The 144,179-nt window shown below is 44.8% G+C and overlaps 1 protein-coding gene, 2 long non-coding RNA genes and 1 other non-coding gene across 5 annotated transcripts in view; 3 read left to right on the top strand and 1 right to left on the bottom strand.

Annotated features, from left to right (window-relative positions):
- The first annotated feature begins 82,526 nt into the window (after positions 1–82,526).
- On the top strand, positions 82,527–86,632 carry LOC146344159 (uncharacterized). Its single transcript, XR_014792165.1, has 2 exons — positions 82,527–83,355; positions 83,803–86,632. It is a non-coding gene; the product is annotated as an uncharacterized LOC146344159 (long non-coding RNA).
- Positions 85,159–129,451, bottom strand: USP46 (ubiquitin specific peptidase 46). Of its 2 annotated transcripts, XM_084856773.1 has the most exons (10): positions 128,793–129,127; positions 122,986–123,107; positions 110,384–110,464; positions 108,537–108,750; positions 106,850–107,079; positions 103,231–103,307; positions 94,639–94,722; positions 92,489–92,686; positions 90,767–90,845; positions 86,808–88,105 (listed from the first exon to the last, which is right to left on the bottom strand). In XM_084856773.1, exons 2-10 carry the CDS (start codon positions 123,049–123,051, stop codon positions 88,004–88,006), a joined length of 1,131 nt encoding a protein of 376 aa, XP_084712899.1. In that variant the 5' UTR covers positions 123,052–123,107; positions 128,793–129,127; the 3' UTR covers positions 86,808–88,003. The 2 variants fall into 2 exon arrangements, with proteins under 2 accessions (XP_084712900.1, XP_084712899.1); XM_084856774.1 differs by lacking the exon at positions 122,986–123,107 and having other exon boundaries at positions 85,159–88,105; positions 128,793–129,451.
- Positions 129,452–141,617: 12,166 nt separating this feature from the next.
- The window catches only part of LOC146344155 (uncharacterized), an 8,158-nt gene continuing 5,596 nt past the window's right edge, over positions 141,618–144,179 (top strand). The window contains exons 1-2 of the long non-coding RNA XR_014792164.1: positions 141,618–141,830; positions 143,387–143,511. This is a non-coding gene — a long non-coding RNA (uncharacterized LOC146344155). The remainder of the gene's footprint in view (positions 141,831–143,386; positions 143,512–144,179) is intronic.
- On the top strand, positions 141,900–142,022 carry LOC146344157 (small nucleolar RNA SNORA26). The gene has a single exon (XR_014792745.1). It is a non-coding gene; the product is annotated as a small nucleolar RNA SNORA26 (small nucleolar RNA).

Genomic DNA, 144,179 nt, shown 5'->3' with positions numbered 1-144,179 from the left:
AGTTTTTAGAAGGGCAAGCTTGCAGCCAATCAAGTCCTCGGACACCTGGCTGCAATTTTAACAGAGAAGGGCTAAGAAGACATTATGCTTCCTAGACTTACTGTGCTTATCAACTGGCAAGTCTCTTCTGTTAGACCCAAAGTGCACTTGACACTTGCGAGGCTTATGGATAAAAGCCAAAGATGGGACACTGTGCATGGTACTGAATTCCAGAGTTATGGATATCTGGACTTGCAAATGGTGCACATTCTTAAGATAATCATGATGACTTTGATCTACTGTTCAGTCAGACAACAAGAGGCAGGTTATTATCAGAAAGAAATGCAGAACTTTATTGCTTTCATATCAACGTTGGGCTTTTTTGTTTCTGTTGTGTTACTTACAGGAATGTGATTTAAAATTAAAATATGGTTGTGCATGAGTCAGAAATATAAGCAATGCAATCTGGGGCTTAATGATGAACAAGGCCTTCACAGTTCTTAAACTACCAGCCACATGGAAAGGAACTGTTTGCTATGAGACATTTGTCAAATACTGCAGAGGTTGGATGCTTTCACTATCACAAAGGTCTACATTAATAAGAGGTGTCATTCTAGTAGTTGGTAAACCATCAGCTTTTGCCAGGGGGGAACGATGTTCCAAACTCCAAAACTGTTCCTCTCTTTCTTGAAAGTGCAACTAAAATCTCAAAATCACGCTTATAAGGAGATAAAATCAAATGCAGAATCAAACTCACATTTTTTCTTAGTACTTTGAAAGAGCTATTATATGCTGTGATAAATGATATGTCTGCACCTCCAACCCTTTGCGGTAGGACAGGCTGCCAGGCACCCCTTGTCTATATTCCAGAGCAGGGCTACAGGGGGGCCATTTGGCTTGGGCCTTACATTCACGGAGAGCCTCAAATTTAGACTGGATGTTATCTCCAAATGAGGTGATGGATGAGATGGATGAGAATTTCATTTCATTTCTGATAAGAATTTACAAAGCTCATACTTGAAGGAGAAAGAACTTCAGATTTTAGAAAAACTGAATACGGGGAAAAATTAAACTTCACCAATCTGTACTTCGCGCCTCAAGGGGCTCTTTGGATCACAGCTAAGGTGTACCGTGATTGGGGAACTATTTAGTAAAACTAACTGAGTTTTACTAAATAGCACATCTCTTTTTTGGTACTGCACAGTGAAGGTTTTTGATCTATGAAAAATTCACATGCATAAACCAAATGTGCAAATCTAATCTGCACATCCCTGAAACGCTTTAGCCTTTACCAGGCTGGGACTATCAGCTAGGCTCCTAAGCAAATGTGGTAAGCTAGAAGGTATCAAGCTCTTTCCCACATTCTTTTGGCCTCATTATTTTAACCCTAATTATACATAACCTTCAGATCCCAAACTAGATCACTTCAGTCTTCATGATTTGCAAGTCACCCATCTCACCATTGAGATGGCTTGTGTGTGTGTGGGGGAAAATGCCCGCTTATGTTTCAGCTGGGATGAATATTCCCATGGAGCTTGTTGCATTGATCAACCAAGAGATTAAAAAGAAGGAACCGCCCCCACCCCCCCATACGGCTGCATTTTTCTACATGTTTACTTTCCAATGTGCCCAGTGGACTTTTAAATCTATGTGGGCCAAGTGTGGGGAACGGCACCAGAGCCCTTACCAGAGGGAACTGTAATCCAGATGTAGATGTCCAATTCCTGCCAAATTTTGCTTCCTGGAGGAATCTTTTCAAGTTGTTCCCCAGACCTTAGATCCTCTTCCTGCTATTCTGAAGGGAAACCTTGGTAATGTGTCCCATCCCAGGTTTGTAAAGGAGAGCCTTTATATAAGTTTTTTAAAAGGAGGCAGAAAGGCATTTATTACAGCTTGTCCACTGCAGCCCTTACAGTGAGGATCAGCTGATAAACAGATTGTTTGTAGATGGTTTCAGAAGAAGAAACCATAAAGGGAAAGTGGAAATCTGAGTCCTGTCATTCTCCAGGTGCTTTTTATTAAATGGCAATGTGTCCTTTTATTTTGCTCTTGTGTGTGTTGATATGACAATTGACTAGAGCTGAAATAAAAGTACTCACAACGTTTTGCAAATATTTTTTGCCAAAAGAAGCTTCCCTTTGGCCCCTTATTAAAATGTTTTCCTATTCATCTACGTTACTCTCACCTGCTCTCACTCTCTTAGGGTGACCATGTGTCCTCTTTTACAGAGGACACTCCTCTATTTGAAGGGCTGCGAGAGGATGGTTCACTGTTTGAAGGTGTCCTGCATTTGAAGAGCTGTCCTTTCCAACTGCAGTTTAAAGATAAAGAACCATCAGAAGGAAGAGCTGCAGCCTTGAAGTCGCCCATCAACACATAGGGCCTTGATAGCAGACTGAGCAGGCACACAGGTCACCTGGTCAGTCTTCCACACGATGGGGAGATGCATTCTATTTCTATTTAAATTAAAGTAATAGTTAAATTTGTATTGATATATATAAATTAGCACGTGCAAATGTTATGCAGATGTGTGCTCTCTTTTTTTGGTGATGTGTTTCTTCTTTTTTAACTATGGCTTTCTTCACACAGAGCTTTTATCCTGGGATTGAGATTGCTCCTTCGCAGGAGTTTGCGGGCTCTTTACGTGATGCCGTGATAATTCAAGGTATCTCCTGCACGAAATGCCCTTTGTTCCATTTTTAAATCGATCGCAGATGATGAGCTATCAAATTACCCGTTGTGTTCCGCTTGAGATCCCTCCATGAAAAGAGGGAAAGCGGCAAGAAGAGGAGTGAGATCTCTGAAAGATAATGGAAGATACGGGGAGAAGGAGGGGGAAGGGGGGGAGGAAGCATGTGAAAAAGGGAGTTGTGATCCTGCATTTAAAATGGAAGCAAAAAGCCCATTTTAAATGTAGGATTTTAGGCTGGTGTAGAGATGCCCTTAGCAGGGGTGAGGATGGAAAAGCCATTTTTTTGTTGCGTTGTTAAGCAATTGGAAGCCCAGACTCCTTGATGATCTACTGAAAATCATCTAGAGATCTATCGGTAGATCTAATCTGTCTTCTGCCTCCCCCCTGTCCTATGTGATCCAGAAAAGAGGCAGAAGATGCAACCAGGGGAAAAGATGGCACAGAAGCAGCAACAGGCAGAGAAAACAAAAGTGTCAAACAAAATGGCAAAAAGCCAATATTTAGACAATCTAAGCGCTTTTCAGGGAAAAAGAAGTCTAGTGATGAGCATCCTGCCTACATCTCAGTTCATAGTCTATGATCCCATTCTGAATTATCTTCCCCCAAATATTTGATAATAACTTGTATTGTTTGTATCCCAAAGACTGGGCTCCACTACACTCCCAGTGACATCATGGGGTGTATGATGGGATGTGGGCTCTGAGCCATTCCCCAAAGACCGGCCCAACTGTGAAGCTGGGTGAGGTGCCCACATCGTGCAGAAGAGCTGGAGGAGTGGTGAACTGCAACACTCCTCCTGCCCCAGCCAGGAAGGCTTGTGGCTGCCTCTTCCAGCCAGTGCTCTGAAGTCCCAGCCAGCCGTTATCCCCCTGTGTCATTTGCTGCAGCAAGAGAGTGACTGGTGGGGCTCTCTGGAGCAGCTGCCCACCCTCTGTTTCCCATTTGAGAGCCCCGCAGCCAGAAGAAGTGGCTGCGGGGCTCTTGCGAGAACTTGGCCAGGTCTCATGAGAGCTCGGCTTCTTCTAGCCATGTGGTTCTTCATAGAGCTGGTGTGGCAGCAGCAACAAAGGTAAGGGGACATGAGAAACGGTAAGTGGGGGGGACACATGTTCTCCCTCATCAGGTGGCGAGAGAGCTTGCTCTAGGGCTGCATCCCCCCAACATTTACCTCATAGCAGCTGTGCTAACAGGGAGGCCTTGTAGTAGCCGGTCCCTTTCTAAAGAGCCTTCATTACTCCAAGGGGCCATGCAATTTCTCAGACTTCCTATGTACTTAGCACGAATATCAGTCAGCCTGGATATAGCTTGTACGAGGGGTCCTTGAGCCAAGGATGCTGTCATAAGCATCCACAGCATGGAAGGCAGGATGTGGAGGTGGGTGAGGAAGGACTATGAGGGGTGGGTACGGTAGGTGGAGCTCCACCCAACTGGCAGGCAGTCACCCTTTGCCTCTCCAAAATTTATCTGTTGCACATCGCAGGGTTGCAGTCCTGATTTGCACATGGGGGTCAGTGGGCTGGGCCTTAAAGACACACGGAATGTGTAGCTTCACCCTCACAGGGTTGTTGTGAGGCTAAAATGCAACTCCGAGCTCCTTGGAGAGAGGGCAAGATAGGACTGTAGGAAATAAGCTATCGCTATGCATCCCTTCTATTTTTGTATGGTCACAAGACATGCAACTATTTCCAGAAAATGACACAACGGATGCCTTATTGAAATGGAGATCATCTCAACTTCCAAGGAGTGAAAAATATCCGGTTGATTGAAATGCCTGGCAAAGCATCCCCCTGGCCTTTCCATCAGCCTGCTTTCAGTCCAACTGAGATCAAACCGTACTGCGACATATCTCAGCTGGAATGGGCCTTGAACAGTGATGGGAAATATCAAAAGCAAGGTACAGATCTGCTTTTTCATTTCTTTTCCAGGACAGATGGGGGATTAAAAAGTTATTATCACGGAACTGTATGGAAGTGAGTTCAAAGACCCCTGAGATACGTTTGTGGCACTGCACTGGAGGGGTATGTTTCACTGCCCCTAAACAACGCCAGTCTCCATCTTCTTAGTGATTTATAAAGAAAGTATCACAGGAGCCTTATCTGTGAAATATGATTGCATCCTCTGTGGCTATCAGATGAAATTTAATTTCGAACTAGAACTTTGATCCTAAGTGAAGCAAAACAGTTTCTTAAGGATAACTCTCTTTGGCTCCAAATCCAAGTATGCTACTCAAAAGAAAATTCCATTACTCCCAAAGAAATGTGTATAGGACTGGGCTATTTGTGTGACCTTCTGGTTCATTATGATTCAACATTTCTTCTTACTGGTTTTGCTTCTGAGACCAAAACCTTTCCCAGATTAGGCCTACCGCCTTTGGCATAAATAGTGATAACAGAGTTCTGCCTCCTCTAGAATCCATACCGGAATTATGGCCTCAGTAGGGGTGGACAGGTTTCTGGAGCAGGCACAGGAAATGCAACTTTCTCATGGGTTTTGGACCCACTCCAGCAATAAATAGAGGTGTCTGGTGCAGCAAGCAGAAGGTGTGTTTGCCTCCCTCCTGCCTTGGGGACAAGATTGGCAAAATAGGGCCTGCGCTAGACCCTTGCCTTGCCTTGCCTTGCCTCTTCATCCCAGGATGGAAGCCCTCAGATTCCAGCAATCCGATGTGTTCTTATAATCCTGTTGCCATTTCCAACCTTTTCTCAGGCCTCATTTAAGTTAAGGGCCTAACCTCAGACTTCATTTCCTTTGACCGATCTGCCGCTTTTGCTACCCTCGTCCACCCTCCCCAATTCCCTCTCCTCCTTGGGCTTCTTGGATGATTTTCACCACAAACTTGTTTGTGAGGGCAAGGATGAAAATCATCCAGTCGATATGGTAAGTCACCGAGCAGAAAGCATGACAGCTTTGAAGTGGTATCAAAGGGGGAGTTATAGGCTGGAGACAGATGGTTGTTTTTTCAGAGATTTGGAAGCGGTATGACAGACCCATCGGTACCTATGTCACACATACCCATTTCTCTTATCCCACTGTCATCTCTGGTCAAAACGGCTTGTGTATAGGGTGGCCATGTGTTCTACTGCACAGAAGAGGGTGTTCTATTTTAAAGCATCCTCTATTTCAGGGGTGGGGAATTTGTGGGGGTCAGGGATCACTTTCCACCCCCACCGCATGCACTCTTGCTCCCACAATTTGGCGGTGTGGTGCTGGCAAAAATTTAAAATTAAAAGTGGTGGTTTGCAGCCAGATTTTGACAGCAAACCACGATGGAGGCTTAAAAGGGACAAATTGAGCTTTTTTCACCCTAAATTTGCCCCTTTTAAGCCTCTGTCACAATTTGCCACTGAAATTTGGCAGGAAACTGCCGAATGTTTTTTTGCCATGTCATGGCTGTAATGGATATTCAGCTTTGGTCAAAGAGACTCCATTTTAAGCTAGCAGTTATAATAATATATAGAGCAAGTCAGCAAGGCAGAATACTTATGAAAGGCTTTGCTTGGTGTGGAGGTGAAGAAAAACAGGATGTAGTTTTGTAGCTTCCTATAGAGCTTTTGGTTAAGCTAGTATCTTCCTGTCAGTTGGAGTAACCCTTATGAAGCTATGTTGGATTTAAGCAAAAGGTGTAATATATTAAATGCGTTATATGAATTATGAATAGCAAATACAGGAGGGGGAAGCACGGAGGAATGTGGTTTGGCGTAAGTGGTTTACCACCACCTATACCAGAAGGCTGGAAATTCTATTCTGGGTCACTCAGGTGTCTGAGATGACCCATCGTGATGATTCATGATTGCTCCATCCTGATTAAAGCTTTTTGTGAGTGCCGACTGTGTAAGTGTGGTCCTTGAAAGTCTAGCTAAGCCGCTGTCCACGACAGCTGCTACCACACCATGGGTGCATGTGAGTTGAATGCGGGCTGAGTGTTACCAACCCCTGCTCTATTTGAAGGGCTGTCCAGTCTTAGGGCATTTCTACACCAGCCTGAAATCCTTCATTTAAAACAGGGCTTTCTGCTTCCATTTTAAATGCAGGATCACAACTGACTGCCTTTACACATGCTCCCTTTCCCCCCTCCCCTTCCCCCTCCCTCTCCCTGTATCTGAGTCTTCCATTATCTTTCATTGATCTTGCTGCTCTTCTTGCTGCTTTAACTCTTTTCACAGAGGAAACTGAAGCGGAGCACAAGGGGGTAATTTGATAGCTCATTATCTGCGATCTATTTAAGAATGGAACAAAGGGCATTTAGTGCAGGAGGGTCATGGCAGGGTCACTGCGTCATGTAAAGAGCCCGCAGACTTCCGTGAAGGAGCCATCTCAATTGCAGGATAAAAACCTGGTGTGAAGGAGCCCCTAGTCTGGTTTAAAGATAAAGAACCCTAAGAAGGGAGAATCAGGGGCCTTGAAGTTGCCCATCCACAGTTAGCACCTGGGCAGCAGACTGAGCAAGGCACACAGGTCACCTAATCGTAGTCTTGCCCACTATGGTGAGGTGTACATTGTTTCTATTTAAATTATTATAATTATTTCTTAATGTGCATCTATACATCTCAATTAGTGTATACAAAATGTTATGCAAATCTCTGTCTTCTTTTGTCCTCTTCTTTTGCTGATGCTTTCCCTCTCTTTTTGTAGTGATGTGTAAGCAGCCACCTATTCATGCACTGCTTAGAAAATGTGTGAACCCTGTTTGATTAGAGACAACCATGGGACAAAACAAATGAGTGCGTACATCGTATGCAACAGACCACCTTCAGTTGTCTTAAAATGTATTCTCTGTCTCCAGGCATATTGCATAAACTGACTCTTAAATGAAGGATAGGCTATGAATATAAAAAAAAGTAAGCCCCAAACATTGAAGCCTGGTAAAGATGTGCTGTTGCTGCTGAATATAAATGCTATCATTGTGACACACCCAGCGTGCAACCAATTTCCTAGCCTTATTACTTTGGTAGTTGTGTCTCTGTGTTTTGCACTGTGTCTTCTTCAGTCCAAACAAAATTTCAAACGAGTTTAGGAAACCTCTGGAATGTATTTGGCTTGTCTGCCCAAACAACAATCCATCATTACAGGACAAAACCCTCCAGAACGTCCCTAATGTATTCTACATTGCACCCCAACCCCCTTTTAGCCACTCACTGAACCTTTTCCAGAGAGGTGCCCCAGACTCATTGGAGCAGGTAACTCCAATGCTTCAATAGGGCTCAGTGATCTGCAGTGCTTCAAAGGAGGCATGGCTTGAATCATGTGCTTCTCATAAAACAGGATAAACAAATACCATGTGAGCAGCTTTTGCAAATGCCCTCTCATATTTGGGAGACATACAGCCTTATCCAGCATCCATGTGAGCGGAAGAGCTTGTATTTAAGTCTATTGGCATCTTACTCTAACCATGGGGGTGTTTCCACCAGTGATTTACTCCAAGCAGGCTATGTCTTGAGGTTGTTAGGGATACATGATGTCATGGCCATCCCGCAGCCACCCTGGAGCTTATCAGGGAAAAACTGGATTTCCTGAGACCGCTTAAAGTCTGATTCTTTTCCTTAAGTCGGGTTCTCCCTGGTATAGTTGCTGTATGCCCCTACCCCTGCATTTAACTCAGGTATGCTAGCTCTGCCCAGGGGTGTGCCTTTCACGGTGAGCCCAGTCAAGGGGTATTTCCTCCCATTGTGCTGAATGAGGCTTGCCCTCTCAATGCCCACAGAAATAACAGAGAAGCCCCTCAATTGACAGGGCACATTTTAAAGCCCAATTCCTTAAGTGTGATTAAGTATGATCTAGAGGCTCAGATTCATTGCCTTAGGAAGTAAGAACTTCACAGTGTCATTATAGATTGTTGTCGATCACAAGCTGAATATGAGCCAACAATGTGATATGGCTGCAAAAAAGGCAAATGCTATTTTGGGCTGCATTAATAGAAGCATAGCTTCCAAATCCTGGGAAGTACTAGTTCCCCTCTACTCAGCACTGGTTAGGCCTCATCTGGAGTACTGTGTCCAGTTCTGGGCACCACACTTTAAGAAGGATGCAGACAAACTGGATAGGGTTCAGAGGAGGGCAACAAAGATGATCAGGGGACTGGAAACAAAGCCCTATGAAGAGAGACTGAAAGAACTGGGCATGTTTAGCCTTGAGAAGAGAAGACTGAGGGGAGATATGATAGCGCTCTTCAAGTCCTTGAAAGGTTGTCACAGAGAGGAAGGCCAGGATCTCTTCTCGATCATCCCAGAGTGCAGGACACGGAATAATGGGCTCAAGTTAGAGGAAGCCAGATTCCGTCTGAACATCAGGAAAAACTTCCTGACTGTTAGAGCAATACGACAATGGAACCAATTCCCTAGGGAGGTGGTGGGCTCTCCCACACTGGAGGCATTCAAGACGAGGCTGGACTAGGGATGTACGAAAGTCACTTACCTTTCCGCAGATTATGTTGATGGTGGGGGGGGAGGCGATCCGTTCCTCCCCCCGGAATCCTCCACGGCCGGCTGTGCTCCGCAGCATCTCTGCGGAGCAGCCGGCCAGGCCCAGCCAGGCCAGAGCCGTCTGCAGCTGGATTTCCGGCCGTGGAGGGCTCTGGGGGAAAACAAAAACAAAAACCACGTATGCAAATTTGTGTCCCTTTTTGATTCACCGTTTTAGCCTACGTCTAAAACGGAGAATCAAAAAGGGATGCAAATAGCGCCCACTACGCTATTTGCGTTCCCCTTTATTTTCACCATCATAGTCTACGTAAATATTTACATAGACTAAGACAGCCAAAAATAAGGAACACAAATGGCGGCGGCTGTAGCCGCCGCCATTTGCGTATATGGTGTTTTTTTTAAACCCAGCCATGATAGGCTACATAAATCTTTACGTAGCCTATCACGTCGTGTGTTTTTTTAAAACCCAGCCATGATAGGCTATGTAAATCTTTATGTAGTCTATAACGTTGTGTGTGGGTTTTTTTTACAAGACTGCAAATGGTGGTGGCGGCAGCCGGAAGATCCGCCCCAGGTAAGTCTCGTCCCGGGGGGATCCGCGGGGGGGCGGGGGTGGCAGGCCGTTCCACCATGGAGTTCGGGGGGCCGAATGCACTGGCATTCGGCCTCACTGAGATCCGTGGCGGAATTCTCTGACATCCCTAGGCTGGACAGCCATCTGTCAGGGATGCTCTGACTTGGATCCCTGCATTGAGCAGGGGGTTGGACTCGATGGCCTTGTAGGCCCCTTCCAACCCTACTATTCTATGATTCTATGATTCTATTCTATGAGATATCCTGGGGGTTACAATGGGGGCTGGTTTGAGTCTTTGTGTTTACTGCTCTCTTTCCCACAACAAACCCATTACTGTCTCCTCAGAAGTAACTCCCATTGTGGTCAATGAGGTCCTGCTGATTAAAATGGGGGCTGGTTTCCCTCTTTGTGTTCTCCCCCCCTCTTTCCCAGCACAGGCATATGTATGTCTACTCAGAAGTAACTCCCATTGTGCTCAAGGAGGCTTGCTCCTGAAATGCACTTTCAGGGGAAAGGGGGAGGGGGGGAAGCCTCTCTCACTGGCTGAGCAGCCCCTGCCAGTCGGATGACATTCACTCCAACCCCCACCCCCACCTGGGAGTATGTTCTGTGTAGGGATGGCGGAGAATTTCTCCCTGAAACTGCGGGGGGCCGAGCGCCAACGTGTTCGGCCCCCCAAACAAGTTTCAGGGAGAAATTCTCCGCACCTCCCCCGCCCCTGCATCCCCCCCAGGACGGGACTTACCTTTGCCGAATGTCCCTCCCGGCGGCGGGTCTGGCTGGCGGTTCGGCGGGTGTTCGTACGGGGCGGGAGCGGCAGCCGGTCTTTCGACCGGCCGCCGCCGCCGCCGCCATTGCAATAAAAGAAAAAAAAAACAAAAACACCCCCGTGATAGGCTAAGTAAATCGTCACGTAGCCTATCACGGGTGACTTAAAAAAAAAAAAGCGCGTACAGATAATGGCGGCCCCCATAGGGAGCCGCCATTCCCATTCCTTATTTGGTCGCTGTAGTCTACGTAAAGATTTACGTAGACTATGGCGAAAATAAGGGCAACGCTATTTGCGTTGCCCTTATTTTTGCCGTAGTCTACGTAAATCTTTTGCGAAGAGAAAACTCCCTGGAAAAGACCCTGATGCTGGGAAAGACTGAAGGCAAAAGGAGAAGGGGACGGCAGAGGATGAGATGGCTAGATAGCATCACGGATGCAATGAATATGAACTTGAGCACGCTCCGGGAGAGAGCGCAGGACAGGAAGGCCTGGCGTGCTATGGTCCATGGGGTCACGAAGAGTCGGACACGACTGAACGACTGAACAACAACAACAACAACAACGTAAATCTTTACGTAGACTACAGCGACCAAATAAGGAACGCGAATGGCAGCTCCCTATGGGGGCCGCCATTTGAGTACGCGCTTTTTTTTTTTTTTAAGTCACCCGTGATAGGCTACGTGACGATTAACGTAGCCTATCACGGCTGACTTTGCAGATCTAGCCGTGATAGGCTACGTTAATCGTCACGTAGCCTATCAAGGGGGCGTGTTTTTTTTTTTTTTAAACTTTGGAGTTCGTGGCCGGGCGAGGCAAGGCACCTCCTCCCCGGCCTGAATTTCGGCTGGGCAAGGCGGAAAGCCTCCCCCCCCCGGCCTGAACTTCGCGGGAGGAGCAGCGAAGCGCCTCCCCCCCACCGCGAACAAGCTTCGAGGACAGGTAAGTGACTTTCGTCCACCCCTAATTCTGTGAAGCGATTTTTACTGTTGCGGAGAATCTGCTCATGGAATCCTGCTCACAGAAAAGCCGATTTCTTTTTTAAAAAATCCGGTCCTCCTCCATTAGCTTCTCCTTCCACTGTCATAGAAACACAGCTCATATCTACTCAGTCCTGGTTACTTCAACTGGACTTACTTTCAACTAAATCTGCTTAGAACTGCAGACTATGAGCCAAACTACATGTTGTGCTAATCGTGTTGCTGAGGCTTGTCTTTTGTTTACTCAAATGTAAGTGCACGTAGCCCTGATTCGGATCAGGACTACCACACTGCGGGGTGGGGGGAGGATTACAACTTCCCCACCCACCATTTTCTCCTGAAATTCCACCCCTACAAGGGGAAGGTAAAGGTGTCCCCAACCAGTCATGTCCGACTCTAGGGTGTGGTGCTCATCTCCATTTCTAAGCCGAAGAGCCAGCGCTGTCCGAAGATGCTTCCGTGGTCATGCGGCCGGCATGACTGAACACCGAGGTGCACGGAACGCTGTCACCTTTCCCGTCGAGGCGGTACCTATTTATCTACTTGCAATTTCTTGCTTTCAAACTGCTAGGTTGGCAGAAGCTGGGACTGAAGACGGGAGCTCACTCCGTCACGTGGCACTCGGGTCTCGAACTGCTGTCCTGCCGACCTTCCGGTCTGCAGTTCAGCGTCTTAACCACTAAGCCACCACGACCCCTAGGGTTAAAAAAAGAGAAGAAAAAATGATCCATTGAAGCCAAGGGAGATGTCATCTTTCCCCCTCCTAACATCATCTCCTCGGGGGCAGGGGAGAAATTTCAGGGGTAAAAATGAGGATAAAGATTTAACCCTCCCCTCCTGGAGTGCATTGGTTCTGATCCAAATTGGCCAACACAATGGACTAAAAAAAAAAGTAAAAAGGCACGTCTCAGCTACATGCTGTGCTTAACTTGTAGTTTGGCTTGATCACACCCTGATCCTGGGTGTTTCTACATTAAAGAAAAAACCTGCAGTCCTCCCATTGTTGAGCCTTTCCGCATTTACCATGGGCTCCCAGATGGCAACCACATGATTGCTGAGAGGGGAAGTTTTTAATTTTCAGTATTCCATAGTTCTCAATGAAACTTCGCCATCTAGTGACTTCTTAATAGCACAACATGCCTTGCTTATGGGTTCCTAGGCGACAGCTGGTTGGCCACGGTGTGAACAGAATGCTGGACTGGATGGACCCTTGGTCTGATCCAGCAGGGCTCTTCTTATGTTCTTACATTCTTAACAACAAATGTACACAGTGGGGGGAGATCTGGGATATTTAAATACCTCGTTGTCTCCTGATCTTTTTAACATGGAATAACAGAGAAATCATCTGGCCCCATCACTTCCTGGCATATAGAAGGGGAAGAAATGGAAGCAGTGACAGATTTTACTTTCTTGGGCTCCAAGATCACCGCAGACGGTGACTGTAGCCATGAAATTAAAAGACGCTTGCTCCTTGGGAGGAAAGCTATGGCAAACCTAGACAGCATAGTAAGAAGCAGAGACATCACCTTGCCGACAAAGGTCCGTCTAATCAAAGCTATGGTTTTCCCAGTAGTAATGTATGGCTGTGAGAGCTGGACTATAAGGAAGGCTGAGCGCCGAAGAATTGATGCTTTCGAACTGTGGTGCTGGAGAAGACTCTTACGAGTCCCCTGGACTGCAAGGAGGTCAAATCAGTCCATCCAAAAGGAAATCAACCCTGAGTGCTCATTGGACGGACAGATCCTGAAGCTGAAGCTCAAATATTTTGGCCACCTAATGCAAAGAGAAAACTCCCTGGAAAAGACCTTGATGCTGGGAAAGATTGAAGGCAAAAGGAGAAGTGGACGGCAGAGGATGAGATGGCTAGATAGCATCACTGATGCAATGAATATGAACTTGAGCACACTCCGGGAGAGAGCAGAGGACAGGAAGGCCTGGCGTGCTATGGTCCATGGGGTCACGAAGAGTCGGACGTGACTGAACGACTGAACAACAACAACCGAGAAATAGTGTTGAACGTGCGCTGGAAGTTGACGACGTTGTGAGAAGGACCCGCAAACGTCTTGAGTGACCCATCCCGAGTGCATGATAAAAGCTTTGTGTGATGATGCCCCCTAAGCTACTTCTATGGAAGTTTCAATAAAATGGAACAGTTTGGCTCATGACCAGAGGGGATGAATTCAATATGTGACAGCGTGTGGTTCCATTTTTGGTATATAATAGTGTCCATAGCATTGTGTTTTTATTGTAGTTATATAGGTGTCATAGCTTTTTGGTTGAGCCAGTAAAGCCCTCAATGCAGTGTGTGTCTAATAAAGGGATTTCCATTGGCACTGTGCAGTGTGGACAGGGATGTGCCTTCCCATCCATCTTGTGATATGGACAGGCACACAGGAATGGGTCATCATGTCTTCTCTTGGGCCACTTTCATTCTGCATGGATATTTCTAGGGTGGGACCACTGAGCACGAATTTGACAGAAAACGGATAGAGCATGGCTAAGTACAATGAGATTGTATTGCTGAGACAATACCTGAGGGAAAAACCAGTTTGGGGAAAGCCATTTCAGCTGAAAGCTTATTGCAGATTAAACTGTTATATCTATCTAGCACTTAAAGTTTATAGCTTTGTAGCACTTCGCAGTAAAGCCGCATAATATCAAGCGATCAGTTGAACTCCATTTGGATTTCCCTCCCTCAAAACTCAAGTAGGGAAAAGCCCTAGATTATGAAGGCTTAAAGCAGACAAGGAGAATATACTTTTTTTAAAAATGAGCTATTAAAATCAATAGATGATTTACCATTTCTCATTGTTAAAAAACCTGACAGAGATTGTGTTTTTATGAGCACTATTCTTTAAGCAAGTTGATTAAAATGTCCTCACAAATAGGCATTTTTGGAGAGTTTTTATCGCTATGTTTTGGTTATGCAAGAGAATTCAATCCTTTGTTTAAAATTAATTGTCCATATTCAAACCACCCGTATACAATCATGGGGCCAGGCTGGAAGTTGAAAGCCTCTCCAGGATCAAGCTCTGGGGAAAAAACACACCATTCTGCAAGTTTTCAGCAATAGCCAGATGTGCATGGTGTTGATTGGATAGTGCCTGTGATATCCACAAGGCACAGGGCTGGCCCTACCAATAGGCACAGTGAGGTAGCCGCCAATAGATTTTGGGTGCTATGAAAGGGCAGCAAATGGTTAGTTTAGTTATTATTGTATTTTTACAGCCAGGGATGGGAAGAGATGCTTGTAGGCTTTTCTGCCTCAGGTGTCGAAATAACTTGACCAGCCTTGGGTACTATGCCCCTTGACCTGAGCAGGTGGGTAGCACCATTTACTGCTCTCCTTCAGGCAGCAAAATGTCTTGGGCTCATCCTGCCAAGGTAATCCCAAATCCCTGGTGCAGTTTTACACTGTGAAAAGTGTACTTTTTAATGAATAAAGTGACAAATGAGTGGGTAAACAGAGAGCTGTACAAGCAGCCAGGTCTGGCTCCAGGTTTTAGGGGGCCTTTGGCAAAGTTCCCTCTAGTGGGCTCTGTCTGACACCAGCTGGCCCCTCGCCATGGGTGGGTCACATCCATAGGCTTTACTGGTGGCAAGAGTGAGCCACCATTTTAATATTCTCACTAGAGGCTGCCATTTAAATTTCGAACAATGCCCTGGTGCAAGAGTACAAATGGTGGAGCACAGACCTGCCCATTCATCATGGGGGATCAGGCTAGGCTTCAGTGCTGGTAGGCTCTCTTTTTATATTACATCTGTCTTTACACACTGAAATTGGGTGCAGACAGATGTAATCTAAAATTGCCTGAGTGTTTGTAAAAGAAGGTCAAGATGGGACTGGGCATGGGAGGATGGAAGGTCATAGAGAAGAAGGACTGAAGTTGAAAAAATTTGAGGTGTCTTAATATACTTTCTTCCATGAACGCAGCTGCAGAAAACAACTAGACTGCAGCAAACATCTCCAAAGCCAAATAACTGTATCCATTTTTGAGCGCTAGGCTCTCCCTCAGTAGCTTTTGTTCTGATTGCTGGAGATGATGCCCTAATATTAACTGTTGCCCAAAATGAATGTTACCAAGGTAGACTACAACATCAGTGTAGCCTGTGGGAGGAAATGAAACGACCACAAGCTTTAATCTATATACTGAGTTACCGATTAGCCGATCACAGGCAAACACCTCGGTGCTACAAAAGGAGGTAACAAAACACTTATTGAAAGCAGGCTTCTATTTTAATGAAAAAATAATTAATGCCTGCTGCTTCACGCATGCTGCCTCCAAAGCCAGTATGGTGTGTTTGCTTTCTTTGTCAAATGTGTCAGTAGGCGAGAAAATACATGTTTTTCTGTACAAGGAAGTAACTCCGCTTAGTTCAAGGGCAATGACAATACTTACTTTGTATCTTTGTAACTTTTTTGTCACCAACAGGTGTGGCACAGTTTTGATAAATTGCTGGGCTTACCGAACATGTTGTCTTGAGAGAGGGCAAACCAAATGTTCTCTGCCATAGAAGGAGTGGAGACAGGGGTGAGAAATTGTGCTCTACTAATGGGTTATAATAGTAATGGGCTCTAATAGTAATGGGCTCTTCTTTGGAATTGTGCTCTAGTACTGGGTCTTCTCTGGAAGAAGTAAGGGAGAGGGAATTCTCCAGAAAATTCTCTAAGAGTTTGTAACTCCCTTGATAAAGACCTGTGTCGAAATGCATTGAGAATTCAATTGGTGCAGCTGTTCCTTTTTTGGTATTGGTTTCCAGCCTTACAGCAGTTTTTTCTGATCCCTATTGGTACTGTTATATGGCCCTGTGTGTAGGGAGGGCTACATCTCTCTCCCGTTGCAGCCTCCCAGCTCTCCGCTGATCATTAAGGACCAGCAAACCGTCTCTGTGGCATACCTGAACAAATCTCTGCTGGTCACTTTCAGGAAAAGCTGGCCTGACTCTGTTGAATTGCCAAACAAGAGAAAACGGATGACCCAAAAAGAGGACAAAAAGAGGACAATGATTTGCATAACATTTGCTTATGCTGATTTATATGCAAATTTAGGCATAATTATTATAATGGAAATATAGTACATCTCACTATGGTGTGGAAGACTGTGACCAGGTGCCCTGTTTGCCTGCCTCTTCAGCCTGCTGTCCAGGTGCCAGCTGTTGATGGGCCACTTCAAGGCCCACCTCTTCCTTCTGATGGTTCTTTATCTTTAAACCCAGCTTGGACAGGACAGCCCTTCAAACAGAGGACACCTTCAGAATAGAGGACAGGCCTTTATCAGCCCTTCAAACAGAGGACTGTCCTCTGTAAAAGAGGAACCATGGCTACCCTACTTTGTTGACTTATACCACAACCACACATTTGCTTGGACGAATGGCCCATTTATCTCAACAGGTTGCAATTGCAACTTGCCTGCAACTAGACTTTCCCTCAGGTCATTCAGGGATAATTTAATGATAATGTAACTCGGGTGGATTTATGATATACAGGGGGATATATCATAATCTGAAGCCTTTGTCCCTCCTCAAAGCAACTGATAGAAACAGTTTGTATTTTAAGCTTGAGAAGATAAATTATAGAATTGAAAGTTGGAAGAAGTCCAGTAACTGTTGCAAGATGTTGACTGCATGGTACTTTGGAAGAACATTTTTCAAAGCCCAGTTTTAAAAAAAAGAAACTCAAGTCACTGAAAGTCAAATTATGTTACCTTAATTACGTAATGTGTAGCTGATCCCAATCATGCTTTCTTACTCATGAGTAAGTGTGCCCAGCCCAATTTGGACTGGAACCAGTGTGCACCGGGAGGGGAGGATTAAACCTCCCCCCATTTTCCTCCCCAAATCCCCCCTTCCTCACCTCCCAGGGATTTAAAAAAGAAAACAGTCTCAATTGGCATCAATGGAGACTTTTTTCTTTCTCTAACCCCCATGGGTTGGGGAGGAGGATTCTAGGAAGCAAACAGCTGGGGGAGAAGCTTAATCCCCACCTCATGGTACACATTGGTCCCAATCCAAATTGGAGATGCACACACTCGTGAGTAAGAAAGCATTCAAGGGTCAGCTACACATTACTTAATTAAGGTAACATGTAGTTTGACCCCGATATTTCCAAAATGAAGCAGATTGCAGGAGACGTACAGAGTCCTAGTGCCCTGGTCCAATTGCACTGTTGCTTGTCTGTCATTGCATGTAATGTGTATCTGACTGGTGCCATCTGGGCTATAAAACCGTAAGACACCATAGGAACATAGGCAGCTCCCTTATAGTGAGTCAGACCATGGGTCCATTTAACGCAATATTGCCAGCACTGACTGGCAGCAGCTCTCCTGGGTTTCAGGCTTGGTGCTTAGTTGTGTGCACTAGTTTGGGAGCAGAGCCTGTGGTGCCGCAGGCCAAAAAGACTGCCCTTTTGCTGACCACACAAGGGCAGAAGGCTTCTCTATCCAAGCATTATTTTCTTACGCTGCCTGCTAATTGCATTCACTGACATTTCATGTCCCTATTCCCCTCGTCCTGTGTCTGAAAAGGTCTTGGAGGGAGCAATCCGATGGCTGCTAGACAGCAGCTAGATGGCCACAGGATATCGTGTTATCTGGGAACTGACCTCTCCCCACTTTCGCACTGCCTCGGAGGCAGCGCGGAACAGCCCCATCCTCCGCAATCTGCTGTCTAGCCAAAAATGCAGGGCAGGAGAAGTGCGGAGGGAACTCTGTGCTTCTCCTGCCTTGCTTTGGATAGGCGGTTGCCTCCAAGTTCGGAGGCAGCCGCCTATCTGGATAGGATTGCGCCGTAAGGCCTGACACACATAGCCCCAGGTCACTTACTAGGCATTTGATACTTGTCCAAGCCTCAGCTCAAGAAGTTGCTGGTTCAAGTCTCTGACAGTTGGGATGGAAACTAGACAAGTAGGGACATTATGACAACAGCTTTGTGGATGGAGCCTTTTGTGTCTGGTTTACGTCCCTTTCCACGCTCCTCTCAGAACACGGGAAAACAGACAAATGCACAGTTTGGGCACCAATGGTCTTGGATTGGAATGCTTAAGCTGGCAGACAGGTATCTGCCAGTCCTATGTCCTATGTCCACTGGCAACCAATAGTACTCTGCATTATTTGAACCTGGAAAAGGATTTCATTAATGCTGATTTTAAACAGTGCCACTCAAGGGATCACAATGGCATTAAAACTGAGAAGCTCAGCGACAGAGATGCTTTTCAATTTTTTAGGTGGAGGATTATGCTAAAAAGAAAGGCGAACTTGTGTGAGTAGCTGAAATTCATCTTGCAAAGAAGAGGCTTCCCATGTGTCATGATTAAGTACCACTTTCTTATGCTTTGTCCCATCTGTTCCAGTGTAGTAGCAGAAAGGAGAACTTTTACTCGTACATTTCTTTCCCTATGGAAAATGTAGTCTACTTGCCACGACACTGACATTAATGGCTGGCAGCCAGAAATGAAACCAAATGTGTTCTTCAAAGAGATAAAATAAGAGTGTGGAATGGCATACATTGAAGTGAAACACAGGCGGAACGTTGTTTGGCATTATAATACATACAGGGCAGTATTCAGGGTTTCCAGATTCTACTTCCACTGTGTATGTTGCACCAGAGGGACCCACTGCTAGTGCAACAGGAAGCTGGAACTTCCTAGAGCAACCCCAGAAATGGTTCGGTTCCACTTCAGCACTAGGAAGTACTTAGCTTCTTTTTGTGCTAGCTGTGAGTCCCGCTGGTGCGGAGGCAGCATTGGAAACTGCCCACAGGCTTTTGTAACAAGAGAACTGTGAAAACACCCAAATATCAAGCATCCAGCATCACTAATAGATGAGCAAAAGCTTTGTAGCATACATGGTGAGATTTCTGAAAAACCCGAAACAAAATCTTGAAACAATTCAAATCTTTGCCGATTATTTCTGATTTCACTATCAGATTTTGCATGTGAAGTTCTGATACTAATATGCCAACTCTCAAATAATGAACAAATACTGTTAGTACCATGGTATGTCTGCTGTCAAATACAATTAAATACTAAATATTTTAGCATTTATCAAATATTGAAATCCAATGTCCATAAATATCGAATACCAGTATCAAATATTCAGTAAATATTGGAGAATTTTGGGGAGCAAATTAGTCTGATCTTGAATTCATTTCTTTTGGCATCATGATCCCTATAAGTATTCACACACAAGAATGACACTTCTGCACACACCAAGTTTAGGAGAATCTGACACAGTCAATATTCCAACCAGATCAATTCCAGGATGGCTAGATGACAAACAATCATGGATATCTTGGCTTTGAGTTGGACCAGTGTCAGCAATTGGCAAGGAAAATAATATGCTGGCATGATTGGAATAATCAAAGGATGGGCTCATATTGCTTAGCATATTAGGTTACAACCTCTATCAACAAGACCTGAACTATACTGGGTATATATGAAAGCAGTCTCCCTCAAAGAGCTTAATGGCCATGCTGGGGTAGAATACCAGAGAGATATTTTGATTGGTGAATTTCAGGACTGAATACCTTCGCTGGGTATTTCTGATCCTGATTACTTTGCTGCCTCAGCCCCATAACTCCTAGACCAGATGCAGTCAGGTAAACTCTAGAAGGGATTATTTAGTAAGCCTCCTCTCTGAGCTTTACATCAGGAATTTTAGAATTCCTTTCCAGGTTGGTTCTCTTCCCAGCTACCCTGGCACTGAAACTCAGGCCCACCCAAATCCAGAAACCTGCTGCCTACCTTGGAATCTTGGAATATCCGAATTCTAGAGCCAACTTTTCCTATTCATTCTTGGACTCTTTTGATCTGTTTGGAGATTTGTCTGTGTTCTCATTAGCTTGGGGTTAGATGTTCATGCTTACTGTGACAAACAGGACCCTGCACTCCAACCCTAAGAGGCAGGCTGCCAGGCAAATCTTTACTGCTTATTCCAGGGTATTTGCCGACATTCAGGGCCAGGTTCGCCATTAGGCAGAGTGAGAGAGTCGCCTCAGGCGGCAGATACTGGGAGGCAGCAGGAAGGGGTTGGAGGAGCTTGCAACCTGCTCTGCACCCCTTAAGTGAGCCTGATGCCTTAGGTGCAGTGAAGGACACTGTCCATCATCACTGTTGAAGACAGTCCAGTTGGCTGTTTGTACATGGAATGGGAGAGGGCGCCATCTTGTTTTTCAGCTCATGCAGCAAAGGTGTTGGGCTGGGCCTGCTTCCACCACCCATGATATTATTAAATCTAAGCCTGAACACAAGAGAGATGCAGACTTTTACACTTAAGGAGGACAGGCCCCCTTTACAGAGCTTCCCTTCACCTCACTGAAACCGTAGTTCGCATATATGCCAAGTAGTACAGCACATGAGTAAGACCCAACTCAGGCTAGTCAAAAGAACTTAATCAACTCCATTTTCCAGTTGGGTATATTTATTTAAGAACCAAGCAGAGAGAGTTTCAGAAATGGCTAGTTGCTTTTTAAAAGAAAATGAGATGTAGAATTAGCCAGCTAAAGCTTACTTCTCAGGGACCTAAATTCTAAGAATTGCTCACCAAAGCAGATTGGAAGTGGGAGGGGCACCTGGGACTCCATGTCATGGAAGAGCAGCTCAGAGGCAAAGGAAGATTTCATAATCCCAGATATTTCTGTGGAGGTGGGCAACTGCCAGAGTGGGGATGGAAATTCAACACTGATCAATCAGTAGTCTGAGGATCATGCATCATCCAGGTGATTCCTGGAGGTACCTTAGTTAACATATGGCTGAGTCATGTGTGTGAAAAAGAAGAGTCAGACCTTGGGTGTGTAGTAATGCAGATTTCGGTGCCTATGGTGGCTGGAACAAGTTTGGGCATCTGTTTTTTGGCAGGGACCTGTTGTAGATGGGAGGGGGAAGGCTGGATTATGCATATAGCTGTCAAGAGAAGCAGGTAAAAGGAGATGGTGGAGGGTATTTGTAAGTGTCCATAAATGCGGTAAGACCTTGGGGCAGAACCTCTTTCAACCTGAGGCCCAAATTCTATTTGGGGAAAGCTTTAGGGGGCAACTTTCCAATGGTGGGTGGGGTCAAAGGCAAAAGGAGTGGGGCTGAAGGCAAAAAGGGAGGGGCCAAACATACCAAACTTACTGGCATATGCTGGTTTAAAGCTCTTGCCGCCAGGAACTGAGCCTTAGGAGAGGCATTTCAACCTTTTCAGAATGGGGAAAAACCCATACAAAAGCTGGGAAATCACCAAATGATCAGTAGCGGGGGAAAGGGGGTGGGACCAGGAGAAGGAGGTGTCACCATCTGAAGATACCCAGGAGGGCTGCATTGGGGCCCTGGCCTGGCATTCTGCACCCCTGCTGAACGATGTGTGAATGTACCAGGGGATTTAGAAGACAATCTGGAATAATTTGAAGACTACACAGAGGACATGTTTAAACACCTTTTGGAGTGAATGTGAATCTGAATACATCTTTGTTTTTTATTGTAATAAACACCAGGGCTGACCCAGACAGTTTGCGGCCTGAGCCAAAGGACAAGAACATGGCGTCCCTCATTCTATGTACATAAGACGACTGGATTAGCAGTTAGAATCTTACTTCAACACTGGTGACATGACAGCGTCATCCACTGCATTGGAGGGGAGTAGGGAGCACATACAGGCTGTGTGGTACACACAGCCTCTGTCCTTCAGCACCTTGCCCTCACCTGCCAGCATTCGCCACCTTAGGCAGCTGACTCACTCTGCCTAATGGTAGGGCCAGCCCAGTCAGTTAATAAACCAAGACATTAAATATTATTATTATTATTATTATTATTATTATTATTATTATTATTAATTTCATTAATTGCATTTCTATACCACCCCATAGCCAAAGCTCTCTCAGTAGTGCAGAGAGATTAAAAACATTAAAATACAGTATACAAAGTGTAAAAACTGTTTACATAAAACACACAACACAAACAGTATACACAGAGACAACATATATCAAAAACAACTTTGAGCAATCAACCATAACCATAAGAGAGATCCAGGACCTATTTAAAAACTCATTGTATGCTGCCAAATGCCTGAGAAAAGAGATAAGTCATAACCTGGCACTGCAAAGATAACAATTTTGGTGCCAGGCAAGCCTCATTGGGCAGATCATTCCACAGTTGGGGGGCCACCACCGAGAAGGCCCTCTCCCTTGTTGCCGCCTTCCCAGCCTCCTCAGAGGGGGCACCTGGAGGATGACCTTAGATGTTGAGTGTAGACTACAGGTAGGTTCATGCAGCTGCTTCTGATTTTAAACAAGATTGGATGGTTGTGATTACTAATGTATAATAATTGAGCCATACTCCCCCATGATCTTCCATTCCTAAGGTGTTTGTATCTCTGAGGTTTTGTTGCACTGGTATGAAGAAGAAAAGAAACTAGGGGATGATCTAGACTTACAGTTACACTTCCGATGAGGCTTCATTCCCCTCCTTTCACATTACGCTCTCTCTGTTTCATATTGGAACTGCAATTTCCCGCTGCCCTGTTATTGCTTTCATTACCCTGAAATTCTGTGATTTCCGAGTAGATTTCATTCATGTGCTCTGCTTTTCTGCTTTTGTTACCGTATATGGGCGTGTAATTCCCCGCCCATGCCTGTCCATATACAGCTATGTTTGTATTTCCCTCCTGTCCCATCACAGCTCTCAACGCCCCCATGCAGTCTTCCGGCTACTGATAGCATAGCTTCCTCAGCACTCAAAGTTTTATCACCAACGAACAAAAGGCTGGATGTGCCTGCTCTTCTGTGATCTCGGAAGCTCAGCAGGGTCAGCCCTGGTCAGGACTTGGATGGGAGACCGCCTGGGAATCAGGCTTCCTGCACTGAGCAGCGGGTTGTTCTATCCCTTCAAATGACACTAACTTTTACCTCCTCCTATCCCCTGCTTTGGCTTATTTATTTTTTTAAATTAAGGAATCATCTTCAAATCTTTCAAAGAATTGTAGCTTTTCCAGCCTGATTTCTCTGCGCACTTGCCTGGGCAAGCGTAAATTTTTTCACAGTCCCCTCCATGCTCACAGCATGCTGTCCCGAATGGAAAGAAACACACACACATATCCAGGCAGATAGTCATCACTATTCACAGACTAACATCAATAAAAATGTCCGTGGACAATTTTAACGTCATCTCATGAGCGGTGGACAAAAACAGGGCAGTCTTCGAAGCTTCGAAGACACAAGCAGCCCCCACCCACACAAACCCAAGCGTCTCCTGCTTCTGCATTTCTCAGTCAGAGGGAGAAGAGGGTAAAACACCTCCCTGCATTGATGGGAGACACATCTGATCCCCCACCCCACCAAGCTCAGAAGCAACATCCTCTGTTGTTTCAGAGCACCCTATTAAGTTCAATGGGGCTTACTCAAGGGTTGCATACTTACAGGATGATCTTTTGTCTACTCACAAGTAAGTCCCATTGAGTTCAATGGGGCTTACTCCCAAGTAAGTAAGTGCCCAGGATTGGAGCCGCAGGAAAACAGTACAGTAGAAGTTAACCCACTGGGAGAAGGAGGGGGAAATTATAATGAAATTATGAGGATCCCTTTTTTGATTTTATGTACCCTTGTGTTACCCAGTACCTCCTGACACCTTGACTCCCTGCATGGATGGGGGAATCTTCTTTTCCAGCCAAGCTGGAGAAAGCCTTCAAAGTTGGGATTTCACTGGCTACTTAGGGCACAATCCTATGCATGTTTACACAGAAAAAAAGTCCTACAACTCCCAGCATTCCCCAGCCAGCATGGCTGGGTGGGGAATGCTGGGCATTGTAGGGCTCTTTTTCTGTGTAAACATGCACTGGATTGTGCCATTCATGCAATTCATCTGGCAGAGCTTGGCATCTTTTAAGATTTTTTTTTTAAGCAGTTGCTTTGGGCACTACTGCTTGGATGGGAAAGCAGTGTCTGTCACCTCCAAATCTGAAGGCAATTTGCTTTCAATGGGATTTCCCTCTGCGGTGGACAAAAACAGGGCAGTCTTCAAAGCTTCGAAGCTTCGAAGACAGAAGCAGCCCCCCCCACAACCCGACCACTGGGGTGCTGCTGCAGCCGCCCCCTTCTTCGCGCTGGCAGCGTGAGGAAAAGAGCCTTGGCAGACACCCCCCAGCCTCTCGCCCTGGCCTCCAGCAGGTGGGGGGGGGGAGAAGAGGACAGGTGCCTCCTTCCCTCCACCCCCACCTGCTACAGTGGTGGCATCAAGGCACAAGCTGGTCCTTTTACCTAAGGCCAGGAAAACATACGAAAAACGACCAGCCTCTCCCGTGCCACTGCCGCTGTAGCAATAATGGGGGGAGGATGAGAGGTGCTGCCTTCTTCCCCTCCTCTTGCTGAAGGAACTGGTGTTGGGGGGCGCGGAGTGGCAAGTTCTCTCTGGGCTTCGAGCCCCAATGGGATGCTTGCACCATCCCTACCACACACAGGGATAGAGGAAGAGAGGGACGGTGGGTGGGGAATCGGCAGAAACAGGAGAAGTTACTGCTCCTCCAATGAGAGCCGCCTTCTTTAAGAGCAGGAAAAGAGCACAGCGCTCGAGTGTGAATCGTGCTTGTGCATTCAATGAAGTTCTGGAACAGGGAAACAGGGTGAGTGTGAATAATCATGTTTTAATGCAATGACATTTAACTTGGCAGTCTACCGAATTAAGTGCGCTAGCAGACACAATGTAGATTCTCCCTAGGAGATAGAGAACAAAATTGAAGGGAATGTTCTAGTTTCATAAATTTGGGTTCACAATGAGGTAGGTGTAATAAAACCAAAGGCAAAGCAGAAAATGGGTAGAAAACACACAAAACCTGATACGCAGTATAAAAAGTTCTTTAACTCTGATCCTCGGTTCAGAAAGAGTCTTTTTAAATGCCTGTCCCAGGAGGCTGGTGTAGGAGAGGAAAACAGGAAACTGTGTTTGTGTTTCAGGCTCAGTTTTCCAGGCTATGGTCTCCAGCTGTTTATATCCTCAGGATAAAAAGGCCCTCTGCGATGCACAGTCTTTGCTTGAAACTGTGCTTTTTGGAATAGTGTGCATTGTCTCCGTTTGTATCCTTGAATACCAGCCTTTCTTCTTTTCCCAAAACAAACATTGCTGGTGCAACAGCTTCCTTTTACTCTGAAAAAGTAGATAAAAAGGTTCCCTCCAGACATGTTGGACTGCAACTCTGACCACTCCCAGGCCAGGGATGATGGAGGTTGTAGTCTAACACATGTGGAAACTTGGGGAAGGTGGGTGTTAGACAAAAGTAAGTTTGTATGCTTTTTAAATGGAATTATGCATGGTCTTGGGACTCTGCCCCATAAGCCAAATGAAATATGACTGGAGAAGGATCTCACAGCCTTTAAAAGGTATTTCCCCAAAGGGTGAGGGGCTGAACACACAGTAAGGTTTCCTAAGCAGTTTTTAATAGCTGTTAAGCACCCAGGTGTATTTGCATGGAGGTAAAGTCTCAATCTAAGCCTATTTAGCAGTTATAGAAAGGATTGTTTCTATAATTCCCACCCTGAGTTATAGTTAAGGGCTACCCACAGAGACAGAAAATGATTAGAGTGTCACACACAGCCTGAATGACTGATTAAAGTTCAATATACCTTATTTCTTACCTCCACCTCCTCACACCTCTGGGCCAGACAGAAGTGAGAGGTTCCCAGAGAAATCCAGGATTTTACCCTTGCTGTGATTGCTAGTTCACCCTCTGCCCAAAGGCAGCAGTTAAAACAGGAGTGCATGCTCTTTCTAACTCAGGGCTTCTTCACACGGAGTTTTTATCCTGCTATTGAGATTGCTAACTCACGGATGTTTGCAGGCCCTTTAGATGACGTCATGAACTTCCAAGGCGTCAACTGCACTAAATGATCTTTATTCCATTTTAAAATAAATTGTATCAAAGTATGCTGCTTGTGTCCCACTTGAGTTCCCTCCTTGAATCAGGAAAAGCTGCAAGAAGAGGAGCTGGATCAATGAAACATATGGAAGACTCAGATAACGGGGAGAAGGTGGGGGAAGGGGAGAGGGAAAAGGAAGCACATGTAAAGGAAGTCTGTTGTGATCCTGCATTTAAAACGGAAGCAGAAAGCCCTCTTCTAAATGCAGGATTTTAGGCTGGTGTAGATATGCTCTCAGCTCTTATTTTTGTGTATGGGAAATGCATTCATTTTTAAACATTTAGACTATTTCTGTGGACTCTGCATGGGAGCCAACACCAGCCTTCTGCATGGGATGGACTGCTGGATTTGGGCTTGGAGGGGGTGATCTGAGAGGCACTTTAAAGAGACTGAACTTTGCTGCAAACAGAGGGGGTTTTCTGTTTGGGGGATTTGGGGATGGAACTGGAAACCAGCATGGGGCTGGTGGGTGTTGTAGTCTAACTCATCTGGGGGACACCAGGTTGGGAAAGGCTGTAATAGATGAATGGCTATGAGTGTACCTTGCTGTTTTCTGTGTCAAATTAATTTGTATGAAATTTAGCAGCAGCTGTTTCTTAATCCTTTATGGATAAGGTTAAAAGATCTCACTTTGGATGAAGACTATGACTGATTGAGAAACCGAGAAAGTGGGAGAAAGCCTCTCTATGCCAAAACTCTGTCAGATTTGAGTTTCACCTCCAGAAATGCATTACAGTTTATTACCACCACGTGGTGTAGGAATGTAATAATATTGTGTGTGCTTTGTTTAAATTTTCTTGCTGGCATCTAAGCTTTACTGCATTGATAAAACTTAGATTTCAGATTTCACTCAAAATAAAAGCAATTTAATAGCTGGTTTGTGAAGGAGATGAAGGCCCATGGGGCAAGTTCAGTCACTTCAGTGATGTTACTCCAAATGTGACACCTTTTAAAATAAGTTCAAATAATAGATTGTATGACTCCATTATTGATTATTATTTATTGATTATTATTTTTATTGATTATTATTGCTGCTGCTGCTGCTACTGCTGCTGCAGTAATGCATTTCTTGGTCAGGACCACCTCAAGACATGCTGGTTTCTGAAGGCTTCTCTCTTGCCTTCCAGACTCTCTCTCCATCTTGTCTTCCAAACTGCAATTCCTCCCGTAGGATTCTTCTTCTTCTTCATCATCATCACCACATTTATAGCCTGCCGTTTTTCTTCTTACAAGTAACCCAAGGTGGCTTACATGGTCCTTCTCTCCATTCCATTTTCAAAACAACCCTGTGATGTAGGTTAGGCTCAGAGTCAGTGACTGGCCTAAAAGTACCCAGTGAGTTTCATGGCTGACTGGGGACTAGAACCTGGATCTCCTGAGTCCCAGTCCAACAGTCTAACCAGTACACCACACTGGCTCTCCTATGCCTGTTTGCCCTTGCAAATTTCAGCTTGGAACTCCATGGGAGAAAAGCAGCTTGGGGGTAGTTGTTGAGGAAAAGTTGGGGAAAGGAGAAAGTCCCCTTCTTATCCATTCCAAATCACTCTCCCCCAAAGCTTTCTCTTTTCTTGGAAGCAAAAATCAATAACTGATGATTGATTACATGTATTTGAACAAATAGGTCCCAGGGCAGAAAAAGGGAATGCTTCCCCTCCACCGTCGTGATAAAAACACCAGCAGACAACAATGTGGTGCCCTATGAGTACCCCAAATTCTGCTGCTCAGATCTACTGATCAAGACCTACTCCGGGTTTGAGGGGGGCCTGGGCAAAGTGACCTCTGGTTGGCTGACTCCTCTTTTGGTGGGCTCCCCTGGGCTTACCTGGTGGCAGCTCTAGGCAGCACTATATGCAGCATCTGAGGGTGGAGTCTAGCTACATTTTAACTTCCCATGATGCTCTGAAGTGATGCTATGCCAGGAGCATTGTTGGAAATTAATGTTACAGCTAGTCCCATATTAAAGCGCCAGGCCATACATTTTTAAATTGGAGGGTGTGTGTGTGTGTGTGTGCGCGCGCGCGCGCGTGTGTGCACAGAGCAGGCATCAGCAGAGGATCCTGTGGGTGTTGGGGCCCCAACAGTTGCCCAAGGATGCCAGGTACTGACACCAACTGGGCTACTCATCAGAATCACTTCATGCTTGGAATGTGGTCACTGATTCCTAAAATTAGGTCTTTCTCGAGATGCCTCCAGACTTCAAAATCAAGTTGGCTCCAAGTCTTAGCTTTGCCCAATTTCTGCAGTGTTTGAACTTCATCCCTGAGTCAGCACAGTGGATTAATTGTGTGAAAGATTAATACAAAACAGCAAAAGCATTCCGTATTTCACCTGCAGTCTACAAACTAGAGTGTTGCCATTCATTGCTCACCAAAACATATCAACCTCCATGTTGAGAGCTCGTACATCTTCGAATATCAGTTGCCAGAGAACAAGCTAGAGGGGAAGCGTGTAGCCTTCGTGGTCTTCCCAGAAGACCTAGGCTGGGCACTGTTGGAAATGTACAGTCAGGGCCAGAAATATTGGAACAAGGATAACTGTTTTGGCAGTTGGCCTCTGTACACCACCACATCGAAGCTGAAAGGAAACACACCCAGATGGGAGCGAAGTCAGGACTTTCAGCTGTAATTCAAGGGCTGTGACAAAAGTGGGGCATTAACCATTCAGGAAGGACAGCCAGTGGCATACACACACACCCATCGTTGGTGGCTCATAAGTAATGGAACAAACCAACACCATTTCAAACTTAAGGATACCTTTAATACCTGGATGAAAATCCTTTGCAGTCAATGACTGCCTGAAGTCTGAAACCCATGGACATGACCAAATGCTGAGTGCTCTCCCTCGAGATGCTTTGCCAGGCCTTTACTGCAGCTGCCTTCAGCTGCTGCTTGTTTGTGGTTCTTTCTGCCTTCAGTCTTGTCTTCAGTAAGTGAGAAGCATGCTCTATTGGGTTGAGATCAGGTGACTGACTTGGCCATTGAAGAACATCCCACTTCGTTGCCTTGAGAAACTCTTGGGTAGCTTTTGCTGTATGTTTTGGGTCATTATCCATCTGCAAGATGAAGCGGTGTCCTATCAGTTTGGCAGCATTCAGCTGAATCTGAGCAGAAAGTATCGCCCTCTACACTTCAGAATTCATCCTGCTGCTTTTATCAGCACTCAGGTCATCAATAAACACCAGTGACCCGGTTCCATTGGCAGCCATACCTGCCCATGCCATAACACTGCCTCCACCATGTTTGACAGATGATGTGGTATGCTTTGGATCAAGAGCTGTTCCTTTCCTTCTCCATACTTTTCTCTTCCCATCATTCTGGTACAAGTTAATCTTGGTTTCATCAGTCCAAAGAATCTTATTCCAGAACTAGGCAAGCTTTTTTAGGTGTTTGCTGGCAAAGGCTAATCTGGCCTTTCAGTTCTGGAGCATTACCAGTGGTTTGCACCTTGTTGTGAAGCCTCTGTATTTACATTCATAAAGCCGTCTCTTGACTGCAGATGTTGACAATGACATGCCTACCTCCTCAAGAGCGTTCTTGACCTGGCTAGATGTTGTGAAAGTGTTCCTCTTCACCATGAGCAGAATTCTGCGGTCATCCACTTTAGTTGTCTTCCATGGTCTGCCAGGCCTTTTCCTGTTGCTGAGCTTGCCAGTTAATTCCTTCTTTTTCAGGATGTTCCAAACTGTTGTATTGGCCACTCCCACTGTTTTTGCTATCTCTCTGATGGGTTTATTTTGTTTCCTCAGCCTAATGATGGCCTCCTTCACTTTCATGGACACCTCTTTGGACCGCATGTTGAGAGTTCCAGTGAAAAGCTACCAAATGCAAATGTAACACTCAGAACCACCTCCAGGCCTTTTATCTGCTTGATTGGTCATGGGGTACCCAGGAAACAGGCCACACGTGGCCATGCAGCTGCTTGTCAGCCATTCGTTCCATTACTTATGAGCCACCAAGGATGGGTGTCTGTGTATGCCACTGGCTGTCCTTCCTGAATGGTTAGTGCTCCACTTTTGTCAAACCCCTTGAATTACAGCTGGAAGTCCTGACTTCGCTCCCACCGTGTGTGTGGGTGTGTTTCCTTTCAACTTCAATGAGGTGGTGTACAGAGGCCAACTGCCAAAACAGTTATCCTTGTTCCAATATTTCTGGCCCTGACTGTATTTTAGTGCTATTTATTTATTAAATTTATAACCCATCTTTCCACTACAAATAGTGCTCAAGGTAGCTAAGAATAATAAAATACCAGCTTAAATACAAAATTATAATTGTAATATCAACTGAAAACACATCCATAAAAAAAAGAAATAAACAGCACCCACCAGTATTTTAACAGGAAACTGGTCTAGCTGGACTCACGTTTTGATCCAGAAGGCTTCTTCTTATGTTCACAGGTATTACCCATTAGTGCATAAAGTCCTCAGTCATAGGAATTACTCACAGGAGTCATGAGCTAATGTATGAATCAGCTCTGAAACTGTATCTGGCTCTTGAAAGATCCATTAAGTCAACAGAGGAGATAAAAAATTTCCAAGTCACCTTAGAGACTGACTACAGGCTGGATTGGAAGCAGCAGAGGGCAGCAAGAGACAAAGAAGAGGCGATTCCGATTCTTGATCAGCAATATTTAAATTTGGTGGCCACAATCCAGCACAGAACTAAGCATACTTAAGGCCATCAAAATCAATGGACTTTTGCAAGCTTATCAGCTCAGTGCTGGACTGTTGCCAGCAGTTTTCCACATAGGTGAAATCTGTATTTCACATAGCACATTTAAGGTATGTTCAATCCTGCCTAGTTTTCTATACGAAACAGAGTCAGACAGGACTGAGGAGGGGTAGAGACTAATAGAACACCATACCATGTTCAGCATAATCCCAAGAGGGAGCCTTTTTCATTGTATCTTCTTTTTTTTAGAGGAAGCAGAGCTGAATTAGAAAACAGATGGTTTTGAATGCAGAAGACCTTTACTCAATTTGATTGCTAAGACCCCCTCATTACAGTTTGTCATTCAATCTGTTGTAAATTATAGGCAATAACTCATAAGTACCTCAGCCTGTCTTGACAAATGGCAGCCTGGGAGATTTACTCATGAGTAGATCCAGTGTTATTTGATAGTGCTGGCTCCGGGTTTTTGAGGGTCCTTGGGCAAGGTTTTTGAGGGTCCTCGAGAGCCAGTGTGGTGTAGTGACTAGAGTGTTGGACTGGGAGTCAGGAGACCCAGGTTCTAGTCCCCACTTGGCCATAGAAGCTCACTGGGTGACTTTGGGCCAGTAGCAGACTCTCAGCCCAACCTACCTCACAGGGTTGTTGTTGTGAGGATAAAATGGAGAAGAGGGGGAGGATTCTGTATGCCATCTTGAGTTCCTTAAGGAGGAAAAAAGGCGGGATATAAATGTAATAAAAAAATACCAGCATATTTCAGCTTAGAGCTCTTACTGCCAGTAAGAGCTCCTCTACTTAGGAGAGGCATTTCAACCTTTGGGAATAGGGAAAAAATTGCACCAAAGCTGGAAATCCACCAAACGTTCAGTGGTTGGGGGAAAGGGAGTGGGGCCAAGAAGAAGGGCAGGGCCAAGAGGAGGGGCTTCAATGGCCTCAATGGCCCCCTCCCTCAGTGAGGCCACCTTCTTACCATCATTGTCACCAGCTATTGCTCCTCATCCTCTTTCTCCTAATTTTTGCCACTTGCTTGCTTGATAAGCAGAGAACTTGTGAGCAAGTAGGCCGTGGCATCTACTGCTCTTCCTTCTTTCCATCACCATAGTCTGGGCCAGAGTGGGAGGCAAGTGAACAAGCAGGTTGCAATGGTGAGGAGGAGATGCAGGTCCAGAGGGTTCTTGTCAGTGGGTCCCTGCTGGGATGTGGGCCCTTGCCAGGTGTCCCACTGTGCCTACCCTTGAGGCTGGCCCTGCTATTGTATGTGATGTATGTTGAAAAACAGTATGTAGAACATTACAGGCAAGTGAGTAAAGGGTTTTTAATGGGTACCTTGCTTTCCTGCAAACCAATGTGGAATTGGAATAGTGATTAGTAACTCCACCTGGAAGTTGATATGAACTGCAGCAGCATCCCTCCCCCCTACCTCCGCCAGGACATATTCCAGGGCAAAAGCTGGTGATTTTGCCCTGGAATCAAAAGTTCTGAAGCAGCTGAGAAGGCAGAGGGGATATGGGAATCTTCATGCTCAATAGGTTGTTTCCAAGTAGGACTACACTACCGTGTGATGTTATTAGAGCCCTTTTGCTTGGTGGCATTGAACTGCATCCTTTCCTCCTCCATTTCCAGGTGCTGGACCGAGTTGCAAGTTTGAAGGAGATCAGCATGCTCTATTAATTTCTTGACCCATCTGCTGCTGAGATGCAAATAGAGGCAGTGGATGTGATTTGTAGCAGTGGTTGCTTTTGTGACAGAGGCACTTCTCTGCCGTTTTAATGAGGTCACCAGATCTACATCTCTTGTCGTACCGATACGATCCCATCATGGTGACGCTATATCCCTCTCGTGCATTTATACCTCATAGCACACACAACGACATCTGTTGCGGTGTTTTGTATAAGATGGAATAAAAAGTGGGACATAATGCTAGAAAAGCAGCATACGGAATGCCTCATGTGCCCCAACAGTTATCAGTGTACTTCAATACCAATATAAAGCACTAGTGGAGGTCTAGCCCAGCTCTCACCTGCGCCCACCCAACTTAAGTAATGAATAATACATTCCACTTGAACCGTGCAGACCAACTGTAATGTGCCGGTGGTGTGCTGGCATCATGTTCTGGAAATGCAAATGGCAGATTTTAAGGGAGGCGAAAGCATCCACACCGTAATAATTTAGAATTAGTCTGGGGATGAAAGAAAACAAACAAGCAAACAAACTTCTGTTTAACATTTTGTTTGTATATATTTTGTAGATGCAGTGCAAAAGATAAATCTGTTGATCATTTCCATTGACTTTGGAGATATTGATATATAGATACAGATACCTTACAAATTCCTTCAGTGAATTCTGGCCTATCTTTTCTCTCCCAGTTTACCCTATTACAGGGCTGCAGAAACTCAGGCCTGGGGGGCAAATCAAGCCCACTGGGAGTCCCCAGAAGGCCTTGCCCCTCCCCTTGGCCCTGCCCTTCTTCTTGGCCCCACTCCCTTTCCCCCAACCACTGAACGTTTGGTGGTTTTCCAGCTTTGGTGCAATTTTTTCCCCATTCCCAAAGGTTGAAATGCCTCTCCTAAGTAGAGGAGCTCTTACTGGCAGTAAGAGCTCTAAGCTGAAATATGCTGGTATTTGGCCCCCACCCCACCCCTTTTGCCCTTGGCCCCACCCACCACTGGAATGCGGCCCCTGAGAACTTTTCCGAAATGGAATTTGGCCATTGGGCTGAAAGCGGTTCTACTTCGCCGACCTGGTACAACTTCAAATTTGCATTAATTTTTCTATACATAGCTTAATGAGGAAAAACAACAGAAAAGCAAATTAGATCATATTTGAGGGTTATGTCAGAGTCTGAAATGGCAGCGGGTCCTTAAGGACCGGACTAGACATTACTGGGGATCCATGAATATTGCAGGCCTCTGTCCCCTTACCCTATCCTGCTGCTCCCATGCCTCTCCTCAGTAAAGTCTACTAAAAGACATGTGTGAGATGACATCACCATGTCCGGTGTTTCCTGAAGCCCTGTAAGTGGCAGCCAACAAAATGGAGCAGGGGCTGAGAAACACCGAATGTGATGTTGTCAGTGGTTACTTTTATTAGATGTCTCCAGAGAGATGTGTAGAGAGAGATGAAGGCTGCAGCAAACATGCATGACCTCTATGTCTAATTCAGCTCTTAAATTCCTAAAGGTGCAATCCTATGCATGCTGAGACAGAAAGAAATCCTACAACTCCCAGCATTCCCCAGACAGCATGGCTGGCTGGGGAATGCTGGGAGTTGTAGGACTTTTTTCTGTCTCAACATGCATAGGATTGTGCCCTTAATGTAGTTTTGCTTTGAGATTGGAAACTGATGTCCGGATTGGATGAATGCCCATTTTCTCAAAGTACACTCTGCCAAAACCGAGTTTCTGGGTTTCCCCCCCTCCGCCTTCAACAACACTTTCTCTTGTCTTTGATAATGTTGCTATTTGTTCTTATCTTCAAGTTTGGAATCTTGAAGTAATTTTTTATGCTTCTCTTTCCTTTTCTCTCCATGCCCAGGCTTTTTCCAAGCCTTATCATTTCCAGCTGATTCAGATCTCTGGTATTTCTTCTTTTATTTCTAGAGACATGACCAATATTCTGGTTTATTCTCTCATTATTCCCACATGGATCATTGTAACCATCTTCTTGTTGATTTTCCTGTTTCTGCTCTTAAGCAGAAGATTCTGTTCATCTTTCAGATCATAATACTCCTTTATAGCGTTCTCTTCACTGGCTTCTCTCTTCTCATTTTCACATTAAGCATCTTGTCTTTCATGTATCTCCATGATCTTACTCCTCTGTATTTCTCTTCTCTTCTTTATTGGGTGGCTGGTTTCAGAAAGTGGCAAGCATCTCCTATGGTTTTTTTAAAAAAAACCCTGTGGTTTTAATGTTTTATATATTTTATATTGTTTTATTGTGTGCTCTTTGATTTTAATTTTTGTGAAATGCCCAGAGAGCTTCAGCTTTGGGTGGTATAGAAATTAGATAGATAGATAGATAGATAGATAGACAGATAGAATTGAGAGAAAGGACAGCCCCAAGGGCCTTGAAAGAGGTGGCTGTGTGACAGATCTGTAGAAAACTTCCCTGCACTTGGAAGACTTTGGGCTTCTCCACACGGAGCTTTTATCATGCTATTGAGATTGACCACTCACAGAAGTTTGTGGGTCCTTTACATGACGTTGTCAACCTCCAGGGGGTCTCCTGCACTAAATGACCCATTTTTTAAAAGGTCGGAGATAATGAGCTATCAAATTACAGTGTTTGAGTTCTGCTTGAGTTCCCTTGTGAAAAGAGGAAAACGAGCAATAAGAGGAGCTAGACCACAGCGCCATCTAGTGGCTGTATAATGAAACTTATGGAAGACTCAGATAAGGGGGAAAAGCGGCGGGGAGGAAACGTGTGTAAAGGGAGTCTGTCGTGATCCTGCATTTATAACAGAAGCAGAAAGCTCCTGTTTTAAATGCAGGACTTTAGGCTGGTGCAGAAATGCTCTTTAATAGCTCTTGGCTGGTTGCTAATATTACCTTCCTGGGGGGAAGGTGTTGAGTGGGTGGTTGTTGTACTTCTGCAGGCAGTCCTGGATGAGACTGAGTTCCTAGATCTAATTCAATTGTGATTCAGGCCTGGTTTTGGCATCTGCAGGGTTCTGTTATGAACCCCATGCTACTCATTGTCTACAGCATGGATGGGGAATCTTCAGCCCACACGAGTATTCATGTTAGCCTGGTAGCATGGCAGCAGCAGAGGAACTGCTTCTTTCCATGTCAGGTAATGTGAAAAGCCCCAGACCACCATAGAGAGGCCCAGGCAATGGCTTTTCTCTCAAGCCCTAGCATCAGCCCTAAAACAAACATACACCCTGGGTTAACTCTGTGGTGGGGAAGAACTGCAGCATATGCCTTTCCCATGTGGTTTGGCATTCCTGGGGAGGTGTGTGGGAGAAATTTATTGAATTCACATTTTAATGGAAATTTCGCTAATATTGCACTTTTGAGCAAATATGCAAACCAAAACTCAGTTATCCTTCGAAATCCATGCTTCTCTGAATTTTGCAATGGAGTTCTTCACTCAAAACATGCATACAAAAGTGTGTATAGTAGGGGAAAGGGCACACAAAAATACATAGGTTAATGAAAATAATGTTTAAAAATGCGTTAAGTTAGGAAAATTGCTTTGAAAAATGTGTATATTACACAAAATGATGTAACTAATGCAGAAAAATGTGAATGAATTTTCATGCAAACTTAAAAAAAAAAAAAGATTCTCAAAGTTTGGGATGAACCAAACATACCTTGGGAAAAATTCTCAACGTTTGGGACAGACCGAATGTAAGATTGGAAAAATGAGAAACTGAGAGAAACCGCCATTGACAGATTCACCCATTTCTATTCTTGGGTTACCCGAGTGATGTGAGGTGGAGCAATACAACTGTGGACCCCATGATGCAGGATAAAGTGTGTACCCAGCCTTAGGTGAAGGCCCAAGTTCACTTACCGATGACCCACTGTTTCTGTTTAAGATTCTTCTTTTCCTCGAGGCATGATAAGACTGGTTGCTAGGAGATGTGCCAGAGAGCTATTTCATGCTGCGCTCTCTTTGCGCCACCTGTGCAGCTGATTGTTTCATTTTTCTGTTTTTAACTCTAACCACTCCATAGAAAACTCCCAGCATTGAGACAACTTTCTGTAGGCCCAAATAAATACATTCCAATACATTTGAATGCTTAGAATTCCTTAGAGATTATCAAGCTCAGTTAAAACGGCGTAACCCTTCTCCTGGATATTCAGTAGCTTGGAACTTTACCAGGTTGTCAATTAAAATTCCAGCAAAGGGGGATGTCAGATGTTGTGAGAGCTATACATGCCTGTTTCACTTCTCCGAAGAGGGACGCTCTGTTTGGAACGGGAATGAGACTTTTGAACAGATCTGAAAATATTATCCTGGAAGATATAAAACAGATGATATTCTTGTCTGTTGCATTACCATCTATGCATAAGCTAACCTAATATGTCAAGGAGAGGTAACAGGGCCAAATCAAACAGGATCAAAGAGAAGTCAAATGAAAGTCGGTATTAGCATATACCAGTTAGAAGCGTTCCAAATCCACAGTTGTTTGGGTTCTCTTGTAACAGAGGTGGGCAACTGTGGGAGGTCTGGCGGCTATTTTTGCCCCCAGATCCTCCCACGAGACACACTAGGAAAAAAAGTATTTAAAGAAGAATAATAAATATTTTTTGCAAGTCAAATTTGACTTTTTTAGTGTTCCTTAGTGGCTATGGAGTGCTAAAACAGACGAATTTAGCTTGCAGCCAAGCTAAATTTGACTCTCTTAGCACTCCATAGTACCATTTTGTTTGTAAAGCAAATAATACTTTTTTTAGAAAGGGGGGGGCAGGGGCTGCATATGGCCTGTGTGTTGTGCACCCATGTCCTATAAACATAACAAATGATTGATTGATTTTAGCATTACTCAAAACTACTCATATTCAGGGCCTATCACAGGAGTGGGGGCAGGGGGGTCATTTGGCCCGGGCCGCACATTCACAGAGGGCCTCAGATTTAGACTTGATGTTATCTCCAAATAAGGTTATACATACAGACACAGAGATAAACTGACAGGACTGAAAGAAGATGTTCATCATACAGCTTTAAACTGGATTGTCAGCCAAATTAATTGCTTCAAGAAATACTCCAGCTTGGACTTGCTGGTGTGTTTCCTAGGCCATGTTTCCATGAAAAATGGAAGGGCGAAGCAAACGAAGAAATACCAGAGTTTTCATGAAATCAGCATGGCTCCATGCATGGCTCCATGAAGGTCTGTACCACGTCATTATAAGTCACTGAGGGAAACATACTTCCGGGTGGGGTGGGGTGGGGTGGGGTGGGGGGATTGGAAGTGAATGTCATCAGACTGGCAGGGACTGCTGAACCAATCAGAGAGGCTCCCCCTTCCAGGCTCTACTCCCCTTAATGGCAATCTAGGGAACAAGCCTCATTGACCACTGTGGGAGTTACTTCTGAGTAGACTTCCCAGACCAATGCCCCATTTTGCCCATGTATTTTTCCTTTCCCTCTAAATACCAGGCATTAGCAGGCACCCTTGAATAAATGCGCTATCGTGCTAGTGTGCTATTTCATGACAGAATGATAGCAAGATACTGACATAGAGGGTATGCAGAAGATCGGTGCGATGGTGTTATAGTGAGATAGCCCCTTAGTGTGTATTACAAAAGCTGAACTATGAAGCTTGCGAAATGGGACTGAAGGACACAAAGGAATATTAGCCATGGATCCTCCCCACATGTAGTTCTGGGGAAGTGACCTGAGATTGATTTTCAGGCTGTAGTGGGAGTACTTGCTTGCCCACGATAGCACACTTATATGCACTAGTGATCTAGCGCTTATTTTCAATGTTGTTGTTGTTTTAAAAAGCTGGTCCCTTGGTATTCTGCTCCAAAATGGCATTGAAACCCCCAGAAAACAGGGACAGAAAGGGTTGGGTTAGTGAAGTCACAGGCAGGTGAGCGACAACCCCCATGGGCAGGGCTACATGCCCCCATGGGCAGGTCTATGATCCGAAGCAACTGCGGGTGATGGGACACACCCCAACAGGACTGTAACCAAGCTGAAATAAAGAGGAAAAGCCAGACGATAACCAGTTTCAGAAGAACTGGGGTGTATTTCCACCAGCGATTTACTCCAACCTGGCTGTGTGTGGAGGTCGCGCAGTTTACATGACATCATGGCCATCCAGCAGGTGTCCTGGAGTTTATTGCAGAAAAACTAGTTCTAACCCATACAGTAACCCATGACGTCCTGATGATGTTCACTTCCAATCCCCCCACCCCACCCGGAAGTATGTTTCCATCAGCGACTTATAATGGTGCGGTGCAGTCCTGCATGGAGCCATGCATGGAGCCGTACCGATTTCATGAAAACTCCGTTATTCCTTCGTTTGCTTCACCCTTCCATTTTCATGGAAATATGGCCCTGGTTTTTCCACAATAAACTCTGGGATGCCTGCTGAATGGCCATGACATCACGTAAACTGCACAACCTCCACATGCAGCCAGGTTGGAGTAAATCGCTGGTGGAAACACACCCCTAATGTCACCATTGCACTGAGGATTTTTCTCAGTCTGCCTGCATCAGTAGCTTCCCCTGAACAGTTTTTCAACGTGCTGAAGCAGGTCAAGAATTACTACCGTTCATCTCTGGGACAAGATCATCCGAATGCCTTGCTATGCTTAACATAAACTGTGACATTTCAAGAAAACCAATTTTTTCCAGAAGAATTGGTGAATTTGCACCCAAAAAAAGCTAGAAAAGCACTTTATAAATAAAAGGTTCATTTATTAAAATTATTGCAATGTATTTTTACATTCAAAGTATTAATATGTTAAATGTCAGCATTTAAAATGTCCACAATTTTTGTAATGCCCGGTTTTGGCATTTCTTCAGTTTTTAATATACTGGGAGCATCAAGTAGCTAGGGCCTCTCTCGAGGCTGAGAGGGCCTGCTCATACATGGCTATGTGTTTGTTCTAGCCTACTTATAATTATATAATATTTTCACCCAACCCAGCAAGGGAGATCCCCACCTGAAAGCATGTTTCCATTCACAGATTGTATTGGGAATCACAGGATCAGATTGGAGGGAGGTGTGCATCTGTTTCATAATTTGCTGTAGATGTGCGGCATCTAATGTGGCCCTCATCTACACTGAACAGTTTGGATAAGGGCAGGCAACCTGGACTCCTGCAGAGGTTTTGGACTACAACTCCCATTAGCCCCAGGCAGTATGGCCAGTGGTTGGAGTTTAAGGGACTTGTAGTCCAATACGTCTGGAGGGCATCAGGTGTGCTACTATCCATCTTGCAAGGCAGACAGGAAAGGGCACCTTCATCTGAGGAAGCCAGTAGTAATTCCTTGGGCATTCAAGAGTTTACAGCATCCACCTATGAAGTTAAAGCATTTGTTTAGTAATACACTATAGTCCAGGTAAATATACGATTCCACTGCAGATTCCTCACGTGCAATTAAACTTGTATTGTATTCTTGCCAATCAAACTTGATTATGAAGTAGTTCACTTCGAGAAATGGAAGCTGCTCATGTCAAACCTAATAAAATTGGGGGCATTTTTCCCCATTGCAATTTACTCACTGGTCTCCTACCGAGAAAATAAACAACACAACTTGTTCCAAAAGATGTAAACACGTGTTTTAAAAACATCAGTGCTGGAAAAGAATTTTCCCTCGCTTTTCCAATCTTCCACTTACAGCAGGTTACTATGGTCAGAGAAACCAGCTACTGCCTAATTAGGTTTTTGTCAATGGTATGCAGCATGTTGGCCACCCTCAGTCTTAATCCAACATCTTATCATGAAAATGCAAAAACAGTTCATAGATTCAAATCTTGTAATAGGTCAGCTTGGACAACCTAAGATGAAAACCTTGAAGGATTTCCTTGAGCTGTGAAGTTTTTTTTTGGGGGGGGGGTTGGGGGGGAGCCCTCCAGTGAATGTCTCTGATTTTTTAAATATGTTTTAGATTTATACTTCAGACAAGGAGAGACTATCAGATGAATGATAGAAACCCTTTACTAGAGCGGTGTTGTGAAAAAAATAATAATTATTCATTTTTCTTCTCTTACCGCAAGCCTGGCATCAGTAATATACTCTTTTTTTAAAAATCAGAAGATTGGAAGGGATGATAGAACTTTTACAAGGCAAAACAAAAGGTGCCTGTTGCTAATGGTTAACTTTAAAAAGTAATCTACAAGTTACAAGAGGATCAACAACCAGAGAAGTTACCAATTCTTCTTTAAATGCAGAGTTGGGAGAGGTTTTAGGGTAGCAGAATTTGAGGTCAAAATGATATTTTGAGGGGTTTTTTTTCTTCTTTCAAAGTGTTGATGCCAGAAAAGAAATTCTGATGGTGTGTGCATGACACAACTCTTCAGCATCTTGAGTCCAGGCAAGCCATGCTGCTCACGAAACAGGCCCAAGTGTGCTTCCACTAGCTCTCCTCTAGGTATAACAAGGATGTGGAACCTCTAGCTTGAGGGTCTAATTTGGCCCACAGGGGTTCTGCATTTAGCCCATGGAGCCTTGCAGCACTCCTTCAGAGGGTGGGGCTTGGCCTCTAAGCCCCACCCCCTGCAGGAATTCCCACTGTTATTTCTGGTCTGAGATCAGAAAAATCTCCCCTAATTCCACTTTCCCCGCTGTGAACACAAGTACCATGTTCCTCGTTCACAAGGTATAGTAAGACAAGGGATACGTTCCTTTCTTTTAAGAGGATGACTGTTTCTGCAATGTGGAGTAGGCAGATATGAGGGAGATGTTAACTCTGTGGGCTGGAGGGAGATTGCTGTCCTGGACTACTGATATTTCTGGGGAGACGGGGTATACGGGGAGTCAGAGACCCCACCAGATATCACAGTACGATTTTGAGGGTATTTCTTCTATATTGGTGAGACTTGAAGAAGGCACAAATTCAGAACCCTCTATGTGCCACTTTTCCAAGTGCCCATTCCAAAAGATGCCATTTCATCTCTAAAAACACCTTTTGCCAATGCTCATACATCCATGAGGATGAATAAGAGGAGCATTGAATGGAAGATAGATCAAGCAGATATTGTTGTTTTTATTGAAAAATAGGCACAGACTTTCCTGGAGAGCAAAACCTGCTTTCATTGAGCAAATAAGATGCCAGCATTTTTTTTCCTTTTAAGAAGTGTAATAAGATATTCACAATGACTGAGCTCAGGAAAATCATTAAGAGAGTAGCTAGCCAGGAGATGGCGCTGCTGTCATAAGTGGACTCACCAAAACACAAAGTGAAAACTAGAGCAAAGTTGAATACCCTTTTGAATTAACCCTTCCTAAGAAGATAAATTTTACACACATCCTGAAGCTGTGTTGTTTTATAAGAGCGCTGATCTAATTGTATTGAAGTCCATTGGAAATACCTTCAAACTCCATTTCAATCAGTTAAATGAACCTTCTTCTGCAATGTCACCCATAAATGTGTATTGGAAATGTAATTTTAATGGCTGCACACAGGCAGAAAGTGTATCAAGGTAAAAGTTATGCCAATAACATTTATGGTGTCTGTTACACAGTACTATGGAATGCATGTATGTATGTGTGTGTCTTATGCTAAAACCCTTGGTTGCTCACCATTAATTTTCAATTATTTCAGTAAAGCAACCTTCCCTAACACCTGCCCTCCAGGTGTTTTAGGCTACAACTCTTATCAGCCCCAGGCAGCCTATCCAATGGTCAGGGATGATGGAATTGTAGCCTCAAACATCTGGAGGGCACCAGGTTGGGGAGGCTGCAGTAAAGGTTTGCCCAGTGAAAGGTTCTGAAGTTCAAAGGAAGTTATGCAGATGATCAGTGAGGTGACTGATTTATACAACTTGTTTACAAATCCTGGTTTGTAGTCTGACATCTGATCCAGCAAACTGTGCTTTAATATAATGTGAAACTGTGTTCTAATAATTCCCCAAAATATTTAACCCCCAAGCAAGAAAGAAAGGAGGAAGGGGAGGAGGGAGCGTGTGGTCACAAGGCTAGTTTGGTCTAATAAACCATGATTTATTGGACTGAGATCATTACATCTGGACTGAGCCTACATGTGGTTTATTCAGTTCCAGACCTGTACAATTTCTGATCCACCAAGCTCAATGTAGCTCATCAGTCATATACAATGGCCCACCAGGAGCGTAATGTTTTTGCTTTCTGCTTGGATCTGTTTTGCTGTCTGCCAGGGACTGTAAAAACAAGGGGATTGTTAAGGACCTAGCAAACCACAGTACATAGCTGTCTTGATCTGTGTTTGGCTTGGAGCATAAGTTGGAGCGTAGATTTTACAGCTTCAGCTATCAACAATAAATGGGCATAGCTTCGGTAGAGAACTGAATTCACATCTAACGTACATAACAGATAGAATATTGTTAAAGCAATGAATGTAGGATTTCATCTAGCCAGGGTTAAACACATTCCCATTTATTTGAATGGGTGAGCTATGCATGTCTTAATTCTCTTCCACTGATAGCCATGGGAGTTAGAAGCGCTTAAGTATGGCTGGACCATGGAGAAGCTGTTGGAAATTACAATATAACAGCAAATATTGTCCAGCATACTACAAAGATGCTCTACTAGATTTTGAAAATGTTGGGATGTAACGAATGCTTTAGAAGTAACATTTCCTTGCTCAGAAAATCACTGTTGGTCTTTATGTTAAATGGAGGATGTGCTGCAGTTAACTTCAGCATGCTCTAAAAGACATGTTGTACCATAGTTAGCCATTAAAATACCAAAATTAAGCTCACATCTGCTTATTATTTTAGCAGTATAAAGCATTTCAGAAAAGGATTGCTATTAAAAGCTGGTCAAACAGTTTCCATGGTGATGCTGTGAATAACTATATCAAAAAGCTTAAATTTGTTTTCACGTACACAGTCTTTAAGAGCACTTGTCTAATCAATAGCAGATTATTTTTTTAAGATGTTTGTCCTGAAAGTCAAGCTCTCTATAAAATAACTGCACCTTAAGTATGCAAGCATTATTTGGAACTGGCAGTAATAAGATTGAGGCACCTGTTAACAGATGCAAGAGACAGAAATGCCGTTCTGGTGATCAACACATCCTATCTAAATATGGCTGCTGTTAAGTCTGGGTTCTTCGGAAGCCTTTGCAGATACATTGATGTGGCATCAAACTGACCATCAAGGTGGATTTGTGGAGGCAAAGTTATACCAAATTCTTACATAGCAATGAAAAATCGACTGGTGCATACAGGCCCGCACAACTTCTGACCCATCATCAAGCCAGGCACAACCTGCTGAGAGCATCTTCAAGATGGAATTTGGTCCTCATGCTGAATGAGGTTCAAAACCCCTGATTTCTTTACTTACTTATTCAGAGAATTTCTATGCTTCCCTTCAATATAAAACTCCCAGGGCAGTATACCCTAAATAATGACATAATAAATGCATTAAAAGTTACAATATACATTAAAAAATAAAAATAGGAGTCACAACAGTGATACAACTTCAGCATTACAAATAAAGCCACCATTTAAAACAGCTTACATGGCATCCTGGAATGCAGGGTTAAATAAAATATCTCCATCTGACATCAAATTTGACCCCAGGTAAGCTTCTCTGTACAGGGCATTCCAAAAAACAGGGTGCCACAACCTTGAAAGCCCTCTCCCTGTCACCTCTTACCTAACTTGGCTCAGACACCTCAGTGTGGATCTTGATAATGTGATTATTAAAGCTCCAATTATACATTAGTAGAAAATCAAGCTAGGTCTCCATTACCTAGCTGGGCATTAATACGTGCTCCATCAGCATGTGCCCTGAATGAATGAATGAATGAATGAATGAATGACAAAAGTAGAATGTGGAGCTTTCCCCAGCACAGAACCTCAGAAAGGAAAGAAACTTAAGGTGAAGTTTAGATGTTTTTGGCTAAGTTAGGGCACAATCCTATCTAGATAGGCAGCTGCCTCCAAACTCAGAGGTGACCGCCTATCCAAAGCAAGGCAGGAGAAGCACACGGGGTGGGATCGTTCCCTCCGTGCCTCTCCTGCCCTGCTTTTTCTGCTAGACAGCCATTTTCAGCTGTCTAGCAGTGGGGGGCTGAGAGGGAGAGGAGGCTGCTGTACAACACATAGGATGTATCATACATGCAGATCCGCTCTCCCCACCCTGGAATGCCCCCCAACCCACCCCTTTTCAGCCGCTCCGCACTCCTTTTCCGAGTGCAGAGGACGGGGCTTCTCCTCGCTGTCTCTGAGGCAGTGCAGACTTGGGGAGAGGTTGGTTTTCCAGGAACCGACCTCGGAGCACGGGCTTCAAGGTCGGTTCCCAGAAAACAGCATATCCTATGGCCATCTAGCCTCTGTCTAGCGGCCATAGGATTGCTCCCTCCGTGATATATACACTGCAGACATAATTCTGTTTGAAAATGCTGATACCTTTTCTTTTCTTAAGTACAGAAGTGAATTATTTTCTTAAGTACAGGTGTGAGGTTCCTCTGCACAAAACTCCTATAATTCCTTCAATGGATAGGGAGACTGGTTGGAAGAAAGAATTCAGTTTTCTTTTTACTGCCCTTTTAAGGTAGATACATATCTAGCCAAATACACTTAGTTTGGAATATGATGGTGATCTCAGAATAGGTTTTTATGTCTATAGAGTCAAAATTAGAAACCAACATTTTTATTTAGATGGAGGGCCCCAGATACTTTTCATCTTTTCCCCCAGCCTATCCCCTGCACCCAAGAGCTCCCCCTGCATTATACACGTCTCCTGAACTGATAAAACAAGCAAAGGGCTCTTTAACCTCTTCCTTCTGTCAGGACTACAGATCCCAGCAGTGACACAGGAACACAGAGAATGAGGAGCCAGTGGTGCTGATGGAGGATGCATGGGGCCTGAGCACCATGGTTGAACCAGAGTCCCCTGAGTTGCCTGGGACTCCCCAAGCCTCAGATCCCAAGCCTGGACCAAAAACTCCTGGAATCAAGATACCTGAGACCCCCTGGTCCATAGACTGAAGAATCTGGATCAGTTCCAGCAAGAGGCCAGCAGGCTCACCTTCAAAGGACTCACACTCCATAGAACAGGCAGCATGCCCAGCATGAATTCATGGAGAAGGGATGGCGTGCTAGGCCCCTCAGGCCAAAGGGCTGTCCCTTTAAGGTTCTGCACCCCTCCGCAAGAGGGTGGGGCTGAGAAGGGCAGTCAGGGCACACAAGAGGACTAAATTGAGAAGAAGCTCTGGTGAGAACCAGTCTCCTGCTCTCTGGGCTCTGGCCAAGGTCCTGAAAGACCTGCTACTGACCACCCTGCCTTTAGGTACATCTGTCCTCGCCTTCTTCTGTGGACTTTGTACTGGATTTGTACCCTTCTGACTTACCTGTGGGCTCTTTCTTGACAGGACACCACCCCAGTATAAACAGCAATGGAGGCTCTCCAGTTATGTCCCCTAATTTCATTTCTCCAAGTGAACCTGATGTAAGCACATGTAAGCTGCTGAGATCCATAAGGGGAAAACTAGATGAAAATAACTGTTGCCATTAAGTCTGCAGAAGGGTTGAAAGGAGCCCTTTGTCTATGCCAGGGGTTGGGAATGTGCAGCCCTGCAGGTGCTGTTGGACTGCAACTCCCATCAGTGCTGGCCAGCATAGCCAATAGTAAAGGATGATGGGAGTTGCAGTCCACCAACATCTGGAATGCCATATGCTCCCCAACCCTGGTCTATGTCTTGGTTCATATAGGAGTGAGTTAGTCCCCAAAAGCTTCTCCAAAGTTGAATTGGGGCCCTCAAACTGAAAGAGTTCCCTACCCCTGTTGTAAGTTGCCAATTAGATATTTAGGGACTGGACCCTGATGTTTGTGATGGTCAGAGGTAGTGAGTTTTTCTAGGTGCTTTTCTACATGAGACATTTATTGTGTGCTTGTGATTCTTTAGTCACAGTTGTTTATGGGTTCTTCAGATGACATTGTGGTCCTCAGGTTTGCTTCTGTTTTTTCAGAGCACTTTCCCATGTTTTCTTAGAATGGGGAAAAGGGGGTATTATTTCTGAAAATGCTGTTTCTCCTTGTGTATTTGCACTCTTCCCCTATAGCACAGCTCCACCTAGAGGTAGTGCAGCAGAAAAGCAGGAAAGGACAAGCTGTTTTAAGGATGGGCAAACTCAGCAGAGCCTGCCTTGCATGCCACTTACCAGAACCCTGCTGCCCACCCCTGTTCAGCATGCCGCGCAACCTGCTGGACAGTACCATTTACACAGAATTACAGGCCATTACAGGCTAATTAGACCAGTTATGCCTGTAATTTTGTGTAAATTGGGCTATTTGCGGCCACCATTTTATGCAAATGGTGACTTACATAAATAGCAGAGCTGCCAACTAAATAAAAAAATATGGCGGCTTGCGGTGACTCAGTGTGTGCTGAGTCAGGCAAGCACAGGGATCCATGGACTGGTGTCCAGGGGGCCAAGCCGGTGAGAAATCACTGAGTCTCAAGCCCCAATTAGACTCTCATGGCATCCCTAAGCTCTTTGTGTAGAGCTCGGATCTCAATTCTGTGACAAAACCGAAAGTAGATACAGCAATTAACAGCCTTGTGTAGACAATCTCCTGATTTCCTGTCTGTTTATTTTAAACAAAAATAGGACATCCTTGATAACAGGGGACCCTTTCCTGGTTATTTCTAATGCATCGATGAATTCATTGAAGACTCCATGGTGATTCTTTTTTCAGATGCATATGTGTTACTGAAGTATATTGACCTGGACAGACAGCCTTGATGCTTTGGGTTGTTCTGGCTTCATCTGGATTAGGTCCTGAGACTGTCCCAGCATTCTTTGCTTTGTGCAGATTGTCAGGGCCAAGCAAGATATGACATTAATTGGGACAGTGGGGAGGTCAGGGAGAATTTAACTCTTTCTCTCCCTGCCACAGACCCAAGAAAAATGGCCTCCCTGAAATAGTTATTTGCATTTCAAGGGAAGCTGCCATTGCTGCCAATGGAGGCTTCCCTTGAAATGCAAATAACAGCTTCTGTGGCAGAAAGAGAAATGGTTAACTTCATCTCTCCACATACCCTGAATGGTTCCAAGGCTGCTTAGGCTTCCCCATAGCTGCTGTTGACATGACAAAAACAAAAAGTAAACATGCACAGTGATTGCAGTCACATAACAAACATGCCTCCTTTGGCCTTCAGTTACTGAGAACATTGCTGGCTATGAGAGGTAGAAACTTGTGGAACATACAGGGTCACTTTCCCTTCTCATCGATAATGGCATGTAGTGTATAGTGTAGTGTATATAGTTGTGGCAATGATGTCACAGCAATGCAAGAAGATTAAAAAAATTAAACGGCAGGATGAAAATCTTAATGCCAATATTTTTGCTAAGGCTGTCATGCCAGGATAGGCCTGTCAAAAATGCTTGCTTTGAAGCTCATACTGAAATACCTTTGTGAAGGTTTGAAGCCTACAGAGGCAAAGGGAAAAACGGTCAGGCTTAGAGGCCTGGAGTTTTCTATTGGGAGGAGGTAACCCTGGGAGGAGTCGTCTAATTTCTCCAGTTAAGTGTCAGTTTCATTTCTCCACTCAAGTTTCATTTCTTCAGGTTTGAAGCAGTATTTTCGGTTTTGAGGAAGGAGGGTATATAAAGAGAGTGACAGAGTCAGTAAGAGAAGAGACAGCCAGAGCATCAAGTGAGAGCAGAGTCTGAAGAGTGAGCAGGAAGAAGCAGCCTAGAAAAGTCTAAGGACAGCTAGGGTAAAGGAACTTGCGTTTTGCAACGTTTATTTTCTTTTAATGCCTTTTGTATCACTCAGCTCTATTGTGTAAATACCTTTAATTGTTTTTGGGTTTTTTTGCTTTAAATCTACTAGTAAACTGTTGTGGTTAAACCCTGTGTCTCGAGTGTCAGTCACCCCATGTTACTGGGAAGGGGAAGTTTAAAAGAAGGGAGGTGGGACTCTTAATGAGGCAAGAGATCCTTAGGGAGTTGCTCAAGGAGCCCATGTCATAAGGAGAACCTTGACAACCTTAAATTTACTCTCCCAACTGCCACAGAAAACTCTGTGGTGGCTCCTCTTCCAGGGTCGGTATCATTTCCTCAGAAGACGATGGAGAGGGAGGAAAGGGACTGGAGTGTGCTGGTTGGTGGGTAGGGGAGAGGAGAGGAGAGGATGTGAATCCCCATACTTCTCTGTTCCCATCCCCACCCACAGCAAAGTAAGCAAGCTAGATAGGTTCAGAGGCTAAATACAAAAATGAAGGACAAAGAGGGTCTAAATGCTTCTAACGTTCCTCCCATCCTGCCTGGCTCTTGCTGGCAGGGCTTAGGACAGATGGAGGGCTCTGAGATGGGAGCCCTCCTTCTACTGAGCATCTAGCTTATAAGATTGTGCTTTTATTTAGTTTAGTTTTGTTTTGACATAATATGGACATGATTCCTGACTATCCGTTCTAGAAAAGTGGAGTTACTAACAGGAAAGATGACATAATTAAATATGGCTGTGAGAGCATAGAGTGATTCTAATAACCATTGATGATTTGAAATTTGTTCTGAAACACACAAATACTTTACTGATGAATCACAAAAACAAGGACATGCTGGGTTGTTTATATAACAGAACACTGTAGGGAATTCCTTGAATTTTCCTGTATACCCAGCTGTGATTATAAACAGCAACCTACAGTGACATGCCCTCTTTCTGTTATTGTCCCTGTATAGCACGCATGTGTGTGCGCACACACACAGAGGCCTGATGTTTCCATTTGGTAAAATAAACTCTCAATGGTGCAAGATAATTAAGTATGCTTCATTTTCCTACCATTCTTGCTTTCCACACAAACTTTTTTATTTACTGTTGTACCAGAAATGGAGTATGGAAAGTGACCTTGGAGAAAAATAAAGAGCAAGCCTGTTTCCGTCCTGTTTCTTATAGCTGTTTAGGCAAGTGTTATTTTTAATTTGCCAAACTACATTGGAGTTCTGATCTTCTGCAAACCCCATAGGCCCAAGCCACACATTGGAACATGTCCTTGACACATTCATGATCATACTTGGAGCGTGAAGTGTCATTTTCAGTGTGGTTTTTTCTTGCGTCTGTGTACTGGTTAGAGTGAAGCTTTTGGATGTGGGAGGCCGGTGTCAAATCTCTGCTTAGAAAAATATGAAACATCTTAGGCAGCCTTTAGCCCATTTTACAAGACTTCTGTGAGGATAAAACAATTCAGATTAAATCCAAATAATACATGCATTATTTGTGTGTGGGGTTGGTGGGTGGGGGAAACATGGGTTCCTAGGTAGGCAGGAACCTGTGTGTTTCACCAAAGGCTGGACACAGCTGGGCTTTAAGTTCTCAAAAATGGGGATCAGCCATTGCCTCTTTGGTCCAGAATCCAGGATATAATCTGATATTTGCCACACCTAGCACTGATTAATTAAATGCAAACTTTGCAGTACCATGGACCAGGAGCCTGAACGTTCATCATCAGAGAGTTCCAACCTCTTGTTCTCAGGGGAAGAGGCTCCAGAGTTAATGATTCAGAGAGAAGACTCAGCTTCAGAAAGGCATCATGAAGCTTCCACCTCACCAGGACCCAGTTCTCCAGAAAGACCCCAAGGATCTTCTCCCCTCTATCCAGAGGAGTTTGTATTACTGGCCTCAGACTCTGAGGACTTAGGCCATGAGGAAACTTGGGATAGGAGCCAATGTTAGTCCTACTTATTATTTATTTATGTATTTATTTATTACATTTCTATACTGCTCAACAGCTGAGGCTTCATGAGAAGTTCACAACAATTAAAACCATAAAATACAACATCATGAAACATAATATAAAACTTAAAAGTTTAAAAGTAGCATATAAAGCCAAAGTAAAACCCAACAGCAGTTACAGCCCAGGGAAAGCCTGGGTGAAAAGGTGCATTTTTAGGAGGTGTTTGAAAGATGCCACATTTTCTGCCTCCCAAACTGCACAGGGGAGGGTTTTCCAGAGGGTGGGTGCTGCTACAGAGAAGGCCCACCATCAGGGTGCTACATGGTGACATTCCTTTTGTTTTGGAATGCCCAGCAAGGCCTCTTCTGATGATCTTAAATGTCGCCTGGGTATATATAAGGAAAGGTGCCAAACTACGGACCTGCTCCTACAGAGGGAGTGCAACCCCATCCAGAACAGGCAAACACCCCGAATTCTGGACCTGGGAACTGCCAGTCCATAGGGTCTCTGTCTTAATGGGATTCAGCTTCAGTTTGCCGACAAAGGTCCGTATAATTAAAGCTATGGTTTTCCCAGTAGTAATGTATGGCTGTGAGAGCTGGACTATAAGGAAGGCTGAGCACAGAAGAATTGATGCTTTCGAACTGTAGTGCTGGAGAAGACTCTTACGAGTGCCCTGGACTGCAAGGAGGTCAAATCAGTCTATCCTAAAGGAAATCAACCCTGAGTGCTCATTGGAAGGACAGATACTGAAGCTGAAGCTCAAATATTTTGGCCACCTAATGCGAAGAGAAAAGTCACTGGAAAAGACCCTGATGCTGGGAAAGATTGAAGGCAAAAGGAGAAGGGGATGGCAGAGGATGAGATGGCTAGATAGCATCACCGATGCAATGAATATGAACTTGAGCACGCTCTGGGAGAGAGCAGAGGACAGGAGGGCCTGGCGTGCTATGGTCCATGGGGTCACGAAGAGTCGGACACGACTTAATGACTGAACAACAACAACAACAAAATCCAAGCCATAACTCCATCCAGGCACCGGTCCCGAATGTGCACAGCCTCTCCCAATTCTGATGTAACAGAGAAATAGAGCTGGGTGTCATCATACTGGTGACACCTTGCCACAAATCTCCTGATGACCACTCCCAGCAGCTTCATATAGATATTAAATAAAATTGGCTACAAGATGGTACAAGATGGCTGTGGTACCCCACAGTTCAGCTGCCATGGGGCTGAGGTACATTCACCCAATGCTATTTTCTTGAACTGGCCCCACAAGTATGAGTTAAACCACTGTAGAACAGTACCTCCAACTCCCAGCTCACGGACGTGGCCCAGGAGGTTACCATGGTCAACAGTATCAACTGTTGAAGCGCTGTTCAAGTACTTGAAGGGTTGTCACAGAGAGGAAGACCAGGATCTCTTCTCGATCATCCCAGAGTGTAGGACACGGAAGAATGGGCTCAGGTTACAGGAAGCCAGATTCCAGCTGAACATCAGGAGAAACGTCCTGACTGTTAGAGCAATATGACAATGGAACCAATTCCCTCGGGAGGTGGTGGGCTCTCCCCCACTGGAGGCATTCAAGACGAGGCTGGACAGCCATGTGTCAGGGATGCTCTGACTTGGATTCCTGCATTGAGCAGGGGGTTGGACTCGATGGCCTTGTAGACCCCTTCCAACCCTACTATTCTATGATTCTATGATCTGCATACACACACACACACACATATCTACAGCTGAGTTACTACAGATAAGGTATTCAAACAGTCTAAATTTGGTCTAAAAATATAATTGTTAAACAATTGGGGGTTGGATTTCCTTCCTCCCCCCCCCAACACCCACTGACTATGCTCAGTCCTCATTGGGCAAGGTTTTTTTGGGGGGGTTCCCCTCTATTTGGGGTTTTTCTTAATGGGTTTGGTTGACAAACTTGTACTCATTCCCGGCTATGCTTGGATGTCTCTGTTGATTTCTATGCACACCTCTCAGTGCTGTCCCTGAGATATTTTTAAAAAGTTTCCCACTGTGAACCAGGAAATGGCCTCTCTAGACAATGAGATGAACCCCACATGGTGAATTTTCCCTACGCCTTTTCCCACATCAGTTGCGGTTGGTTGTTAGTGGAGGCATGTGTGGAAAAACTCACTATGTAATGGTCACATTCACATTCTGACTACTGCGGATGTTTGATGGAACTAGATGTTCACTGGCAAATTTGGGATTCCCAATTTGTGTATGTCCTCCATGTGCAGAGTGAGGCTGAGGTATTTGCAGGGAATAAGTAGAAGCTGATGTGTGTGTGTATGTTAAGTCTTCTCCCACCTGCTGGAGAATAACTGGATGAGAGAAGAGATTGCAAAAAGAAAGTGGTGGGAGAGGGAAGGGTTAAGCAACTCCTCCCACACACATTGTCTCCCCTGAAAATGTTTCATTGGTGCCAAACCAGGATGGGCCCAAGACATTTTGTTGCCTGTGGTGAAGAACAAGATGGCGCCCCATCCCATTCCATCTACAAAAGCCAACTGGACTGGCAGTTAAATCTTCCTTCAATACTGGGAATGAGACATCCCCCTCTGCTACATCTGAACCTTGCTGCCACCTCCCAGCATCTGCCGCCTGAGGTGACTGCCTCACTCTTCCTAATGGTAGGGCTGGCCCTGTGGCAGAAAGTACAGTTAGAAATCCCCTGCTGCTCCTGAAGTCTAGCTCCAGAGAGACGGAGAGAGACAGAGAGACACAGAGAGTCTCTGTGTGAAAACTAACCAAGGGAATGCCACTCTCTATGGTGTCCATAGTTCTATGTACCTGGCCTTAGTTTAACTATTGCCACTTATGAGACTGATGGGATTACTGAAAATCCTTTAACTGTTTTAGTTAACAAGTGAGCAGTATGAAACATGCTTGGCAAGTTTCCGTAGTACTATTAACTGCTACAAATCCATTTCAAAATGATGGTGAGAAAATTACCTGAGTTTCACGGCTGACATCAGTAGCAGCAGACTTCAGGCAATGCTGGATGCTTTTGATCCCATACGTAGACTTTAATATGAACTGTAGTGTGAACAGTGAAATGACAGGTACCAAAGTTTCCAACAGGAAGTGGAGAATGACCTATCACCTGAATGTGCCTGACTTTATTAAATTCTTCCTTTAACAAACTCCAGTTTCTTTGGCAATTTGGGGGATGAATGGTTCTTTGATGAACTCTATTCAAACTTTTTTTTTCAGCCTTCAAAGGGAGAATCTATAGAAGAAACCAAAACGTGACAGGACCTTGAAAAACCCTGCAGTCTCCAGCACTACCAATCTGTGTGCTTTTGATTCTTGGTATTTATCTTAAAGCTTTTGGGGGGAAATTGTTTGTTATTTTAACACTTGGCTTTGATTTTGATTTTATATTTTGGTAAAGATTCCTTTTTATTTATAAAGAGGTAAGAAATCTTAAAAATAGAAACCTTTATGAGTATGGAAACTCATTCTGCAGTTTTAATAGACAATGGAGACTATGGAGCTGTTCACACAACACTCTACGCCACACTCAGTGGTTGAGTGTGGGTTGTTGTTGAACTATGGGGTGTTTGTTGGACCATGGGTTAGCATGTTGTCTGAAGTCAGGACATTTTCCACAGGGTGGCTTTTTAACCATGCAGCATGGCTTGTTAACCACCCTGAACAACCCAACAACAAAACATGGGTTCTCAAGGTGGCTTGTTCGAGAACAATGAGCCACACTGCATGGTTAGCAAGCTACCCAGCAGAAAATGTCCTGGGTTCAACATGCTAACCCACTGTCCAACAAATAACCCAGGGTTCAACAACAACTCACACTCAACCAATGAGTGTGGTTTAGCATGCTGCGAATCCAGTCACTCAGAATATTTTCCATTGTGAATGCTAATATTCAACTGAATCCTTGAGAAGAATGACTGGTTTGAGCATTGTAGCACCATAATCAGAGGCCCCGATCCACAGATCCTCATGTACAGCAGCTCTTTCATTGGAGGGATGAGAGGAATAGGCAGAAACCTGAATTCCATCTGACCTCGTAGACTAGGGCTCTGCTTCAATGACTGACCAACTCCCACTATAAATGTTACTGCCCATGTAGTTATTTTTGCTGCTGCTTCAGTTTTTTGCTTTCTCCTCTGTTTGACCTTATTATGAATTATTATTCAACTGTTTAATCTTCGTGTATAGTTAATAATATGAGATGTTTTTGTGTTACTATTTTTTGCTATGATTTAAAACTGTTAAGGCACAATCCTATGGAAATTTAGAAAGAAAAAAGGCCTACAACTCCCCGTATGCCCCAGCCAGCATGGCTGCCTGGGGCATGCTGGGAACTGTAAGCCTTTTTTCTGTCTAAACATACATAGGATTGTGCCCTTAGATAATTATTTGGAAATGAACTGGGCCTTTTTTGTGGTGGCTCCCAAACTGCAGAATGCCCTCCTTAGAGAGATCTACCTGGAACATACTTTGTTGACATTTTGGCACCAGGCAAGACTATTTTATTCTCCCAGGCCTTTTAAAAGTATTTTTTTAACTGCTGCTTGCTTTATTTTTAATATATTTAATGCTGCATTTTAAAATCATCTCTATTTTTTTAGTTGCTAAGTTATTTATCACTTCAGTGCTGATTTTTGTTGCTACTTTTAAAACAATATTTGTTAGTATGTTTTATTATTGGTGTTACTGTTCTTGTTTTTATTATGTACAGTCAGGGCCAGAAATATTGGAACAAGGATAACTGTTTTGGCAGTTGGCCTCTGTACACCACCACATCGAAGCTGAAAGGAAACACACCCAGATGGGAGCGAAGTCAGGACTTTCAGCTGTAATTCAAGGGGTGTGACAAAAGTGGGGCATTAACCATTCAGGAAGGACAGCCAGTGGCATACACACACACCCATCGTTGGTGGCTCATAAGTAATGGAACAAACCAACACCATTTCAAACTTAAGGATACCTTTAATACCTGGATGAAAATCCTTTGCAGTCAATGACTGCCTGAAGTCTGGAACCCATGGACATGACCAAATGCTGAGTGCTCTCCCTCGAGATGCTTTGCCAGGCCTTTACTGCAGCTGCCTTCAGCTGCTGCTTGTTTGTGGTTCTTTCTGCCTTCAGTCTTGTCTTCAGTAAGTGAGAAGCATGCTCTATTGGGTTGAGATCAGGTGACTGACTTGGCCATTGAAGAACATCCCACTTCTTTGCCTTGGGTAGCTTTTGCTGTATGTTTTGGGTCATTATCCATCTGCAAGATGAAGCGGTGTCCTATCAGTTTGGCAGCATTCGGCTGAATCTGAGCAGAAAGTATCGCCCTCTACACTTCAGAATTCATCCTGCTGTTTTTATCAGCACTCAGGTCATCACTAAACACCAGTGACCCTGTTCCATTGGCAGCCATACATGCCCATGCCATAACACTGCCTCTACCATGTTTGACAGATGATGTGGTATGCTTTGGATCATGAGCTGTTCCTTTCCTTCTCCATACTTTTCTCTTCCCAACATTCTCGTACAAGTTAATCTTGGTTTCATCAGTCCAACAAATCTTATTCCAGAACTGGGCAGGCTTTTTTAGGTGTTTGCTGGCAAAGGTTAATCTGGCCTTTCTGTTCTTCAGCGTTACCAGTGGTTTGCACCGTGTTGTGAAGCCTCTGTATTTACATTCATACAGCTGTCTCTTGACTGCAGATGTTGACAATGACATGCCTACCTCCTCAAGAGCATTCTTGACCTGGCTAGACGTTGTGAAAGGGTTCCTCTTCACCATGAGCAGAATTCTGCGGTCATCCACTTTAGTTGTCTTCCGTGGTCTTCCAGGCCTTTTGCTGTTGCTGAGCTTGCCAGTTAATTCCTCCTTTTCAGGATGTTCCAAACTGTTGTATTGGCCACTCTCACTGTTTTTGCTATCTCTCTGATGGGGTTATTTTGTTTCCTCAGCCTAATGATGGTCTCCTTCACTTGCATGGACACCTTTTTGGACCTCATGTTCAGAGTTGCAGTGAACAGCTACCAAATGCAAATGTAACACTCAGAACCACCTCCAGGCCTTTTATCTGCTTGATTGGCCATGGGGCATCCAGGAAACATGCCACACGTGGCCATGCAGCTGCTTGTCAGCCATTCGTTCCATTACTTATGAGCCACCAAGGATGGGTGTCTGTGTATGCCACTGGCTGTCCTTCCTGAATGGTTAGTGCCCCACTTTTGTCAAACCCCTTGAATTACAGCTGGAAGTCCTGACTTCGCTCCCACTGTGTGTGTGGGTGTGATTCCTTTCAACTTCAATGTGGTGGTGTACAGAGGCCAACTGCCAAAACAGTTATCCTTGTTCCAATATTTCTGGCCCTGACTGTAGGGCGCCCTGAGAGCTGTGGCTATACAGCAACTCATAAATGGAATAAACAAATAATATTTTATTGTGCAATTTTTTAAAATGTTGCTGTAAGCCACTGGAAAACTGGCATACAAATAAGCTGATGATGATGGAGTATGACAAAACCTAGAAGTTGAACTCCACATCAAATTCAGCTTGTCCTTCTGTCCCCAGGTTCAAAGTAGACATGATTACTTACAACTGTGAGTGCCTCCTTAGGGAAGCCTGTTCTGGAGTGACCAGCTGCTCTTACAGAAGACAGTCCTCTATTTTGGAGAGCTGGCAGAGGACTGTACTTTGTTTGAAGGTTGGCCAGGATCTCTGACTAGGCAGTAGAATACCTAGTTCTGGCCTTGAATGAAGCTTCTTCACCATATAAAGAAATATAAATATTTCCAAAAAGCAGTGTGTTATGAAATGCATATTTAATCTTCAAATGACTCAGTGAAGTCTTTTTTCTAAAAGATAATAGTCTAAATACCCTGGCATTAGTAATTGTTGCAGTTTGAACAAAACAATGATGCATGCTATGCAATATTGTTTTTGAAAGAAGTGCCATGACCCACATTGCATTCCTAGTTAAATTCTGCATGGCTGTCACCACTTAAACCAAGTCAGAAAGCATGTTGTTGTTGTTGCCTTTCATGGTTTCATTCCAGACAGTGAAATTATTTTGTCAGCTGGCAGACTGAAAAAGCTGCCCACAAATGAGAGGGGGATGGATGGGAAGTGGTAACAAAGAAATTGGACCACTTGTGTAGATCCTGGAAAAACGTTGAGGTCATTTCTGTTCCCATATATAGCCTGGTGTTGCTTGGATATATGTAACTAAGCCCATCTCCATGCAATGAACGCATATCCATCTTATATTGCTTTAACTAGGATGACTTCCCCCAAAGAATCCTAGGAATTGTAGTTTGGTATGGACCCGAGAATCCTCTGTTACAGATCCTTGCCGAGTCCCTCCCTCTGCAGAACCTTTTAGCATTCCTTCCGCCTCTTTGCCTTTGGGTTCCCTGTCCACAGCTTTGCTATATCCTGGGAACTCCTCTTTCATACCTGTGTGCCGTTCCTGGTTTGATCTTTTAATCTCAGTCGACCTGACAACTTTCCCTTACCTCTCAGGAGCTGGACTGCGAACAGTTTAGTTCCCAGAGAAACTGAACATTCTGTGCTACCACCTACTTCAGCCAATCGGTGTCACAAGCTTCACCACCAGAAGTGCAACTGAATATAGATCAGCCTTCCCCAGCCTGGTGCCATCCAGATGTTTTGGCCTACAACTCCCATCATCCCTGACCATTGACCATGCTGGCTGGGCCTGATGCAAATTGTAGCCCAAAACATCTGAAGGGCACCAGGCTGGGGAAAGCTGACATTAGAATTGCGCCTTGAGAGCTTCAGAGTCGGAATGGAAAGCACCACGGCAAATTGACGCAGAGGACAACGAGGGTGTGCGACAGTGACTGGAAAAATTTGGTCTGAAATATGAGCAGTGGCAGAAAGACAGAGGGCTCCTTCACACTGGGCTTTTATCCTGCCATTGAGATGGCTCCTTCATGGACATTTGCGTGCTCTTTACATGACACAATGACCCTACCGTGACCCTCCTGCACTAAATGCCCTTTGTTCTGTTTTTAAAGAGATCGCAGATAATGAGCTATCCAATTACCCAGTTGTGTTCCGCTTCAGTTTCCTCCATCAAAAGAGCTAAAGCGGAAAGAAGAGGAGCGAGATCAATGAAAGGTAATGGAAGACTCAGATATGGGGAGAAGGGCGGGGAGGAGGAAGCGCATGTAAAGAGAGTGGTGATCCTGCATTTAAAAGGGAAGCAGAAAGCCCCGCTTTAAATGCAGGATTTTAGGTTGGTGTAAAAATGCCCAGAGTGCAGTTCTTAAAGAAAGAAAACAAAACAACCAGGTGAATTTCTGAGGTACCAAGATGCCACAGTAGTCAATAGAAATCAGTCACTATAGCTGAAAAACCTCACAGCACTAACATCCATCTTATATATTTATGCTGGTATACCTGCATAACATCACATTTTGGGTTAAGTGTATGTGTGCCTCATCTAAAGCCCTTATATGTTGCCACAGCAAGTCATAGATCTGAAGCTGTAAGAAACATAAATAAATACACATCCTTCTTTAAACATAGCAAGCTGCCTTATACCAAGTCAGGGCACCACTGGGATGTGTGTGTACTGCACATGAGAGGCCCCCAAAGCCCCAAGCCAGTATCACATGCAGCCCTCAGGGCTGAAAAGGTTATGCATCCCTGACCTACACTGATCTGCAGTGGCTGTCCAATGTTTCAGACCTTTTGTATGCAACGTGTGTGCTCTACTGTGGTTAGTGTGAGACTGTTCAGACCAGCCTTCCTTAACCCGCGCCAATGGCCATGCTGGCTGAGCATGGTGGGAATTGTAGTCAAACACAGATGGAGGTCCTCAGGTGGTGGTGGGGGCACTGATCGGGACTATGCAATGTGTTGCTTTTGAAAGCATATTACATAAAAGAGCTTTCAGCTACTCACATGTGTTTTTAATTAATATGAATGCTTAATTCAATCAGGAAAGTGTGGTGTGGGAGGAGGACACAATGCTGGAAATTATTCAGCCTTAAAGAACATACAGTTGTGAGAAAAACAGTGGAAAGAATATATTAAAACAAAGGGAGCCAATGGTCTATTAAAAATGACTCACAAAATTCACCCTCTGGATAAGAGGAGAACATTATCCTGGTTTCCTGACTATTTGCATTTATGCTACCTGAGAAATCTCTGGTCAAGCTGTCCTAACATATGTTAGAGGATTGGACTCGATGGCCTTGTAGGCCCCTTCCAACCCTACTATTCTACTATTCTATGTTAAAGGCATATCAGTTATTTCAAGATGTCACATCTCCACAGAACATAAATGCTCCCTCTGTTATTAGAATATTCCTTCCCTAATTCTGAGATATTGATCTGTTGATCGTAGGTATACCCTATTCATTCATTTGCAAACACCCTGTTCCAAAACATCCAATACAGGATCTCAGCTCTTGGGTGAGATCTAAACTAATGAGTCTTCCAAGAAAGGCTGCATTCCAACCCTTCCAAATTGTTTTCTTCTGGGGAGGTGTTTCCCAGCTGAAGTTGCCAGGTCCAATATGAAGGAGACCTACTGTCTCTTTCATACAGGGGTGAGGAACCTCAGGCCTGGGGTGGGGGGAATCCTGCCCTCTTGAAGTCCCAGTCTAAAAGGCTGGAATGCCTTTCTCCATAGAGTGGCCATGTATCCTACTTTACAAAGGACAGACCTCTATTTGAAGGCATCCTGTCCAAGTCTGATTTAAAGATAAAGAACCAGCAGAAGGGGGAGCCAGCAGGAGCCTTGAAGTTGCCCATCAATGGCTTCTGGACAGCAGACTGAGCAGGCCCACAGCAGGTCACCTGGTCAGTCTCTGGTGAAATGTTCTCCATTTCTATTTAAATCATAGTCATTGTTTCTGAATTTGCACCAACATATACAAATCAGCATATACAAAGTTTATGCAAATCTGTATCCTCTTTTGTGCTGATGCATAAGTGGCCACCCTATTTCTCCACCACTATTAAAGGTGCAGGAGGCCTGTCTTGGCTGGATTCTTTCAACTCTCCCCTCAAACAACCTTTGTACACTAGGATCAGGCGCCTACACTTAACCAGGCTGGTGATGCTCTTCAGATGGTGGAAGAGTAAGCGCACAGCTCACCCCTCCACCATACTCAAAACATAATGTGTGAGGCAGATACTCCATGTGGAGCTCTGTGCACAAGCAAGCATGGTTTTCATTATCTTCCCCGCCCTTTTTGGAGGGGTATTCATTGTGTGAACCGGGCCGCCAGGGATACATCCCTCTGCATGGGACAGCTGCCTCCTACCTTGAATCATTTGTGTGATGGACACATGCTAGGGACACATGGAACACATGTCTAGTCTTTGCTACCACAAGCTGTGATGAGCAGACCAACCAGTGGAGGCTGGTGGTTCTGATTTTGGTGGGGCCTCTGAATCGGTTCTAGGTTTCAGTCAGAACCAGCCAGAACTTTAAAGAAGCCACCCAAGGTGCTGAATCTATTTTGGGGACAGGGTTCAGCACCTCAGATAGCTCCTTCAGAGTTCTGTCTTCTGGCTGAAACCCAGAACGGATTTACAGCCCCACTGAAATCGGAGCCACCAGCCTCCACTGCCACCAACCTAGATGGCTTTCAACGGTGATTAAACAAATACGTGGAGGATAAGGCTCTCAGTGGCTACTAGTCATCATGACTGTGTGTGTCCTTCAGGATCAGGGCTAGCATGGCCTTGAATGCCAGTTGCTGGGAACAACAAGGGGGATATTGCTCTCATGTCTGGTTTGTGGGCTTCCCGGGGCATCTGGTTGGTCACTGTGGGAAACAATGTGCTGGACTAGATAGGCCACTGCTCGGATCCAGCAGGGCTCTCCTTTGATTCTTATGCCTCCTCTTCTACTGCACAACAAGGAATGCACATTCCTGGTTCAGTAAGTATATGAACTGGCCTGTATGCCTCCTAGGTTTGTCATATAGGATTAATTGTGCACCCTATTCACATTTAGACAGAAAAAAGTCCTACAACTCCCAGCATTCCCCAGCCAGCTATGCTGGCTAGAGAATGCTGGAAGTTATAGGACTTTTTTTCTGTCTAAACATGCATAGGATTGCACCCTACGTTAAGCATATAGTTCATGTAATCCAAAGATCCCTGAAGAAGCATGGCCCACCTTAAAGGTGGAAAGCTCAATGTGTAGGACCACAATTCTTCCTGCAAGCTTGTTTGTTGTTTATTCTGTCAGTCGCTTCCGACTCTTTGTGACTTCATGGACCAGCCCACGCCAGAGCTTCCTGTTGGCCGTCGCCACCCCCAGCTCCCCCAAGGTCGAGTCCTTCACCTCCCGAATATCATCCATCCATCTTGCCCTTGGTTGGCCCCTCTTCCTTTTGCCTTCCACTTTCCCTAGCATCAGCATCTTCTCTAGGGTGTCCTGTCTTCTCATTATGTGGCCAAAGTACTTCAGTTTTGCCTTTAATATCCTTCCCTCACATGAGCAGTCTGGCTTTATTTCCTGGAGTATGGACTGGTTTGACCTTCTTGCAGTCCAAGGCACTCTCAGAATTTTCCTCCAGCACCACAGTTCACCTGCAAGCTTAATTTCTAGTAAAAGAGATGCCCAGGCTCACATCTCTCAGGTGGTGCTTCCGGATGAGGCTTTCATTGTGCAATTGCCCAGGCTCATTCATGGAATATTAGGTGGGGGGGCAGACAGTGTCCCCTTCAGCTTGTAACTCTCCTGAGTTTTCCCACTGTTTCTGCTGCATTTTTCTTTCCAGAAAAAAAGTTGTTAAGGAGGGAAAGAGGATAGCTGCACAGGGCCTTTTGAGTGGTAGCACCAGGAGCCCTCCGTCTGGAAGCACCACCTCCTGATCTGGAAGCCCCTTTGCCTTGATCCCTGATGTGTGAGGCTCCTCAGTGGTGGTGAGGGAAATGCACTCTGCACCTCCTCTGGGGCACTTTAACCTGTCTTTTCATAGTTCATATATTCCAGGGTTCACGTCCAGTATTGAAAACAGATGCCAGCCCTGATGAGCCTCTGGCACACACTAAACCTTGTTCCTTACAAGGTGGCAAATAGCATAATTCCCTGTGTTACGGTACGGAAAATGTCAGTTAACAGGTATTGGGTTTGCTTCAGAGCAGATACAATCCTGACACAAACACACACCAGTGACATTTCTACATACTTCCATACTTGCTTCAGAGCAGATGTAGATGTAATCCTGACATACACACATATACCAGTGACATTTTTTACTTCCTTTCATCTGCCCAAAGCCAATATCTATTCTAAATAAAGACAGAGCTCCAAATAGGTGTCACAATTGCCCTGAGCTGACCCTTAACCTGAGAAAATGATCAGGACAATTGGCAACTCAATACCATCGTGCTTTGTTGGTGTCTGGATTTTATCATCTGTTTCTCCTTTGTGTTGTCGGTTACCACCTTGCTTCCTGCCAGACACTGACAAACACAGCAGTTTCTACAGTGACTGCTTGGGAAATATTGTCCACTCTCGGAATCAACATATTGCAGAACTTGAAACTTAAAAGACTCCTACCAAATGCCACTCCTGGATTAGAGCCAAAGTACACATTCTGTGGAGTTCCATGGAACTTTCTCCACACATTTTTTAAATAAAAATTAGCTGCTTGTGGCCACAGCTGGGCAGGGAAACTGGGACAGTAAGAACATAAGAAGAGCCCTGCTGGATCAGAACAAGGGTCCATCTAGTCCAGCATTCTGTTCACACAGTGGCCAGCAGCTGTCGGCCAGAAACCCACAAGCAGGACACGAGTGCAACAGCACCCTCCCACCCATGTTCCCCAGCAACTGGTGTACATAGGCATAGTAGTTGAAGGGGTACATAGTAGTTGAAGGGGTACTTAACCCTGTCCCTGCTGGCCATTTTCCCTTATGAAATTGTCCCCCTGAATTGCTCCCCCCCCAGCAGCAAAAAAATATAAATAAATAAAGGGAAAGCTGTTCCTGAATCAAGAGATGCAAAGGATGGGATGGCAATACTGAAAGGGAAAATGGTAGTCAGAGAAAAGTTAAATACCCTGCAACATCTCAGGGGGCAGGGGGTTGAGGAGAGTGGCCGAAGAAGCTGAGGTTGATCGGTTTTATGAAGACCTACAACACCTTCTAGAACTAACACCAAAAAAAGATGTCCTCTTCATCATAGGGGATTGGAATGCTAAAGTAGGAAATCAAGAAATCACCGGGATAACAGGCAGGCATGGCCTTGGTGTACAAAATGAAGCAGGACAAAGGCTAATAGAGTTTTGCCAAGAGAACATGCTGATCATAGCAAACACTCTTTTCCAACAGCACAAGAGGCGACTCTGCACATGGACGTCACCAGATGGTCAATATCGAAATCAGATTGATTATGTCCTTTGCAGCCAAAGATGGAGAAGCTCCATAAAGTCAGTCAAAACAAGACCTGGAGCTGACTGTGGCTCAGATCATGAGCTGCTTCTTGCAAAATTTCGTCTTAAATTGAAGAACGTCGGGAAACCCACTAAACCGTTCAGGTATGACCTAAATCATATCCCTGATGAATATACAGTGGAGGTGAGGAATAGATTTCAGGGATTAGACCTGATAGACAGAGTGCCTGAGGAACTATGGACGGAGGTCCGTAACATTGTTCAGGAGGCAGCAACTCAATCCATCCCAAAGAAAAAGAAATGCAAGAAAGCAAAGTGGCTGTCTGATGAGGCTTTACAAGTAGCTCACGAAAGAAGGGAAGCGAAAAGCAAGGGAGAAAGGGGAAGATATACCCAACTGAACGCAGAGTTCCAGAGAATAGCAAGGAGAGACAAGAAGGCCTTCTTAAATGAACAATGCAAAGAAATCGAGGAAAACAACAGAATGGGAAAGACTAGAGATCTCTTCAAGAAAATTGGAGATCTCAAGGGAACGTTTTGTGCAAAGACGGGCATGATAAAGGACAAAGAAGGCAGGGACTTAACAGAAGCAGATGAGATTAAGAAGAGGTGGCAAGAATACACAGAAGAACTATACAGGAAAGATCTGAATGTCCCTGATAGCCATGATAGTGCGGTCACTGAACTTGAGCCGGACATCCTCGAGAGTGAAGTCAAGTGGGCCTTAGGAAGCATTAGTAACAACAAAGCTAGCGGAGATGACAGTCTTCCAGCTGAGCTATTTAAAATCCTAAAAGATGATGCTGTTAAAGTGCTGCATTCAATATGCCAACAAATCTGGAACACTCAGCAGTGGCCACAAGACTGGAAAAGGTCAGTTTACATTCCAATTCCAAAGAAGGGCAACGCCAAAGAGTGTTCAAACTACCGCACAATTGCGCTTATTTCACATGCCAGCAAGGTGATGCTCAAAATCCTACAAGCTAGGCTTCAGCAGTATGCGAACCGAGAACTACCGGAAGTACAAGCTGGGTTTCGAAGAGGCAGAGGAACTAGAGATCAAATCGCCAACATTCGCTGCATCATGGAGAAAGCAAGAGAATCCCAGAAAAACGTCTATTTCTGCTTCATTGACTACGCTAAAGCCTTTGATTGTGTGGATCACAACAAACTGTGGCAAATTCTGAAAGTGATGGGAGTACCAGACCACCTTACCTGTCTCCTGAGAAACCTGTACGAGGGTCAAGAAGCAACAGTAAGAACCAGACATGGAACAACCGATTGGTTCAAAATTGGGAAAGGAGTACGACAAGGCTGCATATTGTCACCCTGCTTATTTAACTTATATGCAGAGTACATCATGAGAAATGCCGGGTTGGATGAATCAGAGGTCGGAATTAAGATTGCTGGGAGAATTATCAACAACCTCCGATATGCAGACGATACCACCCTAATGGCAGAAAGCGAAGAGGATCTAAAGAGCCTCTTGTTAAGGGTGAAAGAGGAGAGTGCAAAAGCTGGTTTGAAACTCAACATTAAAAAAACTAAGATCATGGCATCTGGCCCCATCACTTCCTGGCATATAGAAGGGGAAGAAATGGAAGCAGTGACAGATTTTACTTTCTTGGGCTCCAAGATCACCGCAGACGGTGACTGTAGCCATGAAATTAAAAGACGCTTGCTCCTTGGGAGGAAAGCTATGGCCAACCTAGACAGCATAGTAAGAAGCAGAGACATCACCTTGCCGACAAAGGTCCGTCTAATCAAAGCTATGGTTTTCCCAGTAGTAATGTATGGCTGTGAGAGCTGGACTATAAGGAAGGCTGAGCGCCGAAGAATTGATGCTTTCGAACTGTGGTGCTGGAGAAGACTCTTACGAGTGGCCTGGACTGCAAGGAGGTCAAATCAGTCAATCCTAAAGGAAATCAACCCTGAGTGCTCATTGGAAGGACAGATAATGAAGCTGAAGCTCCAATATTTTGGCCACCTAATGCAAAGAGAAAACTCCCTGGAAAGGACCCTGATGCTGGGAAAGACTGAAGGCAAAAGGAGAAGGGGACGGCAGAGGATGAGATGGCTAGATAGCATCACGGATGCAATGAATATGAACTTGAGCACGCTCCGGGAGAGAGCGCAGGACAGGAAGGCCTGGCGTGCTATGGTCCATGGGGTCACGAAGAGTCAGACACGACTGAACGACTGAACAACAACAACAACAAATTCCAGCCTGGAGAGCCTTAACAAAAGGATTTGGCTGAATTATTTATAGGAGACTTGGTTCCAAAGTTGACACAAGGGCATAACCTGCTTCAGGGAGGGTTCCTTTGTTCAGGATATAGGTCATGATGCATCCGGGCTTGTCAGAGCCAGTCTGAGCTTGTCCTGTCTGTTGTGTATTCAGCATCTGGGATGATACTTAGGTGCACGCAACCATGTCCCTTAGAAATAGAGGCAGGTCGTCCTACTGAGATGCGGACTTAAAGAGGAATGTATGTAATTCTTATAACTGAACATACGATATTGCTCATTCTCTGAGACAGATTCCCACTCAACCTGGCATTTCATGAGCTCCTTATGGCAGCCTCAACGGATGCTTTTCTTAAAAAGCCAGGGGAAAGTAACACAAAACTCCACATAATATGTAGTATGTACGGGTCTTAGAAGGCTGTATGTTGGAATAAGAAGGAGGATTTCAGGGCCTTAACGCAGAGATCTATGAAGTCGTCTTCCTGGCGCCTTCCTGTACCATGCCTGTCTCTTGGTGTGTGTTTTTTATGTAGACCCATTAATTTCATGACCACTTAGTGCCTGCTTAAAGTATTTGTAAAATTTTATTGACCATTTCTAAGGTACACATCCTATATAATTAATCTTAAAGTAAATCCGCTACGCGTTGTTTATAACTGTTGGCCATAGATTCTCTGGAAAGTTTAGCATTTCCTATTGAGTGATGGGAATGTGTCATGCAGCAGGGATGCTGAAGAAAAGGGGATAAACCAGTTCTGGAAGAGTTTCTATTTTTGTCCGTATTAAGGTAAACACGGTGCAGTACAGAGCGGCAGAATTTAAATATTTGTTATGACAACAATTGTATCATGTGAACTCCTGAAAAATGTGATCCGTTGCTGAATCCGTTGGAAAGAGAAACACCGTCGGCACCGTTTCCACACCACAAATATGAATTGCCTGTTGTACTCAAGCCAAAAAAGGCAAGTTTTAAAAAATAAAAATACGGGTTCACATATTCCTTAAATAAACACAGATACTTTATACCTTGTTTTTGCTACTACTCTACAATAGTTTGTGACAATTATGGGCAAAGTGGGGGTAAAAGGGTAATCCTTTAGGGTGCAAACCTTATCCTTTAGGTAATCCTTTAGGGCGCAAACCTTATCCTTTAGGTAATCCTTTAGGCGCAAACCTTATCCTTTAGGTAATCCTTTAGGGCGCAAACCTTATCCTTTAGGTAATCCTTTAGGGCGCAAACCTATGGGTTGTGCCCTGGGTACTCATAAGCCCCTGAACCTGGAAGCTTACCAGTATCCTATGCAGAGAGGGAGGCACCCCATGCCTCCTGCACTGCATTTTAGCGAGATGGGCAATTTCACCTGTCTAGAGGAGGCTTTGGGGAGGGGGAGGGAAGGAGGTTGGGATGGTGGTAGGAAAAGGCATAAGACAGCCACCCTGGCCTCTTCTCCTCCCCACCCCCAGGAACGCTTCCTTTCCCATCTCCACTCTCCACTTACCAAGCACGGAGAGGCAGCCAGCGTGGTTCTCTCCATGCTAGATACGAGGGGGAGGGGGTGGGGAGTGCAGTTTCCTGGCTCCAAGCTTAGAGCCTTGTCTTTGAGTGTGGAGCCATGAATCTAAAAAATCCTGTGCCCCCCAAGATGCTGTCTAGGGGGCATAGGATTGTTCCCCTAACGTCCTGCCCAACCATCACTGCCTTTCTGGGCCATCACAGAGCCCCAAAGGAATAAAGACTTCAATCAGACATTACTATTTCAGGTGGAATTAGACCATTAGAGATGTCCATATAAGGACACCCAGAACATGATCTTGGATATAAATCTTCTTATTTGTTAACATGGCTGCATCTGGCATGGGTATGTTGAGTGGAAACCTGTAAGGCCAGAAGGCAACTGGCAGTGCCATCCATCATTCCATATTCCATAGTCACTGCTTGGTGATTGTGGAAATTTCCATAATGGCTGCTCAGGCGTGGCTTGTCGTGTCATCCAAACCAGGCCAGCATGGCTTGTTGGAAGGGGAAACAACCCTCCAATAACCTTACGACAGGCCATGGGTTATTGGAGGGTTGTTTCCCACTCTAACAAGCCACGCTGCCTGGGTTTGGATAACACAGCAAGCCATGCTGGATGGTGATTATGGAAATAATAATGCCATGACTTAAATAAGCCACAGTGGCTTATTTTGATCTCGTGAACCAGTCCACTGTTTCTTGCCAGCTCTGATGTGCACCTGAGATGTTTAAAGTATACCCCTGCAATGTAAAGTGTGAATGTGACCCCAAGCCAGCTCTGCTATTAGGCAGAATGAGGCTGTCACCTCAGGCAGCAGATGCTGGCAGGTGGCAGCAAGGTGCTGGAGGAGAATGCTGTGTACCAAGTGGCCTGGCCTTTGCCTCCTAAGGGAGCTTGCTACCTTAGGGTGTGGTGGATGATGCTATCCCAATACCAGTGTTGAAGAAAAATTAAATTGCCAGTCCAGTCAATTTTCAAACATGGAATGGGAGGGGCACCATATCATTCTTCGCCTCAGGCGGCAAAATGTCTTGGGCTGGCCCTGCTGTGACCAAACAGGCTTTCAAACAAATGCTTCATATTGGTGCTCTTGTCAGTGACGTGGGATTGAATGCAGCTCTCTGTAGACTTGACTGTTCATTCAGTGGCACACTTGGGTTTGCTGATATGTAACATGTGAAACATTTCTGGCAAGTTCCTTATGACTACAGGTCAGATATAATGTGAACATACCCTCAAAAGAGACAAGAAAGCCGATGAGTGAAATGAGAATTATTTAAATCCCTGGGAAATGTTGCACTGGGAATAGAAAGAAGGGGGAATGTTCAGCAATAGATGTAGAGTAGATACAGTCTTGGAGCAAAAATGGAAGGTTGTTTTGCCAGAAATATCTGAGATAAACTCCAGGTGGGGAAGATAGTAATAACAGGTTATTCCATAGCGGGAGCAGAGCAGTGAAGCCAAGGAAATCAGATGTTAGTAGAACTGCAAGCCTCCCATAGAGACGTCCAAACACTGGCTTCTGAAGAATGAGCAGAAATGAAATTCTGACAAATGCTATAGCAACTGTCACCAAGGCTACTGTCAGAAACATTCTTATACTGAAGACTCATGGACTGTGGCATGCATTGACAAATTTGGGAAGAATGTTTTAAAAGGCAAAACATTGCCATCTCATGATACCGTTGGTATGTGAATCTGACATGTGTGTCAAAAGAGACGGACACAAGGCTCTTTTAGTAAAGACAAAAGGTAGTGCTAGAGAAAAGATGTGAGACTATCTTTTCATGAAATTACATGGAAATGGTCCATGAATGAAGAGAATCCTGAAAGGAGAGTGACATTTCATATAAGTTTATTTGGATTCATCAAAAATGGGGGATTAATTTGGATCCGTCTGACTGACTGGATATCTTTGTGGCACCTTCCACATGGTCTCTGTATGTGAATATGTGTTTCAGCAAAAGAAGGTCATTTTTTAGGTTGATGAGGCAGTTCAAATAATATTTACAGATGTTGTCATGAGAAGCATGACATATGTTTGACAAATATCTATGGCATGGTTTGCCTGTATTCATTGTGATTACCTTATTATGGGCGCAATCCTATGGGGATAGGCAGCTGCCTCCAAACTTGGAAGTGACCACCTATCCAATGCAGGGCAGGAGAAGCATGGAGGGGATCATTCCCTCCGCTCTTCTTCTGCTCTGCATTTGTGGCTAGACAGCTGTTTTCGGACAACATAGGATGTGTCGTACCAGCATTTTGGCCTTGCCCACCCTGGAATGCCCCCCAAAATGCCCTGTTTTGGCCACTCCACGCTCCTCTTCCAAGCGTGGAGTGCAGGGCAGTTCCAGGCTGCCTGCAAGGCAGCACAGAAGGGGAGGAAGGTCAGTTCCCAGAAACCCACATATCCTATGGCCATCTAGCCACTGACTAGTGGCCATAGGATTGCTCCCTCCATGAACCAACTGATAGTAGGGATGGTCCGTTTCATCTTCAAAACCCTCTCCTTCTACATCTACATTGCTTTCTATATTCTTTGCTAATGTCTGAGGCTCGTATGGTATGCAGAACCCTGACCTAGTCTTCTTTATCATTCATTCATACCAATGACCTCATATCACTCTATTAGTGGTAGTGGGATCCCATTTTCTGGTCTTCTTGTCAGCACCTTTATCAACTGGTTCTGCAAAATATGTCTTCACAAAATATGCAGTTATGGAAGACCTTGAAAACTGGAGCTCGAAGGAATCTTTCATTCAAGACGTTCACAAGCTGATTGACAGTTCTTGTTGTTTTGTGCATCGCTCTGATGCTTTGAGGTGACTTGCTGACCATTGTTATTATCGAGGCTGATGTTTATAAGGATGCCCAAGATTAATAGCACCTTCCTGTTCTGTACTTTAGTTTGCATATGCCATGCTCAATTTTTGCCATACAAAGTACAATCTTTTACCATTTGAAAGGTACTAATATACCAGTACTGAACCAGTCCAGAACCTATAGTGCAATCTTTTATTTTGGCAGCCACATCGCTCCTTTTTTCTTGTACTAGTGATCTTGGCAGCCCTGGAACAGTATAAATAGACACAGAAAATAGATGACCACCTCCATTCTCCTAAATAAGCAGGGCCCAGTAATTTTGAAATTACTTGTCTATTTCATGACAAGAAAAAACATGAGCTACTATATTATGAAAGCAGAACTGATAAACTAGCGGTACAAACCTGTCTATAAAAACTGTTGAAATCTATTGGTCAGTTGTGACTAACATGTCACATTGATTTGAACAAAATGTGTGATTATTAGGCACCAATAACCTTTACTGGATTGGGGCTTGTACTTATTTGCGGGAATCTGGTCAATGTAAAATACAAATTTATAGTGCAATCCTATCCAAGTTTACTCAGAAATCAGTCCCAGTGTGTCCAATGGAGTTTACTCCTGGGAAAGAGTGTATAGGATTGCATTAACAGTGCAATCTGGTCATTAACAATGCAATCCTAGATATGTCTACTCAGAAATAAATCCCATTGAGTTCAATGAGGCTTACTTCAAGCTAAGTGTGTATAGGATTGCAGCCTAAATTTCTTGAGCTGTAGTCTTGTGTTATTCTGCCTCTGGTTTTTTTTAATTATGATATCATTTAACACATAATCACATGTCATTTTTTCTTTTCTTTGAAACAAGTCTGAGAAAATGCCTAACAAATTCTGCATTAACCTCAAGAGTAATTTTAATGTTATACTTTGCTGCCTAATGATAACAAGCCACATCGTTAGAAGTGATGAAACATAACACACTGAGTCACATTTCTGAATTTCATTTCAAAGCTAGGTCAATGAATGCTTTGGTAGCAGACTAATGCTAATCTTCAACATCTTAGCAGGATGGTAAAGTTGAAGCTTCTATATGAAGACAACATAAGAAGGCAAACATTAATTAGAATCCATAAGAATGAACTATGTTCTTATCTTGTCGCCAATAAGGCTTAATACTGAATGAAAAATCTTCTTCCTTAGTAACAGACATACTATTTGGCAACATATTCTAATCATGAACACTGGATTTATATACACAAAACTAATGAAGGTCCAGCTCCAACGAGATCATCACAATTAATGGGAGCTTTGTTACTGAATTCAGTATGGGATGGATCCATCTCAATCCAATTGTTTAAAAAAGGATTACGACAAAAACACATGAACAGTAAGCCTGTGGATGGCCATTAACTATTATAATCTAAAGCGCAACCTTCATTTTCAGAAAGAATCCCCCTCTAACTCCCAGTTGCTGGAATTTAACTAGAGAGGGTGGGTATCATGATCATGTCCAACTTATGAAAACACCCTAACCAGGGTTAGTGTCAAGGGTAGGCATAGTCGGGCACCTGCTAAGGGCCCACACCCCAGCAGGAACCCATCGACAAGAGCTCCCTGGAATTGTTCCTCCTTTTCGCCATTGCAACTTGCTTGCTTTCCTGCCTCTGACCAAGACAATGGTGGTGGTGAGAAGTAGGAACAGTAGAAGTCACTACCTACTTGCTCATGGGCTTTCTGCCTGTCAAGCAAGAAAGCGGTAGGGATTATGAGGAAGAGGAGGAGGAGCGATAGCAGCTGGTGATAATGGTGGTGAGAAGGTAGACTCATTAAGGCAGGGGGCCCATTGAGGGTGTCTTGCCCAAGGGCTCCCAAAACCTGGAACCAGCACAGACCCTAACCTAAGGTGCTGGTTCCCTATAAGTACAGTTCTGGATACTGAGCTAGATGGACTACCTATCTGACCCAGCGTGACAATTATATGCTTATATTCTTAAGACAGAATTGATCCAAACATTCTCCAGTTGACAAGAAGACTTAGGGCACAACCCTATGCATGTTTAGACAGAAAAAAAGTCCTGCAACTCTCAGCATTCCTCAGCTAGCAGTGCTGGCTGGGGCATGCTGGGAGTTGTAGGCCTTTTTTCTGTCTAAACATGCATAGGATTGTGCCCTTAACATCTCAATTTGCTCCGCCAACAAATATTTCCTGTAGACTGATATAGTTGTTATTAATTGGACTTTCCTCCCTCTTGATGACTATTTGAGAGTGGCCGGGTACAAAGAAGGGCAGGGCTGCTTCATCTTTGGTAGCTGAACAGAAAAGGAATTTGAGTAAGTGTAGCTCAGGGTTGCCATTTCAGAATATGGGGCATGAAGTTAGAAATGAGAAAGCCCCCTGGCAGCTTGGCAAAAAATTGGCCCTGGCTGACCAGGGCCCCATCTATATTGGGCACTTACTCCAGTTCTACTGCATCTCCAAGATGATTGTGGCACATGATATATACCCCTCTCCATAGCAAACACAATTTTTCATGCTTTAAAAGCTGCTTTATTGCAAGCTCACTTTGTGATGGATTTTCCCATTGCGGCGGCTTCGGCGTGGTTTGGGAGTCTGTGTGACCTCAACTGCCTTTGGTGTGAGCTGGAGGGAAGCAGCCTGACTGGTGGAAGGGAAAGTTCTGTCATGAAAGAGTGGAGCAGGAGAAGTGGGCAAACATGTCGACTCAATTGCACTTTACCCGGACCAGGAAATGAGTTTAAAAAGTGATCCTTACTCTTGCTGAGAAAGGCTGGACATAGAGGAGAGGTGTCAGCTTAACATGTCTACTTTGAAGTAACTCGTCCTCCATTGCACCTCACTGAGCAGGAGTGAGGGAGGACGGGTGGGAGCAAGCCTGTCATTTTAAAACACGCTTTTATGGAAGTGCAAAGGTATGCAGAACCTTACTGATTTTAAAAGCTGATTGCTCCCAAATGACCACTAATCCCTCCGAGAAAGGGTGGACACGGAGGAGAGTTGTTGGCTAAACATGTCTACTTGGAAGTAACTCATCCTCCATTGCTCTTCACTGAGCACAAATGCAGGGCGGGGGTGGGGAGGAAGCCTCTGCTCATTTGCTGCCCTGCACCTATGCAGTCACTGATGTTCAGTTCTACTTGTGGGACACCACTCACCCGACCTCCAACTAATGCGGGTTCAGGTGCCCCTTCCCCATGAAAATGTGTTTTTTTGAAAAAATGTATTCATCACTTTACTGGCTATGTTTGCCGTGGGAGGAGCAAACCCGATTTCATGAAAAACTGGATTTAACCGGAATTGCCTCAGAAACTGTGTCTGTGTAGATGGGCTCCAGAAACCATCTATTACAACTCTGAAAGGCATGTGAAAACACCCTAATCGTTTAGATATTTATTTGGATTGCTCTCTAGATAGAAGGCTGCTATGAAATTCCTTAGGATTACTCACCAGATTTTGCCTTAATTAAAACACACACAACCCCGTCAATTTACGAACACTTACTGTGATGATTTGCAATGCATATTTACATTCACATCAGTTACAGGAAATCATTGGAACGTGGGCACAATTAACTGTCCCTGATGCACTCATGCTTTTGCCACTCCTGGAAAACTGGGTCAAATAACATTGGAGCGTAGTGACCAGACGTGAGCCTCTGGCCTTTGTCGCTTATTACAGTATCCAACTCCTGTCTTAGATTAACTCGAGATCTATTTCGTAGCTTTCTGGATATGAAAGGAAATGTTTAGGGTTTCTCTGGGTACCTAAAAACATGAGCTTCCTTGCAAAAATAAGATAGCAAAAAATTATTTTCAGCCTTTCGATGAAAAGTGGATGAAATAGATAAAATTTAGGGTGCAATCCTATGCATCTTGAGACAGAAAAAAGTCTTACAATTCCCAGCATTCCTCAGCCAGCATGGCTGGCTGGGCAATGCTGGGAGTTGTAGGCCTTTTTTCAGTCTCAGCTTGCATAGGATTGCACCCTATATATTTCAGAGTTATAAAAGACATCCAAAAAATATGCTCAGAAATAGCCATAAGGAACACTGGCCAGCTCCAGGTTTTGGGGGCCCTTGGGCAAGACACCCTCAATGGGGCCCCTCCCTCAGTGGGTCTATTTTCTCACCACCAGTGGTCACCAGCTGCTATTTCCCCTCATCTTCCTTCTCATCATTCTTGCCACTTGCGTGCTTGACAGGCAGAGAGCCAGTGAGCAAGGAGGCCGTGGTGTCTCCTCCTCCTCCTCCCTCCTCCCCACAACCATTGTCTCAGCCAGTGTGAAAGGCAGGTAAACAAGCAGGTTGCAGTGGTGAAGAGGGAGAACAGTACCAGCAGACTCCTGTCAGTGGGCCCCTGCTGGGGTGTGGGCCTTCAGCAGGTGCCCAGCCATGCCGACCCTTGACACCAGCCCTGCAATCAGCATCTGGGCCATGGTGCACAGGGATGGGTGTTAATCCTCCCTCCCCTCCCCACTATGTTGCGTCTCCTATTTATTTATTTAATTTATTTTAGCCGATCCCAGCCTTTCACGGCAGAACTCTCCCCAAACAGTTCATTAAAATATTCCATAAAATCAAATAAGCAATTTGCCAAACAATTCCCTTCAGTAACGATGAGCAACAATAAATCTCAAAAAACAGCACATCAACCAAATGCAGGCTATTCCCCCCCGCCCCAAATAATAATCAAGATCTTCTTAAAAGCCAGTACCGAAGGGGCCATGCACATCACCCTGGTGAGGGATTTCTAAAGATGTCAAGCCGCCACTGAAAAGGCCCTGCAGACTATAATTGCTCCCCTGCCCCCGAAGCTGCTCATTTGCTCGGGGAGGGAAGCTGCCATTGGCATCTTGTTCTTTAATGGGCTCCTGATACAGTAACTAGTATCAGCTGAGTTGTGACAAAAGTACCCACTACTGTCTACAAAATCCCTTGCCGCAACTGGATTTGCTAATTATTTCAGATCAACAAAGTTCAAGCCATTTTTTCCTTATATATTTTTATGTTCCTGGTATTGGGGAAGTATGATCTGCACCCCAGCTCTCAGAAGGAAGCAGCTTTTTTAACCGATTTGGCTGACACAGTGAGATAGTTGGCTTCAAACTGCCTGTTTGCATTTTGTTCAAATTCCGTTTCTCACTAATGGATATCCCTACGGGCGAGGTCAGAAAACATGATTTTAAAATGTACTGCTATGGAATTTTGAGCACATTACTAGTAAAATGGTTGAAGCGCTGCATACGAAAATGGATTCGGAAGATGTTTAACAGGGGAAACAATTCCCTCATTTCACACACGTGATACGCACCATGTGAAAGAAAACAGCATTGTGACAGAAATTATCATTTTAAAAGTGATCTGTCTCAATTTTTAAAAAAAAAAATAAATGAAAATGGCAACATACAGACAAAAGACTTGTACACCCTGATCCCTTATGGGCTCCACTGCACACTGCACATCTACAGTCCCATCACCTATGAAGCCCTTCCAGTTTGCTTCAACGGCTCACATACATTTCACAAAGTATATATTGCTGTAGGCTGGTGCACAAGTATATCCAGTTTATTTGGAAATGTAAATATTGAAAGCAAATGGAGCCTAAGCTTCCCTTCCCGGCCAACCCACAATTCTCATTGTTCTCAGAATCTCAAGCCTGCCTGGAAGAACAAGACTCTTACATGTACCTAACCAGTGCCAACACTGGGTCTTCTTTACTTGGTCCCAGTGCACAGGTATCCAAGACCTTTTTATTGAAGATTTAGGATGTGAGAGCCTGTTATCACTAAAACGCACTTAGCGCTTTTCTACACAAGGCTGTTAATCAGCTGCTAATTTGTTGTGTCTACTTTCAGTTTTGTCACAGGCACTACATGAGGAGCATTTCCTTTCCTGCTTTCCCACTACATAACCTCTAGGTGGCACTGTGGTATAGCGGAATAGCACAAATAGACCAGAGAAAGTAGTGCTTTCTTTCTTTTGTTTGTTTTGTTGTTGTTGCTGTGTAAGCTATCTGTTTTATGTCCTTACATGAATGGTGTTTATACTTTATAGAATGTATTTTAATGGTTTTTAATTTTTCTGAACTGCCCAGATTGCTTCGGCTATGGGGCGGTATAGAAATATAATACATGAAATGAAATTTTCCTTGCTCTAAAAAAAACTCACCAGAAATGCTGGTTAGACACAGAAAAGAAACTCGAGGGTCATGATGTCATCTGAAGAACCCATCAACAACCATGAGTAGGGAATGATGAGCGCACAATAAATGCCTCATGTAGAAAAGACTTTACACTGCTATCGCAACCACATAACTTGTGAAAGCAATGCAGTATAACAGCCTTCCCCAACCTGGTGCCCTCCAGATGTGTTGGACTACAATTCCCAGCATTGTCCAACACATCTGGAAGGCACCAGGTTGGGGAAGGCTGCAGTATAACCTCTCCCTTGGACTAATTTTGCCATCTCAGTTGGGTATGGTGACAGCCATCTGTGCACAACCATGTAGCGAACCCATGTTTGTGAAAGGGTACCAACATGTGCTATGAACTGGTATATTTTTGAGCTGAAAAAGGAATGTGTAATAACAGGCTGAAGTCCCTCCCCGTGGTCTGAGTTCTCCACTACAGCTCAGCAGCAGCCGCCACGATACATGCCACACATCTCATCCAGTGGCCACTTGTGTATCAAAAAAGAGAAAATGCATCATCCCAAAAAGGGCAAAAGAGGGGACAGATTTGCATACAATTTGCATATGCTGATGTATATATATGGATGCACATTTGGAAAGAATTCTATACTTTAAATAGAAATGCAATCCATCTCACTATTCTGGGGAAGACAGTGACCAGGCAACCTGTGTGTCTTCTCAGTCTGTTGCTCAGGTACTGTTAATGGGCAACTTCAATGCCTCTGATGGCTCTCTATTGTGGTTCTTTATCTGTCAACCAGATTTAGTCTGGACAGCCCTTCAAGCAGAGGATGCCTACAAATAGAGGACTGTCCTCTGACCGCCCCTCAAATAGAAGACCATAAAGTACTGTGACACATGGCACAATAGTTGGGCAGTGAATGTAGAGACCATTGGGACTTCCAACCAGCTAGACATTGATGCCTTGATCCAGCAAGGGGGATCACCTGTGTGCAGAAGCAGCCTTCCATGTGCACATCTGCTGCTAGAGTCAGAAAGTCTACCATGTTCAATGTAATCATAACACAACACTTTGTTGCAAGCTGTGCACATTTCCACACCATTCTGCATCCTGTGTCAGACTGTGTTAGTGATTCTGGAGGCTGTGGGTTTCTTCACATGGAGCTTTTATCCTGCTCTTGAGATTGCTCACTCACAGAAGTTTGCAGGCCCTTTAGATGATGTCGTGAACCTCCAGGGTGTCTCCTGCACTAAATGACCTTTATTCTATTTTCAAATTGATCAGATATAATGAGCTATCAAATTGCCCTGCTTCTGTTCCACTTCCCTCCGTGAAAAAGGAAAAGCCGCAAGAAGAGGAACTGGATCAATGAAACATATGGAAGTGGGAGAAGGAAGGGGAAAGGAGAGGGGGGAAAGGAAGCACATGTTAAGGGAGTCCGTTGTGATCCTGCATTTAAAATGGAAGCAGAAAGCCCCCTTTTAAATGTGGGATTTTAGGCTGCTGTAGAGATGCTCTGTTTGTACATCTGAACCAATCCTGGCTGTGATCCAACAAGTTACTGGAGCTTATGAAAGGAACTTGTGCTGGCATGGTAGAATTGTAGCAGGGTGGGGTGGGGATCAAAATTATACATGGTGTGGAGACAGTGGAGAGGGAGAAAGTGGACAGGGAGACATCTCTCTCTCTCTCTCTCTCTCTCTCTCTCATAATACTAATACCCAGAGTCATCCCATGAAGCTGATTAGTGGGAAATTCAGGACAGATAAAAGGAAGTATGTCTTCACACAGCTCATCTTTAAACTATGGAATTTGCTGCAGCAAGGTATAGTGATGTCTGCCAATTTGGATGGCTTTAAAAGGGGATTAGACAGTGGAGGCCGGTGGCTCTGATTTTGGTGGGGTTGTAAATCCATTCTGGGTTTTAGCCAAAACCAGCAAGAACTCTAAAGGAGCTATCCAAGGGTCTGAACCCATTTTGGGGATGGGGTTAAGCACATTGGGTAGCTCCTTTTGAGTTCTGGGTGGTTCTGTACAAAACCCAGAATGGATTCACAGCCCCACTGAAATTGGAGTCACCAGCCTCCAGTGGGATTGGACAAATTCATGGAGGATAAGGCTATCAATGGCTACCCATCATGATGGCTATATATTACCTCCAGTATCAAAGGAAGCATGCCTTTCACTGGGAACATGAGCGGGGAGGGTGCTATTTCACTCATGTCCTGCTTGTGGGTTTCCCTTTGGGGATCTGGTTGGCCAATGTGTAAATAGAATGCTGGACTAGCTGTACCTTGGTCTGATCCAGCATGGCTCCTCTTATTTTCTTAGGTTCGCAGCAGACCAGCACGCCGTAGTACAACCTGCTTTTGAAAGCAATAGCAGTTTGCCAAGTTGCATGGTGGGCTGCTCTTTGAGAAAGGCCAGCGTCCTTTAGACTCATGGACGCAGTTACATGGTGCATTTGATTCTGGCCCCTATGACTCACTCTCTTTTTAAGTATGTAGAATAAACTGTTTACGTTTTGTTCTGTAAGCTGACATCAGATTTCAACTAAAAGGCTTTGTGGATGGAAGTGCTGGATACCATTCTGTCAAGAACTCCCATTACGGATTCTTTTCACTTTATTTTGGAGGCAAATTTTTAAACTAACCTAAATTTCATAGGATGGACATCATTGCTTAAGGTGCTTGGATCAATTACATTTAAAAAAATATTCATTTAAAATAAACACAGACAGCTAAAATGCAAACCCCTTGGTTACAGAGGCACAAGCAAACAATAAGATGTTGAGGAGTGACTTTCCAAGTTTCTGAATTGATGAACAATTAAAAAACAAACCCTCTTTGAACCAGGTCTCAAATACCCCAGGGTTACTACAAATGATGCAATTATTGAATGAACTGTGCATGCTTAAAGGTAAAAGCATTCCATAGCAAAGTGCTCGGAGCCCTGATTACATTGAATAAATTCCAGTTAACATTTCAGCTCAGCTGCTACCATCTTCACAAAATGCTATGGCCAGGGAACACCTGATGTTCTTTTCCCCCAGGGCAATCACTAATAGCATCTGTCTGATGCAAAATATTCCCAGCAGGGCTTGAATCTATCGTTGGGAATAGCGGGATCATTTCTGACTTCTTTTGACTAGCAGCTTTGGCAAAAGAAAAGATAGGGTATTGGCTGGTGTGGAGTTGTGCTCGTTATAAATGTTCCCTTGGGTTGAGTTTTACTTACAATGAGAACCTAATTGATCACTGCCTTTGGAGATAAGGAGTCCCCCCCCCAGATAAAATGGCTGCTTTTTGTTGCTGGAAGGATCCCGCACCCTGCCAAAAATTTGCCATGATGGCAAATGGTATTCTGCTTGAATAATATGGTGCTACTTAGTGGTATCTTTCTGCTATGCACCTGCTCACTGCTTGAGATGCCCTGTGGCATTGTTCAGGTTAATCCGAAGGAGGGGTTTAGATATATATAGAATCATAGAGTTGGAAGGGACCTACAAGACCATCGAGTCCAACCCCTGCTCAGTGCAGGAAGCCTGATTCCCAGGCGGTCTCCCATCCAAATACTAACCAGGGCTGACCCTGCTTAGCTTCCAAGATCAGATGAGATCGGGAGCATCCAGCCCTTTGTTCCATGGGTAGGTTGCCTTGCCTTGCCTTGCCTTTGGGCATGGGGCTGGGGTGCTTCTGCTTCTGTTCTTTTTCTGTCTGGCCATTCATTCCACCTTGATCTTAAGTCTTAACCAAGTCACACTATGGCTGAAGTTAACTTCTATAGCTGGCACATCTCTTTGGTGTCCCAAGATTGCAATGTTTTCAGAGAAGTCACACCTTGGCCTTTCCAAACAAACTAAAAGGATCTTGATGGGAGCTTTAGGAATATTGGACATAATCCTGCCACAGTCCTAAATGCACTTACTTCCTAGATTACATAGACTGCCAAGTTATATGCAGGAGATCCAGCCTGAGCATCCACTTGCCATTTGCAGTACAGATGTACAACATCTTTTGCTATAGCAGATTATCTTGCCTGAAAGTGAGTTTGCCCGTTTCACCAAGGGTGAGTGTTTCTTGCCCACCATGGAGATCTTTTCTGCCCACGCAGGGGATGATTCCAAGCTGTGTCTTCCAACTTCTCTGCATTATCCACCTCCACTTCCATGTTTTGATCCTCCTGTATTTCACATGTACTGTCCTCAGATGTTGGTTTTCAGCATTTCCCCATCAGCTTCTACTTTCATTATATTTTTTAAAAACTACATTACTGTATGCTGGGTGGGGGACCTGTGCCCCTCCAAATGTTTTGGACTCCCAACTCTCATCAGCCCCAGTCAGCACAGCCAATGATCAGGCATGATGGGAGTTTAGTCCATCAACATCTGGAGGGCCACAGGTTCCCCACCTCTGGTTTAAAGGTACATACATGCCATTTCTTTTCCATGAAAGCTCCCTCAATTTTTCTAAATCGTGTGTTATGGAGTAATATAGAAGCATAAGATTTTGGATGTTATGGATATATTCAACATGAAGGTCACAGCTCTGCACAGACACACATCTTCAGGTTCTCTGGAAACATTTTCATTTGCCATCTGTGGCATTAACCTCTTCTTGATAAAACTACAAAGGAAACAGCCATGGATGTTTGTAAACAGATGAACAATCGTGTGGAATGAGCATTCAAGCCAGAGCAGGGGTAGAATAGTATCCATTGCCAAAATCCTGAAGCACCACACAATTAACCACAAAGAATTATAGAGGAAGTTAAGGGTAAACAACCTACTGATTACGGATGGGTGTGCAGAACAGCAAAGTAATGTATATCGTGCCCAGTAAAAGGGAATAGAAAGGACTGCCCACCTGAAGACTGAAAGGTGGGGCAAGAACAGGAAGACACACCTCTGACAGTCTTTCAGAGGTTGGTTGCTAACCAGTTCCTTAGAAAAACATGCTTCTCAACATGTCAAACTTTTTTTCCTCTTTGGGATGCGAGAAGTGAGCAGTGCCAGTGTTCAATCCCATAACGTCGACAGAGGAAGTCAACAGAATGCTGCTTCACAACAGGAAGTGGAGAGCTGTGTTGCTCAAGTTGCAAAGATGGGGTCATGGTGGCTTGGGAGAAACCACACTGACTTCTGAAAAATATATATATCTGTATTCGATCTCAGTTATTTCTGAGTAATTCTGCTTAGGGCTTCGGATGCCTAGGACCAGGCCAAGAGAGAGTCTAGCATATATTTACATCTACCCTTAACACCCACAGGGCTTGAAGGAATTTGGCCCCATTTTGCTAGAGCCCATGTTCACACAGGAGCAAGCTTCTGCACACTAAACCTGGCTGGATGGGGAATACTACCTGACAGCAAATGCCGCCTGCATGATTTTCAGCCTATCCACTGGCCAGGATTGCATATGCATAAGCCTTGGCAAACATTTGTTGTGAATAGCACCTTTGCAAGCCGAGCCGGGTGTCCATTCCCGAAATCCAGGAACTTCATTGGGGTTTTTCTCCACACCGTAAACCCCTCCATAAACCCCATTTCTGCACATTACAGCTGTAATTTATGCAAATTATGGCCGTAATGTCCGCAAATTCCAACTGCAATGTGTGAAAATGGGGTTTATGGTGGGATTTATGGCGGCGTGGGGGGGACATCCTGCCTTGCCCAGCCACAGCACAACCATCCCTGTCTCTCTGCTGCTCTCAGCCCCTGGCCTAGAATGCCCCCACGTGTCAGAAGGGTAAGGTTGTGGGTTCTCCGGGCTGGGGGCTGATAGTAGCAAGGAGAAAGGGATGGTTGTGTGGTGGCAGCAGTGGTGGTGGGAGGATGAGGGGGAAGTGCCATGGTGCTCCTCTCTCATCCTCCTGCTGCCACTGCACCGCGCTGCTGCCACACAACCAAAAATCTGCCAGCTGGCCTGACTCTTTGCCATCCGAGTCGGGCCAGCTGGCAGACGTAGGGTCAGAGTCTGGGGAGGCCAAGCCAGCAAAAGCTCACTGAGCTCCACCCCACAGATTCATCTGACATCCCTAATACACACACACTTAAGGATTGGGGCCCTCTCTTTTGGTAGGATTGTGCTCCTGGTTTTGTACGAAAATAAAAAGGGGAAACCCTACCATAGTAATTTTACTGTCAAAAAGTATATTATAATTGTCTGCATTTATTATCCAACTCAAATTATGAGATACAGGAAGAAAAAACATGTCGCGTTGTATATTATAATATTTAAATATTATTTCAACCCTCTGGCTTCATTATCTACCACAAAAAAGAATATTATATTTAATGTAAAACACAAATATATCCTTATCTCTAATTTTTTGTTTGTTTTTAAAAAAATCACCAGTAATGCAAAAAATTCTGTTCATACAAACATCAGCTCCAAACATTCAAGTTATACATTAATGCTAGCTTTTTTAATTTTAAAAAAATGTTTAACATATATCCTAAAACCGTTTGGCAGCAACCTTTGCAATGTACAAAACATCTGTATTACATCGATTGACACTGAACTAGAAAGTGCATTTATTTATTCACCACAACCGGAGCAGCCAGCCGTTCAGAAAAGTGATGGCCACATCTCAGAAAAATGCTGTGCAAGGTAGCAAAGCAAGTAAAGGACTTTATTCACAAAAGGATCACATCCCAACCCCATGGGAGTCAATGGTACAGTGTCTGCTGACAAGTGGGCTTTAAGGGAAAGAGCCCCATTGATTCCAGTTATTGGTTAGACAAGCTAGCATTGTTCCAGTCCCAAAGTAAGAAATAGTGTCATGCTTATGTCCTCTGAGGCAAGACATGTATACTTGATCTGGCCTGTTTCACACATACTTGCTGATCACTTGATGATTGCAGCATCAGATGATGTCTTACATGCGTGCATGAGCCATCACAGATCAAACACCAGAGGCACAACTTTCACATTGTCACCTTGAGTGTAATACGTAAACAGGCCTGGTTCAGATGTAAGGGAAAACCATTTCCCACTGTGTGAATGAGCCATGATAAGCCTTGGGTTTGCACATTCCCCTTTCCTTTCTCTCAGGCAGCCAGGGGACTATGAGAAGCCTTCCCTTCCAGTTTTAAACAAATCCAGTTCCCCATTATGTCTAAACTCAGAACTCTAGTTTATTTAAACTCTAGTTAGTTTAAACAAACCAGAATCAAACTGAGATTTCTGATCTCGGTTTGCTTCTTAACTGGAGTTTAAACAGACTCCAGCTCCCAGAGTTTGGATGTCACAGGGAACTGTGGTTTGTTTGAAACAGAGAGTAGAGGCTTTGAATTTCCTTGGAGCCACAGAAGAGCAGGAGAAGGGAGGGTGCAAACCTCAGTTGCATTTTGGCTTGTTCATGTAGTGGGCAGCCATGATTTCCCATTACATCTGAACCAGGCCTGAGCTAGTTCACATATTCAGCTGCCAGTAACTGAAAGCTGAGTAATCAAGTGATGCATACATATGTGTGAATTGTCTTTGTGAATTATAGACTACAGGCACAATTTGAAAAGGACTTCTTGATACAAACGTAGCCCTCCATCTTTTGCTTCACTGAGTAGCCTAATAGAAACGTGTAGACTAGGACTCTTAGGTTATACTCAGGACTGTGTGTGTTATTGCATCTTTGACAGTATTGTGCAAGTGTGACATTTAACATCAGCATCCTTTGCTATATATTTTTTAAAGAATCATGTTTCTAGTCCTCACAAACATGGCCATATTTGGGGAAAATGTGGACAATGTCCGCTAAGATCTTATAAGCCTGACCTGGACCTGAGCTCATATGTTTTTAGCAGGCATTCCCCAAATTCCAGTGATCAGTGACCATTCTTATAGTCAGGCACATACAGACTATTATGCTATGCAGAGGTGCAAAATGCCTGTCTTTTTATGTATACAAAATACCCACAGCCCTGCTGATCAAATGAAGTATTCATGCAAGCAAGACACTTTTTTTCTATCCTGACAGATCATCACTGTGATAAACAAATTATAGCACTTTAAAGATGAAAAAAAATCTGATTTTGTCCCTCAGCCACATAAAGTGCTACACTCCTTAATACACAGCAGCCTCATACTGTTCCAAATATGCTATGTACTGTTGTTTTAGCAAGAGCCAATACTGTAAGATCACCATAAATGGTTTTTTTTTTAAAGGGTGAATATCACATACACACAGGGAAGATTTTCACTCTCAGAAGGGAAACCAAGGTGCGAGATCCAACAAGTGAGGAAATAAGCAGCTCAGCAGTAAAATTAGATCAGAAAGGACTAAAAGGGGCTGTTTCCTAATAAATTCATGCATTAAAAAAATAAATAAGCACTGTGAGCTTGTGATCTCTACTGGAATTTCCACATTGGAAGTCATACACAGATATGCAGAGAATTGGGGCACAATCTAGCAGGAAGAACAGCTCTTGCACAGCACCTATTCATTTCAACTGGACTTGTAAAGGAGAACATCCTGCCAGAAGGTGCCCTTTGCCTTCTATTTTGCTCAGATCAAAATCTGGGTTTTAGCAGCCCATGCAATGCACCATACAAGTGTCACATGTTAAGCCAATCCAACTCTGCCATTTTACAACCATTCGTTCAACAAAGCAGAGATGCTTTCCATTTGCCTTCTGATATTTATATTTAAAGATGACTTAAGCGATATTATTTCAGAAGTCACTGACTAGAGTGCAGTTATTGTCGCAAACAGGGAACACCCCAGGGAACACTTCAGACAGAAATTCAGCTAGTCAATATTGTTCGTATTTAATCCCTACAGGGATAAACGCTCTTTATTATTACACAACTAGCCAAATGTGTGTCACTTTGATGGGCAGGAGGGTTGCAGAGAAGGTTTGTATATTGCAGATTCTGGTGGAGGTGCACAGAGACACATAGACTCCCAGTGGCGGCTCAACTCGGTGCAAACTTGGCCACTGAGTGGCCAGAGGGCACATTTGGCCACCACTGAAAAGGTGTCCTCAAGTCCAGCATTTGTACCTTTCCCCCCTCTTTCAGCCCAAGTTTGGCCAAATTTAATTTTGGAGAAGCTCTCAGGGGCTGCGTTCCTTTGGTGGCAGAGCCAAAGGGGCGGGGTCAAAGGCAAAAGGGACAATGATGAGCTAACAATTCCAAAAATAGCATCACCTTTTAGCATAAAGCTTTTACTGCCAGTAACTAAGCTTTAGGAGAGGCCTCACCATGGACTTACAGAGATGAAAGTAAAGGAATTCACACCGGGAAAGAATTGGGATAAAGACTAAGCCTGATCCTTGAGTCTGGTGATCTCAGAATTTAGAGGAAAGCAGGTTTTATGTCTTCCCCAACATGCTTGCCAAGTGCAGCCCATTTACTGTGTGCCATGGAATTTAATGGGAGCCATGATAGGATGGAAACTAAAGGCATGTTCCCAGCAACATCACTGAGGTGGGAGCTAAATCTGCCTTATACCCCTGGGAAACACTCTCTCTCTCTCTCTCTGGTCAGTGACTTTGTATCTTCCCCAGCAGTCTTGCCAGTTGCGGCCCATTTACTTCATACCATAGAACCAAATGGGAGCCACTGAAATTCAAGCCTATTCCACTTGCCCCAGGTCCGATTTCTTGATCATGCTGGAGTAAGACAAAGAGATAGAACTCAGGAACTGGATTTTAATATATCTGACTGTAAAGATGGTGCAGAACATGAAAAATGGTTTTATCCTGTGTAATGCCACATCATTTAGCTCTCAGCCACTGCAACCTGTCAAAGCCTAGCGCTTTGCAGGACTGAGCACCATGGCAGATATTTACTTAAATCCAGTGGCTCTGATGTGCATGCAAAATCTCTAATGTGTACATGATGCCCTAAGACTGAAAAGAATGAAAAAACCTCTCCTCACATGGAACTCTGTTCACTGTGTGCCCGAGTCCTACAGACTATGGATCATGGCCAGTATTTCTTAATTGGATTGCACAACTGCTGTACAAGCACTTGCTTGCATGCATGATACTCAGACATGTGCAAACTTGGGTAAGCAAGAACAATGTTTTGTAGTATTTCTTTGGGTTAAGAGAAGGTACAGTCACTCATTACGCAGTGAAAGTAACATGGAGGAACAGCTTCCCCCTTCTTCAGTGCAAAATCCCCTAAAGCCTTTTACAGGGTGGGAATCCAAAGGATGAGCCTGGTTCATGTGTGCTGTCCCATGATAAACAGGAAGACTGGACAAACACACATGTGTTGGTTCAAATGGGACTGAAATCCCTTGCAGTAAAAGTGTGTCTGGATGTTGCCAATTCAATTTCTTTTTTAATAACCTCAAAGCTTAAAGCGATTAGGAGAGAATAGTTTTCTAACTGGAGAATACCATGTGACATAATCCACAATCCAACCCCAGTTCCAAAAGTTATGAAATACATATATATCTCCTTTCCACTTACCATGAGCAGGAGTTATATTTCAGTAGTAGGCATTTAAAGCAGCAATTTCAAGACTTCCTACCTGAAGAGAGCCCTTCCCACATCGATTGTTCTGTGTAGAAACCCTAGAGCATCATCTGCCACAGTACCCATACACATGGCAGGGGCTTCCAGGACATGTTCTAGAGTGAAATCTAGGATTTCATAAGCCAGTGCTGGCCAAGTTCACCTCTGCCCTGTGTGAACCAAGTATATGCACCCTAGATTTAGGTGAAGGTCAGTAGTTGCAGGCAAGCTATTTTTATAGCAGCCTTCCGCAACATGGGTCCCTCCAGATGTTTTGGACTATGGCTCCCATCAGCCCCAGCCAGCATGGCCAAACATCTGGGATGCTGGGAATTGTAGTCTATCAACATCTAGAGGCACCTGGGTTAGAGGAAAGCTGATTGGATGCCAGCGTTGGCTCCAGATTTTGGAGGCCCTTGGGCAAGGTACCCTCAGTCAACCTGGCTCTCTGGGCAGGCTCCTTGCCACTGTCACCACTGCCCATTCACTTGTGCTCTCCATCTGGGCTCATCCCACAAACACTGACCCAAAGGGTAGGACAAGGCGTGCGGAGGCAGATGCTCACCCTTGCTTTAGCCACTACTCACACGCTTGGAGAGGGCAGGTGAACAAGCAGCGGCAGTGAGGAGGAGCGGCAGTGAGGAGCAGCAGCTGCTTGGTCAGGGTTTCTGGGGATCAGCAGCGAGCCCCCTGCAGGGGTATGGGCCTTGGAAGCTGCCCTACAATGCCAACTCTTGACATTGGTTCAGATGGATGTCCACCATTTCTACTGATCTTCTCACTGAGGAATCCCTGCTATCATCTAAGGCATTCCACGGTTCCTCAGTTTGGAAATCACTACTCTAAAGGAATGGTTCTTTAGAAACAGTGAACAAACGGTCCTTAATGGTGATGCAAACACCTATGCAACATTATACTTCAGTTCAGCAGGAGTCAGCAGATGAACATGAGTCTGCATAAATTTGTTCTTGTTGCCATTAAATGAGAGTTATGGTCAAGGGGGGGAAGGTCTCCCAGTCAAAGGAGTTTCAGTCAACAATTGAGACAAGAGCAGATTGGACTGTATTGGATGGGTCTACATGGAAGTCAGTTAACAGTGTTGGTCAGTTTCTCCTCTTGGGTGTGGAAAAAGTCACAGTCTTCCCAGTCACTCTCTTGACTGATAAAATAAAATATATCCAGATTCTGAATTTTTTGATATATCAGAAGTCAGACCATAGAATTCTTCAATAGCTTGCGCATCAATTTTCTGCAAAATAAGTGAATTATCGAAGTGTTAAAGGAGAAAATGTGATGAAATTGGTCTAACAATGTCAAAACGAGGGTACATTCTGTTAGAAAATTAGACAACAAGATAGCAATATGGTTGGCTGACTCCTTCCAAACCTTCTAGATGTGCAACACTCAGAGAAACTTAATTTAATATACACAGACGCTGGCATATTCCTCACTTTGCTCGAAAGGCTGTTGTCAGTTGAGATCTCTCTACTCTTTGTGGTAGGAGTGTCCTGCAGTACAAACTTTCTGGGACTTGTTTTGCACCAGAGGTGGGCAACTTATGGCCCAGATGTTTTGTCCTATAACTCCCATCAGCCCTCTCCAGCATAGCAAATAGTGAGGGCTGAGGAGCAACAGAGGTGATTTTTGCCTCTATTCCTTCCTTTTTACATTTTTACCTCTAGACAGGCCTTTGAGACTGTGAGCATTTCTACACGAGGCTTTTATCACATGCTTGTGACTGGTCACCCCCAGAAGTTTGTGGGTCCTTAACACACTGTCATCAAACTCCAGGATGTCTCCTGTGCTTTCCCCCAGTTATCCCACTTTCGAAAAGACTGGCGATAACCTGATTAAGAATGTTGATCTGATATATCGGCTGTGTGTAATGACCGAGTTGCACTATAACCACAGCACCATCCAGTGGCTGTAAAATGAAACACATAGAACTTGCCAAGAAAGGAAACCCCCGATTCAAAGCACAGGCCCACCCATGTAAAGGAGCTGATCTTAATCCTGCAAAGAATCCCGAAGGAGAAGCCCTGGTAAGGATGTGGGATTTTAGCCTTGTGTGGTGAAGCCCTGTGTAGGGGAGGTGCGCTGCTGGGAGCAGGGCAGGGACTAAAGAGACCATAGGATTTTTTTTATATCCAGGCCACTCCCCTCCATGCCTGAATGCCCCCTTTTTACCTCTATAAGGTCCTTTGAAGGTGCTTTTGCACCCTCAGAAAGCAGGTACTGTGGTTCTTTCTGCAAGGGGCAGGAGGAGGGAAGGGATGCAGCCCCCCTCCCAAAGTTGTAACAGTGTCTATGGCTTTGGGAGTGGGGGATCCAAGAAATCTTATGGTTCCTAGGATGCTCTCCAGGGACCATAGGATTGCTCTGCGAATGGAGCATTAGCAAAATTCAAATCAGTGACACTTTTAAAAGAATGTAAATAGCCTATCATTCTAGATGAATTAGATTACTGCATACAGTAGACACTTTTTCCTTCTCACCTTGCACAATTGGGGGGCAGGGAAAGGCGATAAGAATAAAGTTGGAGTTCTATCTACTGCAGATGTATTATTAAGGGGGAAATTAATAAGTATATACTAAGAAAAACCATTAATTTGGACATAAGTTACAGCAGCAGAACAGTTATTTTACTGTCATAGATAAGTGGTCAGCTTGACAACCAAGCTAAATGCAACCCAGCAATAATGTACAGGAGTCCACCAGAGCCTCAATAAACCTCCTGATTTTGCTGCCTACCTGGGACTGCAAAAAAAGAAGGAAAGAGGGAAAGAAACAACAAAAAAGGAGAGGTACTGATAAGTGTCGCAAAGGCCACAATTAATGGCTGGTGGGCTGCATTTGGCTTGATGGGTCTTGTTGTGTAGGCTTGATTTAAGGTCTGCTCTCTCCCACCACAATCCCAACAAATAACATGGTCCCAATGCTGCCATGTCTTGATACCCTGACCACCAAACAGCAAACTATGGGAACCACTGTATCAGTGTGAGTAGCAGACTTTGTGTATTGGTGAAGTGTACAAACTCTTGTACAGAACTGTACCCTTTATTTCTAGTATTGTGGCTCACACCGCCAGTGGTGTGCTAAGACTGAACCAAGTGTGTGGGAAGCTTCCTTGTTCCCCTAAATAATAACTGGCTAAAGGATCAAGTTAGTATCTTTGGCCCAGGAAAGAGAGAGACTGAGGCAGGGGCCAAAACAGACATTACTTTGAATCTGCATCTAGCAGCTAACTCTTTTCCCCATTTTTACTCTAGCATAGTCACAGGGTCCCATTTCTGGATCTTTAAATACCTCTTCCCCAACATTGATATGGACTGGGGCCCCTGCATCTACTCTAGAGTAAAAATAATTAAGAAAGACGTAGCTGCTAGATGCAGCTTTACAGTAACATCTGCTTTGGCCCATGGTCTTCACAAAGTGGTAATCAGGTAGTAGAATAGACTGTAACACTTCGGAGAATGGGTGGGGAATACATGCTCCTCCATAAAAAAATAACCCTCCCTGCAAATAAAAAGGGAGGATATCTGGGAGAAAGATTCTAGCCCAATCCTTGGCCTGCTGTGCTAGTTTTCTATTTGTGCAGCTTTTAAAATGATGCAGAGATTTTTTTAAAAAAAAATTAAATCCCCACTCCGTAGCCTGAAGTGGTGAAGTCTATTACACCACCTCATTCCACTGCATGTGTAGACTTGACTCCAATTAACATCTGAGGATACTTAAAATTTAGGATTCAAGACAATGAAATCCTGGCAAAACTCCCTCCGACTTCAATGCTTCCCGATATTTAGGGGTTGCTCTTATTCTAAGAAATTAATTTTCAAGTGATAAGCTACATCACATGAGCAAAACAACTCAATACATTTATATTCTTCTCAGCAGTTATCAGTGTACTGACCTCTACAATATCATCATCAAACAAAAGCCAAAAGCCATGGCTTTTCACAATGGTAATATAGTGTCCACGATTAGGTCCACTAAAAAGGAAAGGAAAAACCATTAAAAAAATTTAGTGACACGATGGGGTCAGCCTCCTAAAGCACAAAAGTCATATTATAGTACAGCGGCAGGCAACCTTTTCAGGCCCATTTGACAATTTGAGAAACTGTTGTGGGCACCACCACAAAATGGCTGCCATGGGAGACATGGCTAGTTACAAGAACAAGTAACCTTCCCAAAAGACTGAATACAGAGGTGGGGTCTTGAGCCCCAACACGCTAAAAAACTATGTTGAACCCAAAGTTCTCAGTGCCAACAGAAAACTATTGAACAGAAGACAAACTCTTGCCCCTCCACCAGAAAACTCATTTCCCCCTCCCATCTCTTTTTCTCTCTCCCTCTTGCTCTCTAATCCCAATTTTCTCTAAAGCAATCCTAGCTGCCGGTAAGAAAAGGTGTTAACTTTTTTTTTTTTAAAGTGGGAGGGGTAGGGCACCTCAGCGGACACCACAAAAGGTGTCTGGGCTGCATTGGTGCCTATGGGCAGTACTTTGGCCACCCCTGTTATACTAAAATACATTTAGACTGCAATCGTATGGTCCCTAGGAAGGCCTCTCAGGGGCCAGATAGAGCGAACCTCCCTTTCCCCTCACGGAGAGGGAGGTCCGCAGGTGTAGAAAGGGACCCATTCTTGCAAGTCTCCCAACTGTGAGTGTGGAAACCTCTCCTGCCCTTGCCAGTGTTCTGATGGTGAAAACAGCAAAGAGGGGTGTGTCCAGGGGTGCATTCAGGGAGCTTTGGGTCTCCAAGTTCCAAAGCTCTCATGTTCCCCTGACAAAGGGATGGTACACTAGCTCTAGAACTGACATACTCATTTTCCCTTCAGCCACCCCACCACTTTCCACCCCGCTGGCTTGAACCCAGCACTGATTTGGATTTGGCAATCTGGCCACCAGAGATTCTCTTTCCCCGCTCCCGTTAGATTGCTCTGCCCTAGTTAATTTATAGGCACAGGGACTGGGGGGGGGGGAACAATAAACAACATGTCCCTCAGCCACAGCATGAGTTCAGTTTTCTTCCAGCTTTGTAATTTGATTGGCAGATGTGCATAACAACAATCTGAAGGCTGACTCTGAACCTGAACATGTTACAGCTATATAGTGGGCAGGGGGTGGGGAGGGTCTGCAGGGTGGGGAAGAGAAAAGCTGCCCTTTTACCTTTCCTTTCTCCTGAGACATCCCTTATAGTGCAGGGAGGGAGATATATCTTTTTTTACCTTACAGCATACATTCTCCCCAACCCTAATCTTCCCCCTCTAGGATACGTATTATAAACTGTTGGGGGCTTGAGTAGGCTACTTCCCTTGTCTTCACCCCCCCACACACAAACACACACATTGTTCTCTCCCCCGCTACCTGAACTGACACCATAAGGTTCTGTACATCCTGTCAGGCCATTTGTTTTGAGTTTTTAAAAATGATTTTTCTTTTAATTTACAAACTTCGGAACTTCTACATATTTAGGGAATACGCTGAACATGTAGAAGCAAGGCCCTTATTTTTGGGTGGCCCTGTTCCACTTCCAAATCGATAGGCGCTCCATGGCCTGAGTTCAGCATTAGAGGGAATGATACTCCTCCTGTACAGAATTATTTCCTGGATTACACTTGAATGCAGTTTACCTGCCACAGTGAACCACAACAGCCACCAAGTCATACATGCGATCCAAGTTGATAGCATCCCCAGATGTGTTGAAGAGTCGTAACTCCAGTGGGAATACCACGCGGTAAGAGAGTTTCGTGTACCGATGTAGCTGCTCCATGTATTTGAATCTCTTCAGGTGTAATGCAAGGATCATTGGCAGTTTTTTAACCCTCATCCTGCGAAATCAAAGTAACGTCACAGAATAAGAATTGCACTCTCTACTCATACTATACAGGAAGGTCTTTATTCCACCAGGGTGGAGTGCGGGAGTGAACCGGCAAAGCATTTGTTATAGATTTTTTTAAAAAGCCGATTACTTATAGTACAGTCTTCCCATTATACCAGACAAAATGAGACTGAGGTCAAAATAATAATGCAAAATAAGTACACCTAAATCCAGATCCAACCCAAAATTGTTTAAACAAAATATATGTCCATTTAGCATAATATCTGTGAATATTATTTAGCATGATGTCTGTGCTATTGATAGCACTCTTGTATCAGATCACATTGGCTGCATGGTGGTTGTAATAAGAAGCATAAATAGACATAAAAATACAGGAGAGTGAAAAACCTATGGGTTACGTTGAGGTGACTAGAACCATGCACACACCTTAGAAGAATAAAACATGCAGGCAACTCATACAGCTTTTCTACATGAGGCTGTTAATTCACTGTATCTTCTTTCGGTTTCGTCACAGAATTGAGATCCAAGCACTACATGAAGAGCTTTTCCTTCCCTCTTTTTCTGCTACATAACCTCTAGATGGCACTGTGGCATAATGGAATAGTGCAAATACACAAGCGAGGAAAGCATTTTCTTTTGCTTTTACAATTAAATAAATTTTCCCTCCTCAAAAAAAAACTTACCGAAAGTGCTGTTTAGACACAGAAGCGAAACTGGAGGGTAATGACATCATCTAAAGATCCCGTACACAACCATGAGTAGGGAATGACGAGCGCACGATAAATGTCTCTTGTAGAAAAGCCCACAGTTCCCACTCAGCAGGTCTGCTACACATGCAGCAGAAGGAGGTGTGAAAAGTGGAGCGGGGTAGAGCCCTGAGGCAGTAGCATGGACTGTATCACTTCATGCTGCAGGTGAGGGGGATACGTGTTCTTTAAAGCTACCTTATGTTAAAAAAGAGACTCCTTAAGGGCACAATCCTATGCATATTTAGACAGAAAAAGTCTGACAACTCCCAGCATTCCCCACCAGCCATGCTGGCTGGGGAATGCTGGGAGTTGTAGGACATTTTTCGGTCTAAATGTGCATAGGATTGCGCTCTAAGTAAAACATTACTAAGGAGAGCACTGAGCTACAACCTTTCTCCTGGATGTGCTGCTTTTCTACTTGCCAGGGGGAGCCAGCAAGGTATTGTCGTTGGTGTCCAGGGAGCCCTGGGTTCACATCTCCACACTGCCATGACACTCATTGGGTGAGCCTGGGCCTGTCTCCATCTCTCAGCCTAACTTATCTCAGACGGACGCTGTGAGGATAAAAGGAGGAGCAGGAAGAACCAGGTATGCTGCCTTGAGCTCCTTGGAAGGGAAGGTGGCATATAGATGTAAGAATAAACAAATTATTTAACCAAGGGGAAGAATTGAAGAAAAGGCATGTCCAACCTGCAGACAAAAGTGATGGCCCGCCTCATGGTACAGCATGACTCTGCCACCTTATTCCACTGCATGGATACAGCTAGTCATTGAGACCAGGTGGAAAAATTTGGTTGGCTTTCAGCGTGAGTCACATTCACTGCGGGGGGAGAGGCTTCACATTCCTCTTTGTCCTACAGCCTTCCATGAGCCACAAAGATATGCATGGCGTTGCCTGCACAGAGCTATAGATTACAGCACCCTTCCTCCACCTGGTGCCCTCCAGATGTGCTGGCCATACTGGGAGTTGCAGTCCAGCACACCTGGACAGTGCCAGGCGGAGGAAGGCTGGATGATTACAGCCAATAGTGCACCTTCCATTCTGGACGTTTTTTAATGTTTGCCAGGGAGATATGTGCAGATGACCATTGCTTTACTTGAGATCCATTTCATTTTAACCACTGCTTGAACATTTGAACTAGGAACACAGCCCATGCTGCACAGGGAGCGAGCCACCAATGGCGTTCCTTACCTTTTTTGTGCCTCCTGTTTGCTGCAGCAGGTCTCACAGTAGTACTTCTGTTCACTGCACAAAGTTTCTGTGTTGCTGAAGTCTCTGGAAAAAAAACAGCAGAGGTCCCAGCTGGCAGAAGTGCCTTGGAACTTTCCACCCCAAGTACCCATTGAATTGGCTGTGAGTTATAGTACCTGTGCTTCCCTGTTTCTTAGACGCAGTTATCGGAGGGGTGGGTGGGCAGGCGGGCGGGCATCTAACATGTTGTGTGCAATCCTGCCGCACCAGCAAAGAGCAGCTTTCAAGGTGGGCAACTTGTGGCCCTCTAGATATTGTTGGACTGCAGCACCCATCATGCCTTGCCATTGGTTATGCCAGCTCAGGCTGATGGGAGTTACAGTCCAACATCTGGAGAGCCACAAGTTGCCCACCCCTGCTTGAAAGGGTGCTCAGAAATGGCAACTGGTCTAGAAGCCAGCTGCCCAGGGGTCACAGCCAGTACCAAGTTTGGCAGGGTCCTTGGCGCCCTCCAGGTGGGCTCCCCTCTCTCACCCGAACTTCATAGTGGCAGGTGGATGCAAAGCAGCAGAAAAGCTCTGGAGCAACACTACAGCAGGCCCTCCAGGTGTCGTGGGGAAATCAAAATGGCAGGCGTCAGCCACTGCCACCTGGCTCGGTGGGTTGTAGCCAGCCTTTTGGGTCAGCGGCTGGCCCTTGTAACAGCTTGGGCCATCAGGAACTGCCTGACCCCTGACTCCTGCCCTGCCAGGTTTTAACAGGCAGCCCCATGCAACTTTGAGGTAGTAAAAATAATCTTGTTTCAGAGGGCTTTTGGAGTAACTGGTTAGTGATATACTGATAATTAACTCACTGTGGGTAATTAATTGCTCGTTTCTGTGCTGATCCTGGGTTTTCTGTCACCTGCTGTTCTCAAATGTGTTGCTGTTTCATTAAAGTGTTCTTATTGTGGGTTTTAAGCTTTGTTGCGGAGAATAAGCTGGAGAATGCATATCTCGAATGAATGAATGAATGAATGAATGAATACAATCCCACAAAGGCCAAGCAGAATCCTCCATTCCCAATGGGCAGGTTAATTTTTAAAAATTAATTGAATTAACTAATTAACAGTTTGGGATAAAGGGAGCTCTATTATAGTATTCTGGCTCTTTATTTACAGTGTCGCTGGGGCAGCTCAATTATACCATACTATTAAAACATGTGCCTCTATTCCTAACAGCTGGCACTTCTGAAGTCTTTAAAGAGAAACTCTTGAGTCTGCTTTCTGTGCCCACACAGAGACATTGGTTTTTTTATCCAACGGCTTAATGCTCCTTGGGTGGGGCCCAGGGTGAAAAGGGAAGCCTTTACTGGCTGGGAAGCTCTGTGTGTGCACTGGGGTCTCATATGTCCCAGGAATTTGTCAAAAACAACTCCTGCCAGACAAATCTGATCTCATTTTTTGATCAAGTAACCTCCCTTGTAGACCATGGGAATGCTGTAGACATCATATACCTCGACTTCAGCAAAGCTTTCGACAAAGTACCCCATGATATCCTGATGAGCAAACTAGCTCAAAGTGGGCTAGATGAAACAATGATCCGGTGGATCCACAGTTGGCTACAGAACTGGACTCAAAGAGTGCTTATCAATGGGACCTTCTCAAACTGGGGAGAGGTAACGAGTGGGGTACCGCAGGGCTCAGTCCTGGGCCCAGTGCTCTTCAACATTTTTATTAATGACTTGGAGGAGGAGGTGCAGGGAATGCTGATCAAATTTGCAGATGACACAAAATTGGGCGGGACAGCTAATACTTTGGAAGACAGATACAAAATTCAAAGTGATCTGGATAGACTGGAGCACTGCGCAGAAAACAAAAGAATAACATTTAATAGGGATAAATGCCAAGTTCTGCACCTAGGAAAAAGAACCCAAATGCACAGTTACAAGATGGGGGATACGTGGCTCAACAACACTACAAGCGAGAAAGATCTTGGAATTGTTGTCGATCACAAGCTGAATATGAGCCAACAATGTGATGTGGCTGCAAAAAAGGCCAATGCTCTTTTGTGCTGCATTAACAGAAGCATTGCTTCCAAATCCCGGGAAGTACTAGTCCCCCTCTACTCAGCACTGGTTAGGCTTCATCTGGAGTACTGTGTCCAGTTCTGGGCACCACACTTTAAGAAGGATGCAGACAAACTGGAGAGGAGGGCAACGAAGATGATCAGGGGACTGGAAACCAAGCCCTATGAAGAGAGATTGAAAGAACTGGGCATGTTTAGCCTTGAGAAGAGAAGACTGAGGGGAGATATGATAGCACTCTTCAAGTACTTGAAAGGTTGTCACAGAGAAGAAGGCCAGGATCTCTTCTTGATCATCCCAGGGTGCAGGACACGGAATAATGGGCTCAAGTTACAGGAAACCAGATTCCGGCTGAACATCAGGAAAAACTTCCTGACAGTTAGAGCAATACGACAATGGAACCAATTACCTAGGGAGGTGGTGGGCTCTCCACACTGGAGGCGTTCGAGGCTGGACAGCCATGTGTCAGGGATGCTCTGACTTGGATTCCTGCATTGAGCAGGGGGTTGGACTCGATGGCCTTGTAGGCCCCTTCCAACCCTACTATTCTATGATTCTATGAGTGCCTACACAGTTTGCAACATGCCAGTGGAGGCTGGTGGCTCCGATGTCAGTGAGGCAGTGAATCCACTCCAGGCTGCAGTCAAAACTCTCCGCACCTTGGCTAGCTCCTTTAGAATTCTGACTGAAACTCGGAGCAGATTCACCACCTCACTGACATCGGAGCCACCAGCCTCCACTGCAACATGCTATGCCTTATTTAGGCACCTACTACCTCAAAAACATTTCCAGGTGGCAAGAATTCATAAAATTCAGCAATTATTTGCATTCACTTTTTATGGAAGTTGCTACATGGCTAAGATCTAGGGTGGCCACTTATGAATCCCCACCCACACATACCAAAAGAGAGGAAATGCATCACCAAAGGAAGACAAAAAAGGACAGCAATTTGCATAAATGTGCATATACTAATGTATATGTGTAGATGCAAACTGAGACATGATTATAATTTGAACAGAAAGATAGTACAGCTCAATATCCTGTATAGGGGACAGTCCTCTGGTACCCCTTCAAATAGAGGACTGTACTCTGCAAAAGAGGACACATGGCCACCCTACAAGACCTTAATCCCATAGACAGCAAAGATTTATTTTTAATGGAGAGCCACTTTGAGGATGGTGATGGGCCAAGTCCTCCCTACTATTTTCTAAAATGGCCAATGGCCCTATCACTCCCACCACGCCCCCGTCCTACTTCTGGATTGGCAACCACTGGGGCAGATAACATCGCTAAAGATTTAGCCTGGCACGGATAGTTGTTTATCTCTAGCCCAGCCGGCTTCTTGAATTTTTATTTACGCGTGGCTTTCATGGATATCAACATGAGCTACTTTATTTTGATTTAAATAAGAAGATATTCCCACACGTCTGATTTTTGGCTCAAATCCAGAAGTATAAGTTGTTCTCTTAGAGTGTAAGACTTAGGCAGAAATATGTTGGAGGTGTTATTTATTCACAGGGAAGATGTTTTTCTTTAAAACAAATCCAGCACACAGGGACATGCTAACAAAACAAAGAAAAGGGAAGGGGCTGTGAGAAGCAAAATTGACTGCATCAACTGGGCTTCTCAACTCCTCATGGAAATAAAAATAATTGATACATAATTTATTGTGTTATTATATGAATTCCTATTTTAATGCCAGCACTCATGTTGTTGTTCAGTCGTTAAGTCGTGTCCGACTCTTCGTGACCCCATGGACCATAGCACGCCAGGCCTTCCTGTCCTCCGCTCTCTCCCGGAGTGTGCTCAAGTTCATATTCATTGCATCGGTGATGCTATCTAGCCATCTCATCCTCTGCCGTCCACTTCTCCTTTTGCCTTCAATCTTTCCCAGCATCAAGGTCTTTTCCAGGGAGTTTTCTCTTTGCATTAGGTGGCCAAAATATTTGAGCTTCAGCTTCAGTATCTGTCCGTCCAATGAGCACTCAGGGTTGATTTCCTTTAGGATGGACTGATTTGACCTCCCTGCAGTCCAGGGCACTCATAAGAGTCTTCTCCAGCACCACAGTTCGAAAGCATCAATTCTTTGGCGCTCAGCCTTTCTTATAGTCCAGCTCTCACAGCCATACATTACTACTGGGAAAACCATAGCTTTGATTAGACGGACCTTTGTCGGCAAGGTGATATCTCTGCTTCTTACTATGCTGTCTAGGTTTGCCATAGCTTTCCTCCCAAGGAGCAAGCGTCTTTTAATTTCATGGCTACAGTCACCATCTGCGGTGATCTTGGAGCCCAAGAAAATAAAATCTGTCACTGTTTCCATTTCTTCCCCTTCTATATGCCAGGAAGTGATGGGGTCAGATTCCATGATCTCAGTTTTTTAATGTTGAGTTTCAAACCAGCTTTTGCACTCTCCTCTTTCACCCTTAACAAGAGGCTCTTTAGTTCCTCTTCACTTTCTGCCATTAGGGTGGTATCGTCTGCGTATCTGAGGTTGTTGATAATTCTCCCGGCAATCTTAATTCCAACCTGTGATTCATCCAGCCCAGCGTTTCTCATGATGTACTCTGCATATAAGTTAAATAAGCAGGGCAACAACATGCAGCCTTGTCATACTCCTTTCCCAATTTGGAACCAATTGGTTGTTCCATGTCTGGTTCTTACTGTTGCTTCTTGACCCTCGTACAGGTTTCTCAGGAGACAGGTAAGGTGGTCTGGTACTCCCATCTCTTTCAGAATTTGCCAGAGTTTGTTGTGATCCACACAATCAAAGGCTTTAGCGTAGTCAATGAAGCAGAAATAGACGTTTCTCTGGGATTCTCTTGCTTTCTCCATGATCCAGCGAATGTTGGCGATTTGATCTCTAGTTCCTCTGCCTCTTCGGAACCCAGCTTGTACTTCCGGTAGTTCTCGGTTCACATACTGCTGAAGCCTAGCTTGTAGGATTTTGAGCATAACCTTGCTGGCATGTGAAATGAGCGCAATTGGCCAGCACTGATACCCAGAGGAAAATAACTATGTCGGAGGCTTAAACACAGAAGGCCTTTTTCATCCAAAGATAACTAGGAGGAAGGAAAAGCTAGATGTAGTATTAAAGGGGAAAGGAACTAATTGAGTGATTGCCTATGAACAGCTCCTGCTTACTTTTTCTCTTCCCAGCTCTACACTATTTATACAATTAACATCAAACAAAGACGTTTCAGTTCTCAAACGTGGCAATTATAATTTCCAACATACGTTCTGGAACCCTGCTGGCAAAGGGTACATTTTATGCTAGTTCTGAACAAAAAAACCAAAAGGGTGGTGTTCTGCCTTCACAGAGACTGTTCTCAATCAAGATTCAGCCATTATTTGCACTCGCTTTTTATGGAAGTTGCTATAGAGCTAACAGAATGGCTAAGATCTAGGGTGGACACTTAGGAATGGCCAAAAAAAGAGGATATGCATCAACAAAAAGAAGAGAAAAGAGGACAGCAATTTGCATAAAATGTGCATATTTTCTTCTTTTACAAAAAAGACACAGAGAGAAAATGGAGGCTGCTAGCTACATGTTATCTCCTTATTAACTCATTACACTGACAACCAGTGTGATGTACTGTTTAGAGTGTTGGACTGGGACTTGGGAGATCCAGGTTCTGGACCCCACTTGGCCATGAAGCTCAGTGGGTGACTTTAGGCCAGTCACTGACTCTCAGCCTAACCTACCTCACAGGGTTGTTGTAAGGATAAAAATGGAGAGGAGGACAATGTAAATCACCTTGGTTTCCTTGCAAGAGGAAAAAAGGCAGGATATAAATGTAATAGTAACAGTAACAACAACAACAACTCCACAGAGATGGCAGTGGAGAACTTCCTTACTATACCTTAAGGCTAGTTTCTACAGTCTGCTGCCCCAAAAGATGGTCTCCAGGAGTCTATAGAAATACCAGTGGACTCATGACTAGACTGGGATCATGTGGAAGTCCCAATAGCATAAGCCAGCATGTTTACATGGAGGTGGACATGTAGCAAATGTAGTTCACGCAAACATGTGTGGCCCCCTTTCAAGCTGCCCTGATAGTGCATATATCAGTTAATTATGCCTCCATCTCCCCGTGTGGATGGGCCAGTTCATACAGTCCACACCACCTTGGCTTGTTTGAAAGCTCACCAGCAGTTCCAGACATGCTCCCAAGCCCTATTCAGGGGTTTCGAATAGGGCAAACTTGTGAGGAGAGGGCGTGTTCCAGCCCTGCTCCTTTACCTTGTAGTGTTCACTGCCCTCAGCTCACGGAGAGTGACTACTTGGCGAGCCTCCTGTATTTGTGGAGGCTCTCCATGTGAGCAAGAAGGCTGGAAAATCAGCTTTCTGGCTCATGTGGAAGTTCCCTCTTCTTCAAATAGTCGTCCTCCACAAGTTGAGGGTGACAAATGTGGCAATGATGGGGGCCAGGCTGGAGCACTCCTTCTCCTCACATGTTTCCCCTTGTCAGGCTCAAAATGCCTGGATAGGGTTCCAAAGTCATCAGTCAGGGCCTTTTGAATGCTCTCTTAACAGTGGGTTCTGAGAGAAATGCTTGTCACATATTTGAGACATGAACCCATGAAGCTGCATTATCCTCAGTCAGACGACTGGTCCATCCTGAGAGTCCAATATTGTTTTCTCTGACTGGCACCTGCTCTCCAAGACCTTTTCCAACCCTTTCCATGGACATGCTGGGATACAACCCGTGACCTTCTGTATGCAAAGCACATGCTCTAGCAGTAAGCTATGGTTCCTGCCCCTAAAGAGGAGAACTCCCTGTCAGGGAATCAAACTCCCTTGTCCCATGTGACAGGCAGGGAAAATGGTACTAGCCATCATTTATTTATTTAAACTGACTGAGATGCTGTATTTCCAGGGTAGCTCACAATCTGATAGTAAAAACAATGGGTAGTATCCAATACTGCTCCTCCTCCTCTGCTCATTCCTGCAGGACTGGCTGCTGGCACAACAGGAAGCTAGGGCTTCCCAAAGCAAGCCTCCTTTCTGGAATGGGACAGGTCAGCAGAGCTCCCTTCTGGGACCTCCACTGACCTACCGCATTCCAGAAATGAGTATTTGGGGTTCTTTCCAGTTGCTTTAGGGACCGCTAGCTTCCTGTTGTGCTAGCAGTCAGTCCCGCTGGCATGGGGGCAGCATTGGATACTGCCCAATAAAACCATAATGCAGAAACGAAGTAAGAAAGAAAGAAAAAACAGCAAATAAAACCAACTGTCGTCACCTGGCACCAAAAAAGACACCATGGGAGAGTGACAGAGAGAAGTAGCCATGTGATTGAGCAACTATTTCCTGGCAAAATCATTTGTAGAAACATACCCTTAAGAAGTGTCTAAGCATACTCAGGCTTTGGTGAGTCTCCAGGAAAAGGGAGATGAATGACTTTGGAAATGCTAATTAGATGGCTTTGCTGTATGCTCTTGTCATCCAGAGTTCCATGCTCAAATAGAAGATCAAGAACAGAATGTACGAACCACAGATAGATAGATAGATAGATAGATAGATAGATAGATAGATAGATAGATCTGCCAGGTGCTCAACAGTCTCCCTGTTCTTCCAGTACCAGTAAGGCAGCAATTGGATTACCAAACATGGCTGGCTGCTTTTGACTTGAAGGATCAGCCATTGCGCAGACCTGTTCAAATATATGCATTTGGGACAGATGAGACATATCACAACTGGATATAGAAGAGGACATGATCTCTCAGGTAAGACGGATGCTCTTATGCAAAGATAAATTATGCTGTTGCCCCCCTCCCTCCATTGAATTTCCCCCTATTGCTAGGGCTTGGTCCCAACAATACGTTAATAAAATGCAGAGCATTTTAAGCTGGTCAGAATGTTTTGTGAATGTTTTTTTTACTGCCTTTAATGTTTTATTATTGTATTTTATTGGTTTTATTATATATTCATTGTTCAGCACCCTGGTATCGTTTGATGAAGGGCGGTTTACAAATATCCAAAGTAAAATAAACAAAATCAACTCTTAGTTCAGCAAAACTCTGGTAAATCTGTATAAATTAACTGTATGTAATTCAGTGGGACATAATGGATGCTAAGGGCTTCCGTACAGTTAACTGCTGTGATAAATTAAGTTTCTATCACTTGGGAGCAAATGTTTCATATTATTCATCAGTAGGCCTTTTGACTGACAGAGAAATAGCTTATATTTCCAGTAACTATGTATTATGCATGCTTTCACACACACACTTCAAGCTATTTGTTCCAGAGTAATCCTATCTTCAGTTGAATTTCCCAGGAGTAAGCAACTGAAAGATTCCAAAGCTGCAGTTTCTTACCAAATATTCAGTTGCACCATGATTGATATATACTCCCACATTCTTCCCGCCAACAAAAGCTTCATTTATATTCCTTGATTTGATTTATGTTATATCAGACTGGAACTCTAATACAGCTTTTTCTTTTAAAAAAAAATCACTAATCTAAAATGACTATAGAGCAAAAACCTGTTTTCTGTTTATATTCCTACAGCAGCCAGACTTTTTTACCTTAAGCAGTGAGTAATTGATGTGTTCTGTTCCACATCAACAGAAAGATCGAGAAAATCTTCATCTTTGCTACTAACCTGCAACAAAAATAGAAAAATCCAAAGCATTTTACAATCAGTCACCTGATCCTATGACTAGCTGCCCAAGAAACAAATGCTCAAAGGAGGCATGACTACCATCGGAGCCAGAACAACATCAAAACCTGAATATGCCAAAAGGTGCAGAAAAGTTAAAGCAGCATGGCAGTCAAATACAGCATCACAAGTTACCAGAGACACAGTCTTGTGGAGAATGGCCAATGAACAGTCCTGCCTTTGAAAGGACATGAGGAAAACTGGCATTTCATTCCCTTCCAGCTCTATGACCCTATGCAGAACTAACATCTCACCATGGTTTGTTTTTTCTAACTTTCATTAAGAGAGAAATCCTATTGTCCCTAGACAATATCCCAGGGGCCACAGAACTGTCTAGAAAGCACAGTCTTGAGGCCAGCATAGAGAGTGCTCCAACCCCACAGAAGGGGGAAGGAACAGACATTTGTGAGGGGTGCCAGTGGGTGAAGTAGGGTCCAAGGGAACTTAAGCCATCACAGCTTCTGACCACGCCTGGGTCCCTGCGAAACATTTAGAAGTGCTCAAGACCATGTCTAGAACTTTCCCTCCCATTGCCAGCAGTGGGAGCAGTGCCGGCTCCAGGTTTTGGAGGTCCCTTGGACAAGACACCCTAAGTGGGCTTCCTCAATGAGTCTACCTTCTCCCTTCCATTGTCTCCAGCTGCTATTGCTCCTCATCTTATTTCTCAGCATTGCTACCGCTTACTTGCTTGACAGGCAGAGAGCCAGTGAGCAAGCAGGCCATGGCATCAGCTGCTCCTCCTTCTCATCACCACTGTTGTCTGGGCCAGAGCAAGAGGCAGGTGGATGAGCAGGTTGCAATGGTGAAGAGAAGAAGCAAGTCCAGGGGGGCTCTTGTCAGTGGGACCCTGCTGGGGTATGGGCCCTCAGCAGGTGCCCAACCATGTCTACCTTGGACACCAGCCCTGAATGGGAGGGAATAATTTTTCTTCCACCCAAGGATGGAAGAAAATACTGTAAGCCCCACCACCCACTACACTTCCACCCTCTCAGCAGTTGCCAACACGGCACAGGAAGGAATGGAGTGCTCTGATATTGGGGCACTCCAGAAAAAGCATATGATTGCTCTTTTAGTAAAGGGCATCCGAGTACTTCAGCTGTAGTTACGTTCCAGCCACAAAACAGGACATGAAAACATGGTTTGAAGGGGGACTGCAAACCATGGTTTGCATTAAACATGGTTAACATCTGCGACGAGCAAACCCAGGTTATATCAGTTTCCCTGCCTCTTTAGCCTTTGTGGTTGCAAGGCTCATAGGTGTCTCCCGACTTGCAGGGCAGAGACAGTGGAGGAGCTCATATCTGGAGATGCACTTTCAATTATGTAGGCCCCAGGCTATGAAGTGTTTGAAATATAAGCATCAGCACCTTGAATTAAGCACAAAACCAACAGGAAGCCAGTGCAACTATGGCAACACAGTTGCATGTGACCTTACTGTAACGGTCAGAAATAGCACTTCTGTATTAGCTGCAGCTTCAGCACTGTCTTCCAGGTTGCTTTCAGGGGCAGCCCCAAGTAAAGAGCACTGCAGTGATCAATCCTAGATTACTATGGCCCATGGGTAGATCTCAACATAAATGCTGGTATTACTGTTACCTTCTTATCCAGGCAGGGCCCAAGACCACCCCCAGTCTCTGGACCTGCTCAAGTGGAGAAATAGCTACCTCACCCATCACAACCAAAGGCCCCTCCCATCACACTGGGATTTCCCTTTTGGAATCGCCTGTACCTTGTCTGGATTCAGCTTCATTCTCTAGCCTGAGAACCAAATTTGGCTGCTGCTGAGGTTTCTTGAAGAAATTACAGAATATAGATTTAGGATTTCCTCCCAGCCAAGTTCATTTTGAAACCCACCTTTACCTGTTTCTCCCTGTGTTCATTTTGCGCAGCACATTAAGAAACACTCGTGTGAACATAGTTCTGAGACTAGCACCAAAATTAAAAGCACACACATTTTGTTTCTGTACTTAAGATCTGTAGATACAGGGCTTGTCTCCTTGGAGGAGATTTGAGGAATTTTAAGTTCTTCATTCAGGGTTCAGATGTCTGTTGAAATCCTTGCTCTGGAACATCGATGTGAGAACAAAGCCTCCTCCCCCCATCTTTGCATGTAGCTTTTCCTGTTGTCACTGAGCCATTTTTCCCTATTGATTTTGTGGTTCTTTCAAGGGGAGAAACATCTTGCTTCCAACATTGTGCATAACTGTCACGGGTGACCACAATCAGATGCAGTGCCTCCTAGCTACTTGTCAGATTGACAGAAGAATTAAAGGGTAAATAAAGATTCTGGTTTCTCCTGGGATAATAATTATGGTAAGTCTCATAAATAGAGTGATTATTGTTCACCCTCAGAATCTGGATCTCGGGCTTTTGGGAGGCCTCCCACAATGCACCCCTTAGCATAGCATGAGGCTGGATCCAGACATGTAAACTGCACATGAAAACACAGATCACCCCAATGCACACTGGGACAAATCTTGACTGAGTATAACTGAGATGATGGCTTTCTTTCGGGCTACTTGAATCAGGCTGACGGGCTGCTTTGGGGCTCTACTCAAGAGGCCCAGGTCCAGATCCCACCTCTCATGTGAGCCCCCTGGGTCTCCTTGGTCATGCCTTAGTCTCCTGGCCAATTTCTAAAATGGGAACGACAATGACTACCTTAAAAGGATGCTGTGACAGTGAATATGATGAAGAACACAAAGAACCTTGCCTTGTAGCACCATTCTATAAACGATCCTAACGTGCCCTAGTCAAGAAATTGAAGCCCAAAATGGCACTGTGTGAAGTTAACAATGCAGTTATAAAAGATCGTCTTCGGCTAATTCAGTAGTTACCAAACTGTGATCCAGGGCACCCTGGTATGCCACAACATACAATCCTGGCTGTACACAAAGATCTATTTCGGAGGTCCTTCTCAAGTGCCCACTGTTAAGATCAGTATTTATATACCACCTTTCTGGGCAGAATGCCCCCTCAAAGCAACCAACAAAATTAAAAACATAAATAATTACAACTATAAAATACCAGTCATTAAAAAAAAAAACATTCAGTGCCAACAATAAAATAAACAACCATTTAAATACTTCAGCTACAGACCAGCATCAATTGGTCATTTAAAAGCAGTTTCAATTAAAAGTCTTAAGGCCCCATTTAAAAGTAGTCTATGAGGGAGCCAGAAGCACTTCCCCAGAGGAAGTTCTACAATGATGGGGCCACCACCAAAAAAGCCCTGTCTCTCATGCCCACCAACCTGATGGATCTTACCAGTGAGCACATGAGCAGGGCCTCTATGGCCAATCGTAACTGATGGCTAATAGACATGGAGGGGTTTGTTAAGACTAGACAATATTCACTTCAAATACACAGAAACATCCACATTTCTCAGATAGCTTCATAAATGCACATATATCTATCAATGCCTATAGAACGTTTTGGCTATTTATATGCCAAAAACTCAACAACCCAACTAGCCCAATGCTTACAGTTTCACAGTTCAAACATCTCGTTTCATTCGTCAGTGTTCCCTGAAAAATCTCATGCACCCAGGTGAGTTCTTGTTTGTTGTTCTCTTCTGCTTCGTTCATGTTGCCATTTTTCAGCTTGCCATTTTGCTTTTCTTGCTTCTTCTCCTCCTGCAGAATGTCAGCAACGGTGTTCAGTAAGTAGTTCAAAAACTCGTGGGCATCTTGCTGCATGTAGTTGTCAAACAGATCTGCAAAAAGGAGAAGGGTGCATATTTCCCGGCCTTCTGAAGTCATGGCTGGTATCAGGGGACAGCACCATCAGGCAGCTGCCAGGGCCCTCGCATCTAAGGAGGACCCACCAGTGCCAACCTCAGTGCACAGCAGGAGAGGGGCCCTTGGGTGGTCTGGGGGCCCCTGCTCTGTGCCATGCAGGGACATAAGGACATAAGAAGAGCCCTGCTGGAACAGACTAAGGGTCCATCTAGTCCAGCATTCTGTTCACACAGTGGCCACCCAGCTGTCAACGGGAAACCCACAAGCAGGACACGGGCGCAACAGTACGAGCATGACAACAACACCTCAGCCTAGACTCAGAAGGCGGGTGGCACAGGGCAGCTACCGCTTGCTTACCTGTGAAGACAAGCAAGCAAGCAGCGGTCTCAAGGAGCAGCCACCAGTCTATCTGACTGCTCACCTGCCCTCTCCCTCGGAGAGATGCAATGGCGGGGACAGGATCTGCCGAGCCACCCAGAGAGACAGACAGACAAACAGACAGACAGCAGGCAAGCAAGGGACCACGAGCAGATGGCAGTTATTTCTGCCTCAGCCTGCTCACCCCAGAAGGTGTGGCAGGGAGGATTTGGGCTCACAGCAGGGTTGCCCAGAGAGGTGCATGAGGGAGTGAGGAGGAGGAGAAGGAGGAGGAGAAGGAGGAGGAAGAGGAGGAAGAAGAAGCCGTGCAGGAGAAGCTGCCATGTCCTCTTGGCTGGATCCCTGTCTCTCTGGGCAGCATAGGAAGGATGCCTGGGCTCCCCCATGCTGCTCAGTCGCCAAGGAAGAGGGGGAGCATGGACAAACTGCTACCTCTGTTTCCCCCTGCCCCATCTCCCCCTTGACAGTGCAGTGGGGAGGATTGGGGGCAGTGGCCTAAACGAGTGCGAGTAGGAGTTGACGCTCCTCATAGGAGCAGCTGCCATGTCTGCCCAATTCCTCACCCTCTCCCTCTCTTTCCAACCCCACCTGGAGCAGCCTTCCCCAACCTGGCGCCCTCCAGATGTGCTGGACTGCAACTCCCATCATGGCCACCAGCCACACTGGCTGGGGAAGATGGGAGCTGCAGTCCAACGCATCTGGAGGGCGCCAGGTTGGGGAAGGCTGCTCCTGGCAGGGCTGGGGGACTTGGCCAGCACAGCAGCACAGAGGTGCACAAGTCTGTGAGGAGGGGTGGCACAGACTTCTCCTCCTCCTCTCGCTCACATGCCTTCTCTCTCTTACAAGTATTGTAAGTACGAGTGGTTTGGTAGGACTGGGAGCAGGACCACTGTCTAAAGCCAAGGTGGGCAGAAGATAGATCTCCAGATGTTTGGGACTACCACTCCCAGAAGCCCCTGCCGGCATGACCAATGATCAGGAATGGTGAGAGTTGGAGTCCAAAACATCTGGAGATCTGCCCCTGTTCTAAAAGCATGCATGGCTCTGCCCATACCATTCTCTTTTCGAAGCCGGGAGATGAACTTTTTTGGCGGAATCACCCCAACTTTCTTCTTCTGTGTCGCAATACTATGGAAAAGGTCAGCCAGGCATGTCAAGAGGTTTTCCTTCTTTTTCTGCTGGGCCTTGTATGCCAACACATTCTCCCGAAATGGCCGGCAGAAGTACAAGGCTTGCAGGACGGAGTTGCAGTAGCAGGTGTTCCCAAACTGCAAGATAAAAAACAGAGTTACAATGAGCTGCTGTTTAATGCAGCATCCAAGTATTCCATCCCGCTTGCTTCTGGGTTTTCTGCTCTTTGTGAAAATTACAAGGTATTGTTGTTGACTGAATGTGGGTCAGAAACTATGAAGTAGTCATCTTTAGCTAGGAATAAAAGTTACATAATTGTAAACAGGTGTTTTGGTGTTCGGCACACCATGTTTATTTTAAAAAAAACAATGCTCCTATTCCAGTAGTTCCAAAACATTCGTATTAAATCAACATACTTTGGCTGTGATCCAGAAAGCCTTTTACCATGCACAGCCTCCACCTTAAATGCAGGAAGCTGCTTGGGATAAGGCATAAATCCACGCTTTGCTTGCGGATCTCCCTTCCTTGCTCAGAACAAGATGGCGGGGCCTTTTCAGATGCTATTTGTCTGAGAGTACAGTCACCATGGTGATAGTGGGCCAGTCTGGTTGATGCAGAGGCCCAGCCTGTGGCAGGGAGCCTTTCCCCGCAGCTCCTCCTCCGCCCGCTGTGCCATCTGCACCTAAAGACGCGGGGACTGATTGTCCAGTGGGTGCCCATGAGTCAATGGATTGGGAGGGGGGAGAATTTCCTGATCTATATTGCATGGAACACTTGAACATGCCCTCCCGCCACCGCTGTCCCATTCTGACTGCAAGCAGAAGTCCATGGGCACAACAGGCAGCCCAGAATGGCAGAAATCTCCAAGAGAGCAACTTGCTCCAGTGAGGTCTGGAGCTGAGCTGGGGCCTTTTATCCTTCCAGAGTTAAATCGCCCCTTCCCTGAGGAACAGGCTGCCTGAAAGCATTGGTGGGGAACGTGTGGCCTTCCAGGTATTGGTGGACTGCAAATCCCATCAGTCCTAGCTAGCATAGCCAGTGCTGCTGGGAGTTGCAGTCCAACAACACCTGGAAGGCCACACATTCACCTTAAAGGGAGAATCCTCTGGCCTGGAGTTGAGCACTCTGCCTCCTCTCTCTTCATTCCCTCTGGGCTCATTGCCTGTGCTGACAAGCAAGAATGAGGGTGCTGGGGACCAGGCCCTCGGGGCTGGGTGGCTTCTGTCTCTGAAGGTCCCACTTCAGGGCTCCTTAGCTGACAGGCTTCAGCAGAGGCCTAGGTGTAATGCTGGGGCCTGGGTTGGTATCCGGCACGTCTGCCTCCAGTAATGCTTATCCAATTGATCTATCTGGCCTCGCTTCCTCTGGGTCAGGATCCAAGCTGCTGCTCAGCCTGGGGGTCATGTCAACCTTCAAACTGCACATTTGAACCAGGCAGCATCCAGGTTGCCGTCTGTTTCGTCCTTCTTCTGTTCTCCTTATGTTCTAAAAACCTCACTACAAAGTGCAACAAAGCTATAGCTCTACTTGACTTGAACCTCCCATATGCCCTTCACCTGCAGTGGGACAAAATGAGACTTTTGCTTGCTCCAGCAGGTGGTAGGGTGGTGGAGGAAGGTGGGCAACAAGACCATAAGAGGAGCAGAATATGCACAGCAATGGCTCCTTTAGACAGTCCTCTGGGTTGTGACTTGGCCATTCTAAAAAATAGGCTTTCAGATATTGATGTAATCTCTAAAACATTTCCTGCACCACAACAAAAATACTTACGTTGACCAGTCCAAAGTAGTGTTCATTGAGTGGAAATTGCTCTGGCCCAATGTCTTTTTCCAGAGCAGAGGCATTGGTGCCCTAGGGAAAAGAAATAGCCTGTTATTCTCTTCCATATCAAAAGAAGATAAAGGGTGATAATCCTGAAAGGACAGGGCCCTTCCCCTTGCCTGCCCCCAAAGCTGTTCCCAGTGGATTCTCTGCAGGGCTTTAGACATCTCTGAACACTCACAGCCCCATCACTGCTCAGGCAGCGACATGAGGCTGCCATGAACCTCGAAGAGGATATTGTAGAGCTGGAAAAGGTGCAGAAAAAGGGCAACGTAATGCTGGAGCAACTCCCCTATGAGGAAAGGATACAATGTTTCGGGCTGTTTTGCTTAGAAAAAAGGCAAGGGTGGGCAGGACATGATAGAGATAGTGAGAGATAAGTGCACAGGGAGACATTTTTCTCTCTCTCTCATGTAATACTAGAACCTGGGGTCATCCCATGAAGCTGAATGGTACGAGATACAGGACAGATAAAAGGAAGTACTTCTTCGCACAGTGCCTAGTTAAACTGTGGAATTTGCTATCACAATATGTAGCAATAGCCACCAATTTGGATAGCTTTAAAGGGGGAATTCAACAGATTCATGGAAAAGAAGGCTATCCATGGCTACATATTGCCTCCAGTATCAGACGCAGGATGTCTCTGAATACCAGTTGCTAGGGAACCCAAGAGCGAGGGTGCTAGTGCAGTCACATCCTGTTTGTGGGCTTCCCACAGACATTCGGTTGGCCACTATAGGAACAGGATGCTGGACTTGATAGGCCTTTGGTCTAATCTGGCAGGGCTCTTACGTTTTTAATCCTCATCACCTAACAGGCCAGAATATGACTTTTGAAAACACTTGCAAATGGGAAAAGGTTGCCATCACCGCTCCTGAAATTGTCTAGATCTGGAGCAGTATATAAATGTTGTAAATAGGTAAATAGATAAATAAATATCCAACATACCACGCATGAAGCACACGTTAAGTCCCACTGGTTTTCAATTTAAAATTGAAACTGAAAACTAATCTGTTTAGATGTGGAGCGGTATACAAATGTTGTTGTTGTTGATGATGATGATAATAATAATAATAATTTGAAAACAGAGTGCAGGAACCCTTCCTTCTGACACATGACATTGGAATGGATCACCAAGGAACTCTCTCACCCCACATCCGTTAACCTGTCATCATCTGTTTCCCAGATAAGAGTAACGTACAAAAATAAACAAGCCTCCAGGGCTTTCTGATGTTATCCAGTTTTATTTATTTCTGCAATCTAATCTAACGGTTTCCTTATCATTCCTTCTACTTGCCTGATTTGCAAGAGTTGGGAGAGGGGAACTGGAGGCATGTTTTTCTCTTGCCTAGATTAGTAAAGCAACTTCGGTTTTTCTCAGTAAACAAATGCTTTCAGAGAGCTGGAATGGCTGAATGAGAATTAGAAAAGATAATTGCGGAGAGCTAGCTGGCTTTAAAAGTAAATAAACTTGCCTGCAGTTGGCAGCTAGTAATAAAGTTATAGGCTTTTTTTTTTTAAGTGTCATGTTGCTGTCAGAACACTTTCCTATTTTTCAACCCTAGGCTACAGAAGTCTCTTAGCAGTTCCCACTGAAAACAAAAGGCTGTACTGAATTTCTTCAGGCACACAAAAGATTTCAGTTCCTCAGTCCACCTGAGCCCTTCCTGAAGAGAAATGGCCAATGGGAACGCACAAAATGCAACAACAATCCATTGTGGGCGACTCCGGCTTGGCGGCCATGAATGCCTACTTCAAATTACATCATATCCACCCCAGGGAGCATCAGGTATAGCAACGTTTTTATCCAATACATCCATTAGGCATGCTTCACATCAGCCCTGAGAAAGCAAAGGCACTGACATAGCTTCTGTGGCTAATTTTCCATTGCTGGAAAAAAAATCTGTATTTTCCAGAACGATCAACTTCTGAACTGTGGCTCTGTGCCACTTCTATGACACAGTGGAGCTTCCAATGGGAGCTTACCTTCTCAGGTTAACAGCAGGTTGCTGGGGGGGGAGGGATGTTCAGCAGGACTTCAGCTTAAATCCCCCTCCCTGTGTACCATGGTCCTGATTCTGCTCAGGCAGAGCCCTGTAGCTGCCATTTATTTGAAAGTATAAAAAACCCCATGCATGTTAAATGCATCCACACATCTAATATCACATGCAGTTTGGCCCTAAATCTCTGCATGGGGCTGTCCCGTGGTATTTATTTTTCAAACACCAGCTATGTATTTATGTATTTAAATCCTTTTTATCCTGCTCCTTGGTCAAAAAGCCTCCTGGGCCAGCTTTCATACAATCACTAAAAACAAGACAGTCCCTGCCTACAGCAGTGCAATCTAAAGCGGTGCTGTGCAGAAATAAACATGTAACACAGTGCCTCTTCTGCTTGGAGGCACACTTGGCTCCATTTGCTGTAGGCTCCTCTGTCTCCTTGGAACTGCATGCCTCCTTCTCTGTCTTGCAGGAGGACTACACCCATAGTCTGAGAACCACTAGCTTACCCAACATCCCTATAAAGCAGAGGTAGGCAACTTTCTGCCCAGAAAACTGCCCCCACCCTGCCACCCCCTGGCACATAATTTTTTTAAAAATCCTATTTTTTTTTAGAAATTAAAAATGGCATCTGGAGAAGCTATGGAGCACCAAAAGGGTCAAAAAGGCTACCAATGGTGGCTCCAGACACTATTTTGACTTTAAGAACAAAAATGTTTTTATGATTTTGTGGGGCAGCAGAGCTGCATGTGGCCTGCACGTTGCCCACCCCTGCTGTTAAATTAAGGGCAGTCCTTGGTCATGCTGGGGAAGGGCCCAGGACCTTATCTCCTTAGTTCTGGGATTCAGCCATCCCTGCAAATGGATGCAGTAGGCAACCTGGTGGCCTCTAGATCTTTTGGACTATAACCCCCATCAGGCCCAGCCAGCATGACCAACAGTCAGGGATTATGGGAGATGTAGTCCAAAGCATCTGTAAGGCACCACGTTGCCTACCCCATTGCTCCAATAATGGGTTGAAAAGGTAAAGTTTAGCCTGATAGTAAAAAGGGGCTGTTTCCCCCAGTCTGTAAAACATGAGTAGCTAAAACTGAAGAACAGGGGATGTGAGCACCTGGATGAATGATTCATCTGTCCAGTGGGTGAGCCATTGCTGCAGGATGTGTTCCTTTGCCACTGCTACCATAACAAGAAGTGTTGCCAAACCACAGTGTGTTTGGTAACAAAACAATTCTATTATTTCTTCCCAGTGTAGTGTGAATCCATCAAGCAAAATGTCATCGCTGAATGTGTCTTGGCTACAGTGTAATGCAACCTAAAGCACACAGAGTCACAAATCAAAGCTCCATGTGGTTGACCACTTTCTTTCCTGGGAAAGGAGGGCCTTGTCTGAGTTAGCAATCTCAAAATATATGCCAGTGCAGCAAGGTATATAAAACAATGGCTGTTGAGATGCCAGCAGCCAGAAATACCAGCCTTGCAAATATCATGATAGTTTTACTTGGGGGCAATACCCCAAGCAATGTCCCACCATTCAATAATTTTCTGCATTTCCTTCCCCTGAGAAATAAAATTGACTAGATCAGTATATCTAGCTGGTCTAGTCAACTTCACCAGTCTCTGGAGTCGCATGGGCAAGTGATTACAATTAGGAGTCCCATACTGATGATGATTTTACCATACATTCTTCCACATGTCTGTTCCTGATGCATGGAAAATTCTCCTTGTAACTCAACAAGGTGATAAAGATGACTCAGGGCTTAAGTTGCACTGAACTCAATGGGACTTACTTCTGAGTAGACATATATAGCATTGTATTGTTAACTTCCTAGGGAGAGATCTCACCCAGGGATAATTAGGTGGTCCATATGGACTCTCTGATCAGAATGAATGTGTGCCCAGTGCCCATCCCTTTCTTATATTTATATAATTAAAACCACCAATCTGGAATCAGGGCTTCGACCATACTAGCATTATGGAACAAGTAGCTTCCACTGATCTCCAGAAATTATCATCTGTACCCAAGATATATTATCACCTACCAGCAAAGCCCTTTGTATATGACGTAAGGGAAACAGGTCAATACAAATGGACACAGATCTCACACCAGAAACTGCAACATTCAGAATACAGTGGGGGAATATTTAAATCTCGCAGGGCACTCTACATTCTTGTCATTCTTCAGCAAGAGAACTTTAAACGAAGACTCCAGTGTGAAATGGCTGAATTAGCACTTACCAAGAAGTTCCGTGATAACAAACTGGGCTTGAATAGAGACAATAGTTTCCTGTCCTACTACTACAGGTTACTTAGGGTGTTTCTACATTAAGCAAGCCCCCCCCGCCCCAATCCTGCATCCTTTCCAGAGCTTTCCATTTTCGCTTTCTTTGTGGGATTAGGATGGGCTTCTTTACACAGCAGACACGTGGTTTGCACAGAGGAAGCAAACCTCCCTCCCTGGCATATATGCAAAGGAGTGTCGGTTGGGGGAGTCTTAATTTCATCGCTTAACTTGTGCTGTACTGTTTCCCCACAGCCCTTGGCACACTTACTTGGGAGTAAGCCCCATTGAAGTAAATGGGATTCACTTCTGAGTAGATAAGATCACGCTGTAATTCTGCAACCCTTGGCACACTTACTTGGGAGTAAGCCCCACTGAACTTAATGGGGTGCTCTGAAACAACAGAGGACGTTGATTCTGAGCTTGGTGGGGTAGGGGATCAGATCTGTCTCCCTTCATTGCAGGGAGGCATTTTATTTTCTTCTCCCTCTGATCAGCAATTGAGAGACATGGTTTGAATCAAGGAAAGTCCTTCCTCGGCAAGTTCATGGCGCTAAGCTGGCATTATACACTGTCGATATGGCACCATTAACTTTTACTACTAGTTTATCTTCAATCTTTTTGAAAGTGCAATAAAGGGGGAAATGCACGCAAGGCATCCTGGAGGTTGATAACGCCATGTAAAGGACCCACAAAATTCCATGAATGATCAATCAGAACTGTGCAATAAATCGCTCGTGTAGAGACACCCTTAGTAATGCTAAGGCTGTTGTGTAATTCTTGGTTACTGCTGTTGCGAATGATCACTGTGCTTACTTTGCATACATGTAAGCTTTCACTGAATTATCACAGATTGTGCTTTTTACATTTCATGACCATTTGACCTCATTGTTTACAAAGGTTTCTCTCTACCCATGTACATACTTTGTTTTACTTGGATAATTATATTCTGCCTTTCAATGAATTATCAAGGTGGTTTACATGATCAAAATGTGGTGTGTGTGTGAGTGTGAGTTGAGTCGACACCTGCCAACTGAGGGCAACATTTCATGTATGTGATGAAGTGCACTCTAGCTCATAAAAGCTTATGCCACAATAAATGTGTGAGTCTTTAAAGTGCTACAGGACTCTGGTGTTTTTGCTGCGATAGACTAACACAGACTGTTACTGAAACCACTGGAAATCATACCCAGCTTGAGAGCAGAGTCCCGACTTTGCAACTCTTTGCTCCCCTTCTCTCTAACTTGCTAGCTAAATACAAAGACGTAGGTCAGCTGTTTTTCTTCCAGTTCCTTACCTCTCTTAACATTCTGAGCAGCTGCCTTTCTGGCCCTGCAGCTACCTTTATTGTCATTCTACTTCCTTGTTACCAGTTGCAGTGTCAGCCTCTATTTGTTTTCTAAGTTTTCATTTTCTTCCAGGAATGTATCTCTCTTCTCTTGAATTCATACAATCTGACATATGTGCGCATGAAAACACATCTCCCGAAGATTTCTTTGTTAGTCTTGTATTTTCCGCAGTTTCTCTCTTTGGGCTCAGAGTTCTTTCATGGGCCACTTGGTCCTTGAAACTCAGAAAAATCTTTGTTGCTTTACATTAAAAATTGTACTGATTTTCCTCATTTGTACAGCTGCTACCAGTGGAAGAACCAATAACAGTACATTTATAGCCTACATGATGCCAATAACTGCTTGCCCCTATGGTCTATACATGTGAAGAGTGTAACATGGGAGGATGGAGATTAATGGAAGGCTTTGCCTCCTTTTCTCCAACCAGAAAAACTGTATCTTGCAATTTTATCTACTCATACTGAAGGAGCAGCAATTCTGCACATTGGTTCTACACAGCAAATGAGTACAGCGTTGTATTTAAGCAGTAGCCTGGTCACCATAGGTGACCAGGAATTGCATGCAGGTGAGCCAATGAGCTTGGCAGAGCCGCTACACAGCTCTCTGTCCCTCCCCTACCAGCCCCTGGCAGGCTAGTAAAAATGTTTCAGGCGAATAACTTCGAGGGGCTTATTTACAAGGCTGAAGTTTTAGGAAGAATTAAATGAGCCTGTATGCCAGCTATGCATACCAAAGGCACAAATCCCCCCAGCCCAGACAAAAAGATACCAGCATTTCCTATGTTGTAATACTGTATTGCTAGTTATTGTACATAAAAATGTCTGTTAAGAACAAGTGCTCTTAATAGACCACCCCCATAATTTTATCTTCAATGTATCCAAGATTGGGCTTTTAAACCTTGCTAGCACTCTTGCCCCCCAATACTCTGGACTCTGAAATAGCAGTGTGTGTGTGTTCCACATGATACCAAGCTACATAGTTCCCTGGTTACAAACATGATGCTGGCCACATGGAAATGAACAGCTAACATCACATTTAAACAGGGCCTTTGTTTGTTCTTATTAGGCCTGGAAGCAGCACTGCATGCCTTCCAGTTGTATAGACTCATTGTGCAAGGAGTTAATTTTGTTTGCTCCACACCAGCCTGTGGACAGGGTTGCCGTTTCCAGACCCCAAGATGGCGCCTACAGCTTTAAGAGCCACTCTGTCCTTGGGGCTCAAATAGTCCACTTCCACTTGCTGTGGGGGTAAAACCTAGTGCCCTGCTTGCTTTCACCAGTGGGAGAAGTGTGGACACATGGGATGTTTGAGCATCCAGTGGAAGCTGCCACTGCCGCATAGCTACAGAGCTCTTAAAGTTCCAGATACAGTCGGTGGAGGTGGAAACCAATAAGTGCAGATCTTCAGGCACTTACAAATGCATATCCAAAAATGGGACCATGCCGTTTTCAAAGACTGGTTTTTAAAATGCAGAAATCACCCAGCAGTATTCCTCACAGAATCATCTTCCCTTTGGAACTTATTCCCTCTATTGATTCTCACCACAGGGACTGGCAAGCCGTGTACCATGTCAGCAGCCCAAGAAGCTATAATGCCTGTGACACCATCAGAAGCTATTATGACATGTTGAAATTTTGCATTCAACTCAGTCAAAACAGATGATTGTAGTTATTGTTTAGCATCCCAGGGAGGAGGGAAGTGGGGAAGAAAAGACAGATTACAGCAGGAGAAGGAGATTATAAATGGCATGCGCGCGCGCGCGCGCGTGTGTGTGTGTGTGTGTGTATATATATATATATATATATATATATATATATATATCCCTCTGCAGCTGAACTGCAGCAAGAGATTAACATAGAAAGTCTGAGCCTAAACTGGAAGATTATGAGTGATGGAGAGAAATGTATTGCAGAGGATTTTGGTGACTATCAGGACGTAGCAGCACATCATCAATACATAAGACTCTGGTTCATCTAGTCCAGTATCCCTTTTTCCATAGGGGTCAACCGGATACCTCTGAGAAGCCCACAAGCAGGACATGACGGCAAGAGCTCCCTCTTTCATGATTGTTCCCAATGGCTGGTATTCAGAAGTACATTGCCTCTCAACTTGGAGTTTCCATATAGACATCATGACTAGGTTAGAAGCCATTGATAGACATCCTATGAATCACAAAACTCTTTGCTTATTTGCTTTCCTTATAGAAATTCTGCAATTCATGAGAGTTTAAAAATGGAGACAGCGTGTGCCTGAACCAATTGTACATGGGAAATCTCTTCTTTCGCTAGTCAATGCTAGGTCCTGTGTACTGGGCCAATGCAGAGTATTTGTCACAAGAACCAAGTCCTTGAAGGCATAAGTACCGCAGCCAGCAACCACAAGGCATGCTTTTCTTCAAAGCAAAACCAGGGTTGAAATGGGAACCAGAAGAAGTATCAGCCAGCAATATGGCAGATATAAGAACCTAAGAAGCAGTATGCTGGAACAGACCAAAGGCCTATCTAGGTGGGCATTCTGTTCATACAGTGGCCAAACAGAGGCTTATGAGAAGACTGCAAACAGGACATGGACACAACAGTGGCATATAGAGGCATAATGCCTCTGATACTGAAAAAAGAGAGAGGCAGAACCTATGGAAGAGTGAGTAAAAGGGGTAGAGGAGCACAGCAAAGAAAGGCAGAGGGCAAAGCAGAGTCAGGCTAGGCCCAGAGCAAGGCCAATATTCTTAAGACCACTTTACATGTCACAGCAAAGTATGTCTCTCAACTCTTGCACTGTGGATCAGTGGTAGCTCTTCTGGGATGTGTGGTAGCCCTCCAAGGTAAAGATTTTTTTGAGGGCAACCCTTTCAGAATGTCTCTGCTAAACAAGGGACTTTCTGCTTAAAGGACAATTTGGGCTACCACAGAGAACAGTTTAGCATCCAAACCCTACATATGTCAGCGATGCAGGCAAGATGCACATGAAGGTCTGCTTATGTTTAATTGTTTAAAAACTTTTACACCTAGGTAAAATGTTACCTGAATTTTAACTGAAGTGGAAGAAATGGGGTGAGGGGAGCCAACACTGGCTCCAGACTGAAAAATGTGGGGGCCCTCTGCTGAAACAGATCATCAGCTCTACAACTTTACAGAGAATAGTTCTCTCTTTGATGGCACCCTCTATTTGAAATCTATCCAGTCCAAGTCAGATTTAAAGACAGAGACCTACGCCAGCAGGGGCCTTGAAGTTGCCCATCAACAATTAACACCTGGACACAAGACTGAACAAGGTACACAAGTCACCTGGTCAGTCTTCCTCACAATGGTTTATTGTATTTCTATTTATATTACAGTAATTATTTCTAAATTTGCATATGAAAATCTGCATCCCCTTTTGTCCTCTATTTTAGTGATGTATTTCCTCTTTTTGGATGATGGGTAAGTGAACACCCTACAACCCACTTGGGTATTTTAAAGAATACCAGAAGTTATCACAATCTTGTCATCTCCTTTTCTACTGATCCAGCCAGCTCTGAGCACAAGTTGGAAGTGGACAACACAAGCCAGACAAACTAACTTTGCCTGATCTGAGGATGCTCAGACCAAGCGTTGACATGAAAATGTTCACTGTGGGAAAAAATGTGAAAACTTTCTATCTCCGAGAGAGAGAGAGAGAGAGAGAGAGAGAGAGAATAGTATATGGTGTACACACACGCGTGCGCACTCACACAGACACGCACACACATTTACAGTGCAGACCTATGCATGCTTAGTCAGAAGTAAGCCCTCATGTTCATTGGGGCTTACTCCCATGTTAGTGTCTGTAGGATAGCTGACTTATTTTATCATGTCAGTTAAAGTCTTCATCCTCATACCGCACAATCTCTCCATCCATTCTGTCATCTCAGGAGTGGCCCATGTGCCCTTCATCATACGGATTCATTATTGGAAAAACTATAACCTCAGGCAGCCAATGATATCAAAATAAGCATCCTTCCTGTTCCTCTGACTAACCAAATTGGATCCAGCTAATTTCATCACATTAATTCTCAATTTACAGTATTCATTTCAATTAAATATGATAACAACGTTTCCAAATGGAACAACACAAAAATCAATAGAAGCCAATGAATCCTTCAAGACACCCAATACCTCCACTGGCACATAATACCTATGCTGGCAGATCAGATTTTAAAGAACAACAACAACGAATCAAAGAAATGTCCACGTAACCCCTTCCCCCCCAAAGATACACAACTGAAATAATTAATGAAAATAACTCACAACAATATTCTTGCAACTAAAACAATAAAAGGAGGATTTAAGTTGCTGGATTTTGGTGCAGTGATACAATGCAGAAACGTATTTCAGCAACTGAACTAACAGTCTGCTATCCAGATACGCAAACCAATACTGTCAGATTTTTAAAATCCACTATTTGCCATTCTTCACAATCAATGCATTTATCTCTTCTCCTTCACTCTCCCAGCCCCATTAAAAAGATATCTCACCTTCCCAATCAAAGTGTGGTAAATTTTTCTTAAGTCTGCTTCAGGCATGACAAAATTTCCTATATGGCAATTTCCCATATGTGCGCATGGCATGCGAGAACTGTGTATAGATCTCATGGGACAACTATGATATGAGTCAACAGTGTACTGATTTATTATTAACATTCATAACACTTCATCATTATATAGTACTTTTTAAAAGTGTTCACAGCACTCCACAGGCATTGGGCCAAAGTAGGTAGCCACATTTAAGTCACATCGAAATCAACATAGCAGGCTAACTGTAACTAATTTCTGTTCCATTCATTTCAGTGGGACTTCAGTATGACCAGCTTTCTTTGGATGTGGTCCATTATCTCACTAATCCTTACAACAACCCTGTAAGGTAGGTCAATAGGGTCGTCACTATATTACTGATTGTGGGGAAGGGAAAGGAGATGAAATACCGAGAAATAATGGGTTGCGTAAAGCCAGCCATCAAGTTCATGAATGAGGTAAGATCTGTACACAGGCATTTCTGGCTTGCAATTCATTCTTTTAAACCACTTTATTTCCTCTGAAGTCTAGATCATACCTGCATGCATTTGGGTGCACATGTATATGCTGGGAATTTGATTATCTACCATTTCCACTGATGTGTAAATGCAACCGAATATGAACATGCAACCAAAGCACCGATGTGTGACCTACCTGTAGACTGCACACTATTCTACATGGAAGTACTTTTCATTTAGAAATCATGCTATATTTTTAATCCTTCATAAAGTCCTTTTGTGAAGGCAGACATATTTAAAGAGAAGTCATAGCAGGTTGTATCCCTTCATTCGTACTCCATAGCAAGCTGTATCCCTCCATTCATACTTCACTGCAGGTTGTATACATGGACGTGAGCATCGTTTCTACCTAGCTTTACAGCCTGCACGACAGAAGTCCATTCTGCCAAGTCAAATGCTGACTCTGCCAAGTCAAACGCTGACTCTGCCAAGAATCTTGCCCCCGCCTCATGCTTCTGGTGGGCTGCTCACATTTTTCTTTTCTTGGAAACCTTACGTGTATGCCTATCTGTTTATCTTCACATTGTTTTTTTTAATGAAAAAATAAAATAAAAAAATTTGGTAGCAAAACCTTTCTGTTCATGAATGCTAGCGAAATGGTGCTGTCCACAGTCTGGATTTACATTTGTTTTGAAAGTGGCGAAGGCACTTAAGCAAGCCCCACTGCTCTCCAGTTTCTTTCATCCACCTTACTCTCTGCAAGGAGGCATGGAATAGTCATGTCCCGCCCGAAACAGAAAATGAGGAGAAATGGCTGCAAATGGGTTATTACACTGTGCGGATGAAACAGAAGCAAGGTCGTTATACCACAGGGCGTACAATGAGAAGTAGTTGAGAGAGTGGGGTCAGCTAAGCCCTTGCTCCCTTACAAGTCTCTCAGCAATTCAGAGCCTATTTGAAGCAGTGCAGTGTGTAGACGTGACAGCACAAATGCTATGAAAAGAATATGGAGGGCTCAACACGGGACCCTCAAGATGTCGTTGTGCCATTTTAAACTTTTCTACCGACCTCCAGCTCTTCTGCATGCATCCATGTGCTCTGCAGGGGATCAGAGCCACCATTCAGCAGGAAGCCTGTCTCTCAAGTAAGGCAGAGACCCAATCTGGGTTTCCTCCCAGGCACTATATGGTTTCTTAAAATATTTCTGGGCAGTAGTGCTGCCTCCTGACCAAGAGGGCATTGAAATAAGGACCAAAAAAACTTTTGGGAAACTTTACAGAAGGAATCAGGAACCTCTTTCAGGCCAAGGGCCAAATTCGGAGGAAGGTTCACAGGTTTGGAGAAACTCTCAGGGTCCACGTTCCAGTAGTGAGCAGGGCCAAAGGCAAAATGAGTAGGGCCAAAAATACAACAACAAGAATACTAGACCAGCATGTTGTAGCTTAACACCCTTACTGCTTGTACCGAAGCCTTAGGAGAGACATTTCAACCTTTTACAGTGGAGAAAAAAATGCAAAAAGCCAGGAAACCACCAAGCAATCGGTGGTTGGGGGGAAAGGGTGTGGCCAAGGAAAGGGGCATGGCCATCTGGGAAATCCAGATTGGGACTCTTGGAGGGCCAGAGTTAACCCCTGGACCTGAAGTTCCCCACCCAGTCTTATAGCATTGGGGAAACTATATTGGCAGAAGGAAAACAGACTATTGCTTACTTCAGGGATTCTCAACCTTTTAAGTTCACCTGACCTCCAAATCCTCTGACTTCTTCATGAGTATCATTAAGGACATTGGCACAGGTTTTTGTAGGGCAGCTTCTGGCAAGGAACCAGTAACTGAGAAGATCCGGTGGGGAGAAAGGGACTGGGGAGCACGCTCAAAACACTCAGAGCCCTCAGAAAAAGTGTGTGTGACCCCACAGGCCGAGAACCACTGCCTTACCCTATAGGCAGGCTCCATTCTCCCGTGCTGATGAATGGTGGATATGACCTCACCAGCAAAGGGCATGCCGGGTCACCACAGGGTGGGAAGATGGCGACTGCATGTAACTGCTCTTGCAGAACCTGAAAATTAAGGGGGAAAATATAAACTAAAACAACCAAATGTTCCAAGGAGTGACTTCAGATTTTAAAATGGGCGTTTCCCACCCATCACTAAACAGCTGGATTTCACAGGTTAATTTGTTTTGATAGCAACAAAAAAATGTTTTGACCGAAGACTTTGCAGACCCTAAACTACATGTATGTTCTTGTGTATATTGTCTGTTCATGTGTTTTTTTATGGAACTGGCTTTTAAAATCTGTTTATTGTATTTTTAAATGTTTTTAATTTTTGTAAAACACCCAGAGAGCTTTGGCTATTGGGCAGTATAGAAATGTAATAAATACATACATACATACATACATACATACATAAACTAGGAATAGCAATTGGGAGCCCAGGGGCCAACTTTAGCTCTCGGTATGACCCCACCAAATCTACAGGCACGTGTGAGCACCCATCATGTGCCCCCGCTATTGTATCCCAAGCTGAAACAAAACAGGCAAAGGGCTCTTTTAGCCCCCCTCCTGCAGTGCAAACAATGTGAGAGACTTTGGCAGAACCTCCCTTCATTATGCACCTCAGCTGCTCACTCCGGTAGACAAGGAAAGACTTGGGGCGTTGGTGGAAGGGTTCAAGTGCCTAAGGCAAAGGCTCTGTTGCTGTTCGTGCAAGAGGAATCGACTAACACAGCCTTGCCCAACCTGGTGCCCTGCAGAAGTGTTGGACGGCAACTCCCATCATTTCCAGCCAGCATGGCCAATGGCACTGGGTTGGGCTAAAGCAGGGCTGCGTAACTGACAGTCCAAATCCAGCCCTGCTGGAGTCCCAATATAGCCCTCTGGGATTCCGCAGAGGGCCCACCCCCTTCCCTTAACTCCACCCCTTTTCCTTGACCACTGGGCATTTGGTAGTTTCCCAGCTTTTGTGCAGTTCCTTTTCCCATTCTAGAAGGTTGAAATGCCTCTACTGATCCTTAGTTACTAGCAGCTTGATGCTACAATATGCTGGTGTTTTTAGCCTTGCTCCTTTTGCCTTTGGCCCCACCCGTCCCTAGAATGTGGGGTTCAGCACCCCTGGCCTAAAGAGTCCCTTTGCTCAAGAGTCCCTTTGCTATTTGGGCTCCTGTGCATCAATGCACAGAACCAATGCTGCTGTCCTCTCAGTCTTTACTCAGCTGAAAATATGGCCCCTGTTAAAAAATTAGTTGCCAAGCAGAACAGAATGAACAGTCCTCTTAAATTCCTCAAGTAACATGATGGCCAGTCAGTTCCCAACACGTCAAAATGAAGGATCTCTCACAAAAAGCAAAGAATGATATTTGTCTCAATAGCAAGACAGAAAGAGCAGTAAATGTCCACCACAAACGTGCAATAAAATATTACATTTATACATTCTCTCTCTCTCTTTTTTAAGGGACTACCACAGTGGGGGGGTCTATCTGCATGATAAAAGCCCCTTCACATAAAAGTTTCAACCAATATTTCCACAGACTGCTTCCTACTGCTTCGGAAGAAAAGATATGATACTATTGTCCCTCTACCTTCCCCATCCTGGTGCCCCCACAGATGTTGGACTAAAATGCCATCACCGTCCAATCTGGATGGGGATTGTGGGAGTCGTAGTCAAACACATCAGGTTGAGGAACGGTCAACCAACAGTCCTCAGGCAATATCTGGCTCATATGTTTATTCTGTCTGCCCAGCCCTCAGAGACGTTGTAACAGTGGCCCCTTAAGTCCTACTTTTGTTTTCCTCCCCAGTTTTTGGTTCTTGGCTTGTTCCCTTTGTGGCATCACCATTACACAAAAGACTTCTACACTGAACTAGCCACTGAGTGCAAAACCGTAATGCCCTCTGGCTGAAGAGGCTGATTACGGCTGCTCTTGCATAAATGTAGACAATGGCCAATCAAGCACTGTGCAAAAGCAACACCTCATTGGACCAGATGCAAGATTCCATGCATTGACATAAGAGCCCAGGTTGACCTCTCTGGGACATGACTAAGCACTTGATGCTGCTGCACCACCCTTCAGCTGATATGGCCTCAGAAATGAGCCATGAGAGGCTATTGTTCTGCTGTGGAACATCTCCCATGTTCATTCTTTAGAGCCCTAGAGCTTTTATAGGAGCTGGAGCTGAAAGTGAGGATGGGGATAGGAGCTTCCTCAGAACCCAAACCAAACTGACTTTTTACTCCTAAAGAAGGAGTCCGACAAATGTGTGTGTGTTTTTTTAAACCGTAAAAAGTGAAAAAATTCTCCTGTTGCCCCCTAATGCTTCAAAAGCTGCTTCCAACTGAGCGAAAGGAAGGAGGGAGACTCTAATATTCCTCTTGAAATCCCGGAGTAATCAAACAGCACATGTAGGGAAGCACAAAACCTCCCACCGTAGGCTGATTGCAACTGAAGGAATGTGGATGACAATAGCAAGAGAGGAACAGGCCTACGACATAATCCTTCTTCCTAACCTACCAGCTTTCTACAGACGAGACATGGGGACATCGTTCAAATGTGTGATCCCCCATGTGCATTCCACAGGGGGAAGGTTGTGCCACAGGTTGTATTTTTCTGAATATGCAGATCGGCTCTAAGGCATAACTTCCAGAGATCTAGCCCTGTTAAGCCTGTGACAGCAAAAACAGCAAAGAGGCTTGTGAGTGTGTGAGGGAGCCTTCCCCAACCTGGTGCACAGCTGCTGGCTATGGGATTATGGGAGCTGTGGTCCAAAACATCTGGCGGCCTCCAGGCTGGGAAAGGCTGCCTTAAAGACTTAGAACTTTAGGATGGCATAGGCCTTCATGTACTTTCGTTTGATTATCTCAGCCTGGGAATGGCAGCTGAAGCAGTCTATTTAACTTATCGAGACGTGCTGGTTCTGTTCATTTAGGGCTGAATTTAGATAATGGATTCCTGTCCCACTACAGGTGTTAATTAATTTAGCAATGTGTATTACCAACAATTACCGCAGTCATGAATGGTCACCTTGCCTATCTTCAGGTTTCTGCAGGATTGTCACAGACTGTTGCATTTTACTGCCATTTGACCACACTGTTTACATCCCACCCAACCCCATATATGTACACCTGCCAACTGAGGATAAAACTTCATACATCTGAAGAATCAGACTCTAGTCCACAAAAGGTTATTCCATAATAAATATTTTACAGTGTAATCTACAAGTCTACTCTAAAGTAAGAAATGTTAGGTTCAATGGGACTTACTCCCAGGTAAAAGTACATAGGACTGCAGTTTCCATTCTGCTGGCAGACCGTCAGGGTTGGATGCAACCTGGTGTCACAAACCTCTGATGTTTCATGTAGTTGTAAGGATTATTGAGCGTGAAGAATATTGAGCATATAAGAATTATTATCATTATACTTCCTAGAACACATTTTTTCACTGTATGCATATGTAACCCTTGTTCACACAACTGCCTGGCTAGGAAAATGTCACATGTAAAAACATAAGATGAGCCGTGCTGGATCAAAACAAAGGTCCATCTAGTTCAGCATTCTGTTCACACAGTGGCCAGGGAAACCCACAAGTAGGGCATGTGTACAATAGTGCCCTTCTGCTCATGTTCGCCAGCCAGTGGTGTACACAGGCATACTGCCTCTGATACTGGAGGTAGCATATAGCCATCAGGACTAGTAGCCATTGATACTAGTGAAGTGGTATTAGGCATATCTGTGGCTGCTTCCAGACAGAAGGCTTCTAGCACTACCAATGAGAAGGTATTGTGCAGCTGTTGTGTCTTTTTCTCCTTCATGGATTTTCTGTGGTAAGAAAAATGACAGAAGATATGGTGGGGAAACATAGGAGGGTTACTAGTGGAAGACAGTGACATTTGGACACACACACACCCTGTAAATTCTGTGAGGGAGGGAGGCTGATGGCATAATAACAGCTTCATCTGGAAGCACTGTGTGTGTGTGTGTGTGTGCAGGGGTGTGTGTGTTATATTAATTCAGGATTGGAGGCCCAAAACTTGTCCTACCAGTGTATCTGGAATACCTTCCAAAGTAAGGATAAGGAAACTTGAATAGTACACCGCTTAACAGCATGCACAATCTCTGTGGTGGAAGTAAAACTACTACTACAATAAGAACAACAGCAGTGAAATTAAAATCAAAAGCATATATGAAATAAAGACCATTTCAAAGCCCATGTTTTCAGAAGTGGGTCACTTGAAATTGAACACCATAACCAGATATTTAAATATGTCACCCCACCTCACCCAAATCAAGTGAACTTAGTCTATCATGGAGTTGTGAAAATCTTCAAATTGCTTATACTACTGAAGCCCCTTTTGACTTCAATGGACCTACAATGGATCAAATAGCTAAAGGAGAACTATAGTCTTACACCCCCTGGTTATTTGTGCCAATGGATGTGATGCTAACAAAGACCATCAGGACGTGACACTAACCGCATCACATTTTGTGATACTGTGTCCTTGTAGCTATTGATGCACTCCATCCTAAACTCTCACATACTGTCTCCCCAAATAAGAGAGTACATCTATCCTTCTCCAACATGGTGCTCTCCAGATGTTTTGGGCTACAATTCCAAACCATTGGCCATGATGGCTAGGGCTGATGGGCAGTGTAGTCTAAAACATCTGGATAGCACCATCATGGAGCAGGAAGGTTCACACAACCTGCTATTGATAGGTACACACAGAGCTGGCCAAGTCCACCCCAGATCCTGTGACCTGTTTCTGCTTGCTGCTCCACTTTGAGTTTCCCCCTCCCTGTGCAGATCTTTGCACTTTATTAAACAGCTACAACCTTTCACACTATTGGTCCCACACCCTCCAAGACGTTATTCCATTTCTCTGCTCTTAGACAAATCAGGCTTGTTGTCACTTAGTTGTCAGTCAACCAGTCTAACCCAAAGGAGAAGTGGGGGGAATTACTTTAGAAAAATCTTGAGCCGTCGGAGCAAGAAGTTTAAAACCAAGATGAAAACTTCATTCTTAAAACTCTTGGCAAATGTCACTGAGAGCAGAATAAACTTGGTCCAAGCCCTATCTTGAGCTCCTGGTAATAGTTTCACTGAACAGAGAGGTAGGTTGAAGGTGGTATCTTACTTTACCCACAGAAGCTTAAAGAGCTATAATTTGGACCAGCTCCTTTTGCAGTAGATGCTTCCCCAAGGGGAACAGCGCTTCCCAGTTTGAAATCACATGTTTACCCCTGAGCCTGTCCAGTATGTTTGCATATTAAAGAATCCCTCCCCTCACCCACAGTACCCCAAGCTCATTTATCCAGATCTCATCCGAACGTAACAACACAGTATCAGTATCCTTCTCTGCAAACTTGCGATGGCCCCGACCTCTCTCCCCAATGGATCAAGTATTCCTGTATAACCCAAACCCCCTCAGTCGCTCCCCCCTCCTCAAACCCGCACCCCGACCGCAGGCACAATTACTCAGAAGTATGTCCCCCCGCGTCGAGCGGGCCTCACTCCCAGGTACGCGCACACAGGACCGAAGCCTGAAACTGGCAACTGCGGGCTGCTTTCGGCCAGCCGGGCTCGGGAAAGAAGGCGCCGTTCCGGCTGTCCCACACCGCGGGAGGTGATTAGCGGGGCGGGCGAGGGCCTCTCTTCCCCTCCTCCGCCCCAGCGCCCCCCTCGCCCGCGAAGCCCCCCGCGTGAAGCCCCGTCCCCACACAGGTCAGGCCGGCCGGCCAAAAGTACTCACCATATTACAAATGGAGGCGATGTTTCTGACAGTCATGAGTCTAAAGGTTGCAGTGACCCCACACCGCCATCTTTACGAGGTGAAAACCGAAACGGTCATGGCTGGAGGCTCGGGGGGAGGCCGGGGCGAGGGGCGGCAGAGGCGGGGGGGGTGCGGGCGGGGGAGGGAGAAACGAAAGCTCTGGCGGGGCCCTTGGGGCCGGAACGAGGGGCCCGCGGCGAGGGAGGAACAGGAGGAGGCGAGAGCGCGCGGCTGCTCCGCTCCCCCAGCCTCGCCGGATCAGGGAGGCACGGCGAGGGCATCCGCTCCCTCCGGCCCTGCCGCCTCCTCTGCCTGCCGCTCCTGCCTCTCCCAGACCAGTCCGGGAGCCGGGGGGGGGGGGGGGGGAGTGGCGGCGGCGGCTGACGATCCTATCAGCAGCCCAGCGGCAGCGGCGGGGGCATTTCTGGAGCTACGCTTCTTTGCCTGGCGCACAACCAGCCGCAGGCACGGCGAGGAGATCTGCGCGGATCAGCGGCGCCTCTGCGATTTCCGCCAGCCGGGCCGGGGCTAATCGCCGTCTCCCCCCTTTCCTTCCTCCCGCTCCTCCTCCTCCCGCTTCTCCTTCCCCCGCGGCGGGCGCAGTCGCTCCTCTTCCCGTCTCTCCATTGCAGTGCGGCGCCCGGTGATCAACTTTGACAGCGGCGGGGAAAGGGAAGGTCAATCCCGATCAGTGGCGTCTCCGAGAGCCAACCGACCGCTCCCGCCCCGGGAGAGGGCCCGCCCGACCGCCAATGCCGAGGCGAGGAAGGCGAAAGGCGGGCCGAGCCACTCGGCCAGCCTTAGGGGTCAAGTGGCGCGCTGTGTCGGTTCCCTTCGCCAGTCAGGGAACTCGCCTTTACGCGTTTTAGGACTTCAGAGTAGTGCGGGACCAGAGGAGGGTTGGATCCAGCTCGTCCAGGCAACGCCTCCGCTCCACGTTTCCCCAGCGCTCAGAACTGCAACGTGTTCACACATGCACGCATCCAGTGCTCACTGGATGCGTGCAGGCGTGAAAGCGTTGCAGTTTCATTTCTCGGTCGGAGCTGGAACCGCCAAGATCCTTCGCCTGCCCTTCAACGCAGGGGCCACGGAAGCAGCCCGCACGGAATCAGGTGTGGGGACAAACGAAGTGAAATCCGGGCATAGCTGTAAAGCAGGCGTTTGCTACTGGAAAAGCATCGTCTTCCCCGCAGACTCCTGTGCCAAGCAGCGCTGCTGAAGTGGCTCGATGGTGCAAAGTCTTCTCACAAGCATGAATGGACATAAGGCGGGCCCCTCAGCAGAGGCTCAGGGTGTTTTCCTCACCACAGAGTAACTACAGAGTGCCCCTCTCCCCTTCCCACATCATGAATTAGGACAAAGGGAAGGTGGTGCTTCCAGACAGACGAGAGATCTGGCTTCTTTCTTTCTTTGTAGAAACAGGCATGACCCGCCCACCCCATTCCCCTGCATCAGGCCTGACATCAGCACCTAGGGCATTATGGGGAATTTAAATGGCGGCTCGTGCTCGCAGACTCAGTTGTCATGAAAGGAGGACAGGACAGGCATCGGTGCTGCTGGGCCCTGCAATGCGACGTATTCCAGGGCATGGTGGGAAATTATGACGATTCCTCCTTGCTGCCTTCAGCTGGCCAGTGCTGCCAAGTAACTCCAGGGAGCCCACTGACATAGGAGGGGGCCCAGCAGAAAGCACCTTGCCCAGGGCCCTCAAGGAACTCCGAGGGAGCCCACTGACACAGGAGGGGCCCCTCTCCTGCACTGTATGGGTATTAGATATCATGGTTTGGTTCACACAGAGAAGCACATTACTCCATATCGTTCAGCATGTCTCTCAATGAAGGCTGGCCCCCACACGCATACTCATAATTTTCTGACTGCACTATGGAACAGTGATTTGCATAAGTAAATGCGCCATGATGGATCTAACCCCACAGACAGGGAGCTCCATGGGCTTCTTCACACAGAGCTTTTATTGTGCTATTGAGATGGCTCTTTCAGGGAAGTTTGTGGGCTCCTTAGATGATGCCGTGAACCTCCAGGGCATCTCCTGCCATTTTCCCCAGCCTATCTTGTGTTTTCCCCAAATGCAAAAAATGCGGTATTTTTTCCAGCCCACGGAACAGTGGTGCCATGACCTCCCCATGAAATTCTCCAATAGCGGCAGAAACCACTGTGTCTGGTTGGCTGTGGGCTGCGCTCTCTCCGTGCCTGCCATGTAAATGCTTGAGCACATTTTTCAGTTGGAGGGAGAAGAAGGTTAAATGCCTCCCTGCAAGAGGGGGGCCTGTTTTGATCCCTCACCCCACCAAGCTCAGAATAAACATCCTCTGTTGATTCAGAGCACCCCATTAAGTTCAGTGGGGCTTACTCCCAAGTAAGTGTGCCAAGGGTTGCAGACTTACAGCGCAATCTTACATCTACTCAGAAGTAAGTCGTAGCTTTCCTGGGGGCTGCGAGGAAACAGTACAGCACAAGTCAAGAGATGACAACAGGACTCCCCCCAACCCTGCTCCCTTGCATACATGCCAGGGAGTGAGCGAGCGAGGCGCCCCTTTGATCCCTCCACCTTTGAAGTCACTAGAACGGCTTCTGACTTCCCTCCTGCTGCAGAGGAGAGGAGGGACAGGCGGAGCCATCAGTGATGTTACAGGAACCAATGATCAGCCTTCCGTCCTGATTTTTCCGTGCAGCCATGAAAAGGAATACAGCTGAGGGAAGTGCTATGAGAGATGCCTGTATACAGGGCCAGTCTAAATCTTAGAAAGGGTCCAGAATCAAAAGGATCGGTTTGTAGTGGGATAAAATGCAGGTGTGAAGAGAGCCCATATCTCATCACCTCAAACACAAATGTTATATTTCTCAGTGGAGCTGGTTCATGCATTCTCTTGCAAATCACCAAGTGTTGTGTAATTAAGGGGTGGAGTGTGTGATGTGATCCTGAAGTTGTTGAAGGTTGAATTGCATCTATCAGTGGGTATTGTGCTTGAGGTGATATTGTGTGAGTTGAAAATTTTGTTCAAACTGTGGTGGTTGATTCATCCCCTACAACTTGCTGAAGGAAGCTAGGTGGGTGGCTACAAGAGAGGGCTTTCTCAGTTGTGGCACCCCACTTATGGAATGCTCTCCCCAAAGAAACTCACCTGGTGCCTTCATTGTTATCTTTTTGGTGCCAGGCACAGGCCTTTCCTTTCTCAGAGGCATTTTAGAGACCTAGTTCTAGATTTTGATGGCTGTTCATGGCTTTACCTATTCCTGTGCTGTTTGTTGTTTTGTATATGATTGTGTTTTATTATTTTAAATATTTGCATTGTATTTTTTCTTTTTAAATGTTTGTATTGCATTTTAGTTTTTGAACAGTTTGTAATCTGCCCACAGAACTTACTTATTCTGCAAATTAAAAATATAATAAAGTCATCACATGATGTTGCAGTAGTTATGGATTGATGAAAGTTATGGAGAGATGTGTGACCTTATGCATGTTTACTCAGAAGTAAGCCTTACTGAATTCAGTTCAGTAAGTGTACATAGGATTGCAATCTTCCAGTATAATTCTATGGATGTTTATTTGGAAGCAAATGCCACTAAATTCTTTGGAACATACATATTCCCAGGTAAATTAGCAGAGGTTTGCAGCTAAGCTTGCTGATCTATAGTGCTGCTCCATTGGCTGCTGGTGCACTACAGTCTTTCCAGTCACTGCACCTTCATGCTGTGATTGGTTACTGGATTAGTCAAAATCCTATACTCCAGTGTGGCTGGTACCTTGGGCTTTCAATTAACCCAAATAGGAGGGTTTTTGTTTTTACGTTTGCCACCTATTTTGGGGGTATAACATCACACTGGTGCACTATTCTGATTATGCTCTGCTTTTCTTGCACCATGCTCTCAACTCCGTCTATTCCCCTCCTTGCACTGGTGGTGGCCTGCCACTATAAGGGATCGCCAGTGCAACCTGCCATTGGTGCAGTGGTACATCTATTCCGCTGTAAATTCACCATGCTGGGTGTTACCAGCACAGGGCAGTTTTACTAGTGATCCTGTTCGGCCCAACAGGTATAACTGAAGGATATAGTTTACTAGCACAGATGAGTTAAAAAGAAGAAGATATGCTATCATTGGCCAGTCATGCCCTTCTATACAAGAAAACAGGGCAGTCTATATGCAAAATAACCAATGGACATCAGAAAGGACAACATTCATCTGCTTTAGAAGCCTTTTGGGCTACTTCTGTCATATTTGTGATATGCTCTCCTATCCACATATGTTTTTTTTTTTAATTTGTTTTTTGTGTTGCACTCTATATACTTGTGCTTCATCTAAATTGATATAAGGAGCTTTCATCACATTACAGGTGTTAATTAGCTTACAAATGCCAGAATGTTTGGGTTATCATCAACATTGCTTCGAGAATGGCCACTGTAACCGTTTTATCTACATTTAATATAATTTTCACAGTCTGTACTTTTTGCATTTAATTTCCCCACTATTGTTCAGTATTTTTCCAGGCTTTTCTCACTGTGATTTAGATTTTTCTCATCATGAGCATTGGTGATTGTACCCTGGCACTGGGGAATGGGAAAATGCTTTTCCCTACAGATTGGTAAAATGGTACCTCACAGCACTGCTGACTGAACGAGATGTCTTCTTGCATCTGTCTTGAAGGATTGACAAAATACACAGGTATTTTGGTTTAACAGCATGGTTGCTGCTAATGCTAAGCAATGTTTGTTTAAACTGTTGTTATTTTTTAAAAGTAACGAAATGGGCTCTGACCCACAATACATTTGTTAATCTTTATAGGGACCACAAGGCTTTTTGTTGATTTAGCTGCAGCAGACTAATTCTGGAAAACAAGTAAAGTTAAAAACTACTGGATTGTCAGGGTAAATAACATACACATATTTTCTTTTTAAATATTTTCTTTTTAAATGCTGGGCAAGCAGGAAATGCTAGTTTTCAAAAGAGTATCAGGAGGATAAGAACAGTGAACAATTGTTCCCATTGTATCCCTTTATAACAAACAAGCAGCCCATGTTTCCTTTTTGTTGTAAAACAAAAAGCCCTATTTATAACACAACGGCTCTTATATAATTTTATTGAAAGGTCAAAAATCTACTGCATTTCCTTTAAGTAGCCTGCTGATCATTTGGCTGCAAACACTACCAGCCAAAATGTTACCAGAAAAGTTCCACTTCGTTGTGGGTGTGAGGTAAATGCCAAAAAGCCCTACCAGTACCTAGCCTAGCCCATCTTGCTTAAATTACTCTACAATTCAAGCTAGAAAATGCTGCTCACAGCCTGTCTCTCCCCGCCCCCTGCAATGCTAGCTGAACCACAGCATGGCCCCATGGATCAGGGCACAGCCAGAGGGAACCTAACTGGCTAGGAGTAGACAGAATGGAATGTGACAGATCAGTAGTAGTGAAGGGCAGGTCATGTTGAATTATGGGTGGACCTTGTCAAAATTGGTCAAAGTATGGATTTTACTACTTTATCAACCCTCAGTGTTGGTTACCAGACAAAACATGGTTTTATTGATCAGACCAATACAATTCTTGATAATTGGCGACTTTACTGGCAGTGCATTCATGCAAGCCTGAACTCTAGCACCTCCTTTTTATTTATTTTTTTTTTTTAGAAATTATGCATGGAACTTAAACAGCATCCTGAGTACATAGCCTATTTTTCTTTTTTAAGCTGATCACTTTTGGTGGTACTCTGTACCTGCCCATACCCATTCACTTTCACCTGTGATAATCAAGGAAGGCCCACAGTGACCTTTTGTGCCATAAATAGACCATTAAAACTAGGGCTGGATCTACATGGTAACCAAATGTGAAGCACTTTCATGTTTAATGCGGATTTTCATGAAATTCGCTTTGGTCCATCCCAGGCACATGAGGCAAAAAATGCAGAGTAAACACTACCTTCAAACCCACTTTTCACAGGTCAAACTGTACTTTAATCTGCCTTACTTTGTGATTGGATGGGTGGAGCCCCGCTAGTAGAAGTGAACGTCATCAACCCCACAGATGCTGCTCAGCCAGTGAGAGAGGCGTGCTCCCGCCCCTCTCCACACTCCACTGCTCAGGGAAGTTTAATGGAAGAGATTAGTAATGTTGGATAGTGTATTCTATACCCCCCCCTCGCATCCACGGACTGTGAACCAGCAGTATTGAAGCCCAGGGACAGACTGACAGGTGGGCAGACAGGAGGCACCTAGGTCCTGCACGGAGGGAAAGTGCTGGAATTGCCTCCCTCTGCTAGCACTCTGGAGTCAGCAGCAGCTACTGCCGCTGCTGCCTCCACTTCCCCAAACAGAAATAAGCCTCTTCCTCCTCCCCACAAACATGCAGGAAAATCACACCCACAGGTGACTATTCTGAAGTGGAGACATGAATGAATCAGCGGCCGCTATTATGGAAAAAGCAAACTATTGCATTACTCTGAGGGGATGACCCAGCGCAATTCCATAATTGGGGAGGCTTGTTCCCAGCCCTGTCCATGCTCCCTTGCTGTATTGGCCACCCTCTCTCCTTCCGCTCTGGATATTCCTTAGTTGTAAGTGTATCGCAGTAACGGGACTATGAAATAGCAGCTGCAACCTCCTGCTACTGGCTGCCCTTTCTCCTTCTGCTCTGTGTATTCTTTATTGTGCACTACATATAAATGGGCTATTCCACTATTGTGAATGAAACAGAGCTACCGCTATTATGAATGGGAAACGGAGGCTACTTATTATGAAAGAAGCCCTACTGCAAATGGGGAAAAAGAGGGAAGGAGGGGGAAGAGGTGGCTCCACCCCTTGACCACATCACTGGCAGGTCACAGAGGCATGCCGAGGATTTAATGCAGGGGGACAGAGCACACTGCCATGGAACCACTCCAGAGACGCATTTAAGAAAAACAATGGAGTAAAAGGACTTCCTGAAAATGCGGCTTTTCAAGAGGGAAGTGACTGGTTGGCTGCAGATTGGCAGCAATGTCACGTGTTGCAAAGGACCTCAGACTGCTCTCCCATGCATTGAATGACTTGTGTAGATTGGCTCTAATATTTATTTATTTTCACAGTGAGAGGGGAATTGTTTGTCTAGGAATTTGAGAGTCAGCAGCCTCACAGTCCCTGTCCAAGTTCATCAGATAGAACAAGCTGTCACCAAATACATAAAGTAGGTTAACAGTTTATGCCGATAGCAAGTTACGGGTTTTCATTCATATCTAGATTATTTATAGCAGCTTTTACAGTCAGACCAATTCACCATAAATGTCCCACGGAGTGTGATTATCTTATAATCTAGCCATTCTTTCTCCCACCTTGCTGCCTAATTACATTTCATGAAGTTGTTCCTTATGCAAATTAGTATCCTTGTATTGAGAGTCACAATGAAACTGCCTTTGTATGCAGAGCTGAGCTCACTTGGTGAGTACACACTACTGAAAAGCCATGACTAGGGAATTTCCACTAACCCAGGTGGATTCATGTGTCATGTGGCGGGAGGAAACCATGTTCCCCATGGTTAGTAAGCCACCCCTACTAACCACCCCCCTGCAAAAGGGTTAATGGGTCCCAGAGTGGCTTACCATGTTGTCTGCTGGGATCCCCCGTGGTTAAAACAGCCTCCAGAGGACTTCCAGGCCATGACCATAGAGTCTGCTGGCTAGAGCATCTGCCACTGCAGGTGATGCTCTAACCACCACGGACTTTCTCTATGGTCACAAAGCCATCTCAGCAGCCAGAGTGGCCGCTGGGAGCCCATTTGTGCCGCAGAGGATGACAGGATGCTCAGTAACCACATCAGCAAGATTGCCAGGTAACTATGGAGGGGGGTGGTTAGCAGAACCACATGGCGGTGCGTCATTCCAGAATCGTCTGGTGGACCCGCATGTCATGGTCATGCTGCCCCCCACAGTTACCGTAACCACCCTCCCACCGTGCGCATCTGAACAGGCCCAATATTTGTCTTTATTACACCTGTGAATTGTAAAAAAGAAAGAAAGAAAAGATGTTCCCTGCCTTCTGTGGTGTAAAAGCTTGAATACGGTTACATCTGTGACCTAATCATTTGGTAATATGCTCAGCGCACCACTCATGAATTATGCTAGCTCAGGAGTCATCTAAATCGGGGAAGTGCTACATAAAGTATGATTACTTTCCAGGAGTATATGATCTCTCCTCACTGCTCCACCCCAGTGGCTAAAACATGTAATTAACCAGAGAGGGGGGAAATGCAGTTCTATCTTTTAAATTATCTTTTTTTATGGCTGAGACCTGGAGTAGGCAACCTGGTCCCTTCCAGATGTTTAGAACTACAAGTCCCCAAATCCTTCATAATTGGGCATGCTGGGTGGGGCTGATGGGAGTTGCCATCCAAAACATCTGGAGGGCACTGGCTTGCCTACCCCTGGCTTAAACAAATTTATGGCAGATGGGTCTATCAACAGTAGTAACCATAAATGATAGTTAAATAAAACCTCCAGAAGCAGTATTCCCCTCAGTGCCAAATGCTGAGGACAAACAATGGGGAAGAATTGTTGCCTTCATACGCCCTGATTGTGGTCTTCCCAGATTTGGCTGTCCACCATTGAAAACAGGATACTGGAATAGATGAACACATGATCCAATCCAGTGGGGCTCTTCTGATATCCATAACCCAACTGACTCCAGTGGAGTTACTCTGAAGTAAATAGTGTTTGGCTGCTGGCAAACCTCTTCCCATGCCTAAAGCTGATTGCTTCCTAGTAGTTAGGAGCATGGTCAGTTGATGTTTCATCAATGGGAGATAAAGAAGGAGGTCTTCTTCTGATAGGTGGGACTCCACCCCCATTCCCATCTCTAATGGATGGAATGTGATATAGATCAGAATTTGGTGACATGGGTCCAGTTTAAGGGAGGAGCAGAGGAGCAGCAAACAGCAATGAGCAATTTGATTTTAGAGAGAATGTGGAAGGAAACTGGGAGTTTCTAAACAGGGCTAGCTGGAATTGGCAGTGTAGCCTTTGAGGTTACTCTTTGGTGAATCTTCTGCTCTGCAGAAGTGACCATTTGCCTCCACTATGCTCAGCTCATAAATCCATAAATAAACCAACCATTACAAAGGCACCATTATGTTTCCAGTGCTCTTTCCTCCAAATTAAGCCCTGTAATGCTGCCCCTGGAATTTCCTACCACCTGGGGAGAGGGGATCATAACAGCAGCTTGAAAATGGCCTGTAAGAAACAAAAATAATGTATGATCCTTGAATTTTTGATAATTGAAATGCAAAATGGTGCTTCTGCATTGTGAAATACATATGGCTTCTGTGTGCTCTTTTACCTCTAATATTTGTATATGGTAACCTAGAAGTGTTAATTGCAGGGCAGATGCATTGTGGAAGTCAAATAGTGGGTTGCTGTGACAGTGTGTGGGCTGGAAACTGAACATGAGCTATTTTCAGCATAATGTGGTAAAGCCTATATTTATACGGTTACAAATAAATCCATGCATTAGCAGCAACTAGAGGCTCAAAAATCAAAACTGCAAGTCTCTTTGTGGATTGTATTAATAATATTTAGCATGAATATTCCTAATACGTTATTGTAGTGACCCACCTAGCCAAACACAGCCCATTAGCCACACACTGTGGCATGCCAGGTTCCTGACAACTAATCTCTTTATGCAGTCCCAAGCAGGCAGCAAACGTATGTTACCGGTTTATTAAAGTTATTGTTAGGCTGCCTTCAAGCAGGGCTGCAGGATCTCAGGCCTGGGGGGGGGCAAATCCAGCCTTCCAGGGGTCCTAATCTAGCCCTTGCCCCCCCAGAATGCCACACCCCTTCCCCTGGCCACCCCCTTTCCCCCAGCTGTGGATAGTTGGGGTTTGCCTGGCTTTTGTGCATTTTTCCCCGTTCTGAAAGGTTGAAATGCCTCTCCTAAATACACAGTTACTGGCAGTAAGAGGTTTAAGCTAAGATATGCTGATAGTTTTGGTATTCTGCCTCAGCCCCTTTGCCCTTAGCCCCATCCACCACTGGAATGCGGCCCCCGAGAGCTTCTCTGAAGTCGGGCTGAGAAAGGTTCTGTACTCCTGTAAGGCTTAAAGGTTGGAACCTCCTAAACAACCAAGGGTGTTGCGGCAGACTCACATGGCTGCCCCTCACAAGGTATGCTGTGTTCCTGGCGGCTGTTTTTAAGAATGAGAGTCACAAGACATGGAAGCCTGCTGTGAAACAATTCTTCAAGGGAGCTCAGTAGTATATTATCATTATATTACACTTGTGCATTATATTACACCCTTTTCCCAGCTCCAGAGTTGTATTTTTTACATGTGTAAATGCACCTCTGGAATTCCACAAGGGAAAAATCATCTGAGGGTAACACATAAAAAATAGTGAACAGGGAAACGCTTTAAAAAAAGCCCTATTCCCACTGATCTTGTGCTCAAAAACCCAAGTCTGCTCTTTATTTTTTTTAAAAACAAACATGTATAACACTTAATTAGCTCTGCACACTACCTAGGACGATGGCAAAAGCATGATTTAAACCAAACAACTCATCACTCCATAGTTTAGGCTGCAATTGTAAGTCCACTTATCTAGTAGTAAGCCCCACTGGATTCAATGGGATGTTCTTCTGAGTAGACATGGATGGTATTGCTCTGTTAGTTTCTTAACTCCTACATCATACTAGCATGGTAAAAAGTTACTTGCTGGTCATCACCCTGGACTCACAACATTTTTTAAAATGACCTTTATGGTCCTCCTTTCCTCCAAGGAGCTCAGGGTGGTATACATGGAGTTATCCCATTTAATCCTTACAACAGCTGCATAAAACAGGTTCAGCTGACAGAGAGGTTCATGGCTGACTGGGGCTTTGAATTTTGGTGTCCCCAGTCCTACACATCATCCAATACATCACACCAGCTCTTGTCGGGTTCAGATGTATACAGTGCCAGGTAAGAGACACTGGTTCTCCAGTGGGTTAGAATGGTCTGAAATGCAGCAGTCTAGCCAGTACATATCTGGAAGACTATCTGAAAACCTCATGAATAAGCTTGTTTGAGGAAGTATATAGCCTGCATGATCCACTGGGCACAAGGTGGATTATACCATGATTGAAATTAAGTTTATCTCTGTTCCTAAAAGGCTTACACCCTAATTGTTTCACTGCTTTATTAATGTATGTAAAAGATAATTCATTATTTTTATTTTTATTCATTAACAAGTTCATCATAGTTAAATATATGTAATGTAATATGTATGAAATACCAGGCAATGGGCTGCAGTCCGTTGGACGCTCTTATCTAAAGGTGTAATTTTTAGGATTTATTTCATAGTTAAGTGGAAGTGAATCTTTGATTTGTATTGGTCTAGAGAATAATTGATTTCCTATTTTATTCTGTTTTTATCTTCATCTGTTATATTATTATCTACCTCTGTTATGTTATGGAACTTGCTGTTGAGAAAATAAAATCTTTTTTAAAAAGGAAAAAGAAATTAATCAAGTATGTAACTCCTGAGAAAGTCTGTGGACCATGTTACCAACCAATCTTAGCCTACTGTTGTGAAAATCAAAAATGTCAATGGCAAAACCATTCACCCTCCTGCATCTAGGCTCCTTTATTAATCATCATAAATATTAGCGATGGTTTAAACCAGACACATATCACACATGAACACAGGAACTGGCTGGAGCGAAGCAGTGTTGACTTATCTGCAACTGTAACTGCGCCCAGAAATATGCAAACTATTACAAAGTAACATTTCCGCTTGGATCTAACCTGCGTGTTGTAATATAAGTGTCTACTTATCTCATGGGTTAAAAATCCACATGAAATGTGGAAATCAAATACAAAGCCGCTGTAACTCTCCGATCTGCCATATTATTATTAACAGCGGACTACATGGCATAGCTGTTGCAAGCCTCTCTTTGCCTCTTTATATGAGCATAATAACACTGGAGACTTACTTTCTTCCCTCTTGGAACAAGAAACCAATTCTGTTCTCTTTAAAAGGGGATCGGACAAATTCATGAAGGATAAAGCTATCAGTGGCTACTAGTCTTGAGAGCTGTATCCTGCCTCTAGTATCACAGGCAGTATGCCTATGTCCACCATTTGATGGGGAACATGGGCGGGAGGGGGCTCTTGCACTGAAATCCTGCTTATGGTTTTCCCGTGGGCAGCTGGTTGGCCTCTGTGTGAACAGAATGCTGGACTAGCTGGACCCGTGGTCTGGTCCAGCAGGTCTCTTATGTTCAGAGCAACATTACACTTAAAAAAAAAAAAAGCTGCGCAGAAATGCAACCCCCAGCCCCGTCCGCAGAAGACCCGAGTTTGAAAGAGCATTGACTTCTGTCGTAGGTTATACTTTGGAGTGGGGTTGGGAGGGAAAGACGAAACCCAGTGTGTAGAGCAGCCTTTCCCAGCCTGGTGCCCCCAGATGTGTTGGGCTATATGCTGCCTGGAGGGCGCTGGGAGTTGTAGTCTAATACATTTGGAGGGCACCAGGCTGGGGAAGGCTGGCGTAGAGACCAAAGCACGACCCCCGCTTCCGCTTTTCATGCCCAGAGCTGAATCTTCCTTCCTGGCAACTCCATCCCTCCCACACCAATTCCTCCCCCTCTCCCTCCCCCCCTCTCTCTTCAGTGAGGCTCCGCCTTCTTCTCTCCACCAATGAACTGCGCGGGCAGAACAAGGGGTTACCAAGATTGGACGGGTACCCCATCCTACGCCCACCTCCCCTCTCCTCCATCAGCCACGCGCCGTGATCTAGTCTCGCGGGATCCGTTTTCTCGCTATATAAACTCACCAAACGCGCTCGTTCTTTCTCTTGTGTCGTGGGTGGTGAGTGCGGCTGGATAATTCCTGCCGGTGGGCCTACCGAGGGTGGGATTGACCATTCCCCAGGAAAGGGGCGGGGGAGAACAGACGGGGATGGCCATGTGCAAGTTGAAACGCGGGGGAGAGGGAGAAAACGCTTGTAGTTCGCGTGGAAAGGAGAGGTGGACGTAAAACGCGGAGATCCAGCGCTCCTGAAACGGTACGCTCACGGTGCGGGGCTAAAATACGTCCCGCGTCCATCTGTTTCGCCTTCTGAGCCCCTCACACTTCGCGCGTCTAAAGCAACCTGTGCTTTAGAATGGCTAACACAGGGGGGTAGAGCATTCCTCTCGCTAAAACCTGGGGCAGGGTTGGCGCTCCCTGCCTTCGGATCCTGTCGCGAGAAACACCACCTTGTATTTAGGTGTCTTAAACGGAAGCCTAGTACCTCATAGTGGTGCTGGATTGCTGTCTCTAGTTTGTGTGGGGGGTGAGAGTAGGCCAACGCAGCGCACAAGCCCCTCAATTTCATATTCAAATATCAATAGTGTGGGAAGTACCCAACTTCGTTCAGCGAAGAGCCTTAGGGCGCAATCCTATTCGTTTTTAGACAGAAAAATGCCTTGCAATTCCCTGCATGTCCTGGATGCTGGTAGGTTTAGGACTTTTTCTGTCCAAACATGCATAGGATTGCACCCTTAATGTTTGTTATGTTTAGTTGTATTTGTTATACTTGGGCCATACTCTTCCTTAAAAACAAAAAAAGTTAAGAGTGTTGCTTCTGTAAAGAACCATGTACATTGGCCTTATAGAAATAATAGATTGCATGGGTAACTTTGACAAGTTGACTTTAGGGCACAATCCTGTGGCCCATAGACATTGTCTGAGGGGCCATAGGATAGTGGGGATTCCCCCCTCTGAGGTCAGAGACAGCGCTTCAACCTTGGAAGGGGGAGTCAAGAGACCCAACCCCTCGCAGCCAGCTGGCCTCTGAGGTCAGAAAAGTGACCTCGGAGAGGGGGGAAAGGGCAGTGGGTGGAGAGGGGAGGAGACGAGGGGCCAGGATACAAGCTATCCTGAGGCCTGTCCAGCTTCCTTCCCTCCCCCTCTGAAGTGCCCTTGCTGCAGGGTGGGAAGATAGGGAGGTGAGGATTGCTGCCACCGCTCATCCTGCCCTGCATTGGATGACTGGAAGTTCTGCCTTCAAGGGCTTCCAATCATGGAGGGTGCAGTCGATAGGATTTGGCCTTAATCTGGCTTTGCTGGGGGGGAAATACCTTGGCCTGACACTTGAACTTCAGAAACCATCCCATGAGCTGGCTTAAATACCTGGCTATGCAGTAACACATTGGGGAGCAATGAGACATCTGTGTCTTTCTCAGCAATGCTCACTCTCTGAGGTATGGACTGTCCTGCACTAATAATCCTAGAGTAGATCTTGAGGTTTAAGATGGCTCATTTAGACTGCACCAAGTGCCACAGACTGACTGTTCAGTTGCCAACATTAAAGAAAACAAAAACATGTAATCTTTGCTATATTAGTGTTACTGTGGTGTTTCCTCACAACTTGGTTTAAAAACAATGAGGTGCTTGCAACTTAATGTTGTGCTACAACCATTTATTCTTCAGACTGATTGATCTTCGATACGTACTAGGACAATTTTGTTACAGGAGTTTAGCTTTTGAAAGATTGAATCCATTAGGTTTAGGAATGGCAGGCCTGTGTTTTTAGATGTTACCAATAACAGCAAAATTAGCCATTTTTTCCGGTTTCAGGAATGGTCATGGCTCATCTCCAAGCCATATCTTGTCTGCTTACCAGTGTGGCCTTCCACAAAGTATTCTGCATTTGAATGGACTGGAAGTAATGGCTGAATAAAGGCTGTCCATTTTGAGAGAAGGTAAGATAAGTGATACTCCTCCCTTTAAAGTGATATGCCTCTTTCCTCTCTATGTGCTTAACTAAAATGACACATCTTACATGCCCTGGTTATCTGCTTTTACAGATAAAAAAGTACATGCCCTGGTTATCTGCTTTTCTCTGTTGCACCTCCGTCCTCTCAGGTTTACCCAAAACTCTATTGCTGAAAGAAACTACTTGTTCAGAACTTATGATGAGCCCCTTACGTTGGCTGCCCATCCAGCACCAGCTCCTTGTCCTTTCAAAAAGCTTTCCAAGGCTTTGCCCCAGTATATCTTTTTGCTCTCGTTTCCCATTACTTCCCTGACAGTGACTCTCTTCCAGCGCTACCATTGAAAGGTCTCCTCTAAACAATTAATAGTCCTATTTCATTGCTTCCTCTTTTGCCTGGGACTTTGTTCCTGAACCTGTGTGGTGCCACTGCTTTTTCTCTCTAAATCCTTCAAAATTCATTTGTTTTTCCAAGAGACTAATATCCAGTAATCCCTTGCCCAAACCAAAATGAATCCTGTGTATGCATAATTGCACAGTGTATGCATCTCTCTTCATTCTGTTCCCTCCCCCAATATTAAAACATAGGCCGTAAGCTCCTTGGGATGGCAGCTTATAGTGTTTGCATATTGCTTTGTGAAGGACCACTTAATTTTG

This window comes from Heloderma suspectum, chromosome 5 (genome assembly GCF_057233095.1).
Source record: "Heloderma suspectum isolate Gila_16-S chromosome 5, 16-S_ref, whole genome shotgun sequence".
In the NCBI taxonomy this organism is placed as follows: Eukaryota; Metazoa; Chordata; class Lepidosauria; order Squamata; family Helodermatidae; genus Heloderma; species Heloderma suspectum.
Note: the sequence above shows the minus strand (reverse complement) of the source record. Positions and strands in the feature narration are given on the sequence as shown.

Excerpts from the sequence above, each read along its gene's own strand:
- USP46 (XM_084856773.1), bottom strand. The coding sequence starts at position 123,051 with ATGCCCTTTGCTGGTGAGGTCATATCCACCATTCATCAGCACGGGAGA. Across the intron at positions 103,308-106,849 it reads GATGTTTGAACTGTGAAACT|GTTAGTAGCAAAGATGAAGA; the intron begins GTAAGCATTGGG and ends TTTTTGTTGCAG. Across the intron at positions 92,687-94,638 it reads AAACAGGAGGCACAAAAAAG|GATGAGGGTTAAAAAACTGC; the intron begins GTAAGGAACGCC and ends TTGATTTCGCAG.